Source organism: Plectrocnemia conspersa, unplaced genomic scaffold, assembly GCF_051122295.1.
Source record: "Plectrocnemia conspersa isolate PC_06_02 unplaced genomic scaffold, ASM5112229v1 ptg000004l, whole genome shotgun sequence".
Taxonomy (NCBI): domain Eukaryota; kingdom Metazoa; phylum Arthropoda; class Insecta; order Trichoptera; family Polycentropodidae; genus Plectrocnemia; species Plectrocnemia conspersa.
The window spans coordinates 17,422,657-17,544,552 of record NW_028277168.1 but is presented as its reverse complement, the minus strand read 5'-3'; the positions used below and the strand labels follow the sequence as shown (position 1 = coordinate 17,544,552).

Below are 121,896 nucleotides of genomic sequence, written 5' to 3'. Positions count from 1 at the left end.
AATCAGTATTTTTACTATGTTGTTTTTACTGCATTGAAAACAGTTTATATAATTTTTATTTTAGATTTTGTTGCCATTATAAAATATTTTAAATTTAAAGAAGCTAAGCTCACATATTGTACTCATTATGAAAACGTTCACGTTAGATTAAGTGAATTTAAAATGTATGTACTATATTAAGGATTATATTCGCTTTAATTTTAAGATCCCACATTAGTGTAAGTTTATATAAATAGATCGTAATATTTATATATATGATGTGAATTTATTTTTATAGAGGCTCTATATATATAAACGATTTTTTATATTTTCTTTTTTATATATATGATATTGAAAAGCGACATGTTTAACAATCCAAACTTCTCTTATATTAAATACCGCTCTTTAAATAATCAATTTGTGATACGTGTCTTAAATTTATTTCAATGACCACCAAAACTTGTAAGCGTTAGAATATGTAAGTGAAATAGTTCAGTGCCTTTGATACCTGTGAATTAAAATCGAAATTCTTTCAAGTATTTTAATATCATCTTGTACGTCGATCTCGTGTATGTATTTTATAAGAAAAGTTATGGAACGCAACGACTAAATTGTAAATGAGTCGGTCGATAATGTACTGTGTGATGTCCAGTTATTGAGGGGTTGCGAGCACAATTTTGTATTGTCTGATTGCACTATGATTTACAACAACAACAAAAAAACACAATTTTATTTCAGCAGTATCCGTAATATGTAAATAATTTTGATAAGAAAAGTGCAACTGTATAATAGTGCGTGTCGATTTTTGATAGAGTACTTGTTTTTTACGAATATGGTAACTGGTAGCTAAAAATAAAATAAAAGCTTACTTTTGTGTTTTATTAAATTCCGCAATAAAAAATCCCAATATTAATTTGTCTAATAAAGAAAGAAATCTAAATTGAGAAATCAAAAATTGTAATCAAGTTTTTTTTTAAATTGTTGTGAACAGATAAAAAAATTATATGGAGTAATTATAAATATTTAAAAGATTATTATATGTTATCTCACATCCGACCTGGATAGATGTGGAGCCATGCCTTTTATGTTTCTTATTAGTTAATTAAAACATTTAAATACTTGGTAAATTATTACAATCAGTTGAATAAAAATATTAGGCATATGATGTTTGTCTGTTCTGGAGAAAAAAGCTTTTGACAAACTTAAATGAATTACTAAGAAACATGACCAAACTTTGATTCGAAAGTAACATTCTAAGAAAAAACTCAACTACTTGGAGAGACTTATATACTAAATTATTATTTACCACGAATATGTAATTTGTGTTACGTTTCACTTATTATCATCATAACGTCCGCCCCAGATATTATAAGAGTATTCAATAAAAGCACTGTGTCAATTTCTAATCCTGGCAAATGCGAGATTTGGTAAATTATTCGTTTTTTTGTGCAAAAGGAGAAACTACTACCGTCAACTTGTTTATGACAATGATGTTTTGTGACGGGTGGGGCAATTAGACACATATTGAGCCGCTGTTTTTTATTGAAAAATTTAATGAAGTTACGTTACATTACATACAGATTGAGCGGGGCTCGCACAGGCGTGCGAGCTCGCCAGAGTTTGCAAAGAGGAAGTTGTATCGAATCTGGCAATTTTTTTGAGGTGTGAATTTGTGTAATAATATTCCTAGAACAATCAGCAAAAATAAAAATGTAGTGGATTTCCTCAATGGAGTAAAAAAACACTTTCGTGCATTAAGAAATAAATTATAATGTTAAAGTTTTTTATGTTTTATGCGTATGTTTAGCTTATAAACAATTACCTAAATAAATTAATGTTATCTTTTAATTTTTGGAATATAGCCTCACACGTTTCCATTATTATCATTTCCAAGGTATGAGGAGCAAATTCATACCAATTACTAAGTATCTTATTGTTATAGAGTCTTTGACTAGCAGAAATAGCCTGACACATATCGGTGTCTTGTTTTTCAATATTTGGCCGGATTATCTCTAATTAAATGATTCTTGGTTCACTCGAAGAATTTTTTTTTAGCTTTTGTGGAATTATTTGCAAATGCTCACGAGTGAAGCGGTACCTCAATTTGTACCAACGACTGATTCTTTTCAATTTTTTCTGAGTACAAAACCGCAAGAGTAATTGCAATAAATGCCATATCAGTGTTCGAAATCATTTTGACAGATCGGTAGGTACTAAAAACAGGGTTATCAACCGTCCCGGATTTCCCGGGATTGTATCAGAAAAAATTGACAGATTCGACACGACTTCCTTCGACGGCGCAAAAAAACGAATAAGTCATTGCGTTTGACGTAGCGACCATTGCTTCATCATTCGAAACCGTCAATCCCGATTGATCGCCTCTGGAAGCCTTTAATAAACCTAAATAAATACTTATAAATAGTCCCTCTACACCGTAATGAACGGTTTTATTGATTATATTTTTTAGATTACCTCGGTGTTCATAATTTATGTTCCAATAAGTGGAACTATCTGGTAACATTAATTTTCGTTTTAATTGTTACGAATATAATAATAATAATAAAGTAAATATAAAATAATATTTTTTTTGTATTATTGTTGTAAAACTATATCATTAAAAATATACAATGAACGAGCCTTGTAGAGGATGTATGGTGTAAGACTTGACGCAAGACTATTTAAATTTACCTTTCTGTATGAATGGATTGTCTTAGGTTATTAATCCACTACACTAATTTTAAATTTATAATATTTTTTAAATTACAAATCTCCCAAAATAAAGGCATTAAAATAGGTAAAAATTTGCACCACTTATTTTTATTAAAAGTATACTTATTCATTTATTTGTCACATAGAAATGAAATAAATAGTTAATGTACATGGTCGTAGTATAATGCGTTACGACCAAAAATCAATATAGGTTATGTTGAGCCTGTTTTGACTTGCGGTGTAACAAAATGTCGTGGATTTCTCGAACGCTGTTGACGAATTTTTGGCAACCGTTCGTTACACCGGTTAGGTTAGTTTGTACGATAATATATCATTAAATATATGAGCAAGTATTAATGTTGGTTTTGGTTATAATTATAGAACCAGATATTTCGCCGAGAAAACTCGAACAATAAGAAGATATGGTCTTGAAAGTCATATTTTACAAGAAGGACACTTGCCTCGTACTAATATAGAAAGAAAATTACCAATTCCAACATACAAACCTAAGTTAAGTTGGACCGAAAAAAGGGCACTATTTGGCCAGAACGATTATATAGACATTCTTGGCGACGAAAAGAGAATTCATCCTACCAAAATATTATACAATGTTCCAAGTTGGTTGCGAGGATTTCACGGAAAGGAGTTACATGTAATCTTTCATATTAAATTGTATATTTTTTTCAGTACTTTCCTATTATCAGGAGTCAAACAATTATAAATGACATTTTTAAGTAAATTCATGAGGTGCTTACTGTTCTGACCAACACTCACTCGCTGACGTTCGTTTCAATTTTAAAACGTATTTATATAGCAAAACAAGGTTTTGATTGTTGGTGTTGGTCAAAATAAATATTTTTTTATAATAAATTTGACCTCCAATAACAGGAAACTACATTTTTTCTCTGCGGTACAATAACGAAATGATTATTATGCTTTTAGATGTTGATTCGTCGTAAGAAAATGTTTGAGGCATCTCAGTTTCCAATAAAAAAACCTACAAAATGGAGAGAATTGAACAAGAGACTTATGTATTTGTACAAGTTCATGAATCGAAAAACTAAAACTTATTTTAATCCTAGAGCATAAATACCGTTTATTAATTGTGTAGAATATTGCTTAATAAAGTAAATATTACATTGTAATGTTTATATTATTTGTAGATATTGACCGAAGTAAGTTACCGCCGAAGCTAAGCACATACTAGCACCAAGTGCATGCGAAACCAATGCTTGGAATATGCGTTTATTAAAATTATTATTAAGTTCAAATTCATCACTACCTCGACTAATCGTCGGTGATTTGGGCAAAACTAGAATCCCATTCTTATCTCTTAAATTGTTCTAGCTCCTGCAGGTTTACTAGGCCTGAACATTTGCATAAGACATACAATGGTGGTTATTGTAGATTTCACTAAAATAAGTTGCCAGTCCTTAGCGAAATTTACCCACTTAATCACCTGGCCTGCATACATATTATTAAAAGAACATTTCTTCGTTATTTAAACACATGTTAGGCCAACGTAAATACCCGTATTAAAAGGGTTAATTGCACCGGAAAGAAAATTTTTGTATTATACAGCAAATCCATTAAAATCATCAAAATTATTTTCTAGGGGTCAGCTTAAATACGATTGCATAAATAATATGTGTATTAGTTTATAATTATAATTAAAACTTCACTTGGTACATTCTTAAACTTTATTATCTCCAATCGTTTTTGATCATATCGGAAGCTTTCTCTCCTATCATGAAGACGATCGCATTTGTATGTCCAGTTGGAATCACAGGCATGATTGAAGCGTCGACGACTCGAAGCCCCTTAATACCGATAACTTTCAGAGTTGGATCTACGACGGCCGTTGGATCATTCAAAGGACCCATTTTTATTGTACCAACCTAAAATATAAATTGTTTATAACATCACGTTTCATAACGTATTAATGTAATGCATTTACTTGATGACTGAGCGTTGTCGAGATTAGTCTAATTGCACATTCCCAGTAACTATCAGATTCGAAGACGTGAGTTTCACATCCGGGAAAGTGTCTCTTATGGATCCTTGCTCCGAACTTTTTAAATCCTGACGTTTGTGCTACTCGTGCAGCCTGAAATCAGTAGAAAGATTTTTTGAAAATTATAAATAATATAAGATTTAATCAATTAATTATAAAGAAACTAACAGTTTATAAGCTTATTATATACTAATATGCAAAGTGTTATAAAATATAAGTGGTAATGTCGATTTAACTTCAATAAAACTTAAAAATTTTACTATATTTAGCTAGAAAGCAAATGTAAACTTATTAAAATATTATTAATGATTAATAATAACGTATGGTGAAAGGAAAATTGGATGAAAATATTTTCAAATGGCAAGCGCTGTTATAATATATAACACGGCGCTAGATTTCCAAAACTTATTAGTTTGAAAAATTTTAACAGCTGTTTCAACCTAACAAAAACACATTTTTAGAAAACAGACAGGAACACAAATAATCGAGTTGTCGTAATTTGCTGTAGCAGCAAATGGTAGACATGCTGAAAATCATTCCAGTTTGACTATGTGTATAGATGCGGATACACAGGGCCTAAATGATAGCTTCCACTCAAGACCTGACATCACCAAAACTCAAGAGAGAATTCGTACAAATTCTGAATTAATAGGAGCCACCGACCAACGAAAAATGGAGAAGATTGAGAAGCAACCGCTTCCCTCTTCACGTCAAACCCTGGTCCAAATTGACGCCCAGAATCCAGAGTGCAATCCGCTTCGGAGACGACTGGATCCTTCAGCGCATATATGTAAAGAGGACGTCACATATACAATTACATACAAAATGTACTTAAATATGATTGGAATACTAGTTGCACAATATTAATTATTAACAAAATATTTTGTCTTATATTAAAATAAATACCCCTAACACAAAGATCAGGGCAATACCGTTGTTTCCAAAACAAAAAATTGTTCACATTATTACACAATACAATTATTAATATAGTTTAAAATATTGTATTTTTACATATGTTCTATGTATAAATAAAAGTTATTTCCTTTCATATTTCGAAGTAAGATACATGTTGAATTTGGTTTATAAATAAATCTAGATTTTTACTAAAATTTATGTATGAAAAAAATGAGTTTTTGCTTTAGAAATGAGGTTTGTCAATGAAAAGAAGGTTACTTTAAGGTTTCACAAAGACAACAAAAAAACAATGCAAAAAAATAAATTAACATATTTAATAAATTCACAGGTTTTAGATTTTTCATTGACGTACGATGAACAGAACGTTTCAAAGTTATGATGATAACATTTTTTAGAAAGCGACGATGTAAAGTGAGTTGTGTGAAAATATTTTTATTTGTCATTTCATTGTCGTTTTACCATTAAATAATTTTACGAGATATAATACTACCAGCATAATCCTCAATTTCACAATCATGCGTCGAAAAGTTACTAAAGTACTTTAGGTGTACTAGATTAAAATCAACAGAAAATTATTTTAATTATCACGTGTACTGATAATGAGCATTATATAGAAAAATTGAAGTAGCGGAAAATAAGTAACAAACAATACGACTATCTGTATCGATATTGACATAGAATTGCAAAATGATCAAGGTAAATAAAAAAGTTCAAAGTCATTTAAACAAATTTAGTAATTTTAGGAAAATATACAATGATTATGATATTAATCAAAAGCGTAGAAGCTTACTAGAAATTAATTTCCTCTAAAAGTAGTAATGCTTTTCCTTGACATATGTTTACTTTTTGTTATTCAGATATAATATACATATCAAACTTAATAATAATTGAATTGTTATTGTAGTTTCAAATGTAAAATTGCTAGATTATGAAAGTAAGAAATTAAATAATTAGTAGGTATGTACAAAATTTACTAAATGCGCGTAGTACTATCGAGAAAATACAATTGGATTTTTTTCTACAATTACTTTATATTAGAATAAAAATTTATGTTATTTTTAATAGAGAAATATTTAGATTCTCTTCTAAAATATGTATTTGAAGATATTTCAATAAATTTAGTTTTTAAAATCAGAACTGCATTTCGGTTTGTTCGGGTCCATTTTAAGCCGTTGTGTCACTTTTTAAGATGTTCATCACAATTTTCCTGCAACTGAATATTTTCATCTTCCCTTGCACTCACAATCAATACAAAGATTGTGTTGATTATTTTTCAGAATAAAAAAATAATATTTAGTGTCTAATCAATATGTAGTAATGAAAGAGTGTCTAATCAATATGTAGTATTGAAAGAGTGACGCTTTCACGACAATAGCTGAGGCACAACTGAACTCTTATTCCGAATGAAAGCGTAAAATGATTGGCAAACAAATATTTTTCATCATAAAATAACGTCTTTTTCAATATATTGAATCCAATTATAATTCACTGCAGTTGAATAAAGCTGTGTGGGTTCTTCTTCTTGAAATTCGCGCGCACGTAATTATCGTAACCACGACATAATACGGATGAACTTAACGAGAGAGTGTAAAGTAAGGGACCACACAAAATGCCTCGTTACGTCCAGAAAAAATGGTTTCACATAAATAACACGGAATTACTCTCCGATGCATTGAAAGAATATTTCTTTGTTGTGAAACGGGCACGAAAACAATATATCAAAAAGCACCATAAAGCAACAGTATTCCCGTTGCATCATTCGACCTCGAAATGATGTCCATCAAGTAAATGTCACTTTCTAGAGGCATGGACATATTTTGTTGGTCGAAGAAACGAGTGAAACAATTGCCTGTATGGTCGCTGCATGGTTGTGATTCGTCAGCGAGCTTTGCAACATTTGATACTTAAGGCTGGTCTCCAATAAGGAGAGGTCAGAGACGGCATACGGTTATAGATGGTCAGGGCCAGAGAGAGACTCTCGAATACGATCACCACAGCAAAGAGGAACGAACCTCCACTATATCGTCGCTGCCACAACTACAAGATCTCTGAGGACCATCCATTGGATATCATCCCTCCGCCAGCTTCCCTACCATCGCTCGGAGAATAACAATATTCCCCAATATAGTTTGTCGTTATAATATATGTAATATTATATAATAAATTATAGCTAGTTTCCAACGGCGTCTTTTTGGCTGCGAAGTCACACCCCTTAGGGTTAGAAATCTTAAAAAGTCAATAAAATATACGAGAGTTGATTTATTTTTGAAGTTATGTGAACTATCATTAGCATCTCTGCAACATTTTACTTTAATCTCTGTTTTTAGTGAAATATACCAAAGTAATATATACAAAAAATATAATACCATACAGTGAAAAATCTGCACAAAATGAGCATAACACCTTAAAAAGAATTTATCCTTCATATACAATGGTCAAAATATGAGAAGCTAAATTTAAACATAGAAGGGAAAGCATTGAAGATGACCATCGCAGTGGAAGGCCTACAACTGATACCACTAACAAAACTTCGATTTGATTAACGATATGGTCATGGAAGATCAGCGAATAAAGGCACAAAAAATGGTAAAGGATGACGGCATCTTATTTGAACGAATTCAAAAGATTTACGCAATAAATTAGGAATGTCAAAAATTTCTACTAGGTGAGTTCTGACTGTTAATCATAAACGTCTTCCTGATATTGATATTTGTATTAAAAGATTTGCTACTACTGAGGCATTGGTCAAAGCATATGGATTTAGCCTCCCAAGAAACTAATAATATGTTTATGCCGTTCACTAGAAAAATTAATATTTACTCTGGATTATTTTTCTAACTGTTAAACTATAACAATACAATTTTACTCTAACTTACTACACCTATACCAACTTCGTGTACAACGAAAGGTGTATTGTTTCATTACATCAGCAGTTGCGATGGCTTAAATTTATCAGTACGGCTTTGAATTATTGATATTTCATCCTCCCATTTCATCGTATCATCTTTATCAGACTTTCATATAATCTAAGCCTCCAAATACACACAAGAGCACAACTATATTCAGAATATTTTGCAGACCAGAACGAAGAATTTTTTTAAATTGGGACTAAGAAATTACATCAGCTATATACCAATAGCTCCTTAAAAGGTAAATAATAAAAAAAAAATTAATAAACTCTATGTGTTAGGCCGAGTAGTTTTTAATCTAAAATGTACACATATTTTATTTGTCAGAAAAGTTGTATATTAACATTTACAGTTTTAGTTTTATCTAAAATAGTTTTATTTATCCAAATTCACCGTAAAAAATACACTGAATTCCCGATTTTCTTCTTTAATATTACTCTTAACATATTAGGAAAGACTGTAACATATTTATATGAGGATCACAATGCAAAGCTATTAATCCCCAATTTAGCTTAAAATGCCTGTTTCATGGACAGCTTTCTCCAAGCCGATGAATCGAATAAAGACCTTGATAAGATTATATCTGAAAATATTGAAACAGTATTCAATGATACAGCAAATACTTAAACCGAATAAATTATTACGAAACTAAGAACTCAACAGGGTCAAACATGCAAGTTTTTTTTAATGTATACAATTATTAATATTTACATATTATTCTTAACTCCAAATTTTGCGGATTTTTTTCTCACCGAGTGCTTAAAAAGTGACACATACGGATTTAGGACAAGAAAGTTGACAAGTGGATTATGCTAAGTAGCTTGCTTTTTATGAATTGATCTAAATCCCAAGCTATCGCGTAACCATATTTTTTCTTTTCTAAAAAAAACTTTTGTGTTTTTTGTCGTTTCACTTATCTATATTATGATGAATTATTTAACTGAAATCATTGTACTATTAAAAATGAGAAACTATAAGCATTCCATAATGTATGTTGCATAAAAGATTTTTCACCTACGCATTTTGTGCATAAATAATCCGTTCTCCTTATAGGAAAAATATTTCTTTGTGTCTTTAAATTATTTTGTAACTACTTGAAATGTAATAATTTAAATATTAACATATTATTTTCTGGCATATTTATCTGTATGAATTATTTATTACTAGTATTGTACTCATCTAAGTTTAACTGACAATTTCCCATTAATATTAAATTATATATCTAGCAACAAGTTTACAAAAACATAAACAACAATATTTATTATGTAAAACAGTTAACTGACATGTACATGTTTACAAATACTACACAGTTCTATAGTGGAGTTGAGATTAAAATTTATAGTATTTTAATTTTATTGACAATAAAATTGTAGTTAAATCCAAAACAGTAAGTGAATCATATAGCAGTCATATATTCAATGGTAAGTAAAAGCATTTGGACAATATCTTTCATTGAAAAACCATTTCATTAGACATACCCAGCGCTATTTTTATGAAGAACATGCATGACAGCATGTCCTAACCTCAAAGGATAAGCATAATATCATATTTTTCAGTAGAATAATATTTATTTTAAACAAATTAATGCACAATTCCATATATTCATGTTTATTTTCTCTTGAATTTCCAATACTAAAACCATTTTGTCGTGTGGACCATAGGCTTTTAGAATTACAGATGAGGAAGCGATAAAAATGCAGCTGCCACATATTACAAGGATTTTATACTCATAAGCAGATCGAATGAAGATAGTATCCAAATTGTTTTAACCACAAATTACCCTATTCTACCCTAAAATAAAATATTTTAAATTCAATTATTAAACATGTCTAATATTATTTTAAAGAGAAATATCAGTATGTGAGTAAAATAAATATGTTTTTACTATACACGATTATATTAGTTATTTCACATTAATATTTTTTTAATAAAAATATCAGGAAAATTACTGGATGATATGTATATGCCATATATGACAAGCGTTAGCTCAAAGCATTACAACGGTGCAAACACACTGTACAACTACTAAGAAGTAAGACACCAGACTGAAAACAAAGTATGTAAATCAGTGACATCTATTTTCTGCATTATAAACTGTTATTACAACTTAAAATCAATATATGTCACTATGCACGACCTAGCTCGATCTTTTAAATTATTCATCCGTAAGATTAGGAAAGTCAACGAAAACATAATAATCACAAAATATGGTTTAACAGACACGAAATAAGTTGAAATGCACTTGTGTCCACATGGGATTCGAATCAAAGGCCTTTTAGGCTTTAATCATCGATTTATACCACTGGTCTATCTAGTCAATAAAACTAAATTTCAACAAAATGCCTTCATTTATAAATACAGCAAAGTCAGTTGGGATTTTTCGATGTTTAATAATACAATTTATTAACTGAATTATAGAACTCAAAATAAATATTAATATTTTTGTTATGGTTTTAATGAAAACGGAAAAAGGTATATAAAACTATGCATTGAGTTGCGTTCTTGTTTGCTCCGGTCCATTTCAACATATTAAATGATATAGAAAACTGTTTTTCCAATTTTTAATTTTTACAGAATTAATAAAAAATGATATCGATCGCAACTTTCTATCTCGTGATCTCTCGGAAGGGCATTCCCACTTAGTTACCAAACTGACCTTATATATAATGCGTGTGTATTATGTGAATATTTATAAGAAAGAATACACATTTTTCGTAATCTGATGCTGTTTTTGTGTCGAAACGGCCCTATAAAAGTTGTCGTATCACTTTTTAAGCCTCGCCTCGGTTTAAAAAGCAACCCATGTTAAAAGGTTACGAAACGACCTGTGATTTTTGATTTATGATATTTACATCTTTCCAATCTTTGTCCTCGACGGTGCAAATTTAAAGCAAAAAATATTTGCGACTGACATTGAAACGCTACAGTGACCTATGGTTACGCGAAGGCGATTACATTTACGATGTTCGTTCAATTGAATCGAATTATGCCATAAATGCCGACAAATATATATAATATTATTAATTATACATTTTACGCGTTAGTGAATGCATTTGCTATATGTAAGTCGCGGTTACGAAACTGTTCATTGAAAGTGATTCGCCTTAACATAGTTCAAACGGCAAGGGCAGGTTGTTTAACTTTAACTTTAAAGTTATCATCAAATAAATATTTTATCCGCAATATATCTTTTATAATATATACTTTTGTCTTAAAGATATCTGTACGTCAATGTGTACTATATACTAATTAACGGAGCAAAGTATGTAAACATATTATAAAGATTAGCAACTGTCCTAACTGAATTTAAATTAGTTATTAATATTATTAATATAAGTGCATACATATTAAAATTATTCATTGGGACGATTGTCAAATTATGTTGGGTGTGAGTACTTTTATTATTTATTTAGAAAAACTCGATACTTAAATTATTTAATAATAAAACGTATTCGTTGAAATTTGTTATCATATTTTAGTTATTATATTAAATGTATACGTACACATAGTTTGAAGAAACTGGCTGTACCCACATATTTTTTTCTATAACTAAGCTGAAGATTTTGAAATTTACTTGTATTAAAATACACAGAAGGTCGACGGTTTCAAACTTGACTTTGGATTTTAATTTGATCACCATTATATTTATACTTCCTATTTTTATTAAATAACACTTCCTATTTACTTTTATAAATATATCGATTCAGTCATCATCCCATAATTTAGTGTTGTGTTGGCTAATAGTCACAAGTGGGTAAATGCAGTTTTTACTATATTAAAATGAAAAATTCATTATCAAGCGTTTTTTTTTATGTATGTATGTACATACATACATTTGACATTATAATATTTAACGTTGGTAGTATAATAAATATATTAAATATTTAAAAATAAAATAAAATATTATGATTTTTAAAATCAGTTAAAAATGCACAGTGTACCATAGTTTATAATATCAAATTATAAAAATGCCGGGACCATCCATAATTGTTGCGACGAAATAACATGGCCACAAAATTAATAAAATTGTGCACCTCGAATTGATATATTGTATTATAGATTCTAAGCGATTTTTTGGTTGTCAATGCAAAAAGATAGAACACTGTTTTGTATTTGTATTAGCACGCAGTAACACGTACTGATACGTACTGACACATACTAACACGTAGTAACTGTTAGGAAAAAGGTATATATTGCCAAAAAATGCACTAAAAAATGCATTATAAAACATAAAATATAAACTTGTTAGCATTGTAACAAACGGAACACTTGCTGTGGTAGATCAAAATACTGTTCTAATTTTATAATTGATTAATGATATCAACAATCCTACATGTATTTTTTGATTTGTTAAGCTCCGATTTAATTTGAAAATGTGGGGCCACGCTGGAAACATCGAGGCGGCAAGAACTCACACATTTGGCGATGCGACGGAAGGACGTAAATAAAATCGTTTCAATAATGTAATTTTTAATCACAAAATAAATATTCTACAGCGGCTAACCTATGTCTTATTGACAATCCGTTATCACACATTCGCCAAATATTGTATCATCCACCTTTTATATTTAGCATATAATATTTAGCTAGTAAACGCAAGGTCTAAAATGTCATAGAGTTTTATAATTTGTGAATTTCATTCGTACAATTGTAAAAACACTCTGAAAATAGAAAAGCTGAAGCTTAAAGATTGTAATAAAATGTCCCTAGCTCTTCAGCTAGGGACATTTTATTACACTATATTAGAAAAAAATATTCAATATTCACAACTTGAAAATCATAAATGGCTACAGAATGGGGTTCTCAATAGAATATTTGAATTATTCGCCTGATTTGCAACTATGTGAATATTAGAATAATTGCTTGAATATTCGTTTATACTATCACGAATGAAAAAATCTTTGAATGAAACAATTTGCATACTTGAGCAACACATGTAACCTTTTCTCTCTCAATATATCCGAGTGACTAGTGCTGCTCCAAAATCCATGGTCCCTAATTCGCCGTTATTTTTCCTTCTCAATAAAAAAATGCTTTTACGCCTTCAAAAAACATTTGTGAATAGAATGTTTATCTGTGGTATCTACTACGACAGAAAATCACAGAATTCGTTTGTTAAACGACACAAAATGTTCGAAAGGCCCACCCTTTATTATCTTTCAGCTTTTTTTATATAGCAGGTGTATGTCGCAAAATTTTGTGAAATTCGTGTTTTAATATTTGTTGTTTTAAGACGCAAATATTTTATTTCAATAATTCGATCGTGGTTTATATATTTTTAGTTATTTAATTTATATGAAAATTCGTTCCAAACATTATTAACAATTGTATGCACAATAAATTCGATAAAATTATGTATTTAAAATTTTCCATATTTTTTCTAAATTAATTCAGTGGCAGCTGATTTTAATTCTGGCGATTTGAAAAAGCTAAAATGACGTCCCTGATCAAAAAGTATGTATTAATAAATTTGGACTTTGGACGCACAGCATTGTGTTATGCGTATTTTATAAAAAAGTAATTAATAGTTGATTAAAATTATTATTATTCATCTATATTTTTTTTAATTAAATAATATTTTACGGGTAATTAATTGATTTTTGCATTAATTGGTTAAATAAATTAGTATCGCTAAAAATACGAATATATTCGAATACTTCATCCATTTAATATTCAATATTCGAATAGTTGAAAACTACCAATAATTGAGAACTCTAGTACAGTATGATGTTGTTAAAAATAAAACATCTCCAGTATTTAAATCTGGAACATGTATTTACAAATTTATTACAAAACTTGCTTAATACATTTTCAAAGAAGTGTGAGTACTTTATAACCATAAATTTAGAATAACTACTTTTCCAAAATCACGAAAATAAGTTTGAGAAATTAAAATGTTTTAAATTTTTATGTTTCAATTTTTTTATGAACCATTTTACTGTAGGAAGATGTAGGTTTGAAGCTAAAACATAAAAGCTCATCTCTAACTGAATTTTGAAAACAAATCCCGAATGCAAAATATCCCAGTCTTCAGAAAACTGCTTTTTTGGGAAAACTTACTGTTGTGAATCTCTTTCCTGCAATGAAATTTATAAAGTCAAACCTACTGAGCATTTTAGAACAGCTTTGCCATCATACAAGCAATTAAGTGTATTAATTAAGAAGCAATTAAAACCATCAACGTGTAGGGATCAGCCCTATTTTGTTTTGGTGAATAGAAATACAATATATTTTTTTATAACAATTTCAGTGGCTCTTGAACATTAAAAAATGTCCAAATGTAGCTTTTCTTATCGAATATGGTAAATACATATACGTTTAGGCAAATATAGATATTCCGTAAGTGTTTTTATTTAAATAGTATATTTTATAGTAGGCATACTTTTACTTTTATGTATGTATATATTACAGTTACAAACTAAACGTGTGATAAAAAGAGCTTTATATAAAGAAACATCTTAATATTCGTTACTGTGCGACATGCCTTGAATTAAATAATAGTGAATTTCATGGCGGATTACTATTTTACTCTACATAAAAAACTAAAACTTACACATTCATGACCTGAATTTTACACACATGTTCATTCGTAAAGACACATAATACGTAGTGTCTGTTCATTCATATCATTTAATAAAATGCGGGTATATTTCGCAATTAAAATAATTATTATATATAATTTATCGTGTGCTCTTTCAAGTGTGAATTAAATATCTGCATTATCTAAGATATTTTTTATTGTATCACTGTAACATAACAATGATTTTTGTTAGATTCTCTCATGGTGGTGTGAAAAAGGTCAATTTGAGTTAACGATAGCCGAAATCTTGGAATGATCTTGAAATCGAAACGGTTTAAAATTACCGTTACCAACATCTCATTGGGCATAATTGATGATTATATGGCCCTACCCAAAGCTCCGAATTGTTATACAACTAGAATATGCATAATTGATTCTTACGAAATATAATCGCTTGTTTTGCGGTAAATATACAATAACCATATACGGGTTTCAGTTCAAATGTGGGACTTGTTTTATGAACTAGAGACGCATAATAGGTTCTTTATCGAATGTTGCAATGAAACAACGGGATAAATGATTATTTCGGTTAACGGATTACATTAAATAAAGAACAGGCGCCACACATTATCGATTAGAGAGATTGCTTTGCTGGTTACGTAATACTAGAGTATTTCTTTGAAAAGATGCTATCAACCTTGGCCTTAAAGACATTCCTGGCACGATTTGAATACCAAAATGTCTGGTGGTTACTCACTATTTTCGCTCCTTCTCTCAGCACGTACAAGTCTCTAGGATCCTCGAAGTACCTAGGCTGCAACGAAGGCCAATGGAATGGGTTGGCTGACTTTAAAGATAAACGTCCTCTCGAGCGCGGTTGCAGCAGTATCGGGTTTATGGCGAAACCCTCCTCGTCCTTTATGTCGTTGTACATTACATCATAAAATCGCTGTGGAATACCTGAATCGAACGGCATAATTAAAGGTCGTGTATATCATATTATCATATACACAAAATAAATTACCTAACAAGTCACGTAAGCTCCCAGAATGATCTCCGTTTAAGCCTCCGGTCCCCATGACCAGCTCTATATCGGGAACGTCATCGGATCGGTTTTCCGAATATTTAGTTTTTACGAACGCCATTCCTTCAGCGCCGCCAGGAATGGTGTAAGGTCCTTGCCTTTGAGTCCAATAATCGAAAATCACTTTCGGACTTCTAACCTTGGCTTCGCTCACTGTAACACTAGCGTTCACCAGAAACACGACACCAGATAAACAAACATGATCTTGCAAATTATATCCGACCATCGAGTCTTTCATCACCGGTATACCAAAGGTCTCCAAATGTCTCTTAGGCCCCACTCCGGATAATAGCAACAAATGCGCTGAACCAATAGTCCCGCCCGATAAAATAACTTCTTTTCTAGCCTTAACAATATATCGTTTCCTATTTTTAATAAATTCTACACCATACGCCCTCTTAGAAATCGGATCGATCAATACTTTAGTGACTCTGCTCAGTTTTGAGACGTGGAAATTCTTCCTAAAGCGAATCGGCTCCAGAAACGCCCTAGAAGCCGAACAGCGCCTTCCTCTCCTCATCGTAGCCAAAACTTTTGAAAAACCTAGATTTTCATCAGCGTTTGGATCGTTGTATCTGTAACCCATCTGGTGAGCTGCTTTCTTGAAAGCGCCTAACAGTTTTGTGGTATATGGCGATTCTTCTACATTTAAATAACCACCTTTACCGTGATAACTAGAATTTCTTAAATTCGGCACTCCGATGTTTTCAGACTTCTTGAAATATGGCAACACGTCTCTGTAACCCCATCCGTAATTCCCCAGCGCCTCCCATCGATCGTAATCTTGCCGATTGCCTCTCGTATAAATAAGAAAATTAATAACACTAGTGCCTCCTAAGACTCTTCCCCTGGGCCAATTGCAGACTCCGTTTTCGAGCCCTAGGCAAGCACCGGGCACTTTATCAGTCTTATAGCCCCAATTGAGGGCTGTAATTTGGTTTAGACCGGATATGAGAGGTATGTCCGATAAAAACGATTCGTCTTTACCGGCTTCTATCAGTAAAACTTCCCAGTGTGGAATTTCGGTCAGTCTATTGGCTACGACAGATCCTCCAGAACCAGCGCCGACGATAATGAAGTCGTATTCGTACTTGATTATTTCCTCATCTTCTATCACGCCTTCTTCGTATGAACCGAACGATCTGTATATATCGTTGAATGTGTCGTAGATGTAAGGCGCAAAGCCTAGATGGCAAGACACAATTTCAATCAATAAACACAGGGCGATTATCGTTGATTTAGCCATAACTCGCTTTTCATAACACAAGTAATTGACGCATTGCAAAATATTTCGTGCAATGAATAATTATAATTGAAGGTCGATCGAATACAGACTAAAGGCAACACAAAGAGTGCGATAAATATGTAGTATATGTCAAAGAGCGTTACATTTACATTATTCCATGATATTGAACCATAAAATTAAGATCAAAAATATTTAAACATTTCAATTTAAGCACACGCGAGTTTTCAATGTATATTTGCATTTTTAAGCGTATCACTCATAGTTTGTTTATTTTTGTTTATGGTATCGAACGCGACTGTTAAGACCGTAAAGATTCAAACGAATGTGCGAGCCGCTCGGCAAAAGCTCTCGTTGCTTTTTTGGCCATGAGTGAACGAAGACTGGCCAGTTTTCGCGTTTGCGCATTTTTAAATAACTTCAGTTGTGACCGCATGTAAACGGACGTATGCACTTGCGTGCGCAAACAGTCCTCGCATCAAAGGGTTTTAAAAATATATATACGAATTTTTTAAAACTTGTTTCGCATTATATCACATGGACACGCATATTGTTGCGTAAAATATGGGTATAACAGCTTTTTTCGAGAACCAACTAACTGTCTGAACAAAATGTAATAAATTAATCCATTTTGAATTAATTAAATGTTAGGTATATGTATTATGTTGTATGGTGTTATGGTTTAAAAAGCAATAGAGGGTGTATTTCTATGTTATAAAAAACCGGAAATTATCGGATATTTATTGCATTATTATTTTTTATCGGAAATTATAATTAGTATCACAAAAAGTCACGATTGCGTTCCATATTCTTACCATTTCGCCCAGTACATTTTACTAATGTCTGGCAACAGGGGCGTCATTTAGGGAAGGCAGGTGGGGACATTTGCCCCCCCTTGAATTTGGACAGAAAAATGCTTGCATTTAATAAATTACGATGAGTCTAATCAAATCGAAATATTAAAAAAGACCGACCACTGACTGTCCAACTTCTTCCCCTCTCCCTGGAAAATTTTGAAATGACGTCCCTGACTAAAAATTCTCAGTTTATCAAAAAAAAATATATCCCGAAAATATTTATTAAAATATGTCCTTTCGCTGTAAGTAATTTTCATATTAAAAAATATTTTATTAAAAATATTTTTTATAAAATTAATATATTGTAGGGTAATAGTGAACGACATAATAGTTGTATTTTTCTATATTTAAGAAATATATATATATATATATATATATATATATCTAAATCTACACAGGAACACCATTTAGTGGTACTTGCCCCCCTCCCCCTTGAATTTGGACAGAAAAATGCATGTCATTTATTTAAATAATGAAATAGAAATATTAAAAGACTGAAGTGACGTCTCTGTTTCTAAACCAGTGAATTCATATCTTAATACATTTTCACTGGTGAAAATACATATTAAAATTATATGATTTTAAATTTTCCATAAGTAGTAATATTTACATACATTATTATTTACTAACTTGCAAATGTTACAGTGAATATGTATTTTTTTATATTTCTACTAGTGAAAATATATTTTAACTGATTGGCTCTAGTGAAATTAAATGCTGCTCTAAAATCTTTATGAAACGCAGTTTGACATTTGTGAAACGTCCCTTCGCTGTTCAAACCCAAATTTAACATAAGGAAAGCTCTAAAACTAATTATAGTCCAAAATACAAACTCGGGGGAAAATTAGCGGAAGTAGTACAGACTGACATTGAATTAAGTATTGTGATACAAGTCTGGATATCAGTGACATCTATTTTATTAATTGTGAATTTAGAGATTTCAATCAATAGCTGGGTTGGATTTTATAAATAGCCTATTTTTATAAATATATATTTATTTTACTGCAGGAATAGAACACATTTTGATTATTAGTCAAACATTATATTGACTTATAGATACAGGTGTTTTACTTGGAAATGGCCGTGCATTGAGAAATTTTGCGACATTTCCCCAAAATCAGTTATTTTACATCGTCATGCAATTATTTGTACATTTTAATATGAATAAATATATTTATAAACAGCTTGCATTAACAACGTTAATATAACACATCAATATATTACATGTATGCATGTATATTATAAATAACAGTAATATTTATGTGCATGTTATGCAAAGTTGTACGAAATTTAATGCGTATGTCATATGTCATTAAATGTAATTACATATAAGATTTTATTCCTATTGTCTTTTGCCACATTATTTTGAACAAAATAAATGAAATGTTTCAACACGTTCACATTTCAATCGACCACATGTAACGAAGGTAACAAATGTTTTTTTGTTATACAATCTTCAGAGGTGTCTTGGATCACGTATGTTAAAAGTAAAATAGTATTTTTTACAGTAAGAAACTATTGTTTAACTTTAACCAACTCAAAGGAAGCGTTTAAGAACGAATTAAAATTAATGTCATTGTCATGTTGTTACATCCGTCCATTATATTAATGTAAAAATGCGTTAAATGCGTGCGAATCGTAATTTTAGTATCAAATCCGACAATGGAACTTAATACTTTCAGAAAAAAAATTTTTTGCTCAAGAACACTTGCTTATGATTTTAGATTTACTTACAACTGTAGATACATTTCTAAGTAACAAACTCTAATTCAATTTACGCGGACGATGAACTTTCAGGATAAATATATACATCGACATGTTTGAGAGGAATGTCCTGAGAAAGATCTTTGGACCATGGATGTAACGTTGACGCTAATGAATGGTCACTGAGGTATAAAGAAGAGGTCATTGTCATGTGAGGTATATATTGTATAATATATCTTTTGTTTCTCTAGAGCTACACATTTTTTTGTTTAAGAGTTTCCCAGATTTTAACTGAAATTTATATATACTACAAAAAAATAATACAAATAAACAATCAAATTGACAAGGCTTAAATATTTTTGTATAAAATTGAGCTGATTTTATTCACAAGACAAGCAAGATAATTGGCTAATTGTATTAGCGAAACAATCGACCATAAACGTAATTTATTATACCGAGTGAAAAATGTTAGGAAGTGCAGTTTTTTTTGAAAATATATGTATGCATATTTGGTGGCCTAGATTCGCTTTAACGATTCCAATAAGCAAGTTAAATAACATTTTATTTTCATTACAATGAAATCACTTTCGATTATACTTTACAATACATTTTAACAAGGTTAAAATCATATTTTACGCATGGAATCATGAAGTACAAAAACGCACAAATAAATAAAAGCAATTCAATCAACTCATTTAGCATTGAAGAAAATAATAAATAATAATGACATTTTTTGATGTGAATTTTATAGTAGTAAAACTATGCTTGGATATATAATAATATAGGAGCTATGTTTATTATATCAAATATAGGACATATAGTGGTCCAAAACAGACGTTGCGATAATAATCTATTTGTACAATTAAATAAAATACCAACGCAATAGACCAGTGGTAATAGTCGAAGACTAATATTTGAAAGACCTAATATCGAATCCCAAATGAACCCAAAAGTTTTTCAATTATAATACTATCGTGTTACGAATTAACAGGAGATAGGGATTAGTGATTATTTTATAATTATAATTCCATTAAATCATCACACGTTAGGTTTTCTTAGATTTTTCTGATCTAACGGATGAATATGGCGTTGAATAATAATTAAAATAAAATCGAGCCAGATCGTGCACAGTTACCGTTATTATTTTATTTTGAAATAATAGTTCATAATTAATAAAATATACGTCTCTGACTGATTTTGATTTCAGCTTGGTGTCTCACTACTATCTTAGTAGTTGTTGATTACACGCATTTTGCTAACGCTTGTCATGTTGAAATTTAATATTTACAATAAATATACATATGTACAAGCTGTAGTATTTTTCCTTTAAACTTTTAACTTTATAAAATTTATTTTATTTAAAGAATTCAAACAATAATTATAAATGCAAAACAATTATTGTAGAGAAAAGATTAATTTCTATTTTTATTAAAATTAATTGTTTAATTTTTATAACATATAAAAATTTCACGCTGCACGACTGTGTTGTTTTTTAATTAAGGTTTTTCAAGTTATAAATAAAAAAATCGCTTAAATAAAGATGTTGGGACAGGACCTCTGGGGGCTAATAGTCCCCAAGAGTATTGTGTGTATGGAGGAGAATTGGAGTTTTAGTCTCTTGTGATCTTAGCATTCTGGGCTTTTGGAAAGTTAATTGACTAAGGGCAGAACAACTCAACTTTAAAAGAGGTTTAGAAAATAAAATTTCAGTGATTTGAGTGACTAATGAAAAATTTCCATTGATGATTCATCATTAAACTCGCTGGCTCGCCACGCCATTGAAATTTCATTATTTTTCTGTCTGTGTGACATATTAGCCGCCACAGTAGTTCATGAAAACCTCGAGCTGTGCGGCTGATTTTTGACTACAGGTAAGTACTGATTAAATCGCAAATAAGTACAGTAATTGCATATTAACAGAATATTTTTTTTTTAAATGTATATCCCTAATTTATTTAGCTTATTAGTAAAATAATCGAAAAATTCCGTAGTATGTATTTCAGTTTTAAAATAGTTGTAAAATATTGAAATGATATTTATATTAAACATGGTTATTATTATTATTTGAATTGCGTATAAAATTATCATGACATACTAAGTGACTTTAGATCCGCTATGTTTAAACTTATATACCCGTTGAGAATTAATGAAAATCCAAAGCACTTCCAGTTCTCGATTGTCTGGACAATACAAAGATTCAGGACGAAGACATAGTATTTTTATTGTCTAATAAAAATAAATTTATACGATGATTAAAAAAATATTTTTTTAAAAGCAATTAGTTTTAGAAGCTTTTAGCAAGTTTTTGTGATTTATCTCGTCACAACTATCATGGGTGGTCTCGACAAAATATTTATTTATTTATAAAAAACATTTCACGGCCAAGTTAATTTTTTCTTTGCAAGCAAATTCTTAAGAAGAAAGTTACTCTTCCATTAAACCTTATTTTTTATTGTAGTATTTCAATAACCATATGCTCCGTCATAATTTGTTCTAGTTATCAATGATAAGATAGTAGTACCTAGATTTTAAGAATCATTATGGACTTATATCCGCGTTGAAAATAGTTAACGATTTGATCTTGAGAGATGTTTTTATTTTAAATGCTTATTTTTTGCACATTATAGTCCAGCTGAGAGCTCGAAGGAAGTTGTGCAATTTGAAACGCCGCTATGCAGCAGACCTTGGAGACCACGCCGTAATGCGTTTAATCGGATTCCATATGGAAGTAAATATCTGGGTAAACTTTACACACGAACCACTCTTGTGATGCAACACTTGCACGATGCAGCGACACCAATGTATTTTCTCTTAACTCTTAAAGCTTAGCGCCAATTAGCGTAAGTGTAATTAAAGTATTATATTATGCATTGATTAGCGTTTTGCCAACGTGTCAAGGTGATGCTCGAACATCGCTGATTTAGATCTACATGATTAGAATGAGAATTAAATTTTAGTTGTGTAATAATGTTACGATGAAATATACTGCTACCGTTTTACGATTATCTATACCTTTTTAAAGGTACATACCTAGATTGCCTCAGACGGGTTTATATGGCTAAATTAATATTTAAGTATGATTTATTGATAGGGAGAAGAATTTGTTAAAAACGTGTTTTCACTTTAACTAATAGGTACTAAAATTTATTAGTGAAAAATAGGGCAAAGAAAATATTGCATACATAATTTAATATGTTAATAAATTTTAGCCATTTTGATTTTTAGCCATTGATCATTGCTTAGATGGCAACTGCTCACATGAAAATTGGTCACCTTGCTCACACGAAAATTGATCACAAATCGATCGTTATCAAGGCGATTGCTCATACGAATATTGCTCATACTCGCACGGTTTAAGGAAATGAAAGTTTTTTAATTTTTATATTAACAGGACACAAAGTGAAAAAAATCACTTGATTGAAATAAGATAATAATAAATATGCATACACTATTTTTTAAACAATTTTATCCGGTTTTAAAGATACTAAATATACTATGAGAATTAATTAAGTATAGTTGTAATATAATAAAAAAACAATTCATAATCAAGCAAAAAAATACATAAATCACAAATTTCTACAAAACATAATCACTAATAATTAATCGTAGTAAAGATTAAAAGGGATAATGATATAATTAAAATATTATATGTACATATACAATATTAACAATAATTGCAGTGACGTACAGACGTGGTTAAGCCTATTTGTAATTATAACATTAAGAGTAATAAAAACTCGCCAGCGATAACAAATCGAGCTAAATATATGGCAGTCAATGTCTATACAAATACATGTTTTATCCGTACGTAAAAATGTAACTTAACTCTAAAAAATCTAGTAATAAAGGTAACATACACTTTGGACAAATAGACGAGAGTAGAAAAGAGCCAAGCATATCCCTTATTATTTAGTCCTTTAGATGTCACTAATATCATATAAACTAAAATAGTTGAAAATATCGATATCCTCCTTTGTGTCTCTAGATAACACACATTTCGAGTCCATTTTTTAAAACTTATATGCTGGCACGATCTGCCAGCCATCCTGCGCACATTCAGTAATCCCTAACTCATCCGCTAACATTCCGCCCTGAAATAGTCTTGACCCCTTTAAAGTAGGTTAGTAGCTCACCATCTCTTTTTAAACTAAAACATATTTATTGTTTTATTGGTACGCGTTACTATGTGTATCTACAGTTAGATAATACAGTTGACTGATTTTACCATTGCAAATTATAGCAAAAAAATCGCAGTATTTAATGTGTCGTTCTGTTTGTAGAAAACCTAGTTTTTTAGTTGCTTGTAAGTTCATTAATTTCTAAGACATTTCTTAGTTAATTAATTGTATTTTAAACACAATTCAAACTAATATTTAAGAATAAAATTCTTCATTGCCGTTCATGAATTATTTTCATATTCTTCATTGTCTTTGAATTAGGGTTAAAATCTTTATTAAGTATCTTGTGCATCACTTTCTGTTATGTTTGTCTCTTAGGCCGGTTTCACACGTACCGGATTGATTTGCCCGGCACCGGGCCGGCGTCGTGTAGTGGGGGTGGTGATGTATGGGCAGCGTCGGGCCGGTGCCGGATGGATTTGTCCAGCACGTCTAAAATGGTCAGTACTAGCCCATACAGCACCACACGGCGCCGGCCCGGTGCCGGGCGAATCCATCCGGCACGTGTGAAACTGGCATTATTGTGCATCATTGAATGATATATAATACAATTAATTCATTCCACAGTTGATTTTTAAATTATTTCTATTTAAAATACGTGTTTTTGATCAACTATTTAAAAACAAAACAATCATTATTTAAAAAGTTGTCTTTATTTCATGAATATAGATATATATTTATTTCACTTACACAATCGTTTGAGGCATACAAGAAATCATATTATATGTATTTATATATATATCATATAGACACCTCCATATTACGTAAATCTTATTAACAAACAAAATAGTCTACATATTTATTTTCTAAATTCATATACATAGTACACATCACGAAGAATGTATGTACGTATGCGTTAACATTGGGTATGTTTTTAAAAAATGTTGAATCGTAATAATACAAAATACATACAATAGAGGAATGTCAGTTCACGTATTGCATTTAAATACGGTAAATTGAGCAAGCGATTATTCTCGTATTGAGCACCAAATGTTGAACGAAATTATTATCAGTCAAATAATAAAAAATCTGAAGCTTATATATATTAGTTACAATATACAATTATGTTAATATATTGATAGCTAAAACGATTGGCACTTCTTTAACATTACATACATAAATTTCTTACTTGTATGAGTTTTCTTGTGATTTAAATTAGGTATAGTGGTTTCCCATAACAGTTGTTTAAATGGAAGAATCGGAGGTGCAGAGACATCAATTAAGCTATGAGGCACTATTACACAATGTTTATATTCATAAACGAAAACATCAACTGCGTGGTCATTTAGCCGATTTGTGTATTTACACATAAATAAACATCTGTGAATAAGCTATGATTTATTATAAAATATATAGATAACGATGCAAAATTAGAATGCAAGATGATATGTTTGATGCTTCATCGTTTTGAAATATATAAAATTATTAACTAACAACAAGACATAAAATTATTAACAAACATAGCATCATAAAAAAACAATGTAATGTTTAAATATTGATATGTTACAAGAAACCATGATGATATTTTTAAGCTTAGTGTAAAAAAATAATATTAAAATAAAATAAAACAGCGAAAAATAAAAGAAATAATCTTTAATATGAAAATAAAAACACAAGTATTTCATTATAAAAAAAATTAAATAAACATTTTTGCTAATTTATTTCATAGCATGATTTTCATATGTACATTTTTCATTCACTAAATAATTGCGTAATTTTTAATACCTTTCCAGTACATTTTTTATTTAAATTTATTTTATATTATATAATATATAAGTTATATTATGTTTTATTAAATTGGAGGTCAAAAAAAAAAATCTGGCACTAGTACGCTTTATTCACTTATGCGTTTATTTCGAACTTTAATTATTTATATATATAGACACATAGTCATATGTTTAGCTTTTTAATTATATACACATATAGGCAGGATAAGCTAAATTAGTATACAATTAAACTATGACATTGCCTAAGATGATATTGCGCGAAACCCTGATCTATTCACTATAAGTGTCGACTGAATAATCGTCAAATATTCAGATCGATACAATTTTAAGTTGCGTTATAGTCACATATATAAAATTAAATTAAATAAGCCATCATCAAATATTGTCTCGAAATTAATCTCTATAATAAAATCATGTCAAAAGTGTTTAAATTTTCACATTTGAGACAATATATAATGCATTTTATGACACGATATATCACATGTGTGAAATTATAACAAATTAAACACATACAGAGCAGTACGCATATATAAAAAAAATCAAAAAGAGAAAGCACTATGTCAACCGGTGAAAAATTAACTATACAAAATATTCAACAATCAACGCCGACCAGAGCAATTAAAACATCACTCGTCGCGAACCACTCGACATACAAACTGACATTTTAACACTATATAATATATATTATATATAATTATTATACAAAAAGTATCAAATTAAAATCACTGTATTATTTATATATATATATAAAAAGAGCACGTTAACTATAACGAACAATACATACATTTATTCCGATAAAAACGAAGCTTGGCTACGCTGGTTAGTCACACATGTACGTCGATTAATAAATAAATAATGTTACTGTTTACAACGTTAATTGATAAACTTTAAACACAATAATTAAAAATAAAGATAAATTATTTGTTTATAATCAAATATCATTGACTCTTAGATCACAAACGTTTCGTTTTAAATAAATTCAGAGGTTTCTCTCACTTACAGACTAAGAATGGAATGAAGAAATTCAATTATACATAGATATTCACATACAAAATTAGTACGCAAAAAAATAACATAAATATATAATTAGCACAGGGAAGCTTCATTTTTATCAATTTACTTTAAACGATTATTATAACAGACATCTAAATCAACAATATAACAAGCGTATGCACTAATGATTGACCTTGGTAATTATTTGTTGTTATTAATTTACATTACTTAATATTTGTTTACCTAGGCACGGAATCAACAACATTGTCTTCCATCACTATACATTCAGACGTAAAAGCATTTGAAAGGAGCAGAAAATACAGATTGTATCGATTTTACATATCAATATATATTAAGCATATGCAAGTAAATTTGTTTCTTATTTGTCCGTACACTCACTCACTCACTTTATATGTAATTTGCTCACTTTTACTTTTAAAAATATCACCATATATAATTATGTAGTATTGTAATACTATAAAGTATATAATTGAAATGCATGTTATCCGAAAACGACACAACACACTTTCTGCATCTAAAATAAGACATACCATAGATTAATGTCCATTCTTTATTAATAAATAATTTTATATTAAATCTGTATTTATCTTACCCACTATGTACTATAAAGAGTGCATTGTATATAAGTAGTAGGAACAAATCCCTCTTGTGGCGAATGTGTTCTACGGACTCTCGTCCATCCGTCTCCTTGATCTTGTTCCATTATTAAAAGCTCCTCTCCTTCACTCATACCCATTGAACCTTCTGACGTAGCTAAATAATAAAAAAAAATATGAATACAATATCAAATAGGCATTTATTAATAAATTCATTCATGCGTGAAAATACCTTCAAATGGATATAAGGCTCTGCATGTTCCTAGCGGTTGTAATGGTTCTTCTGTATAAAATTCGTTTTCGTCAGATGCATCGGCTATGCCTGAATCTTCCGGCATTGCAATCGTGGCAGCTCCTGTTCCTAGGCTATTATGTGACGTTCCCAAACCAGATTCTGGACTTCCACCGGACCTGAACATCAATTATATAATAAAATATATATGAAACAAAATTACCAACTGATTAATAAGATATTCTTACCCATGATTTGCTTGCGCTGTGTTTGAAATTGAATTTTTACGAGCTGGCGCACTCACACTACTGTCGCTCGCTGATCTTGAGAGTGATTCTTCATTACTTCCAACTGAGTGCCTAAAAAAATATAATATTTAAATTTAGGTTAATTCAAAAATATGTTTTTAATCATATTAAGCATGCAAATGGGTTTTAGTATCTGTTTTCTATAGAAACATAAACATATTAATATTTAAAAACAATCGTTGGGAGCCGCAGACTCACTAATGCGTCATTTGTTATTTAAACGAGAGGACATTATTGAAAGGAGCAATATATGAAATATTTTGTTTCTTAAAATGAATTGTTTGTGCATTACTATTGGACAGATTAGGTGCGTGCGAGTGAGCATTGGTCAGGATAGAAAACACCTTATGAATAACTCCCTACAATGAATCCTTTTCTGAAGAAAAAATCCGAAGATTTAGCTTACATAAATGCACAAACAGTTCGTTTTATGGAACAAGGCATTTATTTAAATGCTTTGCTCTCTTAAAATAATTCCCTTTTATATCGCACCCTATAAACTTTAATATCAAGAGTTAACACTTGACTGATGGCTCGTTTTTTCGCCGCATGATGTGCAAAAACGGGCAGTTTCGCGAGAACTTTGCGCAACACAGATATAACAAAAAATATATGATAACTTTTGAATTAAAAAACAAAAAATTATCAAATGTTCTGATTTGTATCGGTACATGTGTTAAAATTATATTATCAGTAGTTTTTAATCTGTGGGTCGCATAAGATCAAAATTAAAATCATGGAATTTGTTTAATTTTGTTTACAAAAAAATTAAATATATTGAAACTCATTATAAATAAAATAAAATAAAAGAAAAAATGCTCGTTTTGTGATAAGCTGATAAGATAGTTTGTCAGATTTTAATCCAATTCTGCAGATCTTCAGCATCAAGGACTGTTTTTAAAATCGAAATCGATCTAATACGTCACAAATGTTTTTTGTTGCAGTAGGTGCATATTTAAAAAAAAAACTCAAAACAGAATTTTCTACTATACTCCCAAATAGCGTGTTATTGGAGGGCTACTATATAATGAAAAAATGCCATTTTTTAATCAGATATAATATTGCTATACTTCAAAATGAACCACATGTTGCTGTTCTGATTGAATTCATCGCATATTTCTAACGCAACTTATTCTTATGCGATGAAATCAATGATATAATCCGAAAAAATGGCATCAATGTATGTGGCAAGAAAAACTGATTGATTGACACGTTTGTTTACTCATTATTGACTATAGTAAAACCTCAACAAAACCATCAAGATAAACATTAAAAAAAACACTTTCTCTACAGGTAAATTTGCAACGTCTAAATGTTTAAAATGACATCTATTAGCACATTCTCAAATAATAAAACTGAACTTTTACCTATGCACACCGCCGTTGAGTTTAACACTAGATACGGAAACGTTAGCTGAATTTGCATTGCTACCCCCGTTCCCCACTAAGCCGGGTGAATTCTGAGCGGCTTCCAGCCAACTAGTATATCTTTCTAATTCAACCTTATATTTTTCTAATTTATGACTACTTTCGTTCAATTGACCTGGAAATAAAAAAAATTAACACTCTTAATTCGATCCTAAACACAATTTAAACATCATTCGTCGTACCTTCAACCGTCATTGGATCTCCTAGAGCAGGGTTCGCCTCGTAAACGCTTTTCATTTTCATTAAAGCGTCCATCGCGGCTTGTTCTTGAGTTACCTAATGAAAAAGAGATACTGGTTAGACTTTTACTGTTAATTAAATAAATGCAAAATGTTATAAAAAATATTAATAAACCTGTCGTTTTAACTCTGTGACTTTAGCGGCTAGCTTTTTTCGTCGTTGATTCGGTGGTAATTCTCCATAGTCCTCCTTAGCGTCCATGGATACATTATTCTGAAACGAACATCAGATTAATTACATTTTAATTTAATAAATTACAATGATGAGAGTGCATCATGCTGAATTGGTGTTTTAATTAATAAAAATACATGCTACTTTCTCAAATATGTAATAAACATATTTGAGAGCATTGATTGATAAAAAATGAACACATAGTGTCACATATTATCTAATATAATGATTTGAATACAACACACACAAACACTATGCAAACACACAAAGCATATAAGCGTAAATATATTTACCTTGAATGAATGACACGCTTCAATCAACTTCTAATTGGTCCGTATGATGTTTTATTAGCAAAGATAAGCAGCGTGGGAAAAATTAAAATGTAAAATGATAAGTAAAAAGCCATAACCAATATATATATATATATACAATTTATAGGTATATATATATGACGATGTTGATGATTATGAAAATACATGCTGGAATATAAATGGCAATAATATACATGTTATTCTTTCGCTAAGATCAGCACTATTGAGACCAATCACACACCCACACACGAGCGCACTCACACAAGCCTTCAAGCCGATTATAAACAAGGATTATTCGCTTCATTGTCAAAGGTATGAGGGTGTTCTTGATAAGCTTAATTCGATTCATAGTATTTTTTTATTGTAAATCGATGACATGCTGTTAGCGTGTTGAGTGGGTAGCTAAGTCACACATTACAACTACTTACATTTCACGTATTTTATTTTGGTAGAATTGCAGATATGAAGTTCATGAGCAAAATTCCGCCGAACCGTGCGAGAGAAAACAACGGTGATAGTGGAATATTTATATGTAGAAAAACGAGATAAAAAAAAAATACAATTAATAATTTATATAAGGTATCATTATGGAGGCAATTGTTAGAGAAAGATAACATTATCAGAGTTAAAGTGAATCACTGTTAATAATAATGTATTCATACAGCATACGGGTAATTTAAAATTAGTTCTGTGCATTGAAAATATACTGATAACATGCACAATACATAATAGAAATGTGCGCTGAAAGTTGTAATTTACCTAAATGGTATTTAAAACTAGTGTCGATATTGATTAACCCTTGAATTAATTGAACACACATATAACATCCATCTCATTTGATTAAACATACTCTAGTAGTACTTGACATCTTTCAATAATTTATAGATCTACATTTCACTACTTTAAAAAGCCATCGAAATAATGATTGCAACATATGTTAGTAACAAAAATCATCATGACCATATTTCTAAAACTCCACCGATACAGATTATTATAACATAAGCATGAACTTATACTTGTATCCTTTTACTTGCTCGAATGTGTGCAAATATTGTCCGTCACTATCACTGATTCTTGTAAAGCGCAATATTTGAACACAATCTCACTAGTGCGATGCCTCCAAAACGATATTCACCTTGTTCGAACTAAAAATGGTAAATAGTCCGACACGCTTTTTCATCTTTCCCCCGCTCATCGTTCCCTTGACAGTGTGCTGGTGCGACAAGTGATGCAGCGAGGGATCGGAGCCGCCGCGCGGACCGTCGATGGAATCGCCTCTCATACCGCTTCCGCCCGTTTTGCTCAGATCTTCGAACGGATAGTCGCCGTGCGGCAGGAATCCAGACTTGTACCGTTCGATCACTAATTGCGCATCCTGCAAGACACACACTTTAGAAACTTCACTCGTGAAATAACTCAAAATACAAAAGCACTATTTACTTCTTTCTCGTTGATGAGATCGCCGGCGCGCACTACGCCGTCTATACACTTTGATATGATAGGAAAAACTTTTCTTTCTATTTCAGCCGAGTTGTGTATGAAGTGTTTGATATTTCTTATTCTTTTTTCGTCTAATTCCTGACATAAAAAAATATTTATATATAAATAAAATACAATTAAACATAACAAAGAGTAAATTATTTATTACCTGTAACTGTCTAAAAACGTCTGGTAATAATAGATTAAAATGCGACCTTTGAAGGTCGTTTGTTTTCTGCAACTGATTAGCATAATCCTTTTTAGCCTCTTCACATTGCTGTGACTTCATTGCCATATTTATACGTTGTTTCTCTACCTGAAACGGCAAGTATTAAATATGAGTTGAGTCATAAATAAACGAATAATCAAATATACGCAAAAACATACTTCTGCTCTACTAAGATTATAGTCCGCTTCAACCTTCTGATAGTTGTCCAAGGCTCTTTCCGCTTCTCTGAATGCCTTTTCATAATTTCGACGCGCTCGCTCTAAAGAATCTTTTTGTGTCTGAAGATTTTGTGATAGTTTAGCACCTTCGTTTAATTGTTTCTATAAAAAAAAATTACGTGAATTATTACATATTTAATCTAATAAATACATCATATAAAGAATATATATAAATACCTTTCGTTCATCTTTGAGCTCCTTAGTTAATAATGTGATATCTCTTATAACGTTACCGGATAGATTTTCAGCTACAACTTCATGCTGACCAGCGAGATCATTAATTTCATCCATCATTATTCTGAACGCCTTACATGAAGTATATCTAAAATAAATAAATAATACATGATGTCATTATCAAATAATAAAAAATAACACTTCAAGGTTGATATTATTATTCAGTACAAATGAATATGAGCATGCTTACTGATAATCATCTTCTTCCTTTTTCTTCGGTTGATAACCCTTAACCAGTTTTCTAAGCTTTCCGGCATATTCAATTTCTATCTGACACCTGTCCTTCATGAAATGTCCGAATTTCTCTAAGAAGTCTATTCCTTTCTGCGAGTGAATTGACAAATTGTCGTATTGATCCTGAAACAAGAAAAAAAATACGATAAAAATCGAGAGTTACGAATTCAACAGACATGGTGTTAAAAACAATGTCAAACGAAAGCAAAAGTGTTTCTCCTTCAATTTCACCGCCCACATTACACGATCAGCATCAAAAGCGAATAAAACGAAGTGACGTCGCGAATTTTAATGACCAAATAAATTCACCTTCCACAACTCCGATTGTTTGACAATTTCAACTCTTCGCGAATAAAGCCACCATTTACGATTATGTTTATGTAGTATAATAAAACCAGTAATAATCTTGTGTGGGATTCATTTCCGCCTGCGGAAGATAATGCATTTTCCTATCCACATCAGTTTGTATGAATCAACGAGTTATGAATAAACAATTATTATACACGTATTAGAACGTCATAAAGAATATTTAGCATTCTTTTTTGCGAATTCTTGGGAAAAAAAGGAAAGTTTCCTACTGGGCTGCTTTTTTGTTTAACTCAGATGACTGGATTACCAACATTTTATCAAAAGAATATTGGTACTTGAACCTTGATTTAGGCCAGCGTTTCACAAACTATGTTCCGTCAAAAATGATCAAAATTACTAAGAACCTGAAATAGTATTAAATGCTGCAACGTGTACTACTTGGCGAGTTACTTTTCTTACAAGTACTGACCTTATTGTTTTCCATATTACTATTTTAAATATCTATGATTGGAATAGAAAACTAATAAAATAAAGTGTTTAACCCTTTATGTGCAGAAATAAATTTCACAAAAAGTCAGGAAATGTGTCAATTATCAACTAAGAAAAAAAGTTAAAGATATAATTGTGATTTTTTTATATGTTTATAGTCATTCTCTGCTGCGTCTTTATTCACCTTCAGAATTGAATTTAAAAAAGTAGAAAGTGATAAAATGAGGGAAAAAAAATATATAAATGTTTTTGACAATCATTTAATAAAGTATATAGAAATTATAAAGAAACCCAGATAAAACCAGGAAAATAGTGCAACAATTTTCTTGGTTTTATCTGTAAAAATACAAATACAAATAAAAAAATAAAAATAAATTATTAGAAATATTTTTTTTTGTATGTACATGTAATACGATTTTTATAGTGTGGGAAAATCCGCATCTCGCACTTGAGAACCCTGCATGATTTATCCACATCTCTAGTAAACTAAACTTCACTGGCATTTCCAAAAGATACACACTAAAAAATCTATGTTTCACAGAATTAAAATTGCTGGAGCATGTTTTTGGGGAAGTTACCGTATTACATTTAATGGCGAAGCTCGTACAATTATTAGAAAGACACTAATCAAGCCTTGTGTGAAAGACATTGTATCATGCATTTTGAAGGAGCAGGCTGGTAAAGAAATAGATGTATTACAATCTAATAATGTAATTTAATGATGTATTACGATCTAAAATGTACAAAAAAACCACAACAGTCGACTTTATATTAAGATCGCATGCCACGCAAAGAGTGATCTGATATTAACGATTTAATTTATTTGTGAAGATTGTGATTAGATAATTCCCAACACTGTAAAATCTGCCATAGAAAGAGTTTCAGACGATTGTATGGATTTTGGTAATATACATAATTCGGATGAGTTGAAATGATATATTAAATGCATATGTTCTAAATAAAACAAATATCAACCAACTGTCGGCATTATCGTGCGTTGTTTAAATAAAAACAACGACAATGACTCAAATTTAATTTAAATCATAAACAGTAAATATTTAATTAATGTAATGAAAATGGTATAATAATAAGCATTGCAAATTTAAACAATAAGAGTAGTATAAACTAACTTATACATATTTATTCATGCTTTAAATATGACTGCACTATTAGATCCTTAAAATATACATATCTTTTACAAAAAACATATACAGGTGTGACAAAATAATTGGACCACTCCAATATTTCACATATTTTAATATTTTGCAAGCAACTAATGTAGGCGATGATTTTTAACAAAATATGTAGTCAAAACTTTTTTTTTCTACTCTTTCTAAACTAGCACACATATCATAATTGGTAATTTGTGGATTAATTCGATAGTATTTAATATGAATTATTAATTTTTTGGTGTAAAACAGTGATTTTTATAAAATGGCTCAAACAAAAATATTTCTGTCGAAGTGAAAATTTCTATTTCTTTAATTGATAAAGAAACGCATAATTATCGAAAAAGAGAAATACAAGGAAGCATGTATAAAAAAAGAAAATATCCACCTTCAGGGATGTTAGGTATATTATTAACGGCAAGGGTGCAGGTCCCCGTTATTTTGCTCGAAGAACGATGAATCAAGATTTTTAGAAAAACGTTTTAGCTGGATATTTTTACCCATATTTTACTAAGAAAAAACATTAAAAACGATAACCTTATGCAAATTATTTATGCAAGCTGTTACACAACAAAATCAATAAAAAAAAATACTTAGCAAGCAAAAATAAACAATTTTACCTTGGCCAGGTAATTCACCTGATTTAAATCCAGTAGAAAATTGTTTAGCAGTATTCAAATACAAAATTAGATATTAAAAAAAACATTGAAAACGTTTGACTAAGCGATCCAAAAATAAATAGACTATAATAGCGAATATAGAGTATATCTAGAAGACTACCATAAGTAATGAAGGGGAAAGGAGGTGTCACTAGATAATACTTTTTTATTTTTAAAATTACATAAAAGTATGTAGAATCTATAAAAAAATGAAAAATAATATTTGGTCAAATTATTTTGTCACACATAAACAGAATTTTAAACATTATTACATATCACAATAATTTTACTTTTAATGGTTCTGAGATTTGATTGCCTAGAAAATATCTAAATAAATAATCCAGTACAGCTTACTTGTTTTAAATATTATTATATATTGCTAATTCGGTTAGTTTTCCGTTGATTTATGAATGGGTATAATAATGGCCATCGATAAAACTATTATTGTGTGATTAGTTAATGATACATGATTGCTTATCATGAAATTTGATTTTAAAATTTCGTGGAATCCATTGGTATTCGGAACATACACTGCCGAAATTAACATTATTATTTGAAATGTAGTCAAAAATGTGTGTAATAAAAATATTATTAATTTAGTTACAATGAGGATGTAAGCAACTTTTAGATAATTTACTTATTAATACGATATTTCTGAATATTTTTATAAAAAGCGCGATTTAATTGCCTAAAAAATATCTGAAAAATAATTTAGCACAGCTCAAATTTATAAATAATATTCGCGTAATTTTTGACTGAATTTTATGATCCATGATATAATTTTTTTCTGACTCATTATGAAACAGGTTAAAAAAATATAAAATACTTATATAACACAAACATTGAAACATGAATTGTCGGCGATGAATGTTCCTATTATTTATATCTAAGAGGTGAAAACAGTAAATTATAAACAAATTCTTCATCAGTGATGCTATTACGTTGGAATAATAATTTATAAACTGAATTACGTTTCTTCTATGATCTCTGTAACATTATTATTAGCTTAGGCTTAGATATATTCCACCCTATCCCTCTTGCGCTCGATATGTAATAATAAAAATGTACATTTATACGTATATAAATATAAAATAAACGGATAAAGTGACCCCTGCGAGAAGAACATCACCGGGTGATTCACACTACGATTACGTCATCCTTTCATCCCTTATACTCCAGACGCCTTGCGACGCAAGCTCAATAACCGTCTGGCTCTCGCTAGATATATTCCACATACAAAATATATATTATAGCATACAAAATAATAAAAACGTGCAATTATTATCACTGACGCACGACGACAATAAAAGCACCTTGTTTCGTAAACGAACAAAAATAAAAAGCATACAAACATCGTTTCCATCGAAGCTCACGTGTAAACACGGTGAGTCATACATACCCCCTAATTTTGCCCCCGTGAGCCCCAAGGGGTGCTTCGTGAGGCGTAGTGGAGTGAGGGTGCAAGAAAAACGGTATGAAAGTCGATTGTTATCGCTGATATTTCCACTGACTAGGTGGCTCATCAATATGCGGAAGATAATAAAAGAAAGTGGCCGAGCCGGTGCGCTGTGTGAATTCGAAGCGCGGTGAAAATTCGCGAGCGCCTATGAAATATCACGTGTCAGGGCCGGCTCAGGTGCATACGACGCCCTCTCATTATCAAATTCGACTTTCGTACATACAATGCTTTCGAGCCCACGCCGACAACGCTTAACTTGAGTTATGTGTTCGATTACGTTCGAGCGAGAGCCTCGCAATTTGTGTACCTTACAGCAAGTGTAGATTTATATGGAAGCGTTTAATGGCGCTTGAACTGCATCTTCGAGTTATATGCAAGTCTTAAATATATATATATATATATATATATATATATATATATATATATATATATATATATATATATATATATATATATATATATATATATATATATATATATATAAAAATATCTAGCTCACAATAAGTCAGTCACACTCGCGTTAGTAGTGCGTTGCAAACTTGTGTGCATTACATAGTTTATACTAGCAATAATCATTGGGCATGAGAAGATAGGGAAACCGCAAAATATATCAAATTAATTGTATAAAAATAATTTGTAAAATTAATTAATTGCTATCAAAATATCCATGACTAAATATAAGACATGTTTTTCCTTTAAATAAATTCGTTGAAAGACACTACTCAATATATACATATAACAATAAAACAGGATCTGGAAAATAATTCAAAAATCAAGGCGACCACACGCATTTCAAGCGAAGTAAAAAATGATGTCATCATATGCGTGCATTCTTATTTTTCATTAATAAATATATAGAACATTTGGAATTATAGATAACGACATCGTATGTAAATCGACGTCTGATAAGACGCTGAATTATTTATTATAAGGATTCCCTGCGTTATATAACTGCTGGTATAAACTAGGAAAATGTAATGGTAACAATAATTTTCAATAATTTTAATGTCGATAGTTGAAATTTGTATGAGCCTATAATTTATTGAAATTGTATCGTTTCTTAGTATAGTTTTTTTAATTAAATTAAAAAAATATTTATTAAATAAAGTCAATATTTTTATGCTATTTATGATTAATACATTGCAATAACAACGAAATAAATATGCTATTTTCTATGATTTCTTTACTATATATGCTAAAAATAGATCAAATAGACATCTAGCAGATGTGTCAAAATTAAAATAATATCAAACAAAGATAAATAAAAGCAACCAAGAGGTCAGCTATGATCGCGTTATTTGTCATTACTTAATATAATGGTATCTGGTTGTTTCCATGACGCCTCTGGTTGCTATCTCGATTATTTTCTATTTTGGTTTAATAAAACATACTCGTACAAATAAGTACATTAGAGTTGGCAGTGATTTTGGAACGCCCCCTATAAATACGACACTTGGTAACAAATGGAATCCTCCAAAGATTCAAATTAATCACTTGAATATTGTATTCATATAATTTTTTGCCACAACACATACTATACAAAAAACGTATATTACAAAGTCTATCTAAGTTTAAATTATTATAAAATAATATATTCACCTATTACATTATATTGACCACTCACTAGTCACGAGTAGATTGCAATACCGACAATACCGGTATTGGGATAAAAATCGACATTCAATATCAGTATTACAAAAAAAACGTTAGAACCGATTTTTTCAAATCCGAACATTTTTGTTGTTGAAAATTATCTCCATGGCTTAGAACTAAGAAAACAGTAGAATAAAATAATGCTCATAATATGGGATTAACCTAAGTAGTGGTATCGGTACAGGATATCAAAGTAAAATATACGCAGTATTTACATATTTTTATTTTATTATATATTATGAGTAAAAATAAATAAGTATACGAAAGATAAATCTTTCGAAAACAAACATTATTGAGATATCAAAGATAAATATTGAATGTGCAATTAATAAAATAATAACATATAAATAAATAACGTTTCAATAACATAAACATTACAATCATCAATTACATAAATCTGTTTTTAGAATAAAATATGTCGCATTTGAAATAAACATATTTATGATTTTCTACACACTCCTTTATCATAAGATGCTTTCGGATAATCGTAACTGACTAAAAATAATGAGTAATCAGGACGTAATTTCAACTTTTTCAGAGGGGGAGGGGCAAAAGTTGGACAAACTGTTCGTTTTTTTAATATTTATATTTCATGAAGATTCATTTTTTAATTAATGACATGCATTTTTCTGGCCAAATTCAAAGGTAAGTCTCTGTAATCAGAGACGGTTTAATATGAAATTTAAAAATACTAATAAATCCACGTCAAAAGCAATAAAATCGTGCCGTCACAGTGAAAACGCTCGGATTTCTAGCGTTCCAAATAAGATTTTATATAAATATTATGACTTACAATAAGTGGGAATCGAATGAAGCATATCTAAACCGAACTTTGACCAATAGGAGAGCACAAAAAACAATTATTCCTTCTCAGAAGTCAAAAATTCACGTCAAAAGCAATAAAATCGTGATGGCGCCGTTGCAGCGGTAAAGCTCGATATGATTTTACTGAAATTACATATTTTAAAAAATATTTTCGGGATAGACTCGAGACTCCTTTTTAAAGATTTTCTTTGAGGTATAACCTGAGAATTTATGGTTTAGAATCAGGGAATCATTACAGCATTTTTTTAATATTTCATTAGGATTCATAGTATTTAATTAAATGACATGCATTTTTCTGGCCAAATCAATGTTAGATTAAAAATTATGTTTTTCTATACGTACTTATTATTCCAAAAAATGAAAGATTTAACGCCAGTATTATGAAAAATCTTTTTTCCGACAATATAATAAATGAATGAAAATGAAAAAAATAAATGGGACAAAAAGGTTTTTGTATACAGTTGTTTTAATGATTTTTATTATTACTCGTAGACAAGCGTACAAAGTATTTTTAGAAGTACCTGAATATAAGGAAGATTGTTTAAAAGCTTCTTATTATTTGAACCACGAAATATGCATAAACAATAAAAAGTCGAAATTTCACTTTGTTAATTATACTACGTCCAATAATATAATCATTAGATTTTTTCGCAAAACTCGCAAGCATATATCAACATTCAACAATATATCACAGCATAAACTAAGCAATAAAGCATTCAGTTCAACTTTAAAGGAATGGACGTACATCAGATTTGTCGATTAAACAACATTTAAAGATACTAAACACACTATGAAAATTAGGTATAGTTGTAATGTAATAAAAAATCAATTCATAATCAAACAAAAACATATATAACAGAATCGTAGTAAAACTTGAAAGGGATAATGATAAAATTAAAATATTATATATATACATATATTAACAATAATTGCCGGGGTATTCGAATGTTTGGGGTTTGCTAATCACTAAGCATGGTAAAACATGCAAGCTTTACTCGGATTATTTTTTCGTGTTTTTTTATTTATTATCAAATTATTAAAATTTTAATCGTAATGTCAATACCGTGGAATACCGGTATTGACTGTTTTGTCTCTCGGTGTACCGGTATTATTGCAATCCCTAGTCACGAGTCAGTAAAATACATCAGCCACAATCACCGCTGCGGTGTGCGACAAAGAAAATATTATATAGCAGACGATTTCTGGCAAAAAATAGAGCGATCGCGTCGTACGTGCAACTGGTGGCAACTACTCTTCAGTTATTCGCATAATCCACGATGAAAAACATTGAATTCCATCATCACTTAGCACACGTCAAGCATTAGAATTGGTCACGGAAAATCACAAGAATGAAAATTCCTTATCTAATCCGACAAGTCGTAAGATGCAGTTCATGATAGATAAGAAAACAAATGGCGTGCTAAAACAACGTATTATGCAAATCCGACAAACGCTGCCAAAAAAAATCCACACCAACAACAAATCAAACCACTCTCGGCCACTGTCCATTTCTAAAGGAGAAAATCTGTCACCAGCGACTAACGTACGCCAAGTGAAATCGGCAATTAACATTAATAACACCACCCGAGGAGGAGATATACGTTATTAATGCTACTTTTTTCAGCTCAAACGAGTTCTGAAGCTGATTTGACAACATCTGCTCGAAGAGTCATCGTCCTTTTTATGTAATTCTTATTTTTTTCAGCTACGTACACACAATCACACGTGGGCAGAGCGAATTGCCTCTGATTGAGGTCTCTCCATAGTACATTATCATGCGAATTCTCCGTTTCCGCGTGTCGAGGGCGTGTTTCAATATCGGCGCCGTCGAAAATTGCGCTTGATGATTCCCAGTCGTGTCAATTTGGGTACACGTGATAGATGTTAATTGGGAAGACGGCCGATGATGCTATTCAAGAATCCGAAGCGCTCTTCGGCCGAGACCTTGCGTTTTCGGAAGCGCATAGTACTATAAAGATTGTACGGCGGTTTCAAAACGTGCCATTAATTAGCATAACTCGGCGGCTGCAGTCGAGTGAAAGGAGAAGTCCAGTGCGTTACGGTCGAAGGACTCGGCGCTGTGGACCGCCCGATAGGCGAAGAAGCGCGACATCTAAAGACTGTATTTATCGAGAAATATAGATTCAATCTACTTCGCAGTCGCAAAACTCCCTCTTTCTTCGTTGCATAATGTGCATTCATGCGTCTCTAACGGCCTTGATTTCATGCAGATGTTTGTTTAATTTGCAATTTCCCGTCGAAGTAATCGCAATAATGGGTTCTTGATTAATTAATATTCGCAATCACAGTTTTAGGTATGTTTACGTTTCTCGTTCGATAAATGAATTTTCTAATCTAATATTTAAAAGATCGACGGGTAGGGAATATGGCCTGAGATTCAGGCTTATCTATCCCACGTTTATGTTAAAGAAAGCGTTGTTCCATCTCGATTTACTTCTAAATTGACGGATACTACAAAGTGCGCTTCGATTTATTTTTATAAATAAAATCAGTATTTGTTCGTCCATATATAAAGCCTCACAAATAATAAACGCCACCAAAACGCGCGAATAGATTTGTCAAGTTCTTGGCAAATGCTCTCACAACACTAAGCATTTCAAAGATAATACATTGGTATTCTGGAAGGTATCAAAAATTAGATACCAACTGTCAGGACTCTCGCAGAAGACTTAGACGTTTCATGAAAACTGGAAATAATAAAGCAGAAAAAGTGAAAAAATGGGTACCGCACGAACTGGCCGAAAAGCAAAAATATCAATGTTTTGAAGTTCTACATCCACCGTTTTACATTATGGGCCTGATGAAACAATTTGTCAAAGCTTTGCCAAAAGAATGATTGTTTTAATTATCTCTGTGAACAATTCCCTAGTTTATCAGATGCAAAGTTAAAAAAATATATTTTTCATTAAGGATGAAAATTTTGAAACAAAAATGAAAAAAATTGAGAAAGATGCGTGATAAGCATTTAAAATTGTTGCAACCAGCTTTCTTGGAAATAAAAAGAAGAGGCAAACTACATGTATATTGTTGAATATTAGTTGAAAAAATTCAAAATCTTGGGCTGTAACATAAGTTTAAAAGTACATTTCCTCCATTCACATCTCAACTACTTTCATGAAAATGTGAGTACAGTGAGCTAGGAGCAAGGTGAAAGATTTCACCAGGACATTAAGATAATGGAAATGCGATATCAAGAAAGATGGAATATGAACATCATCGCGGACTTTTGCTGGATGTTGAAAAAGGATGACTGATTTACGAAATGAAAAGCGGAAAAAGTAGTTTTGATGGAAAGAGAAAGCGTTGCTATAAAGACTATTTAGTTTTCATATTTTCTGGTATATATTAAATCGCAACATTAAAGCGCAAATATATTTTTTTAATCTTTTTGTGAAAAAACCTTAAATGACATTTTTAGAATTAGCACTAAAAATTGCATAAAAATAAGCAAAAGCTGTTTCGCAGGCCGGTGTAATCAGAAGAGCAAAAAAGGTCCGAAATTGAGTTTGCACCGGAAAATACTTATCGTGGTATTTTTGGGGGAATTATTCATTGAAAGTTTATTTAACCAGGTGAGGCTATTTCAGATAATTCAAAATCTAGGGAAGAAGCCGTGCGTATGTTAATAAACAAACTTGCTGCGATATTGATCGATGATAATGAGAGACTAAATAATTCACCAATTACTGTTGCAAAATTATTTTGCCTCATCCTCCATATTCCCTGACCTTTCTTCTACAGATTATCACATTTTTAAACTTGTCTTTTCGAAATACGAAATTAAATAATCAGTGATATTATAAATGCATTTGAAGACTTAAAGATTTCTATAAAAGGATTCATTCATTGTTAAATCGTTAGTAAAATACTATATATGTAATAAATGGACCACATTTTGATTAATAAAACTGTAAAAAATAAAGCATTTATTTTCACTTCATACGAAACAATATATTTTTTTATTGCAATGTATGCCAAACTCTGTATTGTGCTACGGTTACAAATACACATCCACATTTTTTATATTTTATTAATATAATATGCAAATAAATCGCATTGCGCAGCCAATTGAACTACAAGTTGTGAAAACATCTAATAAAATATCAGCATTTTCTTCAACGAAAATATTGGTAGGTTATTATCACAAATGTACGAACCGTGCGGTCATTTAATTAACTCTTCGGTTGTCGAAATCCGATAAATCAGTTTTTGCTACTTTGACGAGAAGTACTGAAGAAAGAATCAGAAACATTTTTAGCAGGCTGTAGAGGAAACTCTCTAGAGGAAAATAACTTTTTTCCAAACATATATTTTTTATTATGTTACACATCGTATTTTATATAGTAATCAAAAAAGCCTCGGAAACTAAAGGGTTAAAGAGTGTTTAGCTCCTGTGTCGTATCTGAAAATATACTATGCTCTGGTTTAACGAGCGTTTCATAATCACATAATGAAAGCGGGAATATATAATCATAATTTCAATACTCGACACAATAGCTGATAGAAAAACGTCAGTTTCAAAAGCTTAATAAATCCAAGGTCTATAACGTAAATTTGTAGCTCAACGACGCGTAAAGTATAATTTAAGTTGGAAATATGAAACAAATCAAAAACAAACGGTTGCCCCCAGGAATCCGGATAAACAAACAAACGACAGCATCGCCACGACGTATTTCAATTCACAATCACAACTGCTCGCACGGATTTACGATCAAAACAGCACGCACTCCATTAAATACGACCAGCGTGCACGTACGAATTAATGAAAATCAACAGGTCGCTAAAAAGAAAACGCGATAAAAAAGTGAAATCTATTCACGTTTGCGACACCCTTTCCAAACGAGTGTCGAGATCGCGCATTCGCGGATCGGCGGGGATGGATAGAAAAAACTCGATCAAACGCCTGATCAAAATCCGAGAAGGCGATAGTTTCGTTTTTTTTCATCTCCTGCCATCTGCTGCATTTCGGCGTCGTCGGAGGCTGTGTAAAGTATTCGGGCAGTGGGTGCGAACTCGCGTGGGCGTTCTGCGAGCCTCTGAGTCAGCGGCCAAGGTCAGGGGCGAGGACCTCGGAACTCAAAATTGCCCGGGTTCGGCGGGCGTCAACGGACAAATCATTCGATCGTTTGGAGAGGATCTGGAAGAGCTCTCCTGGCGGTGAGAGGCGACGACAACGAAAGTGAAACGGACACACTTTAGCATTTGAACTTGACTTTCGGTCAGTTTCGGCCCGAACCGGTCGGTGCGGTTCCGCGGACAGGCCGCTTTTTGCCCGAGTTCGCTCCGGTGTATGTGTGTGTATGTGCGCATTGCATTTCCTTTTTGTGGTCGCTTAGGTTCTTTGTCGGGGCAGAGGACGACGACTTCGTCCGTCGCAGGAAAACTGACTTAAAAATCTAATGACTTTCGATTTACCTCGACGTCAAGATTTTCATAATGCAAAAGGGTCACTGAAAATCAAATTCTTGATTAAATTTCCTTGACAATACAATGAAATCACAAGACGATAGAAATTACAAATCAAACACCTACATAAAACTAATAATATCAGACGTGGGAAGTGGTATTTAAAAAATACATATATATGTAATAATAATTTAAGATAAAATCAATAACAAAATTGTTTCTTCCATAATGCGCATCTGTTAATTTTAAGTCCAAATATCCTTAAAAAGAAATTTTGCATTACACTTGCAGGAAAAAAATGTTGTAAATCCACAAGTATTATATGAAAAGCATATACTATGAAAAAATACAACAATCGCACGATTTATTCACTTTTCCCCATCGATGTATTTTTATAAAAATACTCTTATTATATTAATATTATCATGCTCGTGGAAAAGACTCTTATAAAGCTCATAATTAAAAGTGAGTAATTTCCATAGAAATACTACCTATATATTTTTTAAATCTATCTAATCGTTTATGAGGATTGTGAATAATAAACTATAATTCAAATTAACGAAATTGACAGCCAACAAAACACATTGCGTCAGAGCTAACGCGTTCTGCAGTTTCTCAATAACTATATTTTTAGTTACATTTAACCTTAGGCTTGTTTATCAACATGTTTGATGTAGTCTTTGGATATTCTGTAGTGTTTAATATATTTACAGAGATTTAATAGTGTTTATTTATAATCCACGCGAAATATCATGCCATGTAATGGTTAATTGTGTGTTGTTTGGTAAACGTTGCGGTTTGCGGCCGCTACTCTCGAGTTATTGTATTAATTTCGCACTTGATCGACATTTAAAATAAACTGCCGTGAACTTGTCGACATAATATAAATTTACATTTAAGCCTGGGTACAAAATAAAGCGTGATCAAGCAAAACAAGGCTTGCCAAAGACGTAATAAAATCAATTTCTTCATGATTTTACATAAACCGAATAAAATATTTTGTCGACGTTTATCATTTTTCGTGTAAAGCACAATATATGTTTATTGAAAAAACTGTCATCGTGAGCACGTATCGCAACATCCGATATACATATGTAAATAGAACGAAGGAAAAAAATCGAAAACGACGATTTTTATCTCATGTAACGACAGTTCAATACACGATAACGATTTCTACGATTCTTCTGCAATAGCGTTCATTGTCACATTGTACACGTCGCGATCGAACAATTCGTCGCACTCTCTATTTATTTATAAACTAGCATCATACCTGTTGAAAAATTCACGGAAAGTACATCAAAATAGCGCTGTATTTATATATTCTAATAATACATAATAATAATAAAGTTCGCTCAATCTGCATATTTTTTGTCATCTTTTACTTTGTAGCCAGCTATCAGTAAGCAATAGTAATTAATGTTCTGTATTTTTATAAAATCAGCGTGTTTTTGTAAGATATAGATTTACTATCCATATACGTATAATTAATTTATTTAATATTTTACACATACAACAGCGTGCACAAAAACAGACCAATTATTAAAAACATTAGTATCGAAGATAAATCGGATTTCTCGGAATTTTTAATCACTAATTTAGGGGTATGACTATATTGTTTTTATTAGATTACCTACCTAATTGTGGCTAAAATATTTGTAAAAAAATATAATGCCAAATCGTCCACAATTACGTTTGAATAAAAATCGTTACATTTGTTAATATATTCGTCAATTATGTTATCGACAACACAAAATTCAGTCGATCGGTTATAACTAATTATCAGTTCGGATACATTTAAAAAAAATAACTACCATTAGTGAAAATCAAGTGATACTACGTGACAGGCATAATGCCACCGTGGATTTTACCAGCAAGAATTTGCAAAATATTTAACAAAGAAATAAGCGTGGACAATCTTTTTATATGGCTTAGGAAAAAGGTTGTATGCAGTCGTAAACCTGCTAAAAAACCGTTATTGACCAAAGAATTGCGTCTAAACACGCATGGAATGTGTCAATCGACACAAAGCTAGACTGTTTTGTCAGATGGAATGCATTACGTTATTCATCAAAATGGTGAAAGATAAAGCGAAAAATGTCTTGATGTAACTGTGTGAAATCCAAAGGGGTGCGTTTCATGTTTCATATTAGAAGCAATAAAATCGTGTCGTCGCGTCGCAGCCACGCCGCCGACACGATTTTATTGCTTTTGACGTGAATTTTCGCCTTCTGAGATGTGATAATTGTTTTTGCGTTCTCCTATTGACCAAAATTTGGTTTGAATATACTTTGATCAGCCCTCTTATATTAGAAGTCCATAGTAATATCGGTAATGATAGCTATCATATTTTTAAAACATAGTATAATATCGAAATGCAGACAAACTATGGAGCAATATGTGAGATGCGGCGTCTGTCTACTTATTCTTCCGCTTATTTTCCCCTGAGAGGTGAGTTGGGTTAGTTTGTATTTTGGACTTGACGTAATAAAAGTTCTAAAACTATAATTAGTTTCAGGTTAGGCTTGGGTTTGAACAGCAAATGGACGTTTCGCAACTGTCAACTTGAGTTTCATAGACATTTTAGAGCAGCATATAAGCGCCTATCAGTTAAATTATATTTTCGCTAGTAGAAATATATTTGGACTAAACTAGTGAAAATATAACATTGCCAAAAAATACACATTCACTGTAACATTTATACATCGGATGTAAATAAATAATGATAAGTATGTAAATATATATATTACTACTTATTTAAAAGTTGAAACTATCACTTGCCAGATAATTTATATTTTCAATGGTAAAAATATATATCTACTGGTGAAAATGTATTCCGATATGATTTTACTGAAATGACATTTAAAAAAATATTTTCGGGATAGATTCGAGACTATTATTTCTAGATTTTTTTTAGGAATAACCACATGAAACTGAATGTATTGTTTATTTTGCTGCAATAAATCCAGTTGTCAAATTACTGATAATACAATCTATAAAAACATTAATTTTTTATAATTCAGTTGGTGCTATTGTTTATTTCTTTGCTTCTTCCTTAGGTATTCGATCTGAAAATTCAGATCAAATACCTAAATTGACTGCTACTAATTTCTAATCCTCTCATGTCTTAACATTTTTTACCATTCAAGTCAACACAAATTTGAACACAAACGGAGCCGCGTCAAAAAGTGGGTGGTTTTGAAGGCAATGTTCCGCTCATTTTATTTCATGTATGTATAAAAAGGCTGAAGGAACTTATACCTAAAATACATCAGTACATACATCACAAACAACTGTATTTTAGTTCAAATTCGTTATTTAAGGTCGGTTTTTACTTTTTTATACATATGTATATTCTTGCTATGAATTTTTCAAGAGTCAGGTCCCTCAATGAGAACTCTCGGCAGGCCTGACTGGCACTGGAATAGTTTTTAATTAAACCGATCGAATATCTTTGGGCAATAATTAAAAAAAAAATTGATTGCACATCTCAAGAGCAAATAAACTGTAGAAGTGATTGAAAGAGTTATGCCACGACGAATAAATTTTACCGTTTTATCATTTATTTGTTTAATATAGTTTTTTGTGCTTGAAAAATATAACATATCTTGAAATATGATGAAGTTGATGCGATTTTTTTGAACAAAAATTGAGTGTTCCTCGCGGATCTGGGGTGTTTCTTAAATCAATAATTCAGAGTGTAATGTAAGGGTTAAAAGGTGATCGCGCCGGACCGAAGCGGAAATTGTCGTGCATAATTTTGACAATCGAGATGACTAAAGTGTGACGAAACGGAATGCTCGTCCGAAAGAATGACGCATGTGAAAATTCCTACGAGTATCACCTATAGCCAGACGCGAAGACAATGCGATTCTCGTTTAATAACTGCATAGTAATCATCGAGGTGTGCGTACACACCTGACGTGTCCACGATGCGGACATGCGATTCCACTATGCCCAATGATAAGAAAGTAGCGAGCAGTGTAACAACGCAAGCAAATCCGTTATACAGATAGATATACGCAAGTCCGTGCGTATAACGTATAACTAACCGAATATTTTAAACGTTTTCTAACGGTACGAAATGTACGCCGCCACTAATCGAATGGTTTCTACGCATACACGAGAAGAATTTGCACAAACTACAAGTTCCTGTGTTGTTTGTTCTTAAGGGGCACTTCGCTCAACTGCGTTTTACAACAATGACTAACAAAACGAGCGCCTCGATAGCGTATTGTGCCGATTGCTGCAACAATGCACGAGATTCAAGTGCTCAATTCTGCAAAACAATTTGAAGCCGCGAGATGAAGTTAACGAGTGCATCAATCACGACACTGCATTGCAGTGTGTCGACACTTGACTAATCATTTGCATGAGTCAGAGTGTAATGATATCATTTGTCGAAAATTTAAACCGACATTATGAAACGCATCATGGTTTTGTGCGAATAAGAAAGTGGGAAAGAAAAATGAACAGGTAAACTGCTACACAATCGACGGAATGAGATGCGAAGACACCGATGTAGGCGTGTTACATAAAATAACTATTTAATAACTGCTCATGTAACAAATAATATTACTAACGTATTTCTTTGGGAATTTTTTTTTTGCAAACGCAATCAGAGAGCGCTTTTATAATAAATTATATAACTTGATTAAGGAAAAATACGAAAGTAGTAAGAAATAAAATTTAAGATCTGCGCAGTTTATCGATATTCTCCAGAACAAAAAAATATTGAACAGAATGTGCTTGGTTATAAATTTATCATCGTTTAACAACGACGATAATCGAGTGCTATTTACAATCGTGACGCATCACATGCGTCACAAGAATAATTTAAAATATTGTATGTATTGGATAGCGATTCATTCATAAGAAAAAGTTTCTCTGTAGAATGGATGCACCTAAACGTCAGTTTATGGTTTGTTTATCAACAAATGCAGAGTACCCATCCGATTCACATCGACGATGACGATTACCAGCGATCCGGATCCTTTTCATTAGCATAAATGTTCGAAGCAGGTTGTACGGTGGCAATTGGGTATTGGAAAGTTATTTATCAACTCTTCATTAGTAAATAGTATACTTTTACTGGACGGTGATTCAAATCGGAAGTACGTAGGTGGCGCGTTATTTTCAGAAGCGGAAGATTATTCATGGATCTTTATTGATTCTGGGATTTTTAACAACTCAAAATCTAGGGAATTGTTTTACAGAAATAATGCAGAGAATGCGGAACGCAGCGTTGGCATTCAACCTAAATTATAATACATTTTTTTGTATACAGTCCACTTCATTTTAATTACCGCAAATGCCCTATATTTATTTTAAGAAATTATTTGATAAAAAAATAATGGATTACAGTTGCGAAACGCTAGCCAAACGTATATCAATATTTTATTTTATTGAAATAGCTGTTTATGAATTTCTCAAAATTTTGCACTGTACAAACAAATTCACATCCACATTTTTAAAGAAAATAAATATACGCTTCGCAATCAATTAAATCTCAATATTGTAATACATTTTTAAAAATCGCTGCGAATCATATTTAAAGAAAATAACAATTTTTTAGTAAAATAGCTTGCATTTTCTCGCTGCATGGTCATTTGATAATCATTCGAATTTAACTGATTATTTGTAGACAATACGTCTGAAAAACTATGAAGCTGGATGTAACTGATCGATTTTTACAAAAATAATCTGGAGCAATAATCATACTCAATCTACCGATAGAGTGGTTACTTAAAATGTCATTAGCATTTAAGGGCAACTAACCAAATCTATAGCACATTATACACTGCGACTTTTTTAATAATAAATGTTTGGAATCCAATTTTTAAATGATTGATTTTTATATTCGCAATGGTAAAATCAGTAAGCGTCAAACTGTAAATTGCGTATTGATAAAATAAAAAATTAAAAAAACAGCTCGAGACCACTTCAATGCCAAATATCAGCGGCAAAACTATGGAAGCTAAGTTAGAGATCGTTGAATATGCGAAGGAAGACCGGCATATGGTAACGGGATGATCTCGAAATATGACAATTTCAGTTAATATGATATTAAATCTTTAAAGAGCTACAGTAAATACATAGTTAAGCGGGGTTTTTTGTATGAAATTGAAATGGCGAGTTAATCGCTTTACATACATAATAAAGAAATGTTTTACATTGCTACAACTCAACAATATTGAAATCTAAATTGTATAAAAAGGTTATATAGGTTGATACAAGTCGAGTTTTCTATATTGGCAGCTGTCAATAATCACGCGAGTTCAAAGTATCAAATGTTAGTTCGTAACAACACCTTTACGAAATGGATCGCTATTAAAAATTTAGATAATTCAATCCAGAGACCATGAACAACGAAAAATTTACGCAAATTGGGTGATTTTTCAAAGAAAATCTTCTTTTTAATGAGGCACATTTCCATCTTTCAGAGTATGTTAATAAGCGAAATTGCTTCATGTGATTCACGAGAACATTACATGCCCAAAAAGTGACAGTTTGGTGCGCATTGGGTCAGGCGGCGTCATTGAGCCTTACTTTTTTGAAAACGATCAAGGTCGAACTGTAATACCCAATGAGATAGGCGCATGATAACCGATTATTTTTGGCACGAAATCGAAAATATTGATGTGGAAGACATGTGGTTTAGGATTCTTAATTATTCGTAGTTTTCACTATTCGAACATTGAATAAAAATAGGATGAAATATTCGAATATAATCGTAATTTTTTTCTCGCTTTTTACCGATATTAATTTATTTAACCAATTAGTGCAAAAGACAATCAATTGTCTCTAAATAATTATTTAACTTTTTTAATTTTATAAAATATCAGTGGGTGTCAAAAAAGAAATGCTTAATTTCTTATTACATACTTTTTGATCAGGGACGTCATTTCAGTTTTTTAAATCACCATAATTAAGGTTAGCTCCGATTAAATTAATTCAGCAAAATTGATGGAACATTTTAAATATAAAAGTTTATAGAATTTATATACAATAGCTTATGATGTTTCGAACAAATTTAATATACATAAAGATCGGTGTTTGTTTTATGCAGATTTGCATATAAATTAAGCACAATAGAATTATTGAACTGATTAAAATAAAATCTTTGCGTCTTGAAACAAATAAAAAACGAATAATCAAATATTTGAGTATTAGATAGAGAACCATAATGTGGTTTCAACAAGACGTCGCAACCTGCCACACTGTGCTAATTTTCAGGTTGCATTATTTCACGTTTTGGTGACAGTTAATTGGCCGTCAAGATAATGCGATCTAACGCCGCTAGATTTTTTTGGGGTTATGCTTGTCGTGTCTACGCCGACCAACCCGAACATTGAAGGGCATAAAAACCAACATTCGCTAAGATACCGTCCGAAATGTACGAAAAAGTCATCGAAAAGATCGACTGCTACAGAAGGTCCAGATGTGTCCATTTAATTGATATTTTTTTTATAATTATTGAAATACATCAAAAATATTCGATAAAAAAATATCCGAAGATATCCTTCAACTTTTTTTTTAAGTTTGGTAACTGAAGTTGGATCATCTTTTACAGTATTTAAAAAAATGGAAGCTAAGATGGTAATATCAATAGTTATACACATATTGACTTGTAAAGCATATCGAAGGGAGTGTCCCAAGTTTGTCATCTCTTTCCTACTAACGAATATTGACGACAGCGATAGCTTCATACTGACTCATCCTTCCGGACATAGATTAGAGGTAATAAAAAGGATATGACAGTAATAATTATCCTATAACATGAATAACATCGCCATCTCAAAGATTTGCCAATCTATCTATATTACGGATATGAATATTTCATCATGCAATATTTCATTCGCGATTGCCATTTTTACATTTTCTAACTCGATTGTTCCGCGACACACTCTCTCGTCCGACTGATGTTATTACATATATTTTTAATTGTCTGCGAGCGATCGTTGCCCGGCACTCTTCCGGAACTTCCGCCAGATTCGCCTACCGGAAGATAAGGTTTTTCCAGCGGAATCGCCAGATACTGCGGTTGAATCGGATGTCAGACACACGCCAGCGACAATCTAATTTGGCGACGGGATTCTCTTATTTGTAATAGGAAATTGAAAAATCCTGTCGCAGAAACATAATCGAATTGTGCAAATTTCTTTACAAACAATACAAATTTTGCGTTATCTAACAACCACCACGCCGGTCCCCGTTGTGCTACTTTCATACAAAATTGAGGCAACGCAAACTAGTGGTCCCTAATATCGCGCCAAATTATGGCAATCCTGGTTATTGCGCGTACCGAAAGTCTATTTATAAAGCGCCAGTACATGTGCTGTGCGATCTTCTATTTTTGCGCGGTGCAACAAACTGAACGGACGTTTCGTGCGCGCAAAAAAGCGCGGATTTCGGGGCGCGCGCGCAATCAATTCGGCCCGCAGTGTTTTTTTTTTATATACATACGAATAATTAGAATTCTTTTCTAGTGCATTGCGACGGGCGCCCGCGAAAAAAAAGTTCGACAAGCCATAATAGTAGTGTGCTATGAGCTGGCCCGCCATCTGCGTTTCGTCGAGGATAGACGATAACAAACTGCTACGAGTTTAGGAGCTCGCGTCATATTTTTCGAACGATGAGAAGATGATCGATGAACGGAACCGCGTATGTTAGAAATGTCGATCTATTAGCGTACATTTTTAATGTATTCAAGATCAGGATCAATGCTATAATTTGCGGATCTTAGTCGAGTTGATTTGTTGTATTATAATTCATAAAACAACAACTAAGAAACGGGAACTTTTATTATTATACTCATCGACAGTCATAAAAGTAAGATTTTTTCATCTCAATAAACAGATTATCGATCGTAATCGTTATTACGCCACTATCGCTGATCCGGCTGATTGCACTTATCTTTTTTTCTTAAATTAAAATGATTTCATAATTTTCATTGTGTATAATAAATCAATCACGCGTACTAATAAATAATCTCTAAAATTTAATTAACTACATATTTTAAGATTTCGTTACACACGACTCGTGCCTAAATGGAATTTTATTACAAAACTCGAACGCTTATGACCAGGATTTAAAATATGCATCAGAACTGTTAATAAATGTTATTATCGTGATACACTAATCGCTCCATTTATAAATATATTAAGATGAAAAAGAGGATGTCGTTAATAGATCAACCAGTGCAAACAAGAGGTGACCATATATGACCTCACAAGTTAATTTAAAAAATATATTTTTTCTGATTATTTTGTCTTACTGCATTGTAACCAGACATTCTAATTTCTCGATGATTTTCATTTCTCGAGAAATGAGAATTTTCGACTTTGAGGAATGAAAAAATATATTTAATACAGTATATCAATGTATGTAATACAGTATTGCAGATACACTATTACATATTATTCGCAAAATATCCATTTAAAAACACATACATACGTAGAAAAAATCCTTTCGTTTTGTGGATTTTGCAAATATTTAATTAATAACATCAAAGTCTGTTGTCTTCGATTATATGATTTCTCTTTAATTTTCCACGGAATTTTCGAGCTTAGCTCAGAATAGATATTTTCCGATTTTTTTAACAAAAAAAATAAGGCCAATTCGACTGTCAATAATAATAGTGAGACAATTGTCAATAACAGCTGTTGCTACTTTACAAAAACAATACAAAAAAATCATTTTTGGATAATCGAAAAAGAAAAATATTTTTGCATTCTGCCGATTCTCATGCTTGGGTTCTTAGATCACCAAAACAAAGATAAAACCGCCGGCCGGTTTAAGTAAAAATTGTTGGTCATTCAAATACTTTCGATCTTCCGAAATAGAATGCATATTTTTAAGCATTTGCCACGAACACTTTTTTATCAGTGTCTTCTTTTATTACTTAAGCAAAAATAAGGCGAGCTGAGTGTTAAAACTTGTAAACAATTTTTTGTCATTCCCAGACCCCTATTAAAACTTTCCAAAAAGTATAGATATTAGTCATGAACCCACCTTTACTTATGCAGCGTTATAAAAAGGGCAGTGGTTGTAAACCTTTTAAAAATATTCATACAAATTTAATTTTACATAATAAAAAAATATTTATAAAATTTTAGAAGAAATGAGAATTCTCGATTTGACACTTTTTTCAGGAATCTTCGAGAAGAAACACTAATTATGACATATATGGTAACATAACTCCGATAACCTTTGATGGTTATTTAATTTTATAGTTTATTGTGTACGACACACGCTTTAAAAAAAATATACCGAGAATCATTGAATATTGGTAAAAAAGTAAATTTGAGAATATACTGATTAATTTTACCAGGGCTGTGGAGTCGGAGTCGGAGTCGGAGTTGGAGTCGTGGAGTTTTGGCCGGAGTTGGAGTCGGAGTCGTGAAAAATGAGCGACTCCGAGCATTTTTTTAAATTATGAAATTTATTAATTTTTAATTGTGTAATAATGAATGTGTATAGCGTATGAATATTAAACGCGTAGAAAAACACCAAAAATACCTGATAAAATTAAACTTTTTTGAGTCGGAGTCGGAGTCGGAGTGGAGTCGTGTTGTTGGTAAATATCGGAATCGGAGTCGGAGTCGTGGTTTTTTTTAACGACTCCACAGCCCTGAATTTTACAATCGAGGTTTCTTTATATGGACAAATATGGCACTACGTGCAGTAAATGTTACGATGATAATGTCTTATCTGGCATTCCATGAATTGAGTGCTATAAATACAGTACTCGTTATTTTGGATAAAATGGATCTAACAATTTTTATTGACACAAATGTTTTTTAACATATCCGATACAAGCGAAGATGAGTATTTGTCAGATGATGCTGAATTTAGTATTTTTCGCAGAGCAATAAAAAAATTGTACCTCACACATAATAATAAATGAAACATCGGAATCAGAATTAAAACGAAAAACACTATAAGTAAAAAATACAAAGGAACGAAAATAATAACATAAAATAGATAGAATTGTAGGGATCAGAAACACTCCCAACAGAAATAACAAGTCTTGAAATTTTATGATTTTTTAATATTATTTACTACTGAGAATGAGTTCAAGAACCAATGGGTACTGCAGAAAGGTTTATTATAAATAATAACTTATTTAATACAATTCGATGCCCTATTTCTGTATTAGTTTATAATAAGTTTATATGTGGAGTTAATCTATTACATTCAATGATATGGTATAATATAATACACATTAGAAGTAAAACTGTACATATATTACATATCACTTTTAAATTTTAAACTATTGGTTGCAGAATTGTTGACAAGAAAGAGATCATTAATTTTAATTCCATTGACTCCGTGAACGTGCAAGAAAGTTAAATATTATTTTGAAAGAAATTGTAGAAGATGGGGTCAACCATTTGCCGGAGTGGACAAAATTTAAACAAAACTATATTAAATTTAATTACAGTGGAAAATTGTTTATAAGATTTGTCAAATGGAAAGGCATCTTTGCATAAGCAAAGATAGAAATTGTTTTTATTGATTTCCACATTAACAACTTTTACTTGTATTTTTTTTTGTATGTTTCTAATTTCAATATATTTTGTTCGCGTTTTGAATGATGTTGTACATCTACAACAAGCCATTTACTATAAATATAATCCACAAATAAACCTATATATTTTTTAAATTATTTTTCCCATCATTTTTATTTTTGAATTTGTAAAAATCATACATTTAAGTGTTATTCTTATTTTTACATTTATTCTAGATTTAATGTTTTCATTTTTCAATTAATTTGTATTTTTTTTTGTATGTAGAGTGCCACAAGGATTGATAAATATTATAGTTACTAATGCATGCGTGTCATATATGGCCTAATATATTTTTGTCAATATTTTTTTAATAGTAGTCTTATTTATTATTTTTTATCAATATTTCATAACACATCTTATAACATATATTTTTCGCAGCGAAAGAAAAATCTATGCTGTAAGAGGTTAAAATTATTTATTAAATATAATATAAATATTTAAAAATACTGTTGATTAGCAGAATATATGTAACTTGACAATATGTTTTTATAAAAAACGGAAATAATTCAAACATACAAAAGGGTTGAGTCATGAACAATTTAAGCCAAAAAGTATCTACCTATTATATATTATTGCAAATAATGCTCAGTTGCACTCTAAGACCCTAAGATAAGTATTTTGGTTTTATAATGAATTTGTGTTCATTTAAATTGTTATGTTCGTAAGTTTTGGGACCAGCAGCAAAAGGTTCAAGGGTTTCAACGGCAGTCTGTGATAAATCAAACTAGCGTCTCGCTATACGTTCTTGGCACTAGATATCAACAGTTCATGAGGCGTTGCAACGATCCAAATGGCAAAACATCCGTCTCTATCGGAGATATTGCACGCGATGATGCGATTGATATAAAAGCGAGGCGGCGGAGATGGGAAGGCACTCGTCGAACTCGCCGCAATAAGGAAAGTTAAAAATAATTGAGATTCCCGCTCCCATTCTTCCGGCGCTGAGGCCGCGGTCGGAAAAAGCTGCCGATGACTAAGGGCAAGTCCGGTGCGTCACTGACCCATAAAAATTGCGCGAAGATCCGCAAAAAAATCCCATAACGCACGTGTCTGCGTTATGGGTTTTTTGCTATCAAAAACAAATACGCAAATCAATAAAGAAAGCGATTGTAATTATAAGATATGTACTGTGAAAAAATACGCGTTTCGTGACCCACAACTCAAAACATTTTCATATACTACATCGCCTATAAATCACTAATGTCCGAAACAACGATGAGAAAGAGTCGATAAGAACGTTCGCCACGAATAGGTATATCTTTTACGTTTGTGGTTGTTGAATGTATGGTAGTCGGTACGGCATAAGACTAACAAATTCCTCTAAAATGAGACACACTTTACGAACAAGCTATTTTTAAATGCACACCAATTGGATAAAATGTATACAATACAGTTCTAATCCATACAATAAAATTATAAAATCATCCAAATCCCTAGTAAGCAAATACGCAAGTTCGCTCAATATGTAACTTATTAAGGAATGCAATTCGTTAATGATTTTGAATCGAGGTCATGGCAAAGTACTCGCAATAGGTCTCTCTCTTGGATCCTTAACGCTATAATCAATTCCCTGAACGTACGATTAGAAACGTTATCACAATTTTTCATAGAATGTTACGCCGTATTAAAGGTTGTTCGTAGACTGTGTAAATATTGTGACGAACCATTTAGGTTTTTTCGGTGCATTCCGATCGACGCGCATTTTGTCATCGATTATCGAGCAGCACGAATATGTCGACACACTGTTGAACGAAGAAGAAAGCTTTGACGACCTAAAAATCAACCGACGTACATAGATGAGTTATTGCGGTCCCACGAAATTGTACCGGCTGCTGAAGAAAGATTTTTTCACACAAAAAACTTTCATCGCAAAACCGACAACAACTTTGGATTGACAATGGCAATAAACATAACTTATTCCTGCTTACAGCTCATACTAAAGCAATGCCAATTTACTGTGCATGCCATAAATAAAACGCACAATACTAAGAAAATATTATGACATTTCGGCAATTTAGCAATGATACTTTCCACAACTTTAAAAAGTGAAAACTACACCTTACAACATCGATAATGTGAGCTCTTACTTTGAAAAAAAAAATATAGATTAAATACGAAAACCACAAATATTTCAGTTATGCGAAACAAATAAGCGAGTTTAATAAATATATCGGTATTTGATCTGAAATTATAGTGATTTATTAAGACAGCATATGATATAATTATATAGATCGTGACAGATTAAACTTTTAGATATTCTAAACATCATTTGGGATAATTAGATTATTTACAGCGATATAGCAGTATTTCTTATTTAGTAGAAAATTAGACAAAACGGTCGTCTTCGTCGAAAATTATACGTCCAGAGCTATTGACTACCGTCGAATCCCGCGTGCCCAAGAAACTGGTATATGGATATAGTTTTCGTCTCAAAAATCCAACGGGCGGCTCGCAAAATTCGAGACAAATCGGCAACCGCTTTCTCATGGCCGCCTCGGGGGCAGTCGTAGCCCAGTTTGGGGAGTAGACGAATTCCGCTGCACCCACAACACGAAACCTCGATTCCTCGTTTTGGTCAAGTGCGACGTGTGGTGGGTAACATCGAAACATTACGACTGTTTTCGCGTGTTACAGACCGTATAAGAACGGCACAGTCGAGAACATTGCTCCAAAATGGTAATACGAATCATATATATATTTTTTAACACAAGTTAGAATGAATCAATGACGAGCTTACAAATTTCATCCCTTCGAAGAAGGGCAATAATTGATTAAATCAATTAAGGGGTTGCGTTGAACGATTAGACCCGAATAATCAGTATTGATTAATAAAACAGGTTCGTAACTAAGTTATAACCGTATGATTAAAATGGTATGTTACTGAGACTAAAACAAAGTATCGAATATAAAAATACTGTGTAGTCGAAGTTTACATATAGATAATGCAATTAGCAATCATGTATTTATCTTATCTAATCGTCGAGAACTTTCCGACATATCAATAAACAGACACAGGTAAAAAATTCACTGATACATAAAAAAGTATGATAAAAATATAAATTGGTGCATATTTATATTTACTTTCTGATGATTATAGTAATGGAGATTACAAAACGCATCTTGAATGAAAAAAATACACTATTTAAAGGTTTAACCGAAAGCGAACCTAGGTCGATTATTTATATGGTAAGTTTTGGGTTATGAACACAAAAGGATTTCATATAATGAAATAAATGGCGCGCTACCTGCAACCCCGAGCACCTTGCCTGTAGGTTACAAGGTGCGGAGGATATTACCTTCCAGATAAATCTATAATCTCAGTCGAGATTTTTTATATAAGTTGCATTGGAATGTATCATAAAAAAATGAAAAATAAATATAATAATTCAGTACAAGTTTTTGACCTAAATATAAAATGCATATATAAGTTTGGTAACCGGACGAATCAGAACTGTGACAAAACAGAACAAGTTAAAAAATAGATTTATAATTAATTTTATTTGATAATAAGTAAATAATTCTATGCCTGTCATTTAATAGATAATTAGTCGTGTTTTCTTTGCTGCTCAGTGTTGCCATATAGTGAATTTCCCACCAAGGGCAAAAGCAATAAAATCGTGCCATCGCAGCGAAAACGCTCGATTATCAAGCGTTTATAGTAAGAATTTTTAATATTACGACTGAGAATCGAATAAAGTACACCTAAACCCAACAGGAGAGCGTAAAAAAACAATTATCCCTTCTCAGAAGTGTCAAAATTCACGTCAAAAGCAATAAAATCATGACGTCGCAGTGGAAACGCTCGTTACCGACGCGATTTTTAACAAGTGAAATAATCTAAAAAGTACATAGTGCATAGGGTGTACCACAAAAAAACTAATATCAGATTATATTCTTTAACAATATTGTTTGATAATTTCAAGTGAATATTGCATCTTTATTTGATATCACGGCGCCCCACAGATCTAGCGCCCCAGGCGATCCCTCGGGTAATAGTAATATCGGTAAGGATAGCTATCATATTTTTAAAACATAGTGTAATATCGAAATGCAGACAAATTATAGAGCAATATGTGAGATGCGATGTCTGTCTGTACTTATTCTGAGAGATGAATTGACTTAATTTGTATTTTAGACTTGACCTGATAAAAGTTCTAAAACCATAATTAGATTTAGACCCTTCATTAGGTTAGGTTTGGGTTTGAACATCAAATTGAGACATTTTAGAGCAACAAATCAGTTAAATTATATTTTCGCTAGTAGAAACATATATCTACTAATGAAAATATAAACCTTACCGAAAAAAATACACATTCATATGAAATACACATTCAGATGTAAATAAATAAAGTATGTAAATACATTGATTATACTGAAATGCATATTTAAAAAAATATTTTCGGGAGTTTTTTCTAGATTTTTTTTCAGGAATAACCACATGAAACTGAATGTAGTATTTGTTTATTTTGCTGCATTAAATCCTGTAGTAAAATTACTGATAATATATACAATCCATAAAAATATTAAATTGATATAATTCAGCTGGTGCTATTGTTGATTTTTCGTTATTTCTTTGCTTCTTCCTTAGGTATTCGATCTGATTCTTTAGATCGAATACCTAAATTTACTACTACTAATTTACATTCGTTGAATATTTTCTCTCATGTCTAATATTTTTGAGCCGTGTAAAACATTACAATATGCCCCTTTGAATAATGTTTATTGTGAAAGTACTAAACGAAAGCCTGCATATCATTTACATAATGAACGGAATATTGCTTACACGAACATTGATCACAAAGCAACTTGCTCATACGAATATTGCTCACACGAAAACTTACAAGATTTAAGAAAACGTAAGTTTTTTAAGGAAAGTTATTTACTTTCAATACACGTTCATTGCGTACAAATTTTAAATACACAAAAACATGTATTTATTATTTTGTATAAATTTGTTGAAAATGTTTGTTCATGTTTACAAATACTTTTGGCCTTCAATTGAATGCGAATTATATTAATTTTGTCGTGAATAGAATATATTATTGAGGAAATAATAAATTTATTTAAAAAATAGTATATGAAGATTTATTAATTTTAAAATTATTTTTGCTGTTGTTTATTTATAAATTTGGGAAAATTATTTATTTAATTACGTATTGAACATTGCAAATAGAACGATATGCGCGTAAGAAATATAAGGACTGCGCTGAATCATTTTTCAGAGTGGTTATTAATTATTTATTAAGGCGGGAGTCAAAAAATCATATTCCCTATATAATAATAATAATAATAAAATATATTGCATTAATTTTCTTTTATATATTTTTAAGCGATCAGCTATTATATAATTATGTTTATATCTTTTACCATTCATTGATATGTTTAACAAATCATATGCTTTCGATTTTTATATTATTCATATGCTTTAAATTTTTAAATAAAAATGCCTAATTGCTACATTATTATTTAACCTGAAGTTATTTTTTTGTAGAACCGGATAAAATTATTTAAAAATTAGTTTATGGATATCTATTAATATTTTATATTATATTACTTCAATCAATTGAATTTTTTTCACTTTGTGTCCTATTAATATTGAAATTAAATAACTTTCCTTAAACCGTATTAGTGACGTACCGTGTGAGCAGTATTCGTTTATATTCGAACAATCGCCAATATATCAAATTTCGGCAATCAAAGGGTGAAATATAATTATTGTTGTAATATGCGTAAATATGCGAAAATCTGATTTATGTGTAAAATTATGGACTAATTTATTATTTTTTAGTGTAGGTTAATGAGTAGTATTGCAGAAGATTGCAACTTCTGAAATAATTTAATGCAGCTTTTTCGCATCACAAAGAAACATAAAAACCATCCATAGTCAAAATAATTTATATATGGAATAAAACGCGTTTTGAAAACAAGATAACTAAAAATTTCAATGGCAAATTTCCATAAAAAAATTCCTAGAGAAACATGTTATATAACTTAATTTAATACAGGACCAGTGCAAATTTATTTTGTATGATATTTTCTATATCTATTTTAGATGTAATTTAAAAAAATTTTCTTTAAAATTATGTTAAAAAAAATTGAAAAAGTAAAAATTATGATGTAGTAGTACGACATAATATAACAAAAAAAGGATTTACTTTTGCAGAAAAAAAAAACATTTTTTTCTTTTTCTAAAACTAAGACTAAAGAAAAATATTTTTTTTCTTCCATTTTATTAAAGTTATTTTCATTTAAATTTTTAGAACACTGCAAAATTAAATTATAAAATAAAACGAAGTTGAGCAGACAATAAATCTCAGACAACACTTCGATCAGCTGTTTACAAATTTCAATTCGAGATATCGTCGCATTATTATATATAATTCGCGTTTTTCTTTTTTGTAGTGCATTTACTACCTGGTAATTTTATAAATAAGCTATATTTTTTATATATGTCGGATTGCAAATTTTTGTAGTTATATTATATGTTTACTACACAAAGATATTATTTAATATTACGATCAAACATATATTTAAAATATTTTTTATAATTTTACTACGACTACATTATTTGATCGATTGTGATTCATATTATATATTTAAGAAAATATTGCTTTGAATCATCTAAATAAAATAAATATTATTTCGCCATTGGTATCTCATAACAGTAAAACATATACAATAGCGGTGCTGAATTTCACACATTTGATACTTAACGACGACTATTTGAACACTAGTTAATAATCACAACAATCGATTCGATTCTAATTGGAGTTGTTACGTCATTTTTGACGTATGAACTTACAATAGGTTTATATGAAAAGCATCTTATTGGTATTGTTGATGGTTTTCAAGGTCGCGGATCGAAAGAATGAAACAAGCACGCAGTAAGCAGTAAGCAGTACGCAGTGAAATTATTGCAAGAAATGCATTGCATCTCTCGTTTGGAGTGTGGATGGAGTGCGGCCGCGGCCGAGCAGGTTCTCGGTTCGGACCGAAGCGGACAGGTTTCTCGCGTCGCCGAATAATAATAATTGATCGCGCATTCCTCGCGCTCTTGTCGATCTCGTGCACGAAAATGTCGCGAAAACGGGTAAACAACCAAACAAGCGAAACGTCAAATCTCACGCACAAAATGTTAGGCCATAAAAGTTGGATTTTCGTCCATGTCTAAATTTTGTTTACGCGTCGCGGAAGATTCGGCCGTTTTGGACGGGCGGGTGAGGAATCGATCGTAAGGTGTCGGAGGAATGTGTGCGAAGACAGGCGTCGTAGCGATTTCGTCATCGTCGCGAAGAGGCGGAGAAGTGGAGAAGTGGCGGAGGCCGCGCGGACGGGAAGGTCTCCGAATAAATATGCAGCAGAGGCGGTGGTGGAGCGCCCCCGACACTCACCCAGAGCTCCGTGCCCCAACTCATGGTGGCGGCTCCGTAGACGCTCCTTTCGTCACGATCGAAACGCGCGAACGCACTCACGCGACACCTCCGACCAGCGGCAACATGGCCGCTCGACTGCAATCGACAGGTTTGCCAACAACGTCGCCGCTACCGCTCGACACTGGCCGCCTGCTCGCCACCCCCAACTTTTTAATTTTGGCCATAATAATTCGGAATAAAAAAAATTAATTATTACAGTTTTTGTTAATCCTTTCAACGCCAAGCGCATGATATGATGCGCTCTTTAAAACCTTCGTTTTTTAAAGAAACGGAAAAGTAAAAGTTGGCAATATATGTTTTAAAAATCAGTTTGAGTTCCTAGTAAACGATTTCAGTGATTTTATTTGTAGAATTTGCGATGAAACAGTGGTATATATAATTATAAAGTCACGCCTTAATTTTAGTCGTTTGTATTTCGCGCGCGGTTTCGATCGTGCTTCTTTAGGCCACTTTTAGGGTTAGCACAAACGCATCGCGGAAATTAGTTTTTTATACTTTAATTTATGAATCGAAATTAAATTATGTCATCAATATTTCAATGATAATTGTGATTTGTAAATACTTGTGAATATATTTATACGTTATTTCGACTGTTTTAATATTGTCAACTGTTTTTGTGATTGGTTTTTATTGTTTGTAATAATTAAATAATAATAATTACTATTAAATACTTATTAATAAATATAAATAAGATATAATTAATAAAATATCAATATTAACTCTTAGTAAATATTAAATAATAATAATAATAACAAAAACGATTCCTTGTCGTAGAATCATTTTATTTTACTTGTTCTATTATTTTATAATTTATTTGTAATATGTTTATTTATTTACATTAAATTAATACCATCGTGACCTAACAGGTTACCCCAATACGTCACGATGGTCGAAAAGTTTATTATTTATTGTATATATATATATATATATATATATATATATATATATATATATATATATATATATATATATATACATATATATATATATACATATATATATATACATATATATATATATATATATATATATATATATGTGTGTGTGTGTGTGTGTGTGTGTGTGTGTGTGTGTGTGTAATATATATTACATATTCCGCCTGGAGTGTAGATATGTTGCACTCTTGCCGGTCCCAAGCCCGGATAAAGGAGGAGGGTTTCTATCATGGAGCAAACCAACCAACGTGGATAAATCCAAATAGTTATGAAAAAATCACAAAGAAATAATAAATCCGCCCCGATTCATAATGATCTAGATTCTAGACGATCGAAATCTAGATAAGCAATTGGACTTCAATTTTGGAAGCTGGAATGTGCAATATTACAACCAGGAAAATGCAAAAAATAGCGGAAGAAATACTAAAACTCAAGATATATCTAGAAGCCCTACAAGAAATTAGATGGAAAGGCCAAAACCAATCACCGGTTGTAGCACCGTGGAAGAAGAAGAAGAATATGTATATATTATAAATTATACATATAATTATATATAGTTAAATGTAACATCGTATCTTGCTATCAAGTTTTATTATTTATTATTTTTATATATAAAGAAATATGACAACCTTCAACAACAACCAATTGCAAACACCATTGATCAAAAACAAACGGTTTCGTTATTAGGGTTATTTTTGTGTACGATATATGTGATTTTGTATGCATCAAAGAAATGTTGTCGATTTGTAAATTTTTATAACAGGATGTAGGTCAGACGAAGAAAAAATGCGTTGCAGATTTATATATTAAAATTGTCTTAGTGTGAGCATGACCCTGCTTGTCGTTTGCTTGTATAGTGCCGCGCGCGTGCATGTGTGTGTAGGTGTGTGCACACGAGCCAACACGCGGGCCGGCCAATTGATTTAGTTTTGTTCACTTCATATTTCCAACAATCCGACAAAAAATGTTTGTTTTTTGATAAAATTAGAATGTTTAAATCATGTTAATCATACATATATAATTTTAAAATATAAAAATTGTGTATTTTGGCTGCAATGATGTGTTAAACAGAGTAAGTAGCCAAAAAATTATATCGCTAAAAACGCATGGCGTACAGCGAGTAATTAAGAATTTACCGGTCGGCGGTCTAAGGGTTAATATAATTCATTATTCTATGTTTTTTATTTAATTTTTTTTTATATCCAGTTGCGTTATACTTTAAAATAACACATTTAATGGAATGTTTTTCATATAAAAAGTTTATTTAAAACTTTAGTTTTCATGGAGTTTATTCAAGGTAAATACAATTTTTATTTAAAGTAGCAGTTTAAGAATATTTAAATAGAATTTAAAAGTAAGAATCGTTTTCTGAATATTCAATATCTATATCTTTTCATTCGCTATCACTCTATTTGAAGAGTTTTTAAAAATATATAAATAAAATACTGAAGAAAGTTTTAAAAAAATGCTTTACTTTACACTCGAAATAGAATGGTGAATACAATATAGTAATGTCTTTTTACTGTACTATAATTTTACAACTGAATAAAATACGTGTGCCTGTTTCATTGTAAACAAGTTCAAATTAGCGAGCACCACTCGTGCTAGCTAAAAATAGTATAACCATGCTTCAAAATAGTATAACCATGTTAATATGAGCAAGTATAACTTGGGTTAACGCGTACGGAACACGAGACGGTTTATTTTAAAACCTTAAATGGATATTTAAAGAAATTTAATAATTGGTGTAATGTTATACATACCACTCATAGTTGTGACGGGTGGCAATTTGACACAGATTGAGCCGCTGCAGTAATGTTTTATTGAATTATTTAAAGTTGTTTACATGGTTATTTACAAAGTACTTTTTTTATTTACGATTAAATTTAAAAAAAAATCGTTCCTGAATATATATCGGTTTTTACAGTTTTCGATTCAGCTCCGAGTGATATTTTTTTTTCTATTAAAAATGAATTTTCTATTATATTTTAAAACATTTTATTTCTTCTATTGTTAATAAGCAAACTATATTAATTGCTACAATAATATAACATAAATAATGTAGCATAATTAGAACTATAATATATGATAACAATATAATTTATACAGCGAAACAAAATAAACTTTAAGCTCCTTCAACACCAACTTTTGATGCTTAAGCTCCTAAAACCACAATTTCATTTTTTTATAAATGCGGATACGTATTTTTATTTTCTTCCCAAAATTCTAAATTATATTTTTTTCTGTCTAATCTTTGTACATAATTAAAGTTATTTAAGATGAATTTAATGTCCAGGTCTGTAGAAATAGGGAATTATGTGTCTATATTGCCAATTTTTTACCTTTTAAAAAATCCTCTACATTATCTACCTTTTTTCGGGTGTGTAATTAGACGTATGTGCTTGTTTATTTATATTTGAAATAAATTTCACTTAAAATTGTAAATTGTTTTAAATATTTTTCAAATGTTGCACAGCTTGCATTTTTTATGATTGTGTGCTTGAACATGGACCGAACCGAAATAAACTGATATTTTTTCAGTTCAGTTTTGGTTTTTCTTTCGACAAAAATAACGCTTTTACCGGTTTTCGGTTCAATTCCGGTTCGAAACTCTGGTTTATATAGCATTACATCATTATAGCTTTGTTGTAGGAAGAATTTCTTTTAGCTTTAGTGCTAGTATGGGCTTGGACGTTATATAACTGCAGATAGTAATTTGAATTAAATTAGAACAGTACAGAAGATTGATATACGGATCCCTCATGCGCTCAGCTAAATCAACATAAATCAGTGGGACATCGTATACGCTTGTTTTATTACGAATAATAAAACATTGTGCATTTATGTGATGAAAAATAATTACAAAATTAAATAAAACGCTTTCCTGATCAGTTTTAATAAGCTAACAGTAGATAAAATAAGAATTCTATTTATAATACAGGAGTAGAATTGTTTGTCCTGAGTAATTATTTGTATCCAAGTATTAGCATTTTAATAATAGTGAAGTATCTACTTTCCTCAATGAATTACATATGTAATATTGCTGGAAAATAAATTACTAATGCATGTGAAAGGTACAATTAAGGACAATAAAAAATATAGTCTCATCAATATTAAAAAAGCGTCTGTTATTTTTGTACTAATTTATATGTAATTTTAAGCATTTTTTGTTCAAACGGGTATGGTCGCATTTTCGATTGTTATTACCGTAATTCGTGTTCAGAGCGCGGTTAGTGTGGCTGTCAGATCAAAGTAGTCCATTATTGTTTAAAAAAAAACAGTTTTCCGTCCAATTTATATACCCACTATCATTTCATATTCGATCGTTAAGTCATATTTTACTATTGGTATAGTAAATCGATATATATATATATACCATTGTTTTGATAATCAAGAACAGACGCTATTCTTCTAGCGGCACTTGATACAAATTTAAAAATGAATAATGATAGGTATGTTTATACATAACTGATTATCAATGTAATGTATATGTACATCAATAATATTTATTATTGTTGCAGTAAAAAGATCTTACCTGTCGACAAAAATGCATTGCTTCCTGATACCATTAAGAGTCGGAAAAGAAAATATCCTTTATCAATCAATCCTAATTTATCAGCGATGGTAAATAATAACGAAACCAAAACTTCCATACCTCCAGGTGCTGTCAAAATACAGCCGAAGAATAAGGTAACGCCTAATGTGTCTCAAACGTCACATGTGAAACATACACCAAAAAGGATAAGAACGCCGTTACACATATACAATCCGGGTAATTTTATAAAACATGATACGTCGAATTTACCACGTCCGAGATTTTCCACAAATAGTCCTGTGAAGATAAAATCTCCACAGAAAAGATTACAAATGCCAATTATCATTAATACGGTGAGTCTTAGTTCGCAAAATAAAATTTCCAGACTGGGTATTTCCTCCGAAATAACTATAAGAAGAACGACCGGTGGAAATCGCTGTTTCAAAAGAGTCAGTTTTAAAAACGAAACACCCAAGTTGACAATTAAAAATTCCAAGGGTGAGATTCAAAAATTACAAAATGTCAAAAAGCCTATTGTTATGATCGATCTTGATGAAGAAGATGAAATCGTTAAAGTGGTAGACTTGGAATGCGATAAAGATTTATTGATGAAATTTAAATCAATCAAAAAATCCTCTCAATCGACTTCAAAGGTTGTCAATCCTCTTAATCGGTGTTCGAATAATGAAGTTTTAAACATTGAAATTGAAGACTCTTCCGATTGTCACGCTAATTCGTATACTGAAGCTAACGAATCAAATGTAATCGATAAAGAAGAATTGAGCATGAATAAAAAATCATTATCTTCTGACGCTTCGGTCATCATTAGCGATGAAGAAGATATGGATAGTGCACCTGTTATAAAAGTTACGAATAAATCAAATGTTACTACAACTTTAAAGGAAGATAAAATGGAAGTTGTAGAAATTACGAATAAATCAAATGATAGAACAGCTTTAAAGGAAGATAAATTCCAAGAATGTGAAATAAACATAAATAAGGCTACAGAGAAAGATCAAGGCAAAGAAAGTGAAATAGAAATAAATAAGGCCATAGAAAAAGACCAAGTCGAAGAAAGGGACATAGAGATAATTAAGACGATTGAAAAAGATCACATCGAAGAAAATGAAAAAGATGTCAATAAAACCACAGAAAAAGATAAGATAATAAAAGAAGCCATAATTGTCAAAGAATGTGAGACAAGTAATTGTAAAAGCTCATCTTTCAAAGATAAAGGATCTACTAGTTCTGAAGAAGATAAGCCCTCCACTTCCAAAAGTGTTGATAATGAAAATGAATTCATTGAAATTTATAATTCTTTTCTGCAATTGTGCTTAAAACTTGATGAAACTGAACAAATGAAGACAATTGTTAACAAAAGATTAGTAAAAGGCTATAAGCTATCTAACCCTAAATATACAAGCTCAAAATATTTTAAATCTTTGATTGAGCAGAAAATGAAAAGCATGTCGCATAATCCAACTTGTTTATTTATTTATATTAAACAAGTCGTTGACGAATTAAAAGCTCATAGAATTACTGAAAAGACGAATGAAAATGAAGGTTTGTTTTTGTTGTTCTCTTTTTTATTTATTACCAAGATTATAAATCTCGTATATAATGTTTTTTACTCAGTTACATTAGGTTCAGATAAAGAAACTGATGGCTCATCAGCGAAGATAAGAAAACTTGAGAAATGTATGCACATATTGAATAAAGAGATACAGAAATTGGAAGAGCAAGATGTCGGTTCTGATGACGATGATGAATCTGCATATATCAAGGCCGATAAGTAAATGCATAATAATCTATAACATTTTTATCATAAAGTTACAATAACTCGATTGTACGCTAATATTAGATGTATCGTCTTTGTATAATACTACCAATACAAGTTTTGGTTTTTAGATATAGTTCATTTTTAATACTTGCTTCGATAAATAATTTAATTATTTGACTTATTACATTAATTAAAAACGCCTATTCTTTTTCTCGAAATGTTGATGCCTAATGTTAACAATTATATATGGAATTGGAACAATATGAAAAGAAAATTCTATACACCCTTAGCATCACAAACATCTGTGTTTTAATAAAAAGAATTTAGGATCTGGGTCTAGATTATGATAAATGCTGTATTATTTATATCTATGTTTAGTTCTAAAAGTACAAATTATAAATATATATAGTGTTTAAAGTAAAAATGTAATATTTTCGATATAATAATTTCTCATGATATATTTTACTTTTTTTTGTTATTCTAGTAATAACTATTATAAAAATTATACATGGTTTTTAACCCTCGGTTGATCGTGCGGATGACAATAGTCATCCATTTTATTTTTTACATTTCTATCTTCAATATGGCCTATTTTTAGATTATTACTATATAACAATAGAAAAACAAAAAATGTTAATTTTTAAAGTAATATTTATTTAACCCGTTGGGTACTAAACAATGATATATCGTTGTTCATGATAATATTAAATAAATGTTAACGACGATCGTTGTTGATGTTATGATGCTCGAAAAGGAAAATTAATTTGGGAACTTGTTACTTTCTATCAATGGCATATACAATTATTTTAATATATTTAATGAAATTGTTGTATAGCATAAATCAATGATTTTTAAAAACACTTAGCACCCAAATGGTGCAAAACATTGCAAGTTAAAAAAAATACACTAATGGTATTTTTTTTATAATCTTTCATACAGTAACATGTTTCTCTCTAAATGATATATAAACAATTACTTGTTTATTTTTTTAATTCTAAAACGATAAAAGTATATAAAAATGTGACTAAAATAGATTGTGCCCTCTAGGCGTAATTCGGTTGATTGAATGACATCATACTGTCATTGATAAAGAGAAAATTTAAAAAAATTCCACTCTTGTTTTAAAAAAAATATGGCAAACGTTTTCAACCATGTGGATAACAATGTTTATATGCGCTATCATCCGAGGGTTAACAGTTTACAATGCTCATTCACATTTACACAATACCGGACGACAGTTCATATACATACATAAAAAAATGGAACAGAATCATCACATATTCATAAAATTCGCTAGCATTCTGAAATTTAATGTACATAAAATGTGTATTTAATTGACTGAATAAAATGTGAATTTACTTCTTTCAAATATTTATTTTGTAAATTATTAAAAAAATTCTAATGTTTAATCCCAAGTATTATAAAACAACATGGAAATTGTTATAGTCATAATATATATTTACATACGTATGTTCTAAATTCAAAATAATTATAACAAAGATGGACGTATATCTATTTTTGACATTCCAAGAGCTATTTTAAACATGCGATGCACTGTTTCTTGCATCAATAGTTCCAGTTTTGTATTGGATTTAATGGGAATTTTTAATTTTGATTTCCTACTTAGAAGGGGAGAGAAAAGACAACTTCACTATAGGGCTGCTTGAAGTTCAAGCGACGTACACAGTACTGACATATTACCCCTTACGATGCAGGGAAAAGTTATCGACTTGATTAGGTCAATTTCTCTACTTCCATATTGACAGATGGAACTCTTTCTGGTCACCTCATGTCATGATTCTGTCTCAGCGCTGTATGTTATGCTGTTTTTTTATTTTGCTCCTGCCAATCTTGTTCGAGCATGCTCGATGATGCTGGCGAAACATTAAAGAATATCTTTAGCTATCCGACTAAACGTTTATGCATTTGTGCATTCTTCGAACAATATGTACATAGTCGCAAATAGGAGTCGAACTTTATACGGCTGATATAATAGAAGATTATAATTCAACAACTGAAGGGTTGAGTAAAGCGAATGTTAAAGGCGATCTGGATTCATATAGAATTCTGTTTCTGGAAGTTTACCATCTCAAAGAAGCAGCTAGAGATATTTCTATAAGAACTGCCTTCAATCTATTTATTACTCTATAAATTTTAACACAAACATTAATTTTGTCACCAAAATGGAGGTAATGATGAAAACATTACATTTTATAAATAGTATTTTTTCTGTAATCTATTCAAAGATAATTTAACTTTACAAAAGGTCCATGAGGATACAGCCAGGGCCGGCCCGAGGGGCAGGCAGTACAGGCGATCGCCTGGGGCGCCATGATACCAATAAAGGCGCAATATTCACTTAAAATTATCAAACAATATTGTTAAAGAATATAATCTGATATTATTTGCCGCGCTGATGCTCTAAGCGATTCGCTGTAAATCAATAAAAAATATGCATATATTATTTCTATTTGATGCAAATTCAAGAGGGTGGAAGCCGTGAAATCGGGCTGTTAAAATATTAACAGTGGAGAGAACAACGATGACGATCTTGATCTTCTTCCTGACATCGTTTGTAGCTGTTAACGGGTTTCCAAGGTATATAAAGTCACTGACACACTCAAAAGTGTACTCGTTCATTTCAAGATTTTCGGGATACTGGCTCCTCAAACTGGGCATAACCGACATGTATTTTGTTTGGTTGATCTTCAACCCCATTTTCCTGGCTGATGATTAAATGACGTTAAAGGCTTCTATTAGTGCCTCTTTTGATCTTGCCACAATATCTATGTCATCAGCGTAAGCGAAGATTTGTATTGATTTATTATACACACTGCCGGTTATATCCAATTTTCCATTTTGGATTACTTATTCTAGGGCAATCTTGAATAGATCGCACGCAAAAGCATCGCTCTATCGTAGGCTGTTGAGTGATCGTAAAGGTTTTGATAGATTATTTTGTACTCTCACTTGACATTTAGTATTTCTCATTGTGAGTTTCACCAAGGAGATTAGTTTTTTGGTAAACCCTACTGTGTACTCTTTATATTATTTCACGCGTAAAAGATCACGACGAAAAAAACACAAATTCTTAAATACCCACAATCACAGTGTCAAATATAATATTAGATTACTTTAATTTGAATTATATTTTTGATCTCATGTAATGAGTTATTAAAGTATTAATAGGGGGGGGGGGGGTGAAAATGTAGTTTTTTCTTGGGGCGCCAAATAACCTAGGGCCGGCCCTGGATACAGCAGACTATAAATCAAAATTAATTCTTTTCGTTTCTGACAGGCATATATAATATAACTGTAGATGAGATATTGACTTCATTTATTAAAACTATTTTTTTTATCTATAAAATTAATCCATTCGGTAACAATTTGCTTATGGAATTAATGCACAAAAAAGGCGAAAAAAATATCATAAGTCATGTGCATTATAACCGGACATATTTTATTCTAAGAAGATCATAGATATGGCTACCTTGAATGAATTTATTCCTCAAACTAAAAAATATCTTAAATGGAAGAAAGAATACTAGTGGAAATTTTTATAATAGAATTGGCAACAGCTTAGGTAAAACATAATGTAGATAGTCGTCAAAATAGTGGTAAAAACATCCTGGATGGCTTCGAGCTTTTCAGTAGATCTACAGATAATATTCCCTCTCGAAAAATCAGATAGCAAATAATATATTTTTACACGTAAATTAGGTTATTTATTCATATTAATTAAAATTCACCTTTAATGACACAACGAATGTGTTATACATATGCTAGAATAAAAATTAATTACAGAAATACTCATTCTTAAATAAGAAAAAATGTACATTTATTAGCAATTTTTACATTGAAAAATTTACTTTTTTACTTTAAAAATTTATAATTATAATTTAAAGGCTATAACCCAACTTTAAATATAATTCAATGTTCAGTATATCATAAGCTATAAAAATGAAAAAAAAACTAATTTTGTTGATAAATTTTATTAATTATATCTAAAAACGAAAAGGTCTTATTGGAAGAAAGTGAAGCGAGTTATCTCATCTTTGTGGCATAAATTTTATATGATATTTTGAAATTGCATTATATTTTATATGTTTATTTTACAGGTACAAAATGAGATTAGTTAAAATATATTCTAAAATTTGCAAATTAAAAGGAGAAGGTAAATGTACAAAAGCAAAACAAATAAAGAAAATAATATCGAGACTTCCGTTGGAAACTTGCAAAATTCCTAGCTTGTCCAAAGAGTTAAAAAGACTTCTTAAGAAAGAGAATTTTCCGGATTTATATGATATTCTACAATGCATTAAAAAGAGTGCCAAAAACGACAATGTTAAAATTAGCGAAAATAAATCACTAGTCGAAGGTATTATTCTGTTATTTTAAATTTTAATGTATATATTTTTTTTAAATAATTTTAATACTATTCAAAATGAAGAAAACTTAAATTAATAGAAATCCTTTGCAGCCCGTTCGCTATTTTTTAGTATTGGAAATGAGCTACAACAAACTAGAAGGTTAAATGAATACAATAGCTTGTATGATTATGTGAAGGATGATGTTGCCGATCCAGCTGATAATAATCCTGATTTAGAAGCCAAACTTCTTGAACATAAAAAAATATCTATTCAAAAAGAAAACTATATAATACATAAGTAATAATCATAATACCTTAAGAGTTATACTATTCAATAATTTTGGTATATTATTTACATATATTTTTGAAAATATAGATACGCACTGAGAGAAGCAAATTCTAATCCTGATTTTTATTCGGAAAATGAAGATATAGACGAAGATGGAAAGCCAAAGAGAAACGAAGTGCAGTTGCTCGATGCCATTATAAATAATTACGAAAACACAGTTACAAACAATAATACCGCTAATGAAAGTCATGTGCTGATGGAAGTGGATGTTAATTTAGATATACCAAAAGTTGAAAATGAAAATTGTGTATCTTTATTAAAAAAGTGCGATGTAGAAATGAAAGAAAGTAATATCTCAAAGAGTGACAGTTTATTCGTAGATCTTGATGATTCCGATGTAGAATTTGTTTCAATGTAGTTTCTATTGTTGTAAGACCGATATGTTAATATAATTTTAAAATTCATGTCTTAATAACTGTACATTTTTCCTTTGTTATATGCAGGCCACTCAAGGGTGCAATGAATATATATTTCAGTTATAATTAATTTACCTATTACTAGTCATGTTGATTTAATTTTAGCTTCAAAAATGTGCTACAAGAAAATTCATGATTCTTCATATATAATTTAATTTTAATAATTATTTGCCAATATTTACTTAATAAATAAAATTTTAATAAGTTAAACTTTGATATGCTCATAATAAATATAAAATATGTATAATTTTAAATGAATTTAAGTACATTTAAAATATATTGCTGTGCATGAAAGATCAAAAGGTTAATTAATTATTATATTTTACTACTCCGTTAATGTGTGATTATGAACTATTTTAAAGTAATAAATACATATAAATGAAAATATGATTAAAAAAATAAATAATGTATTTTTATCTTTGGCGTAACTGACTAAATTAAAATAAAAAGGTCTATATTGCATACCACGTCGCACAATTCGCAGATCATCTTGCATCTCAAAACATCCAAAAATGTCTGAGGTAATTTTTTTAGTATGTCCTTTGATATTTTGCGGTCTTTAATTAAATCCTTAATTTTCATTTCTTTAGAATGTGGTCCGCTTCTCAAAGCTAGAAGTTGGTTTTACTAAAATACTTTTTCCTAAATAAAACTATTCAGGAAAAATAGACTAATAAATATTTTTGCAGGTGGGTCCAAGATTTTATGTTCCGCCACTGATTTTTATAGTAAAAGGAATCAAAATATATGTGATTATAAGTTTAGAGTAACTTTTTCATTTATGTGGTTAAATTATATTATTGAAACTTCTGGAATGTTGATTGTATGTAAATAAATGTATGATATATCACTATCTTGATAAATTTAATAGTATCATTAAAATATTTTTTATAGCAGAAGTTTTCAAATTATTTTATCTATAGAACAAATACCACTAAAAAAACAATGATAATCACTGGCGTGCCATTATAAACTATTAGAGAAATAGTTTTGTATTTAATAATCAAAAAATAAGTTAATGTGTGTAATTTTTAATAAACCCAATAATAATGCATATGTGTTTTTTTTTCTATACTCTTATAATGCTAATATAAATATAATACATTTTTTTAAATTATATACAACATAATTTTCATTGAAGTTGATAGTATTCAGATAAAAATATTCATTACTGATGTAATTCATATCGGTGGATTAATAAGTAAGTCTGCAAGCTGTTGTGAAACATTCTACTATTAAAAAGGCAAAGACGATTGTTAGAATTTACCATGAACCATTCATCTTATAGATCAATCTCGTTACATTTTTTATGATTTCAAATTCTTTAGTAACATAATAAGGCTACTATTATCTTCGTAATGGCTTAATAATAATGTTGTAGCTTATATTATCAATCTACTAGACGTGATTTATAATTTAAAAAATCAAATTTAGAGAAATTACGATTTTTATTGCCCATTTATAGTGTGAACAAGTGATTACATATCGTGTTATGAACATGAGGACATAAAACTGCTGTGATGCAGTATAAAAATATTCTTTTTCTAAAGTAATTCTTTAATAAAGCATGTCTCATAATAATCTTAAAATATTTGTTGTGTTCGTTGTGTATTTTATATTCTATATTATTTTTAAAATACACCCATACCTGAGCATTGATCATCGCTGATATGTGTCTAAAATGAAACTAAAAGTTAAGTGAGCAAACTAAATATAAAGTGTTCAAATTTTACATAGTAAATAAATTATGATAAGTATGTAAATGTATATATTACTACATATGGAAAAGTTGAAATTATGTAATTTTTTTAGCACCTGCCAGATAAATTATATTTTCACCGGTAAAAATGTATTATTTTAGTGAAATGACATATTTTAAAAATATTTTCGGTTTAGATTCGATACCGATTTTTTTATTTTTTGAAGGGTAACCTGAGAAATTCTGATTTAGAATCAGGGACATTTTAGTTTTTTTCCAGGGGAAGGGGACAAAAGTTGGCCAGTCAGTGGTCGTTCTTTAATATTTTTATTTCGTCAAGATTCATAGTATCTCATTAAATGACATGCATTTTTCTTGTCAAATTAAAGAGGGAGGGGGTGGCAAATTAAATTTAGTGGTTCTCAACATTTTATTACAAGCATTTTCATTTATGTCTTACTTTTATAAACTTATGATTACTTTATTTACAATAGTATTTTTAATTTGATTTATTTATAAACTAAATTCAATAGTAGTCAACATTTTATTGTAATTTTTTATGTGGATAATGTATACAAATATAAAAACAAGAGATTAAAATATAAAGATCTATTATATATAATAATAAAGAGTACATAAAGTTTTATTATAAAACATAAAAAATAATCAGTTGGTTCTTCTTTCTTGCTCTGGGTCCATGAGCATTGTAATATTTTTATCGTTTATAAATCACAATGTCTCATATATGGAAAATTACGTAGATCGAATAGCAGGAGCAACTAAAAATTTTATACAATATTGAAATAAGTCAAGATAACAGAAAATAGACCAAAGAAAATATAATATAAAACTTACGTAATCTAAAATTTCTTTTTCGTGTGATATTTTTCAAAACACGGATAAGCATTCAATACACATAAATTTTGTGTCCTTCCTTTGTTTAGGCCGAATTTCGGAATAACTACATACGAAGCGTTTCCTCAGTGTATTTGAGGCTTGAGCCATTGTCTCCGGTACTGGATGAAGAAAACGTCTCGCTGAAAGTCGTAATGGTGTTTCTTTGGCTCTTCTGCCTCCTAAGCCCGATGGTCTTGGCTTGTGGTACTTTTCAAAATTTGTGATACTATTTTTAATCTAAATTCACGTAGTTTTATCTTTTCTTTAGGGCAGATATACATGTAAGTCGGAAAAATATTTTTTTGTATCATTTCATGGATTTTTCCCATGTAGACAATTATATCTATCACAAAGCCAGTCTCTGCATCGCACAAAACAATTTTTTTATTCCGAAACGGTTTCTTTTAGACGGAATGTAAATTTTGAAAGACAAATGCCCCTTTCGTAGTAACATACTTTCATCAATACAAAAGTTGTAAAATGCGGCTTTATACGTGGCTTTTATTGGATTTAATAGCAGACGGATTTTTTGTAAGTGATCATTACTTTGGATTGTATTATCTGCAAAGTGTAGTGCTCATAGAATAAAAAAATCAGTTTTGAGAAAATAATACTTTGAAAAATTAAGTAGAAATAACTGGATTTGTTGACCAGTATTCTTTCAGAATTTTTATCAACTAAACTAGTCAACATTATAGTAGCCAAAAAATATATATTTCCGAAATATTTGTTTCTACCCATTTTTGTAACTTGGAATTTGCACTCATATTTATGCTCATTTGATTAGCATATTTATTAGTCTCTGTTACAATGTTATCCATAATTTCAGCATTGAAAGAGGGTAAAATAGACAATTTCAGTATACCTTTGATATGCATACTGAATTCCGGAAGATGAATTGCTGAATAATAAATCACCATCTTCCCACTTTCATTCCTCTCTTCGAAGACGTCGAGCGAGTGGAGGTTCAGCATTCTCTTCCGAGTCTGTTTCCTCATCTGAGGAATTGTTCAGATCGAGCAACAAGTCTTCTAAATCGGCCATCATATTGTCGTCTTCACTGTCGATAAAAACTTTGTCTATTTCTTGGTCACTCATTTTACGGGACATGTTTATAAATTCACAATTTTTACACGATATGGGATAAAAATGAAATAATTATTAATATGGTATCAATTCCAAGAACCACATCAAATGAATTTAGATTGTGAACATCTATTATAAGTTTTTTTATACTAAAAACGAATGATATCCAAATATCATTGATAAATATATGTACTGTCGAGATAAATAAATAATTGACCGACATGACAAACATATACAAAAAAAATATGATTAATATTCGCCAATTTTACGATTTTTTTCACCCATTAAATAGAAAAATTATTGAAATATTATAATAATGATTCGTATCCTCGGGATAAATAATAAATAAATCGAATTTACAAACATAAAATAAATAAAACTGAGTAAAGGGTCGCGGACACGTATGTGCGGCAATACTCTGTCTGAACCCATTGAGTGTTGCCGCATACGTGCAGCCATACCGCCCAACGGGTTAATACGACATACCAACAGAAGAAAAAACCTTTAAAAATTAGAATAAAAAAAATTTTCATCAAAAAAATAATTATTTTTTATTAAAATTATTGGTTTTTCGTTTTATATTATTAACAAGAACAGACATGGCCGGATCTCTTTTAGGTTTTTTATAAGACTCTTCAACTGGAACTTCTTCCCCTGGTCTCCGCTTCAACTTCTCTTGTATCAAAACGTCCATCGACTTTGTCTTCTTAAAATTAGGATTGGTGGGATCAATGTTGTAATGATGCGACGTAAACAAAGCAGAAAACCGAGTATCGTCCACGTCTATCTTGAAATCTGTCAATGCTGCCTTATCCTCAACCACTTTATTTTTCTTAAATTTCCTCTTCTTCTTTGACTTTGTTTCGTTTTCTGCTTCTTGAATCTTTTTCAAACTGAAATGCGCCTTGCCATCGTCGTCGTCGTCAAGGAGCAACTCCAACTCTGCACGTTTCTTATCATCGTCCTCGTTGACAAATTCTTGCTTTTGTTTTTTACTTTTCTTATTTTTATTTTTGAATTCATCATTATCAAACTCTTCCTTGAAATATGCATCATTCATATCAATATCAGAAGGCACATCATCTGACGAAGCGTTATTCTCATCACTCTTCTCGTCCTTTTCTTGCTGTTTAATTTTCTTACGCTCTAATTTCTTAGCTCTCTTCTTTTCATTCTTTTTTTCAATCATCTCTTCAAAAGGAGTGAGCTTTTCTCCTAAAAATAATTAAAATTGTTTTATTACTATAATAAATTCATATATCAAAATACACACCTTTATTCAGTTTCTTTTTAACGAGTTCTTTGGTCTTTTCCTTTAAACCGAGACCCCACGTGATTTCCATCTCAACATCTCCGTTCTTATTTTTATTTTCAGCGTTCTCTATTTCATTTAATAGATTCTTATACTTCATTATAGGATCTATCTTACTGTCTTCAGTTTCATTTTCAAGCTCATCCTTTGCATCAATATCACTTCCTATATTTAATTAAATAATGTTAAAATATATTTAAAAACTATTTTTGTATAAATTATAGAATACCTTCATCTGAAGAAGAACAGGCAAGATAATTTTTAAGATCATCGTCATTAACTTCACCATCAGCAGCTCCTTTCAAAGTTTCAACTCGATGAGGATTAGACGAATCCCACGTTAATTGAACTTTCGCTTGTTGAAGAGCAGTCGTAGTGAAATTGCGAGGTTTATATTTACTCGTATTCGGCAGTTCTAAGCATTCATCGTGTGCTTCCTAATAACAATATAAATATTTCTAATAATACTGTTTTGATAGTTCATTAATTAGATTACCTGATCAAATGTTTCATCGTCTGGAATGAATCTTAAATCTAATTTGGTTGCACTGCTTTCATATTCAATACCATCACAATCTGTATATATTTTATTTGACGTTGCAGGAGAATCGAAAATTACTACTGCATAGTAATATTTTAATCGATTCAATTGGTATTTTCTCAATCTTTCCATGTGATACTTTGAACCGTCTTCGTTTTCAGATTCGTTTCCACTATCGCCTTCTAATTTTTTTTCAGTCAGTTCAATTGGACCGCGTATTTCCTCCTCTTGCATACGTTTTAATCCAAATTCTGATGGATAAATCTATAAAAATAATATTGTGAATTAAGCAAATATTTTTAAATTATTACCACTGTCTAAAAAGTAGGTGCAATCTTTGTACAGCATTATGAATCTCACAAGAATCGTCATTTACTACAACTCTCCCATAAACTTTTTGATTAATATTCAACATTGCCTCCTGATACTGACACCTGATATACATTTGTATATCGGAATAGATAATAACTTCTACAATAAAATATATATCTGACGTTTCACTGGCTGATAAAGTTGCACACAATAAAGCTCGAAAGTTATGTCAATAAAATCTTTAAATTGCAGAAACCGGACAAACTCATTAAACAATAAAATATATAAAAATACATACAGTTACACTTTTAATAACACCTCCAGGTGGTAAAAATGAACTAAAAAGGATAAATAAATCCAATGCTTTTATATTATCCCAATCCATGTTGCATATGGCTAATCTGAAATACATAAAGGCAATTTAATGTTTTATTACTTATGATTCAAATTTTCATAAATAAAACCTGTAAGTAGCATCTTCGCAAGTTTCCGCGTCAGCGTCCAATTCTCCCCAAGCATGTTCCAAATCATCATCTTTATCTTCTTCTTCTGATTCTTCTTCAGAAGAACTATCCGAGAGAAGAACACCTAAAATAATTATATTAAATTATTATGTATTTACACAACTACACAAGTAACACTTTACCTTCTCCTCTGGCATAATCTGTATCAAGATTTCTTAATTTTTTTTTTATTTTCTTTGGAATCTCGCCTTGTACCAACTCGTCATTTTCAACTTTTGATTCTGCATTATCTTTCTCAACATCCTCTCCATCGCTGGATTCCAATTTGGGTGGTCTCACAAACTTTCCAACGTCATGTTCCTGGTCGACATTATCTTCAGCCTCGCTTTCTTTTTGCTCATCATCTTCATCTTCATCTTCACTACTATCTGAATCTTCAGAACTCAAGTCATAGTATCTTTTGAGATTCTCCGAAGAAGACTGATTTACTGGTCTGCCGCGCTTATCAATCGTAAACTTCACTTTGAACTTATCATTGTCAAACATAGACTGAAATCTTTTGTCAATTTTGACTTTACGTTCGGTCTTTGGTATTTGTCTGTATCGAGGGTCATTGATAAGCTTCGAGAAACGGCCATCTTTTAAAATGTTATCCATTATTGAATGCAAATCTAAAACGAGCGAATAATGATAATTTATATACTTTTACAATAAAAACATAACCTATAAACAACTTCGCGTTATAAGACTGAAATAGTAGGCGGAATGTAATACATAATAGAAAAAATAATAAAAACCTTAAAATAAACGTGTAAGGCACTAATGTAAATATATATTATTCACGAAAATACATATACAAGCTTCACATGGACGCTTTGCTGTCAAAACACGAGTTTTTCTAGAAGAAGTGTTGCCATTGCAAAAAAGTCATCACCTTATGGTACAATCGTTAGTTTATGATACATAGATCTCCACTATACTAAAGAAAGACAATGGCTACTTAACATATGATAAGCTACTAGTGATGATTGCTAACACTATTCATATTAGATTATGCACCAGTCCCTTAAGCAGTATGATTAATAGATTTTATTGTTAAAAACATGAATCCTAAAATAGTGTATGTAGGTGATTCTTACGTACTTTATTTAAATTTTTTTGAATAAGAACATAGATATTAAAAGATAAAAGATATACCAAGTATCCACAAATAAGACCACTACAATTTCACTTGGTACAACAACCAGTTCCAATAATGTATTTTGTGTTTTATTTGTCATCAGCACCATTCTGATCATATGTGCATTATTATTTTTATTTTTACATTAAAATGTGTTAATCATAATGATCAAGTTTTCTTCAAATTAAAATTTGAATAATGTACATAATCGCGTTATGTTGTTTAATAATGAGGAACCCAAATTGTATGTACTAAAGCCTGTTATATACTTCATTGTTTAATATAATGTGTATTAAAAAATCTAAGCGTTGTTTCGCGCCCGCTTATATTTATTGCCTTTTCGGAAAATAACATTTTTACTTGTTTATATATTTATAGTAAAAAAAGACTTAATAACCTTCATGTGGTCTTGTAATTAAAATTGTGCTTTTAAACAACCATCTAATTAGGCATGTATCGATTATTAAACTGCCCAAATATATGGCACAATATCTTGAAATGTCAAATGTCAATAATTTTTTGTTGTGTCAACCCCGATCGATATCTGTATGGAGTTGTCAGATTCAACCATGAATTCTATCGGTGAACATTGCAACGAGCTCAAGCAGCAATACGACGACTGCTTCAATTCTTGGTTTTCGGACAGATTTTTAAAAGGAAGTACAGACGATACAGTTTGCTCCGGACTGTTTAAAATATATCAACATTGTGTCAAGGTAATGGTGCAATAACCAACAAATTCAATACAATATTATATTTTCATATCAAAATTATTAATTAAACGCAATGGCTTTGCTTCAGAGTGCCATTAAAGATCAGAATATCGAGTTCAAGGAGATCGAAAAGGATGTCCTGGGATCCGAAGAAGAGTGCAAAGTACCTCCCAAGACGGAAAAACCTAGCTGACAGTTTAAAACGCTCATGTGTTTCTCTAGTCCGTTAACGTTCATTCGAATTATATGGGCTGACAAGTTTAAATCCGCTCAAGGCGCCAGCATCAAAACAAAGGAAGAAAATGCTAACAGCATCATTACAAAATTGTAACAATGATTGACATGAAATTTTATTTTTCGTGATGTAATAATGTAATATATTACAATGTAGATGGCCTCTATTTTTTGCTTAGTGATATAATTTTAAGTGTTATATATGCATAATTATTAGCGAGATTGCAGTATTTTGAATTATTAGTTCAACATTGTCATAGCTCTCACGCTTTTCTAATTATTGCAATTGTTAGTTATATTTATGTTTTTAAATAAATTATTTTCCAATAATGCTTCTTTTATTTCTAAAATTTTTATTGAAGTATTCGTTTTAAGAAAGACTGTTTTTTTATTAGTACAGTAATTAACTTATTATAATAATAAAGGTTACGCATCTTGATTGAAATTAATAATAGGAAAAGGCAATTGGAGGATTGGCAGATATTTAAAATTTAAGATTCATCACGATATTCGTCTACAAAATTAGGAAAATCTAGGTAAAACTAAACTAATGATCGATGGGAATTATATAATACAACAATCACTAATTCCGATCTTTTAGACACGATAGAAATTGAAAAATATTAACGTTCATATGCAATTCAAAATCAGGTAAACAGTCAGTTTGTCTATCGTTCTGGTCAAGTTTCTTGCAATCTATTGTATATGAAATACCTAACAACCAATTTCACCTCTAAATTGTAATTAAATAAATAGCTAGTTGTACAAAAATGTTGCAAACCAATTTTCTTAAGAAAAGCAATATATGAAAAAAAACAGAATCTTCTCGAATATTAAACACTCATTTTGTTTGAAGAAAAATAGCTCGTTTACTAGTAAAATAAGCCACAATGCTAATAATCAAGTATTTATTTAAGGAAAATAAAATGTAGGTGTGGACCTTTCATTTTATTTATGGAACATTTGAGTGAAAGTAATTACATTTATATATCTGTCTTAACTTCTCCCCTTAATGTCGGATGATGTCCGTTGATTATGGTCGAGATGTCGGCGATCTTCTTATTCACCTGCGACCCTGACCCTCACAGGAAGGTCGTCTTATCGGGCTTCGATGGACCAGCGAAACACTTGCTGTTTGAACATTTATTCCACTTTTACTCCAAAAATTGTTATAAGAATTATAATAGCAACTTTTTGTTTTCTTGAACATACAATATTTGCGGTGAGGAATTGCTTTTGTTCGAAATAATTTTATAAAATATCTTATTTTATATAAACATAATTTACAGGTCTTTTTATAAATATCGTAGTGTACTTTCATAGTGTTCAGGGATATGGATCAGTAAAGATTTATTGAATGTGCTTACATGCCATTCAATTACTGAATGTGTACTATTGCCTATTATTTTGTACTGTATAAAGCAACATCTATAGCTGATTTATCATTTGGAACCATATCGTTTAAACTTACCAGATATTGACACATACAAAAACACATTCATTTTCTTGTCCTCAATACTGTAAGTAAGATGAAGTATGGATATGTAAATTTGTAACAATAGTAACACAGTTGATCGTTGCAGATTAATTTATTGATTACATAGATTATATAATATACAATTAATTAATTAAAAGTTACAGTATGTATGGGTTTGACTTTGTCACGATTAGAGATTACTGTAATGTACTCTGCTTAGAACTCATATTTTATATGGTGGACAATAGATATGTTAACTTTTTGCTCTTTAATAAGAGCAAAAGACCTTTTTGAATGCATAGAAAGTATCTCTGCATACAATAAATATGTGGTCTTATCTTCAAAATATCACTAGGAATGCAGAGGAGTTAAATTGTTGGCATTTTCAATAGCCGCACCAACATAATGTAGATTTATGAACGCACAAAGGTTAATAGACGATTCAGTACTTCTGATCTAAAGGTAAGTTTATCTACATTATTAAGTTCACGAACCATCGGAAGTATCGAATAAAAAAATGCAAGATCTCCATTGTCAATGCCCTTTGACGAATGACTAGTCGATCTTTCTTCATCTTTGGAATCTTTTCTTTGAATACCTATCGTTGGTGACTCTATATTCTTTAAAATGTCAACAGAATTATCGTTTATAATAATTGGTTCTAAAATTTCGGGTTTGACTGGAATTTTTTTACTGAGTACTTCATTATCTGATCCAGATCCACTTTCAACACTTTGTGTAAGTGGCAATGATGAATCCAATGATTCGACGGTTTTCTTTTTAATATGATAACTTTTTAATTTAAAATGCTTTCTTTTTCTTATATTTTTAATTACTTTAGGCTTGCATGGAACTTCCAAGTCTTCTGTCGTATCAACGTAGTCTTCGTTGGTCTCAATTAGGTTGTTTAGTTTTGAATCTCTTATTTTTTTGTCATAAACTCTATCAATGAATTGCATTTGCTTGGAAAACATGTATCTCAGTCTTTTCATTTTTGGAAAACCATTGTCTTTAGTTTTTATTTTAGCGTGCAAAACTTTTCTGTAGCAATCTCTCGTGTTTCTCCATCTCTGTTGAATTTTATCGACTGAAACAAATATTATTTTTATTATTATTAAGCAGTTAAATTATGCAAAGTGTTTTTAAAGTGACTATCTTTTCTATTAAAAAAAATATGTTTAAAACAATTATACTGTTAAAATTGATTTTGAGTTATACATATACACATAGTCATACTATCTATATATAGTGTTCAAGAATATTATAAAAAGGAGTTGGAGTCGGTTGATTTTTTACAACTCAAACTTCACAGCCCTGACATAAACTGAAATCTCATTAACCTTAACCTTAAAGAGGTGTAGCGTTTCGGTATTTATTTGTTTTATCACTACACATCTGCACATAGGATCGATCTTCCGATCGAAGAATTAGAAAAATAGATTGGTTGAATTATACATATATTACATCTTCTAAATAACATAATACGTAGGCTCACCCCCGCGTCTGTGCATTGCGAAGACCAGCGGTATAACTCCAGGCGGGAATTTCTCGCTCGGTTTGGTCCAGGCATCTTTTGCCCTTAACAAAATGTGTAATGGGCATGCTCCAAATAAATTAGAACAGTATCCTTAAGTAATATTTTAGATTAAAAGAGTGTATCGTCGTCATTTTCATATCTTAAATCTCTCCCCTGAATCCACAATTCGTTTCTTGATGGCACATTTTAAACAATATGGAACAGCACGCATAGTATTTAAAGAGCTGAGTAATTTAAAATTGCTTCTTTATAAATTGAAATTAATGCAACTATTGAAATCAATAAATCTTAATAAAAATGTTCTAATTTATTTGAGACATACCCAGCAAAATGTTGTTTTACTGGGCATGTCCCAAATATTAGTTTATTCTGTATGTCGGAAAATATATAAAAAAAAATTTTTAGTTATATATCTGAAATTAGTTATGAATCAGATAAGAACAGAGCAGTTTTTGTGGTTGGATTAATTAGGTGCAAAAATATATTTCTTAGGATTTCTGTCAAAAACAGGGTTGTAAAATCGTTTAAAAATTTACCGACTTCGATTTTAACAATTTTATTAAAATCATTTTTTTCTGCCAGCATATAAAATTGATAGCAATAAAAATAATGAAAATGATTTTCAAATTATAATGAAAGGTAGATAACTATTTAAAAAATCAATAAACATTAAAAAATGTTACATCTACCTAACTTTTTTGCTGATATATTTATATTTTTTTAAATTTATAATTATTTTTAATAAAATTGTAACGGTTCCAAGACTCCACAGATTTGGTAAAAAGTAATAAAACCGAAACAATGTGAACGAGCGGTAAGTAATAAAAAAGCACAGTGCGATTTAAAAATATATGTTTTTCTTATAAAAAATAAATATTGATCTCACCTGCCACTTCTTTCTCTTCTGTGTCTAGATTATCAAAATCTTCAACGATTGTGTTCGCCATTTCTACCCAGGATCTTTCTCTAAGATCAAAATTTTTATAATGTTTGTCTGATGGGTCCCATAAAAACGTTCTACTTTCCACTTCGGCGATTACTTTTTCAGTGTCAATGTTAATGTGAACAGTCATCATGTAGCAGATAGCAAAAGCAAGCAGAGTGCAACTAGAAAAAAACAAAATGGCCGACCGATCGTCGCGAATCGCACAAGAAGTGCGGCTAGCGACCCGCGTCACACTGAACGCACCGACCCGACACGCGTGCGGTAGCCGCATCCTTTTTATACTTATATTTATTTTATTCAAGTTTCAAACCAATAAAGCTTACTTTCAATTGCTGTTCACAAGATGGCGCAAGGATCGCTGCTCTAAAAATGGCTGATTTATTTAAAAAATAACGGATTTTAATGTTTGAAACGAAAAAAATATAATTGATACGAAAAGGTGTTTTTTAAATGCTCATATCTTATGAAATATAAAACATATGAAAAGCCCATTTAAAGCCAATCCTTTAAAAAATCATGGATTACAGTACCGTTGAAATGGGCACGACAGCCGTTCGTAAAATGGTTAGTGATATTCTTAAGTATGATAAATAAGGATTCTTGTTTGTTTATCAAAATTTAATAGCTGTTAATTTATATATTAATAATAATACCAACATACAAAGTTGAGTTGTTCAAAAATGACGCCTAATATCCGTTTCTCAAATAATTATCAATTATTGGTCGATTGAACACGACGTTTAACAATGACCGACGCTTCCGAGAAACACTAAATCACACACGTGAAACTTTAACAAGATAAAAACGCAATTATTGTTCGGGTCGAGTAGTTAACCCTTCAGTCACAATCGTATAAGGGTCATAATTTATAATGTCACATCGTATAAGATTAAGAATTTCCTTTATCAAAAAGCGACGGTTGCATCACTGAAATCGATACGATTGGATGCAGCGTCAAATGATGCAATTTTTGCTGTCAAACAATCGCCCCAATGACCTCGATCGAAATCTCTAAGCATTCGACATCTCGACACAAAAATAATCGAATATGCCGAATTTCTACCATGTGCGTCATCGTACATTCGCAAAACGTGATCCTGATTTTTTGTCGATTCACACGTAACTATTAACTACCTGCCTTAGCAACATTTCACTGCGTATTTTTTACGAAGGCATGACTCAGGTGCGAATGTTCCAGTTAGGTCGTTTTTGCTCGCAAATCGAACGCCGAAGGCGTGCAATTATCCAATTTAAATTCCTGGCAAAGTACGTAGAGTTTATGAATGGGGCAGTTGTGTTAAATCACATGTATGTATATTAAATTTATGGTTAAACATGCATTAAAGTTAATATTCGATTGAAACAGATCTTATAGTCTTATCATACATTGTATTGTCATTGCAAAGGCAATGAAAATTGCTAATAAACAATAAGATATTAGGATACTAGTTCAGTTCGGATCACACACTATGCCGTAGCCGAGCGTTCCCACTGCAACGGCGCCGACAAGATTTTATTGCTTTTGTCGTGAATTTTTGACTTCTGAGAAAAGATAATTCGGTTTGAATACAATAAGTTTGGGTTTAAACAGCAGAATAAATTTGGGTTTGAACAGCAAATGGATATGTCGCAATTCTTGAATTGAGTTTCATTGTCATTTAAGAGCAGTATATTAGTTAAATTATATTTTTGCTAGTAAAATTTAGTTTATTTATAAACTTTGAAATTTACTGTAATATAAATCAGACGGAATTGTTTACAATAATTTTATTCAAATGTTGATAACAAAAATATATATTATTTAAAAAATATGTATAATTATGAATTTTATTCACAAAATGCTGATAAATTTAGCTTGAATTTGGGAAACAAAGAAGAAGGGGAAAGGTTGCTAAGCTTTAACCGTCAGATTAAACTTTTGATTAAAATTAGCACTTCAAAATTTATTACAATGTGAAAAAAATTGATTATTTGCTACAAAACTATTAAAGTTATTACATTTATCAGTTTTAAAATATTTGTAGGATAACGGACAAACAGTCTGATAATTTAGATAAATTATAATTAATATTACACCGTAGATGAAACTATTTTTAGAAAAGTAGAATGTATTTTTTTATCAAGTTGTATCTAAGAAAAAAATAATTTTAGTAATAATATATTAATTTTAGAGTTCACAGTCAAGATTAAATTTTGTCAGGAAGCCAAAGTAAGATAGAAAAATGGAAATTTCAGAACCACTCTTGTTTCACTTTTTGTCGGTGAGTGCGGGACAATTTCAATGTATGAATTTATTTATCGTAAAAACACGTGAAACGGCTCACCCGTCCCAATATATTATTGACTGAAAAAATGTGTTTCTACTATGAGGCAAAAGATTAACAGAAACTTTATGAATTGCCGACCATTGTCAACTCTCGCGGATTATATTGAAAGCATCATAAAATTTTGAATGAAAAATTATAATCTTCTAATAATGGACTAGTCTCTTCGAGTGTCTGTCAAGTGACTGCTTGTGACTGCCCTTATGTATTCAGGGCTGCAAGACTTGCTGACCAATCACAATCATGCAGCGATCACCCACCCAATCGCTGCTTTCGCTTCTTAGAATCAACGAAATAAGTATACGCCTTTAGAAAGTGACATTTGCTTGATTGATATCTCCGAGGTCGAATAATTGTGTAACGGAATGTTTCTACCGGTGATATATTGTTTCTCATGACCGTTTCATAACAAAAAATATTCATTTAATGCACCGGAGAATCCTTGTGTGATATTTACGAGGAAACCCTTTAGTTCAAGTCGTAACGAGAGCTGTTACATAATCACTATTGGTCACAGACGTCACAGTAATTACGCGAGTTTCAAAAATAGGAAAGATTTATTTTTGAGTCGAATTGCTACTATATATGAGAAGTGGATAATTAATTTTAATACGGTAGGATAATAAGGTAGGAGTTGGATGGCAATTAACCGCCAATTCCCCGAACCAAGAAAACAGGATTACATCTCAATAATATAATGTTATGCATTTGCTGGTATATGAACGGCATAATTCATTATTGGCAGACATGTTCAGCTATTTCGTTTAAAAGCGACGAATTAAAGAAAGGTAATTTTACACCAAGACAGCGTTCTCCCTCATGTATCCAAGAAAACCATAGAAAAAATCAATGGATTTTCTTGGGTAGTCCTTTTTAACCATCATATATATATAGATCATTGAAACAGTTTTTAGGTGGAAAAAATATTTTACAAAAACTGATATAAAAAACGACATAAAAAAATGTATTGCTTCCAAAAATACATTATTTTTCGAATCAGATATAAAAAAATGATGAACACGTGGAGAATAATTATAGGAAAAGGTGGAGAATATATAATTTAGTGAAAGTATTACATGTTTAAATTTTTAACTTATTTAACACAAAGACTTGTATTGCTACTAAAGCTTTAAATTTTATATTTGAGTTAGTACAAATCTAATACATTGTATTCTTAAAGCTTAGGTCAATGTTAATAAATCAGCGACAATCATAGCTTCTAAAAACCCACTCACAACGCACAATCTTTTTGCGACTAATCACAAAAAGTATTTTACCTATATCATTTAGTTACGAGATTGTTGTGCCTATGTATAATACAACCAACTTCAATTGCTGAAACATAAGCTGGAAAATTTCAGAAGTGATATTTTAGGGGTGTCCTTAAAAGCTCTTGAGCGTACAAACGTAAGCTACGTACATAAACTCGTGACTCAAGCGGTGCTAATTCTCTTTCTACAAGCTTTCAAAGCCCATGCCACAAATCCACACTCAAACGGGTTAACTCTTTGGTCTCGACTCTTTGGATGTTTTGATTTTTTTCTCGTCTAGCGCTTCTGTTTTGGTGAATGTCGCGCCCGAATTCATGTCACATTATTTGTATCATCAACAGTGTCTGAATGATTGTTTGGGCTTGAAGCCAAGCCTTCCCCGGCGGGCCTCTTCATCATCAACCCAGGAATAGAGCAGACGGAAAACACCTGACGCGATCAGTGCCAGCCGGCTCCACTCTGTCTGCCACTCACATCGCATTACACGCACCAATTCCTTCTGTCGGATTGCGCTCGCCGTTTAACCAACTACGCCACAACTCGGACGATGGATGTGGCTATAGGCAAAAAATATCGAGCCAATTGGACGAGTGCGTAAGTATGGAAATATGAAGAAAAACACGTTTATTCCAAGGCCTGCATCCATAATCTGCAAGAGGAATATCAAAATTTGGCTGCGACTCCTGCATTATACATTTTAATGACAACATTAAAGATCAGTTGATAATATATTTTATACCTTCAGAGGCAAAACACTTTTCATAGAATAAGGGGTGAATTTTAGAATTTATGATTATATTCAAAGTTGAACTTTAAATTTAATTTATTTTATAAAAAACTTGATTGAAACTGCTTTTGAGCACAACAAAAAATTATATTAGGTTGTGCGTCGTATAACAATTATAGTTTATGATTTATTAGATTTATTTTAAATGTATCATTTAATTTTGAATGGTGGTGTAACTTTGATTTATTTCTTAATAACATATTGCATATGCACTATGTTCTTTTAGCTAATTAAACTCAACCAGTAAGAAAAATTAACACGAGAGGAATGCAATTTCAAATAAAAAAATACAAATAGTTTTTAGCGGGTGTTGTGCTCCTTTTCTTGATATTATAATATATGCTATAGTTAATCAAATCTGTACTATAATTTGCAAAATATGTCCTTTTTGATTATCGCATTAAAATATACTTTTTATCTATCTCCTTAAATTGATTTAATTGATGCCGAAGACCAGATCCTGATTTCCCAACTTAAGCTGTCACTCGCGACAGCCTAAGTAGGAGGTCAGGTCTAGCCTCAGCACATGGAGTAGTTGCTAGTGGGGAGAAATTCCTGAATATTATGCAACTTCTGAACGAAGAAGTTGCATGAGGTTCAGGAATTTCGACTTTACCTGACCTCAGAAAAATTTGCAAATGTCAATACAATTTTTTCAAAGAATAATATTACGTAGATAGGTGTTAATAAAATGTAAATAAAAATTATATAGTATAGATTTAATAACAGGCTTTCTATACATTTAATTATCATTACTTTGTCTTACATAAATTTAATTTTTTTTTTTTAATTATCAATATTTGTGGCAATCAGTGTTAAAGTCAATGAAATTAATTTCTCAATTCAAGACTGATATCAGAATATTAATTTTACTCAATCAGTTGCTCAGTTTAATTTTTAAATTAATAGAGCATGAATTATCACTATACAAGTTAACACGCTAAATTTGTCTCTATTGAACGATATTGGCTGTGAAAACAGCAAACATATACGAAGTGTGATAAAAAAAGAGCGAAAATTTATATTTTTATCAAAAATTATTAATATTAATATTGCTCCTATGATATATCACTAGTTTATTTTAATGTTATTTTGGGCGCTAAGTGCTGTTATTTTTTCAACAATTGTCTGAGAGTAGGTACTGTGGTCGTCGTTGGTTGCCATTTATTAGTGATAAGATCGAGTGAAAATTTTTTTATAATGGTTCTTCGAGAGAGCTTGTACGCATCGGAGATAATTTCATATGAAAGCTAATACAATTGGGGTCTAGCTCCATCTCTGGTTTTTAGTAGCTATTTGTTCGGGCGTCCGTCCGATACTTACAAATGATAATCCAAGCTATGTTTATGTGCTGCGAAACCATTAGTGTCTTCTTAACGAGTTTCGAAGCTTATGTAGAAAAGGGTGACTGTCGTGTAATTCTGATCATTTATTATGTCAGTAAAATAAACCATTGTTGTCTTGATGATTTCTAAAGCCATTAGATGATATACGAGCTAAAGGGCACTGATGAGACGACACGAAAATTTGAAAGATTAAAATTTCAAGATTATTGTATTACGGACGCCTTTGCTGAACGTTTTAATTTGTTTAAAATGTTATAAATGAAGATTACTTCGAAAATCAAACGTGTTTTTCATTAAACTAAATTGCCACACCCCTGTAAATGTTTAGAGCATATCATAAGCATACATGCTTATTTTTTAAATTTACAGTCGATTTTGTAGTATATTACATATATACATTTATTATGCTAACTATAGTTTTACGTTTCAACTTTCACGATAATACAATTTATGATATATATAAATTAAAATGCAGCTAAAACTAGAATCAACTCGTATTATACTGACTCATAAAATATAATACATCCTAATGACATGCCATCTGACCATATGTATTATTAACAAGTAACGTGATTCTTGCACGTGTAGCAACTTCACCGACAACCCATACACCCATATTTTCTCACACCGCAAGTCAGAGATTTTATGATTGTACGCTAATCGCAAATGATGTATCATTTTTTTTATTGTAGCGAACCTTCTTCGAGCTTGATTTTATAACACACTGTAAGAAATGGGTAATAAAATCAACGCATAAAACTTTGGGTTACCATATCATAAAATGAGAAGTTTGGATAAAGGTCGTGATTATTTAAAAAGTTTTGATATATGGCTGGTCCGAATTGGGAGCAAAAATTACAATATGTAAAATATTAGTTATTTCTTAAGAAATCTGCCTAAAAGCCATCTGGTTATTCCCAGAAAATCTGCATTGCTGGTAATCTCCGAAAAACGATTAAGACATCAAAAGGAAAATATATCCAGACCCTATTTAGTTATTTTCATAATAAATATCCATTGTATTGATAATAAACAAGTAATTGTATACAGATGCACAACCTCACATAAAACATACGCTTATAATCTGCAAGACTGCAGCTCAGAATATGGCGTGACAGTGCAATGTAATATTTGCATTTTATAAAGAAAATAATTTTACAATAATAAAAAAGGGATTGCATTAAAATTGAATGATATATTTTTATTGCTAGAATAGCAAAGGGTAAAAACATATTTTTAACTTTGCTAATAATAGAGTGAATCGACAATAGTCCCATGCACCTCGTCTTTCTTCTACGCTCACTTTGTTTAATTACTGTTATACTCTTTGTTCTGTGGTTACCATACAGTTGTTTTTACTATTATTTTAAAATGCTTATTAATTGTGTTTTTAAATTTTGAATTAAATCTTATTATGTATCAATTTGTTGATAATATATGGAGGGGGGAGGGGGGTTCAACAAAACTAAATAAGCTAGATCAGGCCCTGAGTTCAGGCAGAGTCGATAGTCTGTAAGGTGTTGTGTCGGAGTGTCGTCAGACGTACTTTCACATATAGCTTTCCTTGTATTTATATTATAACATTGAATAATATCAAAGCAAAATTTTACCTTATCATACATGCATTTGTTTCACCAGTGGGGAAAAGGTATATTTTTGATATTTGCTGAGAAGTTAATTATTGTTACTATATAAATCAGATAAAAAAATTAAGTGCGTAGTTTTAAAAGCCTAGTCTGCATATGTATGTATTCTATATTTATTTCTCGAATACCATTGAGCTATTCATCACTACCTAATCTGCAATAAGCGTACAAAGCGATCGTAGATAATCCAGATAGATCATTAAGCAGGTGTGTAGAATAATTATATTAATTTGTTATCGATTCGCATAAAAGGCTATCGATCTGCATAGCTCGCAGGTTATTGACATAAGAATCTATGAGGAAAATCTTCCAAAATATTTATACGAAGCGTTTATATAGTTAATATATAAAATAGTGAGACATATGTTTTATATCATATATTTGAGTCCAAAGACTATTTTATATATTAAGTAGGACCTTTCATACTCTTTCACGCAAACTAGTCTTTATTTTCTTTGAAGATAAGGCAAGAAGCGTATGAAATATTTAGTAAAAAATATCCATAAAAATGAATTACAACATTGAGCTTTAGACATTACTATGAAAGAGGTCCTCACACATGAACATGGTTCCTACTTCTGCAACTGCCTTACAACACTAGCGATAAAATCTTCTCAGTGTGCTTAAAACACATTTATAACCCAAATTATCCCTATTTAATTAAAAAAATAAGCATAATAAATGTCGCTAAGACTTTTGATTTTTTTTTCGAAAATAAATATTATTGCTATATTTTTAATTAATATTTAATTTGCAATAATTACTATAAAATATGATAAATAAATCACATCTAAATCACAAAAATATCACAATCATCATTTTTTTTTAAATATATTGCATTTTGAACAAACATATTTAAAATTTTCTACGCACTCCTTTCTCATAAAATTCTTTCAGATATTCTTAACTGATAAAAATAATGAGTAATATATTTTATTGGAATAAATAAATTATATAGTCAATACCGATAATATCGGTATTGAAAATACTATGGAATTCGAACACAGGTTCGAACATAATCCTAAAAAAAAATATATGGGATTCGAACACAGGTCTTTCAGATATTAGTCACCGACTTACACCAGTGGTATATGTATTGTGCTTGTTCAATCATTGCGAATTCAATAATAGTTACTTGACGTTGTTTTTTTTATAATTCATTAAATATTTATATAAAAATAAACAAATACACAAAATACGCAAGTGAACATGAACTGATAAGATTACCAATGACTACATTGATTGGGTACTTTTCATTATATCTACAATGTATAAAATATAGCTTAAATACATCTTCAATAATAAGTAATAATGGCATTAACTATGTGTAGATACAAATTTAAATGATTAATTGTATATATTTATGTGTGAAATAAAGAAAAATATTATTTTATAATATTTAATAACTTATTTTCATTGAAAAAAGATTTTTAACTTTTTACATTCACATAAATAAATATAGCTTAATAAATGTTATAAAAAAATAGTAAGATTAGGTAATAAATATTAAGTATAAACATAATAAGGTGTTATTATAATTAATAGTGTATACCTAGTTAGGTAATTAGTCTAATTAGACTAGCAAATTATTTATAAATAATAATATATATTATTTCGCTAAGTGTTTTTTTCAAGTTTTTCTTTATAAACAGACGTTATAAATGAAGGTAGTATTTAGGTTAGGTAGTTAGTACTATATATTTAAAAATACATTAAGACCAGATCATTTGATAGGGTTTTTAATAAAATATTAAATTTAGCTATATTAAAATTATAAATAATGTGTTAGATGGTAAGAATAAATGACTTTTATGTAGAATCTTAATTATAATTATTTTCTCATTATTTCATAGACAAAGTTGGGGATTTATAAATACTTTATAAAGGTGTCCCAAAATTAACGCAAGATTTATTGCGATAATTTTGGGACACATTTATTATATATAATTATGCGTTGACTTAATATGTCCTAATTATTTTCTTACTGCTAAAAAATACTAAAAGTGCTGAAAGAAAACTGATTTACATTTCTGAGGCAAAATGTTTTTTTCTTGTTGAATACATACATACAAGATATTCTTTATGAGCTAAAGTAGCTTAATATTAGAGAATTTTCAACACCTAATATGTACGACCTAGCACGATTTTAATCAATCATCACGTGATTGCAAAATTTTGACAACGAAATATCTGGAGCAAAATAATACAAATAACTAGTACAAAAAATAGTAAAATTGAATATGATACACATTTATAAAAACTTACTAATAAACTGTTTAATGTATTCTAGAGCTTTACACAACTTTAACCGACATTTAAATAATCGTTCGTATTATATGTAATAAAAATCATTAGTTTTGTATAGTTAATATACAGTTTATTCAAATATAAAGAACCAAATATTTTAGAAGAAACTGAACCACTAGCAATACCGCGACAGTGAAAAATACAAAAAAATACAATGTCCCAAAATTAACACAAAAAATCTTGCGTTAATTTTGGGACAACTTTATTTTTTATTTTTTAGATTAAATTAAGACCATCGTGGCCTAACAGGTTACCCCAATGCGCCACGATGGTCGAAAACAAATTTTAAATTTATAAAACATAATTCTCATTTAATTATAATAAATGATACACGTGAACACTATTAAAACAATCTCAATGTTATTCTACTTTGTTTTATTAAATACTCTTGCATTTTGATATAGAATATAACAAATTTAGAAATACTTAAAAAAATATTATTATATTTTACATTGAAAATTCGTTCAAAATATTATTAAATGAGAATTATGTTATTATTCTTGTTGATACTTTTTGCGTAATGCTTTGTAGTTGATACTACAGATGATAATATTATTTATTATAAAATAATACGCATAAAAACTATTTGTACAATGATGTTTATTAACGAAAAAAATCATTACACAAACAAACGGTCGAAATATTCCATTGTGTTGTCTCATATAGTAAAAATCGTGCTTTATTCGTGATAAATTATTATGACACGTTGTTCAATTATTGTATTGACACATTTGTAACGTAAAAACGAAGCATAATGAAACTTTAACCCATTGATCTTCATCACTTGCTTACGTCAATAGTGATTCAATTTTACATAGTTCAATATACGGGTTTCGTTTTCAGGGGTCAAATATTCGATCTCAGTTATCTGAAATTTGTGACCGAAATAATATACACTTTTTGTTATCCAGATCAATGATGACTTGTATTTCTGGTGCGTGTTTTCTCCTCTTTATATATGTATATATATACAAATAGATTTGTTAAGTGGCAAAACATCGAATAGACGTCAGTTAAATGACAAATATTTGTGACTTAAAAACATATATCATCAATAACAATGATGAAGCAATTATTCTATAAAAATAGATCATAATCTGAATGAGGTTTTTATGAGCAAAATTAAGAGAATAATGCGTAATACCGCCATCCCTTGATATTACAAAATATATGTTATGGAAAACTTTACATATCGCAAAGTAAACACTGTTTCTTTAAAAAAAATATTAAATGTATTCAACATTTATTAAAAATTTGATTAAAAAAAACATAACAAATATTAGATCAGCGGTCGCCAACTTTTCGGACCTCATGGACAACTAAACTTAAAATTTTAAATCCTGCGGATCACTACCATGAATTTTTCATACAGGAAGCACTATGAATATGAAATGGTACTTGTTTTTGCACTTTAAGCAAAAAAAACTCAAAATAGTTGATATTATTAATGTATGTGTAATTAATGATTTAATGACGCAATTATAATAAAAAACCAGAAGAAATAATCACAGATATGAATAGTATGAAAAATGTAACAAAAAATAAACAATTAAAATTTTATGTTTTGTCATACTATAATACATTATAAAAAATAATTCTAATATATTAGGGAATTTTATCTTAAAACCTGCAGTTGAAATATTTCAGAAGATAGTTAAAAAAGTTCAAGGATTTTTAATTAATACTCTGAAAACATTGTTTGGATATATACGTTTTATGGCCGACTCTAGGAAACACGATTAGCTAACGTTTGACTTCCTCGAACATTTGCTGTTCAATAAAAAAAATTACTAATATCCAAGGTCAGAATTAGGATTTGCAATACAGATAATACCGGTATTGGGCCAAAAATCAACCTTTGATACTACCGGTATTATAAAAAGAAATACCGGTGGTACAAGAATTTTCTTTTCAAATCCGTTCATTTTACTTGTTGAAAATAATATTTCCATGGCTAAGAACTACGAAAACTAAAATGCCCATAATACTTGAAAGCAGAAGCAGATAATAAAATAATACTTATTGTAACCTAAGTAGTATTATCGTCGTAGGATATCGAAGTAGAATAATGTTATGCAGTATTTATGTATTTTTTACTCTATAATATTCACATAAGCCTTTATAACTAATATTTACATTTAGATTAATAGAAATACATATACAAAAGATAAATCTTTCAAAAATAAATATTATTGAGATATCCTAAAATAAATATTAAAAGTGTATTACTTAAAATAAAATTATATAAGCAAATTACATCTTAATCACAAAAATATCACAATCACCAATCACATATGTTTTTAGAAAAAATATTTCGCATGTAGAACATACAGATTTTCAATTTTCTATGCACTCCTAGGGCAATATAGGGGAATATTTCTTAAATTTGCTGAATTATCATTTAACTACCAAATGCGTATTAACATCCTCATGGTAAATTATTGTATATTTATGAGTAATAGTTTATATGTTTTACTCTAATTTTATCTTCTAATAGGTATAAAACCCTAGGCTTTTTCCTTGTCAATGTCAACATAAAAATCAATGCCTTTACCTTATAACTGAGCTATATGTAGATATGTACATACTTAAATTAAAATAATAAAAGGAAATAGTGATTCAATATAGTAAGAAAAAAGATACTTGTAAATCATAAATTGCATTTGCGCTGTTAAAAGCTTTATCTCTTCTTCAATCAAGAGTTAAAGCTCAATTTCTTGTAATTATATTTTTATTCTTCATATATAAACAGGCATTGACATTTTAAAAAAAATAAAATGCAATATAGGGTGGCATTATACATACAATAGAAGAAGCGATAAAACAATCGAGACACAACTAACATGATCTAAAAAAATCAGCATAATTTACGGATCATTTCTATTTATGTTTAAAGTTGTAATGATATTCTTTCAAATCGATGTTTTATTTAATTAAGTTGTAAACTTTGAAGAAATGATATATTATACTCAGACCATGAAAATGCAAAATCAAATTTACTTATTTATTATAAATTTAATGTATGCTATAAAATGTTCTCAGACGCAGTTAATCTGGTTAATTTACTGCTTGCCAGTGGCGTAGCTAGGGTATGTGCCGCCCAGGGCGATCCTTAAAATTGCCGCCCCCCCCCCTACAATTTTTGCAGGGTAATATAATCAGCATTTCTTAAAATAATAAATTGGTTATTATTAAGCTCTTGTTATTCGTGGATTTATATATGTTTTAGTGCATTCAGGATTAAGAACCACACTAAACGAACCCATCGCGAATATGCCGCCCCCAAGCAAGTGCCGCCCGGGGCGGCCCGCCCTCTCCGCCCCACCATAGCTACGCCACTGCTGCTTGCATTTTTTAGCATTCTTAACCATCCTTATAGTTATCTCGAATTAATCCAGTCACAAAGCAATCATACAACTAAGAATTTTTGCTTGATTTTAGGTACTACATTATATGTAAAAATTATAATAAAATAAAATTTGTTAGACGATTTAATTATCTTATAGTTAAGTCAAGAGATTAAGAGTTGTTTTGATGTACGTATCCGGTTCGGAAAAAATATTGTGAAGTATACAGTTCTTAGTACTTTGAAGTGTTATCGAAATCCTTAAAATTTGAGTTTAAAAATCTTATGCAATTACCATATCTAGAATCATGCGTATGTACATACGTCATTATCGACCCACATTTTCGATTATCTTGCAAAGAGGAATTTGAACCAAGTTGTTCTGGGAAAATAATTAAATTAAATGCTGTCAATACCTGAAATTAATTTAAGTCTGTGTTTCGCGTGAATTCGATTGAGACTACTTGCAAAAAAACGCACGCATTTAGTTGTTATAAACAACTTGTCAATATATGTTTCAATTATGTACATCAATATGCTACAAACAGATGTCCAGCGTATCAGAATCATTCCAGGTACAATAGTACTATAGAAAATAGTTTTAGATTATCTCAAAATGAATGTCGTTTTTTTTTTAATTTTAGTCAGTCGTACTTTGGTCGTTAAAACCTAAGTACACTCCTAAAATTTACGATAGCAGAATTTTTACCAAGAGAACAATTTATACAAAATTGCATGTTATATGATTATTTTTAAAATATTGCCAACTACGCTCAGTAAAAACATTTGTGATGATTCCTTAGATATCCGTGAATGTCAAAGATGATTTAAAAATAATTGAACGAAAAATTACTATATAAGGTATGATCCTGGATATGAAAGACCAGCGAAGATATACGATGCTGTCCTAGATGTAAAATTGTAAGCAAATCCGACTTAAACTATATATTAGCCGGCCGAGATATTAAACAAAAACAAAAGTTAAAATGCAGATGATCTGAAAATTTGCTATCGGAATATTTTGCACCAAAGTCTACAACTTTTATGCTAATGGATTACCTAATATTTTTTTCAAGTCAAATTTAGCTGGCCATACACGCGCGTACATATCCGACAGATTTGTCCGTCGCGGGTGCCTGACGGACAAATCCGATCGTGTGTGGTGACAAAAGACACTGATTTGTCTATTCGTCGTCTGTTCGTTCCGTGCTCAAAACGAACGGATCGGACACGGACAGGCAAATCCAGAGATCCACAATATTTTTTTATTAAAATTTGTATAAGCGGTTTTATGACCCGAGCTATTTCCGCTCGCTTTTATTAATTTGCGCCAAAGTTGCCGCTATCGGTCTAAATAATATTTTGGTGATAAGGTTTTATTACTTTATGACAAGTTTTTGTTTTTTTGAAAGAGACATCAGACAACCGTTTTAAATAAACGCGTAAATATGGTGTTGCGTAATATTTTTGTAATATGTTTTTTATTTGTTGGTATTAGAAATCCACTACGAAATTTTTTAAGGTTAGTATAGAAGGGCGTGTTACATATATTTTTATTTTAACGACTTGAGATGTAGAAAAAATGAATTACCAGTGTAAGTAAGTGTATATTATTACCGTTCTAATCAGCGTTCACATTAGTACCAATTTATGTTATGCGTATGACAATTGGACGGGTAGTTTGTGTTTGTTAGCCAAACATTGACAACACATTTTATCACTTTAAAAATAATACACACCAGGAGCTCTAAATTGTCAATATTATTGATTCATGATATATCAATATATTAGTTTTTGGTCATCCTGTATGCATACTAATTATATACGCAGTTAAATTGTGATATATCTACATACTCTTCCCACCAATGGACCTTCGCCCGAGATGATGAAGATGCCACCTAAAGCATAATAATTTACATACGAAAGATGGTATCGGAGGTACCATTAAGGACAGGAATGCGACCGAAGAAAACGAAAGTGATCTTTTCATTATTCGCTTCCTCGAAAACGTAATAAAGAAATTGGCAACCGTTGGCTTTTTTACACGACAACAACAAATAATAAACGCGTGCGATTCTCGGATGGGTTCCGTAAACGAAATCGAATTCGCGCGAAACACAAACTTTAAATTTGTAAAGTTAACGCCGCCGAAATGAATTTCTGGTATTGGCAGCATTTATTTCGTTTTCTTTCCCAGAACAATCAGATTCGACAGTGAGGCTGATAAAATATTTGACATCAGATTTCAAGCTAAAGCATTTCCTTAATTATTATTGGCAAAAGTTTATTGGTATGTTGATACACTTTTCAGATATCCAAGAATTCTTGCTACTATGAAATAAATTTAAATGAAATCTCATTTTATTTCAATAATGTACTAAGCTATTTAAATTACATATTTACTTAATAAATGAAAGCTCCATTCAAGAACTTCCACTTCTACATTATAAAAAGTACATTTCAACAATAAACGATATTAGTTATTTTTTATTAAAATTCAAGTGTTAGGTTTAAATATGTTAACATTATACATACATAATATAATATAATGACAAAATATTTAATAAAACCCTCCCTTAATACTGCATTTAAATGGTTGATTTCTGAAAGACCTTGTATCGATTCCTATATATATATAACCCTAGTAGTTTAAATCGTATCTTAGATATCTGAATTAGTGATTATCATATAGCTCTAATTCCGATCGATCATTACAGATTAGGTTTTTCTAAATATTTCTAATCTAACGGTTGAGTATAATGATGTATAATGAAATCACAAAAATCGTATATAATGACATATATTGATTATAAGCTGTATTAACCCTTTGAGGAGTTGGCGAGTTTACGGCGGTTGTTTTGAGGTACTCCAAATAGTTACATATATATTTACATATAATATAATTGTTATTATATTATACATAATAAAAATATTAATATTATTTTAAATTAAAATTTTGTAAATGATTTATATACAAAATAATACCAATAAATTAAAGAGTACGAAATAAAGTAACATAGCAAAAAATAATTGATATTTTATGAGATATTAATAAAAAAAATCCATAAGACCCGAATAATATATAATAAATTTATAAAATAAATTACCAAAATATAATAATAGAAAAGTATAATAAATTATTAAAACATATTAATACAAAAAAATAGTAAAATAAACCAAACCAATATAACTAATAGAATTTATTATTATTTACTATAAATGCAATATTAAATATTAATAAATAAAAATGAACAGAAATAATTATATAAATATACGTAAAATTTACCCACTCTTAGGTATATTAAAATTAACAAATGTTTATTAATTACCTCACTAGTCAAAGGGTTAATAGTTTAAAATTAATAAAATTTATGTCATTGATTTCAGTTGTTGATTGTGTTTACCCCGTTGTAACGCATTGAGTTTACGCCTGTCACTTTTCAACGAAAGATTACAATAAATAAATTAATTGCTGATGGCTTATACTAAACATTAGGAAGGGCATGAAGTAAGCCTTCATCAAATGTTTTAAATTTTTTCTGTAGCCTTATAATGCAAAATTTTGCCTCCCATCCTCTCCTATCTTAGCTTCCTATGTTTTAATAGTAGTGTATAATTATTTCTGGAGCACCCACCTCACTATTTCCTGGCTTCTGCTAACACCTGCGCCCCCCTGAATGGCGGGCGCTAAAATTTATGAATGGTCAGACGGATAATTGATCATAAATGTCGAGGGGGCGGGCCGCCCCGGGCGGCACTTGCTTGGGGGCGGCATATTCGCGATGGGATCATCTACTGTGATTCTTAACCCTGAATGCACTAAAACATATATAAATCTACGAATAACAAGAGATTAATAATAATCAATTTATTATTTTAAGAAATGCTAATTTTATGACCCTGCAAAAAATGTATGGGGGGGGGGCGGCAATTTTAAGGATCGACCTGGGCGGCACATATCCTAGCTACGCCACTGCAACTTTAGTCGAAATTTGCCCTGTTTGCCTTTTATGTTATAAAAAACACGAAGACGACAATAGTTACTACATCCTATTCAATATTTTTACAGAAAATGTTCCGACTCTTGAATCTTTGAATTTTTTTGGAAAAATTCACAAGCATGTATTAACATTCAATAATATAACATTACTTGAATAAATGGACATCCATCAGATAAGTCGGCTTAAAAATACTAAATATTGCTTGAAAGTCGGCTTAAAAATACTAAAAACAGCTACCCGTGCTGAATGTAAACATTGTAATCATCAAAAGGGATAATGGTATATTTAAAATATTTAATATATCGAAACTATAAATGCTAGGTTTTGCTGATCAATTAAAATAATGGAACAAGCGAGTGATGCTCGGATTATTTTTTCGATTTTCTTATTACCAATTATTTAAAAAATAATAATAATAATCAATAACGGTAATTCTTATTTTTTCAGACAATATCGGTATTGACTGTTTTCTCTCTCGATAATTCCGGTATTGAAAATCCTGGTATTATTGCAATAAAATTAAATAAGCATTCTTACTTTTGTGACGGACTTCGTATGAAATATCGGTCAGTTTTTGAGCTATTTCTGATTTGTTACATTGCAAATTTAAAGACATCTTTTGATTATATAGTAACTTTTCCAAAGTATTCAATAGTAATGTTCCTAAAATGGCAATGGTATTAAAATTAATAAGATTATTTGAATGATTATGAAATGTGAAAATTGTTACAATGTTTCACTTGAAAAAATGTAGTGTCATCAGATTGTCGACGTGCAGCTTTGATCGTACCATTATCGAAAATAAAAAGAAAGGTTTGTCATTGGGAGTGCTACGTGCAACCCAACACATACAAACGAAAAGGGATCTCCGGTCGTTGTTTTATCGTTAATCTTCATTTTTCCTTTCATTGCTCCACTTATCGCCTGTCAAATAAAGTGTGACGCAATTGAAGATGAAATGTATTGGAAGGGAACTTTAATAAATAGCAAAATTTCGTAGAAAACTTACATTTTTTGTAATAACTATGATTGAAAATAAACAAAAAAATATTAAATAATTTTGAATTAACATATGAATAACTAATGCATATGATTGTTTATAATAGTTAAATATGTTTTATGTACTCACTGTCACTGAGGTCGTTACAAATTTTTTGGCGCAAAATTAATAAAACCTTTTCCTCGGCACACTAAGTACTTTTTAGCACTTTCTGAAGCGAATGTCAACACTGGCTTGATTAATGTTTTATACATTAATCGTTTAGTTCAATGAGATTGCATTCGCGCAGCTTGTTAAACTAACTTTGTTTACTGATACTATTCGTTGTTTGATATGTTCGCTTACATCATTAGAGCTTGTTACTGATATTTTGATTAATACAACTATATTGGTACCTTAGAAAGAGCATTAATTTATTTATATATTTGCAGGATTCTGTCACATGCTTTGTGTGTGTGTTCCATAATGCTCAAAATATGCTTTTTCTTTTTGTTCATTAATGCTTAACCCCATTTCAATTATTACCGAAAATTACAAAGCGTAACTTTGGTATGGTATTTCCGTATTAGTAAAATTGGCGGTAACTATAATAATTCCGAGAAGCATCGATTGTAATATTTATAATGTAGCATCGAACAATAATTGGACCGCCGCGGGTTAACTTCTTGAAGATGTGATAAAGAGAGGCTTGCCGAGAAATGCGAGCCGTTTCGAGGAGCTCCGCAATGCGTTGGGTCCGTTTCAGCTATTCGCTTTAGCCAAAATTATGACTAACTTCTAAGTATCGGAAGAAGTGAAGAAAACCTTCCCGGAACGGAGAATCGTTTAAATTTAAATATGACTACGCAATTTTCATACGCAAGAGCCTTCGGAGAAGGTACAGTGCAATTTTCGGCTTTATTATTATTTCAATATGGAAATGAGAATCTGATTCCTACTAAAATTTTAAGTTCTATATTATTAAAAATATCATAATATATAAGAGTTTTGTTAAAAAAATATAAAAGCTTTTTAGCTTTTATATTATTATAAAATATTAATATTATTAATTAGGTTCATTTAAACAAGTTGAAATACAATTATTTTAATATATAAATTTATGTGTTTTGTTGGATATTTTATGTACATGTTTGAGGCCACCGAACGCTAAACAATACAACGTTTATCAGATCCGCTTTAAAACAGCTTTTCGAGATTTTTTTGAAAAAAAACTTTGGTTTATCACACGTTGTGCAATGCTTTTGATAAACACCGTCTTCTTTTTCCAGTTACCAGAGATAACAATAGTTGTGAGCCACGCCAGTCAGTTGATCTAGGGTTGTTTAGTAGAACAGAGGAAATAGCGCATTTTCTTTATTTTTGGATTGACACCAAAGTTTCTTTAAATCGTTGGACCGGAATGCGCCAAACTCTCATCCTTGGCCACCGACCCCATTGAAGGCTTTGAGACTGCACCTTTACGAAACCTTACTCAAGGAAGACGACACAATAACATGGCTTCTTTTCATATATACATATATGTATGGATTACAGGCGCGTACGAGTGAGAGGAAGTGGGTGTACGGAATGCATGTAACGCAAGCCCTTATCTCTCACTCACTCTCGTCACTTAACACGCGAGTTAGCGAAAGGGAATGTATCTCGCCGTACGCGTCTCATGTATATTCATAATGTCAATGTTTGTGGTTGAATTTCTAAAATAATATTATTTCATAAATATTAAATAATATTAACAGGGGCCTCATTTTAGCTTTTTGCATGGGGGGGGGGGGAGAGGATAAAAGTAGCTCAGTCGTTTTTAATATTTTAATTTCATTAAAATTCATAGTATTTCATTAAATGACATGCATTTTTCTGGGCAAGGTCGTGCCATTGCGGTTGAAACACACGATTATATAGAATTTATATTAAAACTTTATATAGCAATATTACGACTCATTATAAGTGAAAAAAAAATGAAGCAAATTTTGATCAATAGGAGAGCGCATAAGCGCGTGCATATTAAAAGTTTTTATAACAATATTACAATAAGTGAGAATCTAATGTCGCACATCTAAACCGAATTCTGATCAATAGGAGAGCGCAAAAAACAATTATCGCTTCTCAGAAGTCAAAAATCCAATTCTGAGAAGTGATAATTGTTTTTGCACCCTCCTATTGTCCAAAATTCGACTTGAATACATTTATATTAATACTTTTATATCAGAAATTCATAGTAATATCAGTAAGGATAGCTATCATATTTTTAAAACATAGTGTTATATAGAAGTGCAGACAAATTATGTTTTAAAAATATGACAAACAGATGTTTCTGTACTACTCCTTCCGCTTATTTTTTCCTGAGAATTGAGTTGGTTTAGTTTGTATTTTGTAATCTAATAAAAGTTCTAAAACTATAATTAATTTTAGAACTTTAATTAGGTTAGGTTTGGGTTTGAACAGCAAACGGACGTTTCGCAACTGTCAAATTGAGTTTTATATTTAAAAAAATATATGGTAAAAATGTATTTAGATTTCACTAGTGAAAATATAACTTCACTGAAAAATATACATTCACCATAACATCTAAATAAATAATGATATGTATATATTACTATATATGGAAAAATTGAAATCATATAATTTTACTAGCACCTGCCAGTTAAATTATGTTTTCACTAGTAAAAATATATATTTACCGGTGAAAATGAATTCCAATATACTGAAATTACATATTGATAGATTCGAGACTATTTTTTAGACTTTCTTTGAGGGATTACGCGAGAATTTCTAGTTTAGAATAAGAGACGTCATTTCAGACTTTTAAAAATTATATGTAATTAAGATTTATAGTATTTAATTAAATTACATGCATTTTTCTGACCAAATTTAAGGGGGGAGGGGGCAAATACTTCCACCTGCTCATCTTAAATGACGTCCCTGAATATTAGGGGTGAGCGACTGCCCAGTAGATAATAACAACAAGGGCATAGGTATTGTTTGCTTTCCGAGAGTAACGAATTCGAAACAAATAATCTGCACTGTTGTGTATTTACATATTTACTTATTTCATCAACAAAGTCGGTTGAAAGGCACAAAAAAAATTTTTTTTCTAAGAAAACGTATGTGTCATCTTCAGTATATGAAGAATAACAACTCTACAATATTATAATTATTACGGAAGGTCTATTGACTTGGCAACGGCCTCAAATTATAAAGCAACGTTTAGTATTGATAAGTATTTATACAACAACTCTTGCTATTAGTTGCTCATTCACCAACGAAATTGCATAAAGGTGAACTATGTAATTACGTTACATTTTAAAAGTGTGTCAGTCTTCCAAAATCATTTTCAGTTTTCTTAGAAATAATATTTTTTTTATTAAAAAATATATGGAAAGTCGCCAGTTATGATACACAATTTCTAGGAATGAAAAAAAATATATTTTCCTTTAATTATAAATATGAGATCAAATTCTAAACCATGAAATTAGGTTACGATATACATTATAATATAGAGTGACTAATGAGCAACGTACGTGCACGTCTTCACTAAGAACCTAAAGAAATTACGTTCATCGTGCGTTATTATTAAATTAAGTATTATTACGAAATCCAGTCAGCGGATAATTGCAATTCATAACGAGATTTTAATGCACTGTTTAAATCAATCAGTGTGACAACAGTTTCATATAATCGCACATAAGTAGAGATAATGGTAATTGCACATTATGTATATTATATATTTCGTTGGGGCAGTTATAAGTAGACGATTGTTACTATGAATTACCACCATCCGGTTAATACGCGATATATCGTTTAATCGCCTGGGAAGACAGTCTCGAAATCAGAATACCACGACACATTGCGTAAGCCTACTTTACATATTTCCAAGAAACAATCGAAGGTGGAAAGTGTGATATATAATACGATATCCACCTGCTGATATTTTATCGACCACCTGGTACATAATAGACATCTTCTTAGAAGTATTTTTGCGATGTCGGCGGAACTTTACGACGGCCACACCGTATAAAAGTTGATTGGCTAAGACAATTCTACGAAATACTCCTGCTTATTCAATGTTAAGGTGCTCCCTTCGAATCAATTCCCTGTGTGTGAACATGTTGAACTTGGGTCGTTGATGACGTCGGAATCGTTCTGAACTATAGGACCGAACCTTCGACACGTGTACGTGTCAAGATCTATGTAGACGCACTTATTACCGAAGACAGAGCGTCAGTCATGAAGTAATAAATATTTGACGACGAGTGAGCAATGACGTCACGAGGGGCATTACTTCATTTTTTATTATTATACTAGCGGACATAGCAATGCTTCGCTATTGATAAATTTGACAAGTATATATGTATATGAATTAAATAAATACAATTGAAGTTCGATATCAATTCATTTATGAATTAAATTATGTGGAATAACTTTTTTCCTTCTGTTTCATCGCTGTTATGTTTCTGATAGTGTTTCTTTCTTCTTCTTCAGCTTTAGCGCCATCTGCATATTTTACGAAAATAATATAATTTTATTTGAATTAAATAAATTTAAATTAATGAATGAAACACTGAAAATCCATGTTTTTCTCATGGTCAATTATACGTTGCATGCTCCCGTGTAGGAAAACCAAGCTATTTGTTATTGTAATGATCTAGAAATTAATACTCTGGGATATACAATGTTTTTGGTGGTTCCGTTTGTCGCATATACAAAAAAAATCGCTTGGTTTTCCTACACGGGAGCATGCAGCGTATAATTGACCATGAGAAAAACATGCTCAGTGGCTTAAACTACTCTAAAGTTGATAGAAATCTCAAGAGGTGTAATAAAGTAGTTTTACTTCATAAAGTAGTTTTCCTTTTGTCCATGTCAACAAGTTTAATATATTATATTCGATATTTCCATTTATTTAGAGATTATTTTGAAACCTAATTTTTCGTTTAAATACTATTACTACTTCAGAATTATAAAAAAATGATGAAAAATATTTTATTATTTTAATAAAATAAATATAATTTGTATACGTGAAAAATACAGCTATTTACTTTTATTATTCCTCGTTTATACATACATACATATGTATATAGATTAAAGACTTGTATAAATCACCTTGGAGGTGAACTATACCAACCTAGAACGTTGAATAATGGGTGCATGTATTATATAACATTTCAGGAATACCTCGTGCGTGGTATACGTTACCATGTGCACGTGGCACGTGTACCATAGCAAGAGGTCGATTGCATCAACCGAATAATTTGCAAGTGCACACAGTTATATAGTTGTGTGGATAAGGATAAAAATTCCAATGCAAGTGATTTGACATCTGACGATGATGCACAAACCGTCACAAATTGATTCAATTGAATACACACACATATGCATGCACATGCTCGAATTTGCATTAATAGATAATATAGTATATATATTATATTTAGATTGTCTGTTCAAGGTTATGAACGAATATGTAACAAAGGACGAATGCTTGGTTGCGTAGAGAGTATTCATAGTGCAGTCTCAAACATCAATTAGGAATTGAGCTCAATTTTGTAATCATTTTATGTAGTTATATATAATCAAGAATAATACTATAGAACTTTAAGCTCTAGATAATTAAAATGCTTTATATATTTAATCTATTTTGTATGTACCATATATTTATTATAAATAATTAAAAAGAACAAACTATCGGTATATAGTAATAATTATGTAAATACTTAATAATTCATTTTCTTATAATTTTTTTATTTTTCATGCAGGTGGCACTACTTAACATTAATTAAATTTATTATATATTTAATAATGTTATAATTTATATAATAATTTACAATTATAAAAAATATATTATATATCCATTTAATAAAACAGAAAATACATGTGACATACATGTTTGTCACAAGAACTCCTCCTGAGTGAACAGTAGCGACGTGACATTTACACATGTAATTCTGGCTCCATTTTCAACTTTCAACTTTAAACTTGAATGTTTAAAGTGAAGCTGAACACCGACTTGCTACTGCAATACGTGAGACAAGCTATTAAGAAGTATTTTGTGAATAGATGAATAAAATTAATTATATACTTATGAAGCCGTGTAATAAAGCTAGTAATATATAATAGCTTTATTATATAATATATATATATATATATATTAAGTTCAGGTTTATTTATTATTAAGTTCAGCAACAGTGTTTCGCTACCTGCTCACTCGGATATAATATTCTGAGCAATGCGTATTTTAAGTACACCTGTCAGATTACAATAGAGGATTTAAAATAAATAAATAAATTAGACTTTAATAAATGTATAATAGTTAATAAAACAAGGATTGAATATATGGGTTGAAACAAATACTCACTAATATCGTTACCGAGCGTTCCCACTGCGACGGCGCCGATAAGATTTTATTGCTTTTGACGTGAATTTTTGACTTCTGAGAAGTGATAATTGTTTTGGCGCCCTCCTATTGAGCAAAATTCGGTTTGAATACACTGACAAATATTCTCATATAATAAGTCCGTAGTAATATCGGTAAGTATAGCTATTATATTTTTAAAACATAGTGTAATATCCAAGTTCAGACTAACTATGGAGTCATATGCGAGGTGCTACGTCCGTCCGTAATTCTTCTTCCGTTTATTTTACCCTGAGAGTTGAGCTGGCTTAGTTTGTATTTAGGAGTTGATCTAATGAAAGTTCTAAAACCATAATTAATTTTAAAAATGGACGTTTTACAACTGTCAAATTGCGTTTCATAGACATTTTAGAGCAGCATATAATTTCACTAGCGCCTATAAAAATTATATTTTTGTTAGTAGAAATATATATCTGTATGAATGTATTTGGACTTTACTAGTGAAGATATAACTTTATTGAAAAATACCTATTCACTGTAACATTTATCGATTGCATATAAATTAAATAGTGATAAATATAATTGTATATTTTACTATATATGGAAAAGTTTAAATAATCTTATTTTACTAGCATCTGTCAGATAAATCATATTTTCACTGGTAAAAATATATATCTACCGGTGAAAATGTATTCCAATATATTTGAAAAATATATTAAAACTTTTTTTTTAGGAATAACCTGAATTTTTTTTGTTTAAAATCAAGGACATCATTTCAGTTTTTCCAGGAAGGGGGGGGGGTAAAAGTTGGCCAATCAGTGGTATTTTTTCAATATTTCGATTTCGTTAAAATTCATCCTATTTTATTAAATGACTGTTCAAATTTAAGGTGGGGGGTGCCCCCACCTGCCCCCAAAATAAAGTCCCTGGATATACAGATATAGATTTATCCAGCATTCCATTCAGTTAAAACCAGTTACAACCATCCTATTCAATTAATGTTTTACAGATATATTAAAAAAAGGTTAACGAAGACATTATGATAACGTTAACAGTCGTAAAAATTCCATGTCGAGATAAAATCCAATAAAAACCACATAATGACAACAGCAAACCAGTCTTGTCCGCTGCACATGGCTCTAGTATCGAATATAATCCATTGGTCAGAGCCGAGAGGCTCGGCAATCTTGAACCAATCAAGTCGTTCCTCCCCTCCCCGCTCATCGCGTCATTATTATCAGTTCGCTGTATGTGTGTGTAATGTGGTCGAGTCACAGATCAATTTATATTGCGAACACATTGTATGCCATTGACGATTCTTGTAATTGATGTCCGCAATTCTGCATTTGTGAATGTGTACTACATAAAATGCCAATTGATTTTTATTATTTTATTTATAAACAATACAATTGATGTGATGTGTCGCTCTATTTATGTCCGAGGCCAAATATTAAACTTTATGAATCAACCTCCATTGAAATTCAACAGTTTTTGTATTAAGTTGTCTTCATTGAATGTGACATTTTTTATAATTATATGAACACTATATTTGTATATATATATATAATACCTACAATATTCAGGGAAAGGGGAGGAGATCAACTGTCTTATAATTTCTCTCTCTCTCTCGACTCTGATCAATCTGGATGGTTTGAGGCAAAACTGCAACCTTTTATTTAAATCTAATCTAATAAATATTTTACTTAAAATGGCTTGATTTTGAAAATAGCAAAGGAAGACACTAAAAATAAAAAAGCCATCTCAAAAATTATAAATTTGTTACGAGAGCTAAAAAGCAATTTCGGATTTTTTGGTTCATTTATGATGATGCAGAATCTAAAAAGAGACACCTCGGACATTTTTATTACAAAAATAAAAGGGGTACAAAGAAGGACAAAAATTTTCAGGACGCCTGGTCAACTTATTTTGCTAGTCTTTCTAGAGTTGAGCAGGTACTTTCGAACTAAGTTCCGAAGTTTCGGTAACTAAGGAAATTATAAGTTTTACTATCTTATGTCTAGGTTCCTCAATTATTCGTAATTTTCAACTATTACAATATTGAATTAAAAATAAATAAATATATTAGAATTTTTATCGATATTTTTTTATTTAACCAATTAGTGTAAAAATTAATTAATTGCCTGTAAAATATTATTTATTCAAAATTATTATTGGTTAATAATAATTATTTTAATAAATCATTAATAACATTCAAAATCGTTAAGCTTTTCGTGCGAAGTACTGGTCAATGAGAGCATCAAAAGGAAAATGCCTAATTAATTATTTCACACGCTTTTTAATCAGATACATGATTTCAGCTTTTTTAAAACACCAGATCAGCTGCGATTAAATTAATTCAAAAAAATGAATGGAATATTTTAAAAACCTAATTTTATCGAATTTATTGTATATAAATTTTTTTTTTTTTTTTAAATTGGCAACACTTTTTCCAGCGACAGCCAATTTGACAGCTGATTTGTGCTGAGTTTGATTTGCCATTTCACCATGAATAGACTTACGCCAGAACAACGCTTACAAATTGTACGTATCAGTTCCCGAAACTTCCGTGCGCTACGTCCATTTACACAGTTGACATAATCGTCCATCCGAGCAAGTAATTCGAATAACTATGGATCGTTTTCGCACCACGCATACTCTAATTGATAATACGCATCCGCAGAGATGTCGTACAGTGCGCACCGAAGGAGCTGTTTCTGCTGTGGAGAGGACCTGAATGACTCGATTCGCCATTGCGTGTCCATCCACTTTATGGAAGATTTTGCGGAAATATCTTGGTTAACGAGCTTACAAGATCCAGCGTGTGCGTCGTATCTACAGTGAATGGGCCAAAAACAAGATTGCTCATTTTCGCCACAAAATTTTGTTCAGCGATGAGGCTCATTTTTGGTTGAATGGCTATATCAACAAGTAAAATTGCCGCTTTTGGAGTGAAGACAACTCACAACCCACAAGCAAAATGGCACACAGTGCACGCCATCAATTTATTGAAGTAAACATTCGATGAGCGCATAATTTCGCGTAATGAACCTGTGAATTATTGAATTAACGCCTTTGAATTATTTTCTGTGGGGATAAGTGAATTCGCTAATCAACACCAATAAACCAGAGACGATGGACGACTTGGAAGCTAACATTCGCCGCGTTATTGCCGCTATACAGCGTCAGCTGCTCGAAAAAGTGATCGAAAATTGAACTTTTAGATTGCGCTTTATTTGAGCCAGCTCATATGTTTGAAATAATATTTAAATACTAATGGCATAAAATTATCTTTCGAATATAGTCAATACCATGGCCATTACCATGATTTTTATGTGTTTTATTTAATTTTAAATTCCATACCTTTAAAAAAAACACTAATAATATTTGGAATGAATTTGATATACATAAAGATCGGATCCATAACGAGGTTTGTTTTGTGCATATTTGCATATAAATTAAATAACTAGAAATAAATTAACTCGAATTATTTAATGGACCGAAATAAAATTTTTGCGTCTTGAACAACAAATACAAAAACGTAACATAAACTTCACAAAAAATTGTGACGAACACCTGATTTTATGATAAGCGTTAAACAATAATAAATAGTGGGGCTTTCCAACATTTTATTTCTGTACATTTCGGTCATAGTAGAGACCACCGATAAACAATTCACAAATGTTTTTCGAAGGCATAAAAGCATTTTTTTGCTAAGAAGAAGCTTCTCATTGTCTCGCACTTAAAATAAAGGCAAAATAAAGGCACATAAAGGATCATAAATATTGTGAACGGTGCTAGTCACTCGTGTATATTAGAGAGAGAAAAAACGACTGTGTTGCTTAAGTATACAAATTGTTTCATTCTAAATTTTTTTCAAATTTCATTTGAGATAGTATAAGCGAATATATCTATCAATAATTCGAATATTCATATAGTTGAAAATCGGCCGAATAATTCGAATATTAGATTGAGTGAAATCATAATTTTTTGCATGAAATCGCTGAAAACGAATGATAGAGCGTTCCTTAAATTGGTTGTGATCATTTTAAGTTGCACGTCTAATTCGTATTGCCATTTTTAAAACTATATGTAACACTACAGCTAATTTATAGTATATTAAAGCAGCATTTTGGTGACTAATACAACGATCTTTATTACACTATATTTTAACAAACACACGTAGAATTCATGTAATCGCTGAGAACATAAGTAAATAAAAATAAATATTTTAGGAATAAATTAAACGTATATATCTACTCTAATAGTGAAAGAGGTCATAGGACAATAATCTAAGCCAATGTACACTGAAAATACCAAAACAATACGTCTCTGTGTACTTACACATACCGGTACTACCCCTCAAGGCGACTGACCAATAACATGGCAGAAAATTAATAACACGCGATGAGCACGTTTTTGTGCAGTGACTGTTATATGAAAATATATAGGCTGTAATACATTCAAAGGCAGGAGCGCGTTTATTCCTAGAATCCCATCGAATGTTAGTGTTTTGCCTTTTCTTTTTAAGCTGCTTCAATTATAAATCCACTTTGCCTTCGACATGAATATAAATAAGTCACAAGGACATTTGCTTAATTTGATGGAAATTGACTTGAGAGATATATGCATCTTTAACGGCAATGAGCGAAACATCTAAAATTACTATATGTTCTGGAATATGAACAATATTTAACAAAACACATAGTTTATGGTTAAGTGTTATTTAAAAAGGATACTGTATTATTAAAATTCATCCAGGAGCAAGATACAAATAAAAAATTGTCAAGACTTAGACAGGATTATAATCTAACCATTTTTTGAAAAAATAATATATATTATTGAAAATATAAATTTTACATGAATTTAGAAATACAGTAGTTTTATTTATAAATATTTTTAAATAATAATATTAATAAATGTATTCAAATAATTATCTACTTTTAATTTTATGATCATTAAATAAACCTCAACTTGTATGTGTTAAAAAATACAATACTAATAGAATATCTAATTGGATTCTTAGGAAATTATTACGAAGCATCTTTTTTAATTCGAATCCAATGAATACTAGCAAAGTGTGCTGAATTATTTTTAGTTTTATTTTATTACAATATTTAAAAGTAGTGGGTTCCTTGTTACATTACATCTATATGCATTATTGAAATTTTTAAATATACTTGTATTGTCATTACTTTTGCGCTAATAAAAATAGCGCTGTCTCTTATAAAGTTTGATGGAATTGTCATTTTGATGAATGTCAGTCAATAGAATGGCTTTCATCAAAGAGAAAGCTCAACTAAGTTATAAAATTTTACGTGCTCGTCCTGTATACAAAACTATGACAATTAAGATCGTTTTACTTATGATCTATTCAGCAAATTCAATGTTAAACAAATTGCATGTCGCGAACGTGACTGCAATGGTAATTTCGCTGATGCACCGCGCATAGCAACAGAGCTAATAAAGTGCAATTCTCAGAAGTGCAATTGAGTTTTTGCAGGCGGCACATGGCAGTCAAGGAGTGATTTTATTACTGAAAAAATAAATTATAAATTATTACTGTTGCGCTTTAGTTTTCTCTCATAAACGCATTTTTATGGTCAAAAAGCCATAAATTCGCATGCGTTAAATGTCAAGAGAAGGAGCAAGACCAGAAAGTTTACGATTGTCTTGTCGCAACTATCTTAAAATACATGCATATTGCATACATTTCGGCGGTGTTAAAAATAAGGGTTAGATGCTAACATCGAATAAATTGTAAATATTATTTCACACATCTCCCAAGGAATCGGTTTGTAATTTAAAAATGAATTAACTTTTCATACCGCTTGGGCACTAATGTGATGATCGTTTACATTTTTTTTTTATGTTTGAGGCAATTTAATAAATTACTCACACAAATAATTTTAATTTAATGATTAAATTGCAAAAAAACTATTATTGCCACAACAGTGAAAGTAATAATTCTATCATGGTGTAATGCAGTGGTATTATAAACTCTAAGCCTGAGAGATATTTTGTACTACCGAATTAGGTTTCACTGGTATTTGTTTAACTTTTCTGTATTCTATTTCGCGCTCTTAGCTTAATGGCTACGATTTATACACTCAAGTATCAAACAAAAGTCGGATAAGTAGACTCATCTTACTCAACTCATGAAGTCGTTTATTTATTAACACTTTAAAAATTATATAAAAATGTGGCACATTTCTTCGAATTTACGGGGGATTTAAGTTAATAAAATATATCAGAACCATTTAATTATAGATTGACTTAAGTTACACTCCAAAATTCTAATTTAAAAAATGCTTTTATTTTTATTTTTATTATTTTTTGAGATAAATATATGTGAGGTACAATAATAAAGATTCTGTATTGAATATAGCAATATTAAGAAGAACGATTATGATTTCAATAAAAAAAGATTTAAAAAAAGATTTGCTGCAATTCAAACTTTAATTACATAATAGACGATCATCTTGTTCTAAAAATGATCATCTTTTAGACGCTCTTCTTGTTCTTCGTTTTAAACCAATTTTATTATAATCATCATAATCGGCTAGCATACCATACGCGCCTTGCTATCTACCCAATAATGGGGGATGCTGATGGTTGAAAATGCTTGGTGGAGGGGGGATTACAACGACGGGTTCGGCGATTATTGCTCAAACGAAAATTGCGCACACAAAAAAATCTGATCATATATGATCAATATTAACATATACTATGTATAATTAAGAACACGTCAATATATATATAAAAAAAATAATGTCTATATATATATAATTTTAATTTAAATATTTTACAATTATGTTTGTAATTAACATTGATATGATACATTTACATTTCATATTGTTACACTTTTTTACTTAAAATTAGAGAGAAATATAAAGTAGTTGGAATTAAAAGTAAAATATGTGGAAATCTCACTCTTTAAACTCGCGTTAAAAACTGTGACCAAAAATGATCATTCATTAATTAGTATAAACTAGACAATAGTGTTAAAGATAGGACCACACAATAGCCTTCGTTACGACTAGAAAAAAAGGGTTTCACATAAATAACACGCAATGATTCTCCGGTGCATTGAATGAATATTCTTTGTTACGAAACGTTCACATGGAGACAATATATCACCGGAAGACAAAAAGCACCATAAGGCCACAATTTTCCCGTTGTATAATTCGACCTCAAAGATGTTCATCAAGCAAATGTCACTTTCTAAAGGCGTATACATTTTTCGTTATACTAAGAAGCGAGTGAAACAATTGGCTGGATGATCGCTGCATGATTGTAATTCATCAGCGAGTTTTGCAACCATTAATACTTAAGACTGGTTTCCAATGGAGACATCATCCCTGCGCCAGCTTCTCCACCACTGCTCGGTGAAAACGATACTCGCAATATATGTAATATAAAATAAATTAATATCAAGATTTTTTATATTATTTACAATAAGCAAGAATCGAATGAAGCATATCTAAACCGAATTTAGACCAATAGGAGAGCTTATAAAACAATTATCCCTTCTCAGAAATTAAAAATCCACGTCAAAAGCAATAAAATCGTGTGCGCGCCGTCGAAGTGGGAACGCTAGTTACCGAGCGTTCCCATTGCGACGCTCGTAAGGTGCCCACGCACCTTACGAGTGGAAAGGGTTAATGTACTAATTGTAGTTTCTTAATTTATCAATTTTGTAATCAATTTATTTTAATTAGTTTTTTGTAATACATACATTTTAATTTGAATATCTTTAACCCCATTTCCAATTCTTTACTGTCCCATATTTTGTTTATTAACATGTATGTATGGCAACCCTAACAAAAGAATACGTCATGTCCTTTGTTTTTAAACGTGTTCCTTTTCTCAACGGTATCCATATTGTGCCTGGTCTAAGGATAAGTGGCGGAAGAAGCCGTTGCCTTCACTGCGTCCGAAGAAATTACCAACAGCGGTTCTAAATAGTGGCGTGAAAGGTAAAAAGAAGCACACAATTGACAGTAATAAAAATCTATTCCGTTAAACTGAGCGTCTGCGGCCGGGACTGTTGTTGCTATGCAAACCATCAGTGCATCGTCGCTCGTGAAAACTGCTGTTGCTGAGCGCATCTCTGAGGTTTTACGACCGCTCTTTCATCTCTTTCGTGTCTCTCGTGCACACTGTGCCAAGCTATATTGCCCTGCTTCCACCTGCCTGTCTAAAAACCAACAGAATCGACCTATAACTTTGGTATAGAGCATCGCTTTTATGACTCGCACTCAGGGAGAATGGCGAGCGAAAGAAATAAGAGGATGCCAAACAGGTCCACATCTGCTTAAGAAAACCTAATTAAGCATAGTATATAGAACTGACCTGGAGGTAGATCCTTCGCCAGCTTGGTTATTCTATTTTTTCCACCGGTAATATTTATTAGTGCTGTAACTAAGCTGACTTAACGACGAAGAAAACAAAGGAACAAAATAATATTTTTACATTTTTGTAAATTTATAATTTGTCTCTAATTGTACCTTGCACCGTTCATAATCTGAATTTAATATTTTAGGAATGATTATGGTTATTTAATTAAGTATATTTTTCGTTGCTTAAAACAAATAAATAAAGCATTTAAACCAAAATATGCGTTGATATTCCACGTAACAAAATATTATGTGGACTTCTTGATACTTTAATTTTTGCTTTCTCTGACGCGCATCTTTAGATTAAATAAGCGTTGCTTATTCATATACTGCAGATTTCACTATTAAGCTTATTAAATATTAAAATAATGACGAGCTTAAATGTGAAATTCAAAGCTTCAAGTTTAAAGTCTCAATACTAATACAAAAAAATAAAATGTTGCTCTCCGAATATTTATCATGCTCCCAGTTTCTACTGTGTAATTTTTTAAAATAAATTAAGAATTATTATCCAGTCTTTCAATAATTTCTATTGAATATAATATCGTTTAAGATTGCATTATAGTGATGTATTCAATTAGTTTATCGAAGTGAAAGCAAGAAAAGTGCAATTGAAATAATGATCTTAATTTACACATGTAAATATATAATTCTCGACCGCTATAATGCAGTGTAATTTGTATTAGTCTATTATTAAAAAGAAACTAGGATCTTAAATTAAAGCGTCTCTAAAGTATAATATTTTAAACTACTAAGTGGACACATCTTTTTTGCAATGTATTAGATAGCATCAGGTGTGAAAGTGAGCTGAAACACTCCGGATAAATATTGTGTTTTTTAATTGAAATATTATAGTTGCATTTTTCATGAAATGCTGCGAGCATCAAGAATGGAACGGACCATTCTGCTTGAAAAAATGGAATAGTCCGACATTTACTATTGTTTACAGCTTAAACCTATACCCTAATAGATGTCCATTATATTTGTGTTACATGTTTTACAACGCGAAGTGATGCAGATGTGAAAACATTGGATTGATTGCTATTAATTAATATATCAAAGCTGATTTTATTCTCATACGTGAACTTTATTTTATACCTGTGTTCTACTAAAACATATTTTCTGCTTTCACACTTAAATAAGGTGACCAGACGTCTTCATTTGGGAAAGATTGTCCTCCTTAAACAAAAAATTCCAAAATGCCCTTTCTTTATCTCCTGCAGCAGTTTGTCCTCCTCAAACTAAAATTCCGACATGGTCTTTTTATTTTTAGTGTCCTCATTTTATATTTTTAAAATCTGATCACTTTGACTTTGATAATATCTTTATAAACTGATAATGGTGCATGCAACATTTTATACACTAAAAATAAATAGTGTCTAGTCAAAAAAATAATATATATACAATCGACACCGAAAGCGCTACAATTCCCGCTAACACGAGCTACGCTCGCCTGCATCAACTTGTAGTGTTATAACTTTAGTTAACACGTGTAACTCTCGTCAGTTCTGACTTTTTTACAATAAACATCGTGATACGTTTGCAAATAATTATATTTAGTGCAAATTTGCTTTCTATTGGGATTGGGCGTGTTTTGTTTTGCTTTCTTTGTTATTTCGGGTATCTAACTCTTTGGAGTGTGACTTCGCAGCCAGTAAGATGCAGGTTGAAACTAGTGAGAACTTGATTAGACTATATTACATATTGTGCCAAACTATGATGATGGGCGAGTATCGTTTTCTTCGAGCTGTGGTGGAGAAACTGGCGGAGGGATGATGTCGGTGAAAGATCCTCAGAGGTCTTATAGGTTGCGTAGCAG

The 121,896-nt window shown here is 30.7% G+C and overlaps 7 protein-coding genes and 2 long non-coding RNA genes across 12 annotated transcripts; 3 read left to right on the top strand and 6 right to left on the bottom strand.

Moving 5' to 3' along the window:
• Positions 1 to 2,840: 2,840 nt before the first annotated feature.
• On the top strand, positions 2,841 to 3,833 carry mRpL51 (mitochondrial ribosomal protein L51). Its single transcript, XM_088184250.1, has 3 exons — positions 2,841 to 2,998; positions 3,070 to 3,340; positions 3,631 to 3,833. The coding sequence occupies exons 1-3, from the start codon at positions 2,937 to 2,939 to the stop codon at positions 3,775 to 3,777; spliced, it is 480 nt and encodes a 159-aa protein (XP_088040376.1). The 5' UTR covers positions 2,841 to 2,936; the 3' UTR covers positions 3,778 to 3,833.
• A 541-nt stretch (positions 3,834 to 4,374) lies between these two features.
• Positions 4,375 to 17,758, bottom strand: LOC148236089 (glucose dehydrogenase [FAD, quinone]). Its single transcript, XM_088184248.1, has 4 exons — positions 16,071 to 17,758; positions 15,804 to 16,006; positions 4,646 to 4,795; positions 4,375 to 4,586 (listed from the first exon to the last, which is right to left on the bottom strand). The coding sequence occupies exons 1-4, from the start codon at positions 17,374 to 17,376 to the stop codon at positions 4,392 to 4,394; spliced, it is 1,854 nt and encodes a 617-aa protein (XP_088040374.1). The 5' UTR covers positions 17,377 to 17,758; the 3' UTR covers positions 4,375 to 4,391.
• Positions 17,759 to 25,690: 7,932 nt separating this feature from the next.
• On the bottom strand, positions 25,691 to 63,602 carry Cip4 (formin-binding protein 1-like Cip4). 3 transcript variants are annotated; one of them, XM_088184223.1, is made up of 14 exons: positions 63,484 to 63,602; positions 32,489 to 32,655; positions 32,242 to 32,386; positions 32,005 to 32,166; positions 31,787 to 31,933; positions 31,579 to 31,716; positions 31,274 to 31,513; positions 29,771 to 29,869; positions 29,599 to 29,692; positions 29,357 to 29,531; positions 27,930 to 28,040; positions 27,682 to 27,860; positions 27,446 to 27,606; positions 25,691 to 27,367 (listed from the first exon to the last, which is right to left on the bottom strand). In XM_088184223.1, exons 1-13 carry the CDS (start codon positions 63,505 to 63,507, stop codon positions 27,449 to 27,451), a joined length of 1,839 nt encoding a protein of 612 aa, XP_088040349.1. In that variant the 5' UTR covers positions 63,508 to 63,602; the 3' UTR covers positions 25,691 to 27,367; positions 27,446 to 27,448. The 3 variants fall into 3 exon arrangements, with proteins under 3 accessions (XP_088040349.1, XP_088040350.1, XP_088040351.1); XM_088184224.1 differs by having other exon boundaries at positions 29,771 to 29,845; XM_088184225.1 differs by lacking the exons at positions 25,691 to 27,367; positions 27,446 to 27,606; positions 27,682 to 27,860; ... (2 more) ...; positions 29,599 to 29,692; positions 29,771 to 29,869 and adding an exon at positions 30,416 to 30,558.
• On the bottom strand, positions 49,792 to 56,405 carry LOC148236088 (uncharacterized). The gene is made up of 2 exons (XR_015809290.1): positions 55,164 to 56,405; positions 49,792 to 54,854 (listed from the first exon to the last, which is right to left on the bottom strand). It is a non-coding gene; the product is annotated as an uncharacterized LOC148236088 (long non-coding RNA).
• Positions 63,603 to 67,647: 4,045 nt separating the features above from the next.
• Positions 67,648 to 75,963, top strand: LOC148236086 (uncharacterized). Its single transcript, XM_088184512.1, has 6 exons — positions 67,648 to 67,912; positions 67,982 to 69,558; positions 69,631 to 69,787; positions 73,894 to 74,153; positions 74,256 to 74,442; positions 74,521 to 75,963. The coding sequence occupies exons 1-6, from the start codon at positions 67,899 to 67,901 to the stop codon at positions 74,849 to 74,851; spliced, it is 2,526 nt and encodes an 841-aa protein (XP_088040638.1). The 5' UTR covers positions 67,648 to 67,898; the 3' UTR covers positions 74,852 to 75,963.
• Positions 75,964 to 77,202: 1,239 nt separating this feature from the next.
• Positions 77,203 to 77,602, bottom strand: LOC148236085 (uncharacterized). Its single transcript, XR_015809264.1, has 2 exons — positions 77,464 to 77,602; positions 77,203 to 77,387 (listed from the first exon to the last, which is right to left on the bottom strand). It is a non-coding gene; the product is annotated as an uncharacterized LOC148236085 (long non-coding RNA).
• Positions 77,603 to 79,117: 1,515 nt separating this feature from the next.
• LOC148236084 (ESF1 homolog) lies at positions 79,118 to 82,129 on the bottom strand. The gene is made up of 8 exons (XM_088184018.1): positions 82,018 to 82,129; positions 81,403 to 81,891; positions 81,221 to 81,344; positions 81,055 to 81,157; positions 80,400 to 80,708; positions 80,133 to 80,340; positions 79,865 to 80,068; positions 79,118 to 79,806 (listed from the first exon to the last, which is right to left on the bottom strand). Exons 2-8 carry the CDS (start codon positions 81,875 to 81,877, stop codon positions 79,136 to 79,138), a joined length of 2,094 nt encoding a protein of 697 aa, XP_088040144.1. The 5' UTR covers positions 81,878 to 81,891; positions 82,018 to 82,129; the 3' UTR covers positions 79,118 to 79,135.
• Positions 82,130 to 82,918: 789 nt separating this feature from the next.
• LOC148236083 (TP53-regulated inhibitor of apoptosis 1-like) lies at positions 82,919 to 83,677 on the top strand. The gene is made up of 2 exons (XM_088184274.1): positions 82,919 to 83,116; positions 83,202 to 83,677. The coding sequence occupies exons 1-2, from the start codon at positions 82,949 to 82,951 to the stop codon at positions 83,304 to 83,306; spliced, it is 273 nt and encodes a 90-aa protein (XP_088040400.1). The 5' UTR covers positions 82,919 to 82,948; the 3' UTR covers positions 83,307 to 83,677.
• A 1,244-nt stretch (positions 83,678 to 84,921) lies between these two features.
• LOC148236082 (uncharacterized) lies at positions 84,922 to 87,564 on the bottom strand. Of its 2 annotated transcripts, XM_088184017.1 has the most exons (3): positions 87,402 to 87,542; positions 87,248 to 87,327; positions 84,922 to 85,911 (listed from the first exon to the last, which is right to left on the bottom strand). In XM_088184017.1, exons 2-3 carry the CDS (start codon positions 87,306 to 87,308, stop codon positions 85,238 to 85,240), a joined length of 735 nt encoding a protein of 244 aa, XP_088040143.1. In that variant the 5' UTR covers positions 87,309 to 87,327; positions 87,402 to 87,542; the 3' UTR covers positions 84,922 to 85,237. The 2 variants fall into 2 exon arrangements, with proteins under 2 accessions (XP_088040143.1, XP_088040142.1); XM_088184016.1 differs by having other exon boundaries at positions 87,248 to 87,564.
• Between the last annotated feature and the right edge of the window lie 34,332 nt (positions 87,565 to 121,896).

Coding starts and splice junctions, on each gene's coding strand:
- LOC148236084 (XM_088184018.1), bottom strand. CDS start 81,877: ATGGATAACATTTTAAAAGATGGCCGTTTCTCGAAGCTTATCAATGAC. Junction 80,341..80,399: donor ACGATGAAACATTTGATCAG/GTAATCTAATTA, acceptor TATTGTTATTAG/GAAGCACACGATGAATGCTT. Junction 80,069..80,132: donor CTGTTCTTCTTCAGATGAAG/GTATTCTATAAT, acceptor AATTAAATATAG/GAAGTGATATTGATGCAAAG.
- mRpL51 (XM_088184250.1), top strand. CDS start 2,937: ATGTCGTGGATTTCTCGAACGCTGTTGACGAATTTTTGGCAACCGTTC. Junction 2,999..3,069: donor CCGTTCGTTACACCGGTTAG/GTTAGTTTGTAC, acceptor TTATAATTATAG/AACCAGATATTTCGCCGAGA. Junction 3,341..3,630: donor TTCACGGAAAGGAGTTACAT/GTAATCTTTCAT, acceptor TTATGCTTTTAG/ATGTTGATTCGTCGTAAGAA.
- LOC148236083 (XM_088184274.1), top strand. CDS start 82,949: ATGGAGTTGTCAGATTCAACCATGAATTCTATCGGTGAACATTGCAAC. Junction 83,117..83,201: donor TATATCAACATTGTGTCAAG/GTAATGGTGCAA, acceptor GCTTTGCTTCAG/AGTGCCATTAAAGATCAGAA.
- Cip4 (XM_088184223.1), bottom strand. CDS start 63,507: ATGAGTTGGGGCACGGAGCTCTGG. Junction 32,656..63,483: donor GTTGGGGCACGGAGCTCTGG/GTGAGTGTCGGG, acceptor TTCTTGTTTCAG/GATCAATACGACAATTTGTC. Junction 27,607..27,681: donor AGCCTTATATCCATTTGAAG/GTATTTTCACGC, acceptor TTTATTATTTAG/CTACGTCAGAAGGTTCAATG.
- LOC148236082 (XM_088184016.1), bottom strand. CDS start 87,437: ATGATGACTGTTCACATTAACATTGACACTGAAAAAGTAATCGCCGAA. Junction 85,912..87,247: donor AGAAGAGAAAGAAGTGGCAG/GTGAGATCAATA, acceptor TATTTGTTTCAG/TCGATAAAATTCAACAGAGA.
- LOC148236089 (XM_088184248.1), bottom strand. CDS start 17,376: ATGGCTAAATCAACGATAATCGCCCTGTGTTTATTGATTGAAATTGTG. Junction 16,007..16,070: donor GAGCTTACGTGACTTGTTAG/GTAATTTATTTT, acceptor CGTTCGATTCAG/GTATTCCACAGCGATTTTAT. Junction 4,587..4,645: donor CGACAACGCTCAGTCATCAA/GTAAATGCATTA, acceptor TTTATATTTTAG/GTTGGTACAATAAAAATGGG.
- LOC148236086 (XM_088184512.1), top strand. Junction 69,559..69,630: donor AAAGACGAATGAAAATGAAG/GTTTGTTTTTGT, acceptor TTTTTTACTCAG/TTACATTAGGTTCAGATAAA. Junction 69,788..73,893: donor GCATATATCAAGGCCGATAA/GTAAATGCATAA, acceptor TTTATTTTACAG/GTACAAAATGAGATTAGTTA.